The following is a 132,818-nucleotide window of genomic DNA, read 5'->3' as shown; positions in this document are numbered from 1 at the left end:
ATAGAAGTATATCTATCAAATAAATCCCTCACTCCGAAGGGGGGGTCTATAACAAACAAACAGATCCCCCATTCTATTCGATAGAACCTCAACAGCGGGTCTATTCGGCAATCGAACGAGTTCTATCACTTACAGAGAGGTATCCACTGTGTCATGTTGTGAGTGAGTGATCTTTCATGATTCTGATATCGATGAGAGCACATGCCACTCTAGATAGGTGTCGACTCGAGTCCTTCTACATCTTCTTTGTATACGTCACCTATTCTACATTCCTCTCCTCATAAGCAAACATCCAGAAAAAATTGAGAGCGGCCCTATCATCTCAAAATGCTAAAACGCCGCAACACCGTCTCATCACCTAACCCCGCTACTGCGACCATCCGCTGTAATGGCCGGATCCACCGGTCAAAGACCGTTTCACATACAGCCACAGCGTTGACAAAATCGGAAATGATGGCACCTGAAGAAAGGAACCAACAAGCTGTTGCTGCCGCAAAACGTGCGTATGGCGATGACCTGCAGCGCCGCCGATCCCAGATTGTCAGGTTTGAGACTCCCGTTAGTAGTAGCGAAAACCTTGAAGATACTAAGTATCCTCAAGCTACTACAAGTTCGAATTCAAAGAGAAAAACTATCAGGCTCGTTAATGAGGGCGAAAACGGCGATGCCTCTACTGATTATGATCTTCCTGAACCTTGTGATACTGGAAATACCAAAGGAAAGGGAAGATCTGGTCTGCATGAAAACATAGAACAACGATCCACACCCCGTGGCCGCCGTTCAATGAATTTCACAACTTCGGATACCGATGATTATCCAGGCAGTTACCAGTCATCGAATCCATCCTCATACAAAAGACTCCAGAAAACACGAAGCATGTTTAGTGTTGGCCAAATGTTCTCAAAAGACTCGTCACAGGATGAGTATTCATCTTCCGTTGTATATTCATCTGAGCGCTCCCCCGATAGTATGTCGAGCAAGAATAGGAGAAAATCAACATCTTTCTTACGAGGAGGGACAGATTTCATGCCTGAGTCAGTAAGGAGGCAGTTAGAAGAGGAGAAATATACACAAAAGGATCGTAAATCTTTTTATCTATCTACGTCTAAGAGACATAGTACGTTTCCAGAAACGGTACGCGGAAAAAAGAAGGACCCAGACGAGTCGGTGTCTATTTCAGTACGGAAGGCAGTTGGTGAAAAAGCGAGGAAAATTTCGGCCTCTTTTTTTGGAACTATGCGTAGAGCATTGGGGAAAAAGGTCAAGCTTGAACCAGCATTCCCCGAGCAACATGTCACATCGACTCGGCAGCACTTTCGAGATTATGTCAGTCCTTCAGAGCTTCACGAGGATATTATCGATATCCCTGAGCCGAATAATCTTACGATCCGCCCAGCTGTTATCTCAAGGGCACCAACATTCAGACATGTTCCGTCATGTGAAATGTTGCGTTCCGTCGCTGGGTCCTTGGGGGAAGCAACCCCGCCAATGAAAATACAGCCACCGCATAGAATTTCATCTACGACTACAGATGGTAAGTCTACATGGAATGCCACATTAGGGGCTTCATTGAAGAAGAAGCGGCTCTCTATAATAGACGAAAACATGCCAAATAAGATTAAGGATAACATTTATTCTCCACCTTCGGTTGGAGAACAGCAGGTGCGAAAGAGCTACGAAGCAAAGAGAGTTTATTCTGCGTTGATGAGACGTCTTGATCGGGGCTCGCCGAGTGCAAGAAGGGAGGAAGCCGAGTATGTTCATGGACCTGGGTATAATGGACCTGGATACTACATGGCACCTGGGTTAGCTTTAAGACCAGAAGAAGAAAATATGTTTGAGAGGCCCTACACAGCCGCATCTACTAATACTGTCGTAACTGCTATTAGAAAGGATAGTGGGAAATGGACGCGCGACTTGAACAGCGGAGGAGGGGTCCCACCACCTGTGCCGGCGCGGCCATTGTCTTATCAACAAGGAGAGAGCAGCAAGAGTAATACGAAAGAGTGGGTTGTTAGTAACCCTGTACATGAAGAATTACGACAGATGAGCGTAGATTCGCATCTTGCAGGGCTGGCCAAGCAAGTTTCAGGTTTGGCTATCAAGTCCGAGAAAGATTCTGGGCCCCCAGTGGATATCCCTATTACCCCTCAGAACACAGTAAGGAGAAGACTGCGTGTAACCAGGTCCGCATCGACGTTTTTTCCGTACTCGAGCTCAGTTGATGAACTCGTGAGGGAATCGACTCCAAGCCCTTACCGCAAGGCGACGGGAATTATGGATACCGATAGCAGATCAAGTGCCTACACAGACATTACTGTCACACCGAAATTTTCGGATGAGAATACATCACCGCCCCAGATGGCGGCGTTAACACAGGGGCAGAGTGAATACACTTACCGTGGAGTGACCATCGCTCCTCTTGCGCCAAAAATGAAGATCAGGAGCGGTCTCAAGATCAAAGATTATAACCCTAATTGGAATCACAGAAGCACTCTCGCCGGCAACGGGGACTACAACACCCCGAGGAACACTCCCAGAAACACAGTTAGTAGCATCAGTATGAATGAGAACTACACCAGCAGCAAACTTAACAACGAAAATGAGAATAGAAAAAGGAAATCCAAAGCTCTTCTCAGATCTGGTAGCCAGGGGCATGGAATACCACCTGTGGTCTATAGGCCGCGTAGTGTATTATCCCAAATGTCTACGGTGGACATTGAGAATGCGGTCAATACGCAATTCGGGCCCGTCGTTGGTGGTGAGGGGATGGGTTGGAAGGGGAAATCGAAGGAAACTATTGTGGAGGAGAGGGTCTTTATGGAAAGGCGGATGGAAAGCCACTCGGCTTTTATTTGAGTGATGGGCTTGTGCAATTTTGAAAAGTCAAATTTGCGAAACGGTTATTCTGATGTTTTTTATTATTATTAACTTATAGTATGCTTTGTGGTTTATCCGAGTCTCAAATTGAGATTATTGAAGTGTTCAATGGGCACTACATACTTGTAGTTAGACTTTTCATAAAATGAAAAAACAATATTGTGATCACAGATTATCACTCGGGTTTTGAGATCATCGTGGGAGCTGCAAAAGGGGGGAAAAGAGAATTACCGGAAAACAGCAGTCATTCATAAACTCCTTATTCTTATTTCCATCTACTGTATTCTTCGCTTTGCGCCCCCCGCGGCCCCGACCAGAATTTCCTTCAAACCCAAAGACCTATCAAGGCCAAGCCGCCATAACAACTATCATAACCAGAAGTATACACGCACGTGCCATCTACACCCACCCCCAGACGCTCAAATAAAAGCAATTCAACGCCACACGCGATAGCTATTCCATACCAAGAAATAGGAGGAAGGTTGAGGTTGGTTATGATGACTTGATTTGACTGTGTGTAGCCACGCCCGTAAATGAATTATGCACTTTCACAAAGCTAGTTAAACCAATTGAAGGCCCACCCGCTATTAATGTTTTCAATGATTAAGCAACTTCCGCTTGTGTATCAATCATTGGCTGAATGCCACTACCCAGCCAACCACTGATCTGTCAACCCTTGATTTGTTGGCACTGGGTAGTTGCAAGCCTGCCAGTCACAACCAATCACTCGCTGTACCAACCACCTTGATATCCCACCAATCATTGCCGACGCCATTGAAAAAGAACATCATCAACAACAACAAACAAACAGAAACATGAAAGTGTCAAAGGTTGGAAAAAAGTTTGTCCCTTCGACCAGAGTCGAACTGGTGACCAACCGGTAAGCAAGCAATTACAGCCGGGTGTGATACCAACTACACCACAAAGGGATGACATCTGTTCATGACCAAACAGCTTCTTTCACAGAAACAGTAGGTACACAACAAAGATTAAATCTCCTCTGTGAGAGATACATAACTAAATATCGAGTAAAACCCACCTATTTCCATACTTTCGAGTTCACATACAATGGCAGTTGCCTTGGAATACGAGCGTTAATATTCCACTTTACCCGAGCATCCGACAGAGTTTTCCCTGTCCATGTCCATGTCGCCGATCTGGTATTTTTAACCTTATGTAAGTCTAAGTTAGCTCAAGCACGTGATGTCGCATTAGCGCGATTTCCCCAGATTTGGCAGGCAAAAACAACAACACACGATGCCGGATATCGGTAGCCGAGTTTTGAGCACTCTCAGCAGGGTGAAGGGTGGGGGGTGGGTTGCACAGGCGGTGCCTATTTGAGTGGAATGGAATGATAAAAGTAGTAAGAATCGCGTGCTCTTAATATACATATATGACCTCGTATAGATATTAAACTAATCACGGCTGTATTGTTGAGTTAAGGGTCAGAAATAGAACTGAGAAGAGGTAGATGTTCTTTGTTCCCGTTAAGTCTTAATGCAGGTACAGGCAGTTCTGATGAAAACTGTACTGATCTAGCACAGTAGAGATTGGGGTCCAAAGTGGGCCGCGGCCGGGTTTGTGAAACCCGCTACAACTGACGACGTCATTGATGTTATCCAGCATTAGTATCGATATCCATATCGATATCTTCGAGTCCTTCAAAGTCAAAGCTCTCTTCAATCGTGACCAACTTCACTTGTCCTATTCTCATTCTCAAATGGTCTCGCTGAAAATATTCCTGAAATGCGGACTCTCAAGCTGTCTGGGTAGGGCGTGTTTTTCGTCTCGGCTGATACTGGCGTTGGACGGATTTTCATGTCATGCCTTTCCAGCTGGTGTGTGAATCCGTTTTCTTTTAGTTCAGGAACACCAATGATCTTATAAAATTTACTTCGACTTAGAGTAGTTACACTTGACATGCAGAAGAAGGGAGAGTTCCCACCATAGCCAATTGTGCATCTATTTCCCCATCAGGAACCGGTTGTCCTGTGCAACGGGCGCACCCCAGATTTGGTGATGGTATCAACAACACAGCAGCTCTTGGGCGAAACTCCTGCTGTCATCCGTCCAGCCTCCTGCCAAAGAGCTGGCCCAGAACTAGTGGGTGTGGTTGTCCCTGCAGGCGGCCTCCCGTGTATTTACCTTTTTCTTTTACACGACCTATATTGTTATTCTCTCTTTCTTTCTTTTCTTTCATCCTCTTCGACTACCTTTCTATCCCAAGATCACACGAACTCGACTTGCGGCCCAGTGTTTCTGTTGCAGTGTCCGAGTAAGTGCCCCTCGCCCCCCCTCCCCCCTACCTAATACAATTATGCGACTATTATTCCTTACCAGCCCCCCATATATCTTTCTCACTTGCTGACTCTATTCGTGCCAGCTACAACCTTAATCTATAGCCACTGACCTCCCCACCATCCCAGTGTGTAGGCAAGCAGGAGTAAGAACAACAAAGCAAGGAGTTTCTCCCACTGTAAACACTCAGTCCCCCTCCCTCTCCCCCCACTATCTGCACGGTCCACGTCGCCAATAAGAAATTGCGTGGCCGGGCTACATTGGATAAAATAAAAAAAAACTTTTGAAGCGCATACATACTCCACTACAACCATGCAGCGCAGCTTTTCGTTCCAGGCCGAAGACGATGTCCCCGAGCATCGTGACCGCACTCACCCACTTCTCCCTCCCACCCCATTAAACCAAAAAAGCGCCCCCAGGTACAGCGATGACGAACAGCGACAGCCGTTGAATAATCTTCAGTATACCACACCAATACCGCAGCAGCAGCAACAACAGTCAAGATATAATCAATACGCCCAGGGCGGGCATGCAAGACACGATTCAACCTCTAGTAGTAGTTCGTCAGATTCTAGTTTCACAGACTCGTCTGTTAGCCGTGCGCCAAGGACTGCAAACGTTACGAACCACCAACGAGAACCGATGGGGAATAACGCTCCACGTAGACCAATTGCTGCCGCCGCCGCTGCTGTTGGAGGTGGAAACATAGGTGAGACGAGACTAAGTGCAGGCATAAGTGTCATTACCCAGACACGAGCCTATTTGCACCTTCCGTGAAACTTTATTAACAATTATGTCCAGTAGGTGGATATCGAGATGAAGACGACCAGTGGAGAAGAGGAGGCTCTTCGAACTTTATGGAGCCGGACGACCAGTACTATACGTCTCCGTCACCAGATACTTATAATCAGTATGGGCAGGGATATCCCGTGCCCCCCGTATCGCAAATTAATACTCCCCTGATCCCCGGGAATCGGTTCACAAACCCATCATCCCCGCCCTCGGCCTACAATCAGCCTCCTCCTCCCCTGCATCATGGAAAAATCAGAGCATCATTACCACCCACCCCGCTCCAAGGATATAGGCCTGGATCAGTACCGGACCGTCCAGTCCTTAACGACCCTGTTGGTGGCCACTATACTGATAATCCGTACAAGCGATATAGCACCACGTGGGATCCGCAACTGTCAGCAAGTCAGGTTCAAATTGATGGCACAGCGAAGGATGCGGAAACTTTCGTATTTAGCGATGATGAGGAACAGGCAGCGTATAATAATGGTGGTTATATTGCAGCTGCAGCTGCAGGAACAGGGGGCGCAGCCGCTGCAGGGTTGGGTGCTGGAAAAAGTGCAAACACACCGCCGAGAAGTCGTGGAGGTGGGGGCGCGTTGCTGGGTGGTGCAGGTGGTGCAGCTATGATGAGCGGTATGTATATAATATGATCAGCCCTCCCCACTACCCTCCCCTCCTTTCATCCCCGCATTTATTCCAGTCGCTGATCATGGAACCTGCAACGACTACAGAAAAGGCGCCCTCCTCGGAATGGATGCAGAAACAGGCGCACCAGCGGAAGAAGACACGATGGATCTGGGGGATCGTAATATTAGTGATCATTCTTGCGGCAGCTGGCGGTACCGCAGCTGGTGTCATACTAAGAAATAAGAACAATAACTCCAGCAGCGCGTCAACAAGTAGTGCAGGTAGCACCAACGGCGGAAGTGGGTTAAGCGCAGACGAAGATGTCAAACAAAACGGCGACCTCAATAAAGATTCAAAAGAGATCATTGCGCTCATGAATAATCCCAACCTCAAGAAAGCATTCCATGGAATGGATTACACCCCATTGAACTCGCAGTATCCAGCCTGTAAGTTATCCGTCATATCCCATCACTCGTACCCACTAACCTGTACAGGTATCGATAACCCGCCAACCCAAAACAACATCACACGCGATGTAGCTGTCATGTCGCTCCTTACAGACAAGCTCCGTCTCTACGGAACTGACTGCAACCAAACCGAGATGGTCCTTCACGCCATCGATGTTCTCGGCATCTCCATGAAGATTTGGCTCGGTGTCTGGCTAGACTCTAACACTACTACCAATTCCCGCCAGCTCAACCATCTCTATACCCTTCTCGCGAACTACAGCGCAGACCGCTTCGAGGGTGTCGCTGTAGGAAATGAAGTCCTGTTCCGCGAGGATTTGACAGAAACGCAACTGTTCGGAACCATCGCCGATGTGCGCGCCAACCTTACTGCTCTCTCCATCGATCTTCCCGTAGGTACCTCCGATCTAGGGTCGAACTGGAAATCTAGTATGGTCCCGTACGTCGATGTGTTGATGGCAAACGTGCACCCATTCTTCGCGGGTGTGACGGTAGAGACAGCGGCGAATTGGACATACACGTTCTTCCAGCAGAATGATGTGATTTTGACGGCTGGTGTTACGCCCGCACCGAGGGTCATGATCAGTGAGGTTGGCTGGCCGAGTGGTGGTGGTAAAGATCGTGGGAGTGTGGCGGGTATCGACGAGATGAATCTGTTTATGGAAGATTTCTTGTGTACTGAGAACAAAAGGAAGACGGAGTATTTCTGGTGAGTGCTATTTTCTCTATGTCAATGGATGGATGAGGATGAGGGTTAACAGGAGAAATAGGTTTTCGGCATTTGATGAGCCCTGGAAAGTGGTGTACAATGAGCCTGGAAAGGAGTGGGAGGACAAATGGGGCCTCATGGATGTAAACCGGAACTTGAAGGATGGACTGAAAATTCCAGACTGTTTGGTTACTTGATCTGGACTGGGCTGGATGGCTGTGTTGTCGGATTCCTTTATGAAAATTGGCGCCCCCGATATACGGGGGTATTCGTTTTGATCTTTTCTTTTCTTCTTTTTTTTGGCTTTCACCGGTGTTTTGTCGTTTATTTGTTTTGCTTATTCCACCTTGGGGGGTGTCATCTAGGCTAGGTTTATGATTATGTTAGTTTATGATATGTATGATGTGCGATGATATGGAAAGAAAGAAAAGGCAAAAGGCGGATAGGGTTGGCTGTGAGTATGAGTATGAGTATGAGTATGGGCGTGGAGATGAGTGAAGAGATGAGAGTGTGGTAATGAACAGTACTGTATATCCTTGGATAAATATACATACATAATTGGCTACGTATCCCTACTTATGTTATCGATTATCAATAGAAATAGATATGTATTTCTATAATAATTGTTCGTGACCATAACTGTGAGATTAAGTAGTAATTTTTTGTGGTTGAGTGATTAGTGTCGTAGAGCTGGTGTGGGGATGCTATATCGGGATCGGAGTCTATCAGGGCGGAAGGCGGTATGTATCATAGGTAGGGCTAGGGCCTTACATAAAGGAAAGGAATCGAATTCAGCTGCGCATGTGCACGAACGGATCCGCACTTCTAAGGTTACCCGTAGCTACCCTTCCCACGCGCGTACCAGGTCGTGCAGTCCATGACGTAGAGTAGAGTAAAGTGCCAAGCCGTCTGAGTGATATTGCATGGTTTTAATTCTGTGGTTGTACTGCTTGGGGGGTGTCAGCAAAGAATAGTAGAAATTGAGGTGGTGTTTAAACTAAGGTCAACATATACACGCTGCTTCGGAGTGTAGTATTTACATAGCCTCAATAACAGTACTTAGTTGGCCAGTGTTTAATTAGGACTCACCTATATTATATCGGCCTGTCAAATCTCTGGATTCAACATTGAACTTGCAATTAATCGGGGGATATTATACTTTAGCTCAATTAAATCAAGATATTTACTTGTTCTAGGTGAGTCAAAGTAGGCACATACTTTTTGTCCCAAATAGACTTGTGATTAATTAATACACTTTCAGGTCGATCAGACGCACCATACTACTCTTGAATTTTGTATCCTGCATTTTATTAATATACCACATGCAGATCAAATACATTATTACTTGTTGGATTATTTGTTAATTTATCCTGAACCTCAGCCTACTTTGAAAAAGTCAACTGCTAAATCAGAGTGATTGTTCATGATGCCAATAGCCTAGCTGCCCACAGGTCCAACTACGACCCCTCATTCAATACCCCCACGAATCATAGGCTCCCATAAGAGCACGTGCTACTATAGAGTCAAGCTTGGTTGCCTTTATGTGCTTGACTGGAGAGAAAAGAAATTGGGGGTAATCTAGCTAGTGTTAAAGTAGCAACTAGCTAGCATAATTATAAACGTACCCTTTTTGGCCGACGCCAAGTGACGGGCTATCATTTGGTAGGAGGTAGTTGGGCAGACTCGGAGATATTGGGCGAGAGATCGATACTAAGTACTACGACGTATGTTCTCTACAAGTCATATTTCCTTGATATTTCTCTGCAGCTGATCTGCCTTTCACCCAAAGATGTACGGGGTTAGGGTCAGTGGATTTTGACCTTGAATTAAGCTTAGGATTAAACTATTTTAGAGGTCTTAATGCGACCCGTGTTTATAGCAAGATGCACTCTTGGAATCTACAGAACATGTGGGTGTTGTGTACATGTAACTATTAATATAGCCTCCGGGCTGTACACAATGCTGGCATGCTGACCCCTATAATAGAGGAATTAAATTTGTATGGGAGATCTATTATTTGATAAGAGAGATAACACGATCTATTAGTAAAGCCACACAAAAGTTTGCTGTTTTAAGAGTCGGTATTTGTTACAAGCTTAAGGGGGGAGAATACATGTACCCTTCGAAGCTTGGCGCATACCTTTATAGAAAGGGTTAAGGTCAAATTTCTCTACAACTCGCAAGTCTCCATTAATTCATTTTTGGACCAGAAATCAACTGAAATAACTCTAACTCCGATTTCTCAGCTCCATAAAGGTAAGTTATAAGTTGTGATCCGGTCTTTAGAAACTTCCGTACCCTTATAGCAAGGGTCGACTGTACAATCAATCAATCAATCAATGAATCAATCAATCAATCGAGTGCAGTGTAACTAAGTCGAGATACTATGTGATTCTAATATCAGCACCTTACAACATCCCAAGTGTATATCTCCTATCACTAACACCCCAGGAAGTTTGAAGCTCGGCAAGCCCTAATCTTGAACGTTTTCGCGGCCGAGGATATGGCTAGTATGTACAGTAGGGGCCGCGGTGAAGGATCAGCCTATTGTTTTCGTGCTGCCGATACTTCTTTATAATTATGGTTCTCTATGTTGTGGGAGTTGATATTTGCTGTGGGTGTTCTTCTAGAGTGGGGGGGCCGGTGGCCATGGTGTGGACAGCCTCTATCATCAAAGTCTCATAATTATAAACTATGGTTTATAGATGTCGAGTGATCACTTATAACCAACCCGCATCCATGGCCGCCTACCCCCATATCCTTGTAATAGGAAAATCTTCAAGTCTGGCTATGACGTTTCCCGTAAACCAGACCCCAACATACATATAAATGAGATATGCGGTCATAAGGTGGGCGCTGCGATCAACATTTCGCATTTACTACGAGTTAAGAAGGATGCATATAGTAACGGGTCGAGAATGTCCAGGAATTCATCCTAAGGTCAAGAAAGGGGTTTGAGGCTCAGGCAGACATTACTCTCTTACTATAAGTACATGTAATACTGCAGCAACCTCTCCCACTGCGATAAGGTGTTGTCACTACATGTAGTAGGGGGGCTCGGTTGGGGCCAAATATTAGCCCTAGGCGCGCATCATTGCGGAAGCTTAATTTGACAACCTCCACTCCCAACCTCGTTCCAAAACTGTTCCCACAACACTCTTTTATCTGAGTCCATCATCACTTCTATCTGAAATATGCCCATCTCTAGTTGCTATCCTCAATCTTTAGGTATTGTAAGACCTTGACCTGAATGAGACGCACCAAACTGTATCCCTTTGCTGCCGAATATCGGCGATATTCCCAGGACATACTGATACACTCTGTCTATATGTGTTTAGAAATCTGCTGGTACGTTTATTTCTAACTATCAGAATAGTTGACTAACATTAAGTATGATATACTAGATACATACATTTTTATTTATTACTGAAGGCTTCTTTATACGAATACGGAAACCAAAAAGCGCGATCTCCATACAATGTAACAAATAATATTAGTAGACTCAAGGCTTATCGGGGCCGACGTTATACGAGACTATCATCTTATGGAGTCGGGGGACATATAAGTAATCGTAACATCTAAGCTTAATAATAATAGGTATAATATCCTCTATATCACCCCTCCAATTTTCAGTCAAGATATTAATCTTCAACTAGTTTCTTAAATAAGATAAATCGGCTCTGTCCACCGGGAAGCACGAGAACAAGAAGTCGCGAGACCTTTACTCCGAAACTTTTCAGACCTAACTATCTAGGTATAACTATAATACCCTTTATATATTATCTCTTATAACCGGGCCGATCCATGAATCAATCGACCAAATCAAACCAGGCCGACCCTGAAGATATATGTCTTAACCCACTCCACATCCTAGTATGGCTGGTTTTGGGTTCACGATATATCACTCGAATTAGCCCGCTCACATTTTGTCTCGTGTGGTCCAAGATTCACACCATCTTCTTGACTCTACAACCCAAGCGCAAAAGCGGCCAATGAAAAGCAAAATCTTATATCATAAATTCACGACCCCGAAATAAATAGGCTCCAGCGGCTTGAGAGACAGAGAAATACACTGAATTTGCAAAGTAATCCCGATCGAGCGGGGCTTTGATAATAACCGAGGCAACCAAACCAACGAAACAAAACAAAAACCCTCACGAGACCATGAAAAGTTTCATGGAATTAATTACTTGAGCTATTATTACAGTGTAACACCTTCCTTTCAGAAAGCTCCCATCTCATCTCTTCATCTCAGATTGCTCCACGTTATACTAATTGGCTACATGCGTGTAGCAACGGCTGTACCTTGCGGGCCGATTCGACAGCGTTGAAAGGCCACATGGACCCTCATCTGTGACTCTAGGGTTAGGGTTTTCCTGCCCGATTTTCTTTCTTACAGCCGGCTAGCGACTTCAATTTTTGTCCCGAGTGGTGTATGCGTATGTGGCAGGGCTTCCTTTCGACGGACCACCGTTCCACGAACCGAGTTTTTCGCCTCGAGTTGACCTCTTCGGCCCGAACACTCTTTTCTCTCCTCCGCGAACCGGATTGAGCAGGACAAGGGTTCGTTCCAACTCATCGTACTTTTATACATGAATCAGCGCGCCCAACAAATATCGTTGTCCAGAGAGAATTTACCGAGAAAGAAAGAAACCGTAATTGGACTGATACGCTTGGTCAGGCCCTGTGTTGTCCTTTTTTTGGTTCAAGGATTCCGCTGGATAACTTACGAACCTGGGGCGTAACCCATCCATGGGTTGGAACTGGGTAAGTTATTGTCAGCATCAGTACGCCGAGTGATGGTATGTGATTGAGGAATGCACCTTGATCATTGAACCGCGACGCTAATGATGGATTGATAATTCATTCGTGTGCGGACCACGACGCTACAGACAAGTCGCAATATCTGATATATGCCTTGGTGATATTTCTTTGAGGATAGCCGTCGAGATTATTGACGACACGCTTAATGGCTCTCAAGTCAAACAAATCCTAAGCTCGGTCTCCGCTGGGAAATGATAATCTCCCAAGAAAGCTCAAAGATGGCTCTAAAGACGAACGATATATCCGTAGGGTAAATGTTTGAGAGGCGGGCGACAGGAGCTCAGGATGCCGACCCAACTGAAAGATACCGGCAGCAGGATGTAGAAGTTGTATGTCGGATTATCCATGCCTGCGGTAAAGAAACCTTTGCTCTAAACCGAAGCTTATCTGGGACAGAAAACCATAAACTAAACTAGACATTCCGTATCAAGATTTGTTTATCGATACGGCGTACTGATTAGCCTTGATCTTGATATTTAGACGATTTATAAATAGAGGGTAGTTATCCTGACCCCGATGAAAATACTACAACATCGCAACCAAATGTAGGCCATAACGTGTTCTTTTATTTTGGTTTAAGCTCCAGTCCAATAGCTTATACGAATCAAAACGCAAAACGCGAGTCTCTCTGGGGAGATGGCTCCTCAGCGCGGCTTTTCGAGAAGCCATCAGCCCTGTTCGATTCTCCAAGGCTCCATTTCTTTACCGTAGTGCTTCTGAGTCTTAGTAAGATACCAACAGTTAGACATGAATATACGATAGTCCTTTCTCGAAAGTGAGTGCCGGTCCGGAACCTTAACGAAGCCTGCTGATTCATTTTGCTTAGAACTTATCTCTTACGATGCAGTTCTAGCTCCGGCGGCCGAGGATAGAGGAACGGAACACCCCCAAGAACAACGGAAGGACGAGTGATAGTGATAACAAAAAAAAGACTAGAAGATGAATGATTCTCCTACACTTATCAGGGTGAACATATTTGGGGTTTTACGGGGAGAGGTGAAGTGGAGCTCGCAGCATCGTGCTTGATCGTATCTACCCGAAATGCGAGTTTTGGCAGCGCCTCGAGAGCAGAATAGAATCTCCTACACGGTCGCGAACCCAGATAGTGCGAAGGCTCCTTGCCTACTGCCGAAAACTCTTTCCCCCAAAATTTCTCCGAGAAACAGCGATCCAGGGTTGCTGAAAGAGCGAAAATAAAACGTGTTCTTACCACAAGGCTGCAGTTTTCGTGCGGGGAAACTGCAATTTCCCCCCTATATCCGGCTGATACATTCCAAAACAACGCATTGATAGTTTCACCAATGCCAGAGACGGGAAATCAGGCAGAAATGGTAGTGAGTGATAGTTCATGATCGAATATTCATCGAATCTTCATCGGCAAATATAGCCGTGGTCAACTGCCACCGCACCAAGTGAACATCTAAAACGAGGGGGGAAAACAAGCTCTGACCCTGCAAAATAACTAATACACGTATCTCTCTACACAGCCTTCCTCTTCTTATTCGCCTTGTGCCAGAGAGAGCGCTAGACACCAGAAATATCAAACTGCACCACCACCACCACCACCACGAGATGTCAATCTACAGGTTCGCCGTTGAAACAGCTGCACCCCTCTGCCCGGTCATCGCAGCCGCTACCGATCAGACGTGTGATTGAAAGGCAGGTCGGTGCATCGCACCAGCAAGAAAAAGAACTCATCGACGAACCAGATGGGAAGCAGATGACATGATGATGAGAGGGGAAAAGAAAAAGGAATAACAAAACCAACAGGAGCAGAAATAACAAGCAAGTGGCAAATTGAACGCAAATGCACCACACGCAAGCTGCTCCCGATCTGATCTCACATCTCATCATCATGTCGCTCTCGCACCTTTCCTAATTACTTCATGATCAATCATCATCATAATCATCATTAACACGGCTATTGCTGTATAGTATAATAAACTATAATACAAAAATCCAGCATTACTTGGACCACGATAGCTGAGTCCAGCCAGTCCCGGCAGGTAATAAAGATTGATGATGTGATGATACCTGTGACCCATCATGATCGTTATATTATTCATCCACACACAAAACAAATCAATTAGAGTTTTTAATCAAGACCACCCGGCACACTCTCAGCTTTGATGAGCTTTTTTCCCTCCTGGAGGCTCGCCCGACCCCCGTGTGTGACGGGATGCAGGCCAGGGAACTGGGGATGGGGGGTTGATGGTGGAAGAAAACCAGTATGAAAGTACATGGACAGGGGGGTGGGGTAGTGACTACTTTATCTGAAGCACAAGCAACGTAAAGTTATGCATACGTGACCATGGATGACCCTTGGAATCTCGACCCTCCCACTTTCTAGATACCGAGCTACCGGAATATTAAGCACCCCCCTAACTTACTTCTTTCCTTCGCCCCGCTAACTATCAAATATTACCGGTACCTGCCGCGTTCTAATAATTGGGCGAAGACTCTTCTAGTATTCCAGGTACTGGGTTTAGTAGATAATGTACGATGGACTGAAAGAAAACAAATCGGGCTACATTACCATTTCCTCATGGTGGAGGAGCTCAGTCATCCAAAGACTCACTTTTCCAATTTACCTTTAGTTTCTATCTTACTGACTGCCAGGTGCCTATCTAACTAGCAGTGAACCTTACCTACCAGTCAGTACGTTAGCCACTGAAAATTTTCCGAAGGAACCCTTCTTTGAAGCTGTCGGGTAATCATTCAACCTAACTCACTCACTGTTTGGCCAGGGCATCTAATTCGGTAAATCCCCACACGCAAGAATAATCCGGGCCCCGCCTTGTGTACGCGGGAAACGTCCCTCATCCCACACACCCCTCCGTGTTTCCATCGAATCTCCTGATTTCATATCCCGTTCATTTTAATTCCCTCCTTCTAGCCCCTGGCTTACCCGCCGAGTTTCCCCGCCATGATGATGTGCCTGGATTAGATGTTACGTATGCTTCGTCCCTGCGCCAGTAATAGCCAGGTACGATCAGCATCGTTATTTTGGAAAAAAAAATTGTGAGGTTTGTATTAGAAGAGCGGTTTGATGGGCTGGACTTGTCTGGTCTGGCGTCTAGTTACTGGATTGACGGGGCATGGTCTATGATAATGAGAGTCCGTGGTGTATGTCTGTGTGTATGTAGCCAAGTAGTTAAGAGTTGTTATAATTAACATGACATAAAACGTTGTACATTACATGGTACCTGGCAATAGCAACCAGTAACCAGCAACCAGCGACCAATCAGCTTGCTACACCAATCACCAAACCCCAGTACTACAATAGGTACACTGCACACTTACTAAACTCGTACCTGTACCTGAACCAAAAAAAAAAAAAAAAGGGACACCGCGTGCGCACAACCCCTCTGCGTTGTTGCTGCTTCTGCTTCTTTGCTTGACCGCGGTGTCGATAGTTAGCAATACTAAGTTTCAAAAGCGGAAACGTTGAACGTTAAAGACCAATGATTAGACCAACAACGTACCCAACACCCCACGCCACTTGCTTGCCCCCCCTGATCACGATAGATCCTCACCAGGAACACACATACTCACATATTGCTATCGATACCGGTGTGTGCGGCATCTGATCACCGGTAAGCATTTCCCTCCTGCTTCTTCTCCTGGCGCTGTTGCGCTGCTCCTGCTGCTCCTCACTCAGGGCAGCTTAGTTATACGTAGTGCACATATGGGGTTACAATTGCAATTGTAACTACGTACTCTCTACTTGGGCTAGGCTAGGGCTGGCTTAGTTAGAATTCCTATATCCTATCCTGGTAAACTCCGATCGGGTTCGAATTCTGAAACAGAAAATCCGGATTAACCTCTTGCTTGATTGATCCTGCTGTAATAAATTACGTCGTATACACTGTCCTAGATCTATAGATGGATGCCTTGCAGATTTTCGGGGGGGCGGAGGGAGGCAAAAAAGGTCAAAAAATAGTAGTATGTAGTTAAACAATTGCCATTCGATAATTTCACCATCATCAAATCAAATCAGAAAACCTAAATACTGCTACTAATTCTAGCCCGAGAAAAAACACAAATAGTGAAAAACTGTCTTTAAAAAACATACAGGATATCTTCTGCTGCTCTCTCCTCGTTTAGAAAAAAAAAAAAAAAAAAAAAAGACTCTTTCTTTGTACTAGCTACTAGATAACATACAAAATGACACACATACAGGTAAAGGAAAAAGGGGGGAAAACATACAAAAAAACAAATAGCCCCCGCCAGCCCGCCGCCGCCCCGCACGCAGAAGAAAGTAAAATAAAAACACCACCATAGTAGCAACAAGGATATAGGACAGATACGTACGTACAAACAAGGGGATATAAGACATTGTAGAAGAAACAGCAGATAGAAATGAAAAAAATGAAGATTGTCTGCCCATGAGATGAAGGGCGAGAGGTGGCTTTCTGAAGAAAAGGGTTTCGTTAAATGGATTTTTTTTCGTAAACGGGTCGTAAGAAGCCATGCCATAGAAACGTCGTTCGATCGGAATGTCCCCATCAGCAACGTTAAAACAAGTGCGAAAGAGGTAATGAAATATGAAGAAAAAAACACAACATAGAAGAAAATAATACAACACAAAAAGATAGTGACAAGAAGGAAAAAATTCGGTATAATAATGATAATACGCCTCCCATATCAACGATGTAATAATAGACCCTTAGAAGAGAAAAGAAAGAAAGGAAAAAAGAGAAGATGAAAGAGATAACCCCCCGTATTGAACAAAAATGAATCCAAGGATACAGAAAGTAAAAACGATCAACGTTTTTAAAACATTTTCAATTTTCCTTCCTTTTGCTTTCTGCTCCTGGATTGATAACAATGTGGTGGTGGTAGCTGGTCAGCGCTTTTTCCCTTTTTTCCTCTTTCTTTTTATAAGAACTGTTCCATGTTCCCAGTGCCCTTTATCCCAATGTAAACCCCCCAAAGCCAAGCCGAGAATTCCCCCCAGATTGTGTGTATTTCCCTATACATTCCCATAGAACAGAAATCTAAAAAATGCCAAAGCTTTTCGTGTTGTGTTAAAATTTTAATATGATTTTTTTTTTGTGTCGATACGATTAAGAGGAGTCGGAAGGCCTCGACCGGCGGTTTCTCTCCAACCACTTTCTCTTTCCGGCCCGAGTTTCGAGGTGAGGCGCTGAGTTAACAACATCCGTTCCGGCGGCCATCATGCTGCTCCTCATCTTATTCCTATACGCGTCGACTAAAAAAGAAAGAAAACCAAATTAACACTCGCTCACGGCGCCGCAGGAAGTTCGCCGTGACTTACGAGCTCGCTGCAAAAACATAGTCCTGCCTGCAAAGACTCTGGACTGGCTCCACGACATTCTGTATCCCAACTCGTTCAAATCCAACTCCTTCTTCCTCTTCTGGTTACTGGGTGGTGGTGGTGACACGGTCATGCTTGATCCATCGAGCATGGGCACGATAATCTGGGTCTGGGTCTCTGTTTGCGAATCGTCCTCCATCTGTGACGCCATGAATGAACGCGGGTAGACAGAGTTTGATTTGCGGTAAGAATCCGGGATCTCTTGCATGTGAACTTGGTCAAGCATCACACGGACACGGACACGGGAGCCACGGGCCGGGTCATCCACAAGAATAAACTTCCGACGCTTGTGGTCCGGGATGTCTCCGAACAGCGAGGTGTTATTGGGTGGGGTAGACGCGGTAACGGCATTGGGGGTGTTGGATGAAGGGCCCATGGGGTCCATGCTATCGTGCATCGAAGGTGGCATAGAAGCTCCCCCTACGTTTTCCGACGGGTAAGAAGTGGGATATCCGTGAAAGACGTGCCTCGGTCTGATATCATTCCCACTTGTCGGAGCATGATGATGATGCTGTCCCGCATGTCCATTCCCGAATTCTTCACCTCCAACGGCCGGGGAAAGGTGTCCTGAGCCAGACCTAGAGCTAGTGTTTGAGGGCATCTGTCCCTGGACTCCATACTGAGCTTGGGCAGAGTGATGGTGGTGGTGCAACATCGAGCCCATATCTTCCTCACCGTTCGCTGCGGTTGGGGAGTCATTGTGACCTGTAGCTGTTCCCGGATGGTGGTGGTGGTGAAGCTGTGGCTGCGCGTTTGGGACAAGAGGCCCCTTAAGTCCGAGTCCTACGCTGGCCGAAGGAACACCATTGTGAACGTTAGGTGAACCTGCACCGAGGTGAGCCTGAGCAGCCTGAGCATTTGCTTTGCGGTTGTTGATCTTCGCCATGCGACGGACCCTTCGGCTTCGTAGCCGGGGGTCCTGGTTAGAATTCCTCCAGCTGTCTACAGCTCTCTGGATCAAGCCTCTCTTCCCCCTCAAACAAGGATTAAGCTCTGCCAAAGCCCAGCCAACGGCATTGCACTCGGTCTCGTAAACCAATCTGTTACCCCGGTACTGGTCCTTGGGGCAGCAAGCGCGCGGGTAGACGCAGTTCTCGGTCTTGAACTCGTGGGATAGGGTATCAACACTGATGGACTCGACATCGCAGCGAATGGTGTACTCCATCTTGACCCTGTCGCGAGAGTACTCGAATGCGATCCACTGCACGCCGTTATTGTCCTGTCTGACCACCAATGGGGTTGTCGCCGGGATCGGCCCAGGAGCGGCATTCGGGTTGATCGCGGAGTTTCCAGCACCAGGCTTAGATCCAGACGAGGGGGTAGATGGGGAGGCTCTGTGAATAGGAGTCTGGGAAATCTTTGCCGCGGTAGAAGTGTTTGGTGCGACATGCTGGTGATGAGGTTGTGGTGGAGTCATGGTCTGTCCTGAAGACTGAGACATCAACAACGGCTGTGTGAGACCATGGTGAGGAGGCTGGCTGGAGTAGTTCTGGGGGCCAGCCGGTATTGGGGGGTATGTCTGCGGATACCCGTATAGCGGGTTCTGCATAGGCTGTTGTGAATAGACTCGGTGATCCGCTGTGGGAGAGGCAACAGAGGCCGGCGAGTTGCTCTGAGGAGTGTGGTAGATTGGGGGATACGGTGGACGGTTCATTGTGTGGGTAGCCATCAAATCTGTATAATAGTTTCGTAGAATAGTTGTTAGTCAAGGAACGTTTTTGGTTTTTTTTCTTTCTTTCTTGCTGAGACACGAGGCGGCGCAGAGGTGTGAGGGAAGGTGTGAGGGAAGGTGTGAGGGAAGGTGTGAGGGAAGGATAGAAGGTAAGAAGGGAAGGGGTGGAAAGTAGGGGTGGGTGAAAAGCAAATATAAAGGAATAGGATATGCTGGGGAAGATCGGAGGGATCTACGGACCTTGAGGTGGGTATGAAGGAGCACTACCGCCGGGAGTGCCGTATGGGGAGGGATGGGCAAAGTAAGCGATCTCTTGAGAGTGAGGGTGCTGTGAACCGGGGAGGTTTGAAGACTGGGCGAAAGGGGATTGATGTTGAGGGGGGTGCGGCGATGGGAAAGTAGAAGAGGAGGGGGGAGGCTGCTGCTGCTGCTGTCCTGGGTGTTGTTGATGGGGGAGGTTAGGTCTAGGGTGCTGCTGCTGTTGCTGGGGGTGTTGTTGATGCTGTTGTTGCTGCTGCTGAGGATGTTGCTGCTGGGAAGTAGCAGTGGAGGGCGGTGGCGGCGGATGCTGTTGATGAGGGTGACCTGGGTGGCTATCCGGTTCAGTGGCCGGCTCCTCCTTATAGCTGCCGGGTGGATGCGACATAGCTTGCTGCCTGTGGTGTGACTGGGAAGGGTATGCCACTGTTGCAACTGGGGGAGAGAGATGGATTTGGATGGGGCTGCGGTGACGACGGAGAGGGCGGTGAAATCTGTGGAGGTGCTAAGCTACTCCCTAACAGGATCTAACGCTTCTTGTTCTGTCTACTGCTTCTGCTTCTGCTTCTCTGCTGTCTCTGCTGCAACGCCCTTCCGATTCCTTTTTTTTATTTTTTTTATTTTTTTTTCAATAGTGCGAATTATGACGGCGTTGATGCTTGCCGTAAGGATCAGATCTGTTTCTTCCGTGTGGTTGGGCAGGCGTGGCACAGCACCGTTCCTCTGGGAATTGAAGGAATGCGTGGGTGGTGAGTGGAAGGGGGATGGTTCCTTTTTTTGAGAAAAATATTATTTATTTAGGTATTTCTCTTTCCCAGGTGGGGAGATGTGTATGTATGCGTTGATGGATGATGGGTGGTGGATGGACAGAATGGCTGGCTGCGTGGGTGCGTGGGTGTGTGAGTGTGAGTGTGAGTGAATGCGTGAGTGATCGAGGATGGTGCACTGAAGCCTTGGGAATTCTTGGTTAGCTCGAGGTCCACAGTTCCTGTCCTGTCCCTATCTTGCTTGATCTGTGTGTGGTGTATGTATGTAATGTATGCTTGGGACGTGGATGATGTATGTAACGTATGGCTGGATGGGATATGTATGTACGAGATGTGGATGTGGGTATGGATGGCCGGGCAGGTATGTGTATGTGTATGTAATGTGAATAAAGGGGACAACGCTGTCTGAGCAAGCAAAGCGAGCAAGCAATCACCTTGAAAAGACCAGAAAAAGAAACTACCAGAGAGGGTAGGGGGAGGAGGACAGGCAGGCAGACAGGCAGACAGAGTCAAGGGGGAAAAAAATAATAAGACTTCTGCTAATTTCTGTTGCTGAAGAGGAATCAGACGGAAGAAGAACCACGAAAGAGAGAGAATAAAAAAAGCAACGAACGGGGAAAAAATCAACTGTAAAAAAAAAGGGCTAAGAAAAATTCAACTAAAGAAAAAAGCCGATATGATATGGATACAGAAACACACACCCCCCTCCCGGGAAGAAAAATTAGTTATTAACTAGCGTAGGGTCGACCAGTAGTCTCCACAGTGATGCGGGACGTAATAACGGTAACCAGTTCGAGTACGTATGTATCAAACGCCCGCCAATGCGTGCCGAAACCCCGAACAGGAAAATAATGAAAAGGGAACGGAAAAAGCAACGCTAAGGAAAAAAAAGAGAGGAAAAAGAAAAAAAAGATATAACGGCTTCGTCTGCGAATGAGAATAAAAGGTCTAAAATAAGGTGGGAAAGTAAAATCAAAGTGATGTAAGGCAGGGAATAAGCTAAACAATCACTGAAATCAGGAGGGGGCGTTGGGAAATGATACGTCTTCCTCTATCTCTCTCTTGGTCAGGCCAAGCGCGGCGCCAGATACAAAAGTAGAGATAGAGACTAGAAAAGCGATCGAGAAATGACTAGGAAATGATGGAGATTTCACCAGAGATCAAGCAATCGATTATTTCCCGGCAAATTTCTTGTTTTCCCTTACAGCAAGAGCAATTGGAACGATTGGACGAAAGAAACGAACGCGAAAATTGGGTTGTAAAGGGAAAAGAAAGAATGGGAAGAAAAAAGATAAAAGGAAAGGAAAAAACAAGTACCTTAGGTATAACTAATGCTGATAGGATGGTGCAAGCTAAAGTTGACTAGTCAGGCGTAATCGCGCAGCTGATAACCTGCAAGAGAAGCTATGGTGGTTGCTTTTCCAGAACACTACTCTACACAAAGCCGGTCGCTGGAACGACAAATTTGTGGTGAGATGTTGCCGTTGGAATAATTGCTGGGCGCTTTCCGAAACAAAACACAGTGTGTACTACGCGCCAGCCAGATGGGATGGAATCCTTCGGTCACGTTCTTGGCGGTGACCTGAATTAATATGTCGAACTAGGTAGGTAGCTACTGGATGTAGGTACTACTAGTGGTATATTGCGGCGCGACGGGGACGGCTTGGAAGGGGTGTGGTGTGGGAAAATTGCCGGGTGAAAGAGTCTTGGTCAAGGATATGTAATCGCGCAGGGAACGTAAATGGTATGGTAAGGAAATCGGCTAGACAGGGGTAAAGGAGCTAGGGGGGGTGAGTGGCTCGGTGGTCGGTACTTGTGGAACACAAAGAACAATAATCCTCGCAAAATTTAATCTATCAGATTTATATGTACCTCGGAGATAGGCTTGCTTCTTGCATAGACTGAATTGAGAGAACGTTGGTGTGTCAGGAACGGCAGTGATGGAGGATGACTGGATGAAGTTCTGTATGAAACTTGGTTAACTGCCTCCCACGTTTAGTAGAATTAAACTGGGCCCTGGGTAAGAGAGATGCCGCGGTTGTTGCCTCAGTGATTGGACGATCGTTATGATTGGTGATTGAGTCTCAATGGTGTGGCTGTGCAGCCTTTCAATTCAATGATAGGTCTAATAGGAGAAGCTCGAACTATGAGAGCATTTTGTGAAACATGTCAGTACTGGAGCCCTTATTCTGCTACGGATCTTCTCTGGAATGGAATGTGGATGTTTTTGCGCGGTGTTGGCAGCGTGTACTGCGCGCTACCATCAAACCACGGATGAAAGAATAATATGCGATGTGATGCGTGGAGGGGCGTGTTTAGGGTTAGGTGTGGATGAGCTGGGACGTTGGACTTGGGACTTGGCAATCATAGGGTACATGTAACTCTTGAGACAAAAAAAGGATATCGATTCGATGGGCGAAAGAGGGACGGGGTAGAGGGTGTGTGTGTGTGTGTGTGTGGGAATGAATGATGCCCGCCTAGGAAGATGACTTGCGTACATACGTTTATTTTTCCTTTTTCCTTTGGTTGGCGCGTTAGTTGGGACGAATTGGTTGAAGGATACGAGGATGGCCAGGTCTCTGATTCTGCAAGATCGTTGACGGATGACTGGGGAGGCTTGTTAAAGAAGGGGAAAAGGAACAAAAATAACAAAAATGTCTCTGAGCGGCGCGATGATGATATTTGATGCCCCAATGGTTATCACTACGTTACACTTGACCCTCAGCGGAATTATTATCTTTCGATTCGTGATATCAAAAAGTACTGGGTTTCGAGCCAGATATCGATAGAGTAGTGGTTGGTTGTCGAGGATTGCGTGGGTAGGATTGGGAAGGGGGGTGGACCAGGGCAGATGCGAATGCAGCAGCGGTGTGGTGTGGTGGTTCAGGGTTTGAAAAGCCACTGGGAAAGGGTACCTTGGATGGATCGAGGTGACAGACGACAGGTAACGGTAGGAGCAGGGGAAGAGAAACTGGATGAGCTGGGCTATAAGAGCAGCAGGGTGGGGGATGGTGATGGGAGAGGGGTGATTGTTTATTTCTTTTTTTGTATCAATTTTTCTCTCTTTAAAGAAGCTAACTATTTAACATGACGGCGACTGTATCTCTACAATTCTACAACTAAAGGGGGGCGGTTATAGATCACGGAATAGTACGGCGTAGAGAGCAATCGCAAGGCCCAAACCCGTCAGTTGTAATTGAAGATGTGTAGATCAAGAGGGAGGAGTACGTATGATAGACGAATTTGCGTGCTGCGGTGAGGAATTGATTTTCTCGAGCGCAAGTACTAGAAGAGAAAGACCTCGTGCAAAGTAGAAAGAGGCTACTAAGCGATCGGGTTTAAAGGACCACGGACGAGTGGCCGGATGAAAGCTCCATTGATGCACCTGTAAACATAATAATAGAATAGCACACAGATATCGAGTAGATAAGTGTAACCGATATCCAAGGCCCTACCATCAATTGTATCGATTGACCAAGGCAGAGTAACGCACTTTACAGACATGGTGTGATTGGACCTCTCTGTTGCCCCCCATCAATCGTCCTTTGCTGTGTATCTCAATCTTCAACACCTGTGGGTGGAGATTCCGATTCCTCTGCAGCCTGCCCTGCCCTGCCGTATTCCTTCGGATATCTCACTTTGATTGATTGGAATTTCAAGGGCGCAGTGGCTTACCGGCAGAGCATGTAATGACCCGTCACATTTTTCCCTTCTTTCCCTCTCACTCGTTTTCTTCTTGTCCTCACACACGGGCCATTCGTCTTAGTTAGCTCCAACAGGATTTAGGTCAAGTCCCCGGGTCCCACTTTCAACGCTCTTTCCTTGTTTAGTAACCATCTATCCCCCAATTGGCTATTGCCAGCCCCCACAGCGACGACGACGACGCACACCCGTTTTTATATCAGATCTTCAATATGCAATCGTAAATTGAGGCAGAGTCAGTGAGTGAGTGATCATGAGAGAGAGTCGAGCACTAACCTTACAAACGAGTCATCATCTCCCAACCTCTCTTGAAAGCAGAAGGAGGAGCGCCCAGAGCAATTCGCCCGTCGGAAAACCGCGGCCATGCTCCGACCACCGTAACTGCTGTCCCCCTCCCATATGTAATTCCATTCCGTTCAGGTTTCAACTGACTCGGCTGCCCCGCGGCCCGCTTTGCCTCCCGTGATATTGTTGATCTCCATTCAAAAGAAAAACAGCAACATTAGTAGGCAGGGCGAGCACGGTATGGTATGTATGTACTGACGTTTTTGAACTGGGCCATTATTGCATACACCCAAAATCATGAGCTTTGCGTATTTTTGTATGGCATGCAATATCAGTCGCGTCCACAAACGTCAGAGAAATACGAGTACCTGTGTACTAATAGAAAAGACCATCAAAACATGTACGTCTTGTATTGACTAAAAGAGGAAACGGAAAAACAAATATCAAATCAGGTGTGACTTGAGTGAGGAATGGGGGGGGTGTGGATGTGATGATGATGTGATGAAAGGTTTCTCCCACAAACCAAAGTCACTCCCACACGTGCCATCCAGGGAAAAACAAAAATGCACAGACCGTCTTTTTCTAACCCCTCCCTCCCCTTCCATCTGCCCCACGTGTATGTCATGTCAACCACGCTTTCAGTGCCTTTCAAGCTCTGGCTGCAAGGGATGAGGTATGTAGGTAGGTGGTGTAAACCTTTGGCCAAACCACCACCAAACAAACATTGAAGCGCATTCAATGGTTGCCCTGTCCTAACCAGGGGAAGAAACCCATCAAAACCCATCGTGACGGGAATCTGGTTTTCTCAGGGTTGGGCGGGAGCGTGCCTGGATGCTGATCCGATAGCCCTAATGCTCGCCCCTCCCCGCCCTGTAATCCAGCCCTGGCCGTGTTGCTAGCGGCAATCACTCGATCTAGCTCGCTCTCTTCCACAACACCAGGTCCCAACGGCGTGATTACGAATTCCGATGGCTACTGAACCACAAACGGGCCTTGAAATTCAGACCGGAGAGTCATTCGTGCGATTCTTCTAAATAATGTGCAGAAGAGGTAGGTGAATGACACCAGAAAGAGATTAAAGGACCATAAGCTTTACCGGCCTACATAGCACTCTAACCAGCACAGTGCCATCTCGACAAATTCTTACAGATTGGCCGTCGTGGAGTGGGGGCTACATACGGCGATAAACAATTCGTTTGCTGTGTGTGACCTATGTGGAGTAGGTACATGTACCTACATGATATTGACTTACTGACTCCCCCTTCCTCGGCAAAACGGCTCAGCCCGTTCACTCAGACACCCCCCCCCCCCCTTCATCCGCTGTTCACTGTTTCCCCTGTTTTTGGCAAGTGACTAGGCGTGCGTAAGACATCGAAAGGTATCTCAATCAATCAATCATCAATCAGTTCAATCTACGCAATTGAAATTCGATTAGGGAATCTGGCTTGCTGGTTTGCTGGCTGGATGGCTGGATGGCTGGCTGGCTGATAGATGGCTGGCTGGCTCGAGCACTTTATCAATTATGGTCATTCAGTCCTCAAGAAACAACCGGCGGCCTGCAGTGTCTCACGGATAGTACGACAATACTACCCTCCCAAAGCGTGATGGTGATAGTGGTGTCGTGGGGTCGACTCCGATTTACTTGTTGCCCTTTTTCAAACGGCTACCACTCAAAAGCATCAAAAGCTTTCAAGCAAAAGGAAAGGCTACAAAAAAAAAAAAGCCACCATAATTTCCCTGGCACTTGTTATTCTTCTGCACTGCATCACGCCGTCATGCTGATACGATTTTATGTCGGTTGTCGCGCAAAGCCGATGTTTGGTTGGTTGGCTCCTCCTCGGGGAAGAGGGGAAAAAATAGCTATGAATTACCAATTTTTAGAACTGGAACACTTGCTCCTTCTGTTCGGAGTCTGGTTTTCTACCTACCCTATAGCTGGTTGTGGCGGGTCTCTACGGAATGCATTTTTGTTTTACCAAGGAAATAGCGGATGATCATGAATGATGCTATTATGTCTTATACTTAGTATTACTTACTTTACATCTAATATTCACAAAAGAGGTGCCATTCGGAAAAGGGATCACCAAACCGGAATCCTACTACTCTACGATGGCCGGAAATATGAGCTGGAGTCAACTACCAATTTATGAATGTTTGAAACTTTTATAAACCGGTTCTTCTACGCCACATCTGGCTTCATCCAGACGCGGCCGATGCCGGTGCTTCATCGTCGCTGCCAGTGTTGGAGGGAAAACCACCCCCTCTCGGCATTTTTTTGGGTAACCACGGCGTACGTTTTTCGGTAAAAAATGAACCGAATTCCGAAGGCCGGTATAGATTTCATGCCGGTCTCATATTTTGCTTTTTGTAAATGCTTTCGTTTGAGCTTGACCTAGAGACTAGAGTCATATGTAACGAATATCAGAATATGGCGGTCCCCGCCATGTTCGGTGCAGCCAACCGACCCCCCGGAGAAGGTGCCTACATGGGTAAAGAGCGCGGGTTCAAATCTTTATTTAACCTCAAGATGGCAGTACGTACGACAGTACTAATCTTATTAGCACTGTACTGCATTCTTTCTCAGTTGATGGTCGGAAATGATTTCTGCTCGGTTAGAGGGCGAAGTGATTGTGAGGCAGAGTTTATCAGCTGGTGTGACTGGTTCTGATTCCTGACAGAGATTCATGATGCACTACCGGCGAAACCCTAATATCGATATCAAATCGGTAGTAGTCAAGCGGTTGTTGGAGCATTATCAATCAAAGGAATTCTTACTCCAGACACTCTTCTTACTCACGATTAAAACTTATATCAAAACAAAAAGAAAGTTACTCTCACTCATGCTACAACCCGGCCGTTTCGCCCGTTACTCCTTTCGTCCGACCTATTGAGAACGTCACGCCTTCATCTCGGCAAGTGATTCTGCATGGTTTTCGATAAACAGCGGGTTCAAGGATGCCCCCCCTCCCCCTTCAACGGCGGGAGGGCAGGGACTCAGGCTGGCAAATGCGTGCTGGGTACCAGGGCCCGGTAAAGAACGACCGAGGGTGCCCTGCCCCAGTCAAACAAATCCTACAGGGCAGCAAGATCCGTTATTGTGAATTCCATCCAGCTTTTGCTCGACAACAAGGTTTTTAACCCAGACACACCTTTTTTCTGCTGCTCTTCTTTCATAAGCACTTTACTTTCTTCTTCCCTCAACTGCAGCCTTGTAGAGTACCGTACCGATCGATGAACCCTGTAGAAAGTGTCAATTGACGTGGCTAACATAGGCTACCTGACCTGACCTGACCTAACCCAACCTACCGTAGGTACTCAGAGCAAACCCAGGCTCAGCCTATCCTCCATCGTGGTATCATCAGCACCGTGGTCGCCGATCCGATAGCCTTCCCTAGCTAGGTGGCTTTGGGGTTCGGTTTTCAATCAAGATGAGCCGACGATACCAGTATCTGGAGGTTCATGTAGGTACCGACCGCCAGCCGATACATACACGACACATACTTACATCTGTGGAGTACTTGCTCTACTCTACCTACCGTAAGGTACAGAAGTAAAGGCACAAAGCGCATCTAGGCATACGTCGGTCGGAATCTCGGAATTAAAAACTGGTGCGATACCGGATATGGAGTCTCGCGATTATGTTGAGCGCAACCTTTCGTCCCAAGGTACAACGGCAGTTGAGGCTGGCACTCCAGTACCTAAGTCAGATCGTATCGCGAAAGAGAAAAAAAAGCATCGTAACCTATCCGCCTGGACAGGCAAGGATTGGTGATAGTGTCGCTGGACGTACCCAGTAGTAATCATCCATAAAATACCCTTCTGCGGAGCAAATCGCGCACAGCTGCACACGGTCAAGGATAGCTTTCCCGGAATTAGATGGTTTCTCGGTACATAGGGTGCAACTGTACCAGCACTTTATCTGCGTTTTTTTTTTCTTGCACCAGTGGATACATATGGAACCTGCCTTACCAGGCTGTATGTATGTATGGAAAGGTGGGGTTATTTTTCTTTCCATGCGTTACTGGAAGGTCGTCCCCCGGCCGACACATGACTTTATGAGAGCCGGCCAAGTTGTTCAGCATCTCGCGATATGTGAAGCGATTGGAGGGTTAATTGAGTGCTGTTGTGCCGTTGACTACATATGTATGTGCAGTAGAGTACCTACACTCACGTGCAACCTATGGAACGGCCTTTTTTTTTCTTCTTTCTTTCCCTTTCCCGCCTATTAGTGGACTGGACATCGTTTGGATGTTCGGATGGAACCAACATAGGCTACAGGCGGTAGGTGTTGCGGTGAGGTGAACCGGCGCTGTGCGGCGGGCGAGGAACAGAACAACAGCTGGACGGACGCGGGATGCGTCATCTTTACCGCTCAAGGTGTGTGAGTTACGGTAAAGTACATACAGCTACACATACGTACCTGAGAGGTGAGAGGGGGAGATTCGGGAAGTCCCCGTTAATTTGCATTATGCTGCTGTTGTTCTTTTGTACAGCGGCCTGCTTTGAACAAAATGACGTGGACAGCCTCGAAAAAAAGAAGTTTCTAAACTCGCAATACTGACTGACAGACACTTACATACATGTAGTTACTTCGATTTCCTGATTCCTTTTTCTCGTGTCTCGATTCTCGAGGGAAACATAAACTTGGTGTCTCTTTTCTGGTCCGGTCACATCTCATCCCACGCAGTAACGTGTGGTGCGCGGTGAGAAAACCGAACATCGGTTGTCTTGTTCCAGTCAAGTTCTACGATTGCTTCTAGCGAGCTTCGATTGTTTCGGCCGCTGGGATGAGATCACAAGGGACCCTCGTGGACATCCTGAAAGATGGCTAGCGAACTAGCGTGATAAACTCAATTGCCGTACTCTCTTCAGGGTTTGGATTTATTCGCTGTGTTTTACATGCTCCTCCACAACCACAACAATTAACCGTTCAAGACATTGGCCGTCGTCATCGCCAATATTAGGAATATTTATTAGGAATCATTGCGCGCGCGCGCGGTGTGGAACGCAAGAGGAGAACTTCACTAACGGTATCTATAAAAGTAAAACATTGAGATGTTATTTTTACAAACACTATCTAACCAGATCCCCCCCTCCGCAACAACCCAACTTGCCTAGCGAGTCTATCACTTGCGAAATTGAACCCGTGAACAGTAAGTAGAGGGGTAGGTAAGCCAAGGTTGAGTTGGGATGGATGATGTTTCGGTTTCATATCCGAGATACCCTGTGCCCATCCCCTCCCTTCACGATCGCTTGAACCCTTGCCGCATATCGACTGGGTCGGGGGGAAGGCAAAAAAGAAGAGGGCTCGCAAAAACAAATATCCGAGACACTTTATGGGTTGGTCCCACTGGTGAATAATGCAGGTCCCCGCAATTATTACTCTATGTACAAATAAATAACAAGAATAACAGGATTTTTGTACCTACCGGCGATGCTGCGTGAGGTGACATTTTAAGGTATCTTATTCCGGCCGTAGTGGTCCCTCAGACACTCTCTCGGCTTGTTGTGGTAGTAATGGTGGTGGTGGAGAGTCGACTTCCCCTATCATACCAGCCACATCGTTTCCTCAAACATGATCCACTGGTAGAGGGGGAGGGGGAAAAGAACCGAGAGGCTAGGCAGGTAACGCATGATTCATGTTCAAATTTCGCTACAATCAACACTAACAACCGGTCCACCTGCACCCTGGCCGGAGATTAACTTCGCGATATCTTGCGTACCTAGGCCGGCATATACATAGCAACCACCTGGCCTTTGATGTCGGGCCGACTTCAGCCTGTCCTGGTTTTTGCTGCGTACATACATAATAATTCTAGTGCATTTCTGGAAAGTAGTGAGCCTAGAGCAAAACAAGTTGCGAATTAATAGTTGAAGCTACTGTTCACTTACCGCATACATATGTGCGGCCACGTGAATATTCTAGAGAATCAGAAGAAAAGAAAAAGAAAGAAAAGAAAAAACCTCACAAATCAGTTACAAAGATATCTACTAGTTCGATTATTCCCAATTCGTATACCGCGAAAGCGAGTATGCCCGGAATACCCCGGAGTCTAGAATCTAGATCTCACGGTAGGTAGAAAGGTGTAATCTTGGTTTTAAGGATCATGGTTATTACCAGATATGCTTCTTGTGGTTTAACTCATTCAAGTATTATTAGACGGCTGGTACGTTCTGTGGATTACACATATGCACCCAGGTAAGTTTTTTAGAGAAGTAATAATAGACTTTTTATTGATTATGTATTCACAAAGTACCGGCCCTGTCTAGATCTGCAGCGGGCCTAAGTCAGTGTCGAGTTTCCTCCCTTGAAACCGTTTTCCGACAATTTCGCTTACGCCGGGAAGTACTCGGATGTCCCCCGAGAAATCTTCTGGCAAGGAAATCCCGAGTACGAGTAGGTACTTGTGGATGTATCAGCAAAGAACAACTCATACCCTCACCGCAGGAAGAACCGGCCGGTGAGAAGCAGCATACATACAGCTGTCACTTTGTCACTCACTCGACGTTCTGTCCTTTTCTCTAATCTATGTAGAGTTTTCTACATACAGGAGTTTCTTGCGCCCAAGTCATTACTAGACAACGCCTAAAAAAGTAAACATAAGAGACAGAGGCAGAAACAAGCCACAGCCAGGATGAGGGGGATGTTTCCCTGGGATTCACATTCTTCGCTTTCCCCAGGATTCATCATAATCCTCACGACAAGGACAAGCATCACGAACCATGAAAAAAAATGCCAGGGGAGCATAAAGGGGCAAAAAAAAAAAAAGCTTCTTTACGCCCTCCCCCAGAATAATCATCATCATATGTAAGCCTTCTGGATCTTCTCTTACACCTGGTGGCGGATATGTGCTGCTGGCCGTGGCTCGTAGGTAGGGTAAAATACGATATCACAGTAACCAATTTCCTCAGGCTGGGTCCTGCATCTGCTAGCATAACTGTCACAATAACCTACTCTGCCCCCTCTATCTATTGGGTAGAACCAATTCCAGATCGGCTATCATGACCTCACCCCCCTTTCCCCTCCCCACCCCCCTCTCGTATTTCATCATGTAACCCCCACGAAATGCTCTCGTCTTCTCAGCTCGAGTAGGTAGGCGGGAAATTCTCCGGTGTGTACTTTCGGTGTAAGGGAAGCACTTTCTGATTGTTAATTGTTGGTTCCGATCACATGTATGCTTGCCTTTATCTACTTTGTTGAGTGCCGTAATTGGCGGGGCTTTATTTACATATCTTACATTCTTTGTGTGTGATTGATGATGACCGAGTAGTAAGTACCGTAGGTCATACCCGATACCTAAGGAGGTAGAGGAGGAGAAATGATCGGGCTAACACCCGTTGCTACTGATGCCATCGAGATGTGATCAGATCAGATGCTCGAGCGAGCGTAAAAAGTACGTAGAGCCAATATAATATGCATGAGGTATTTTCTCCCTCTTTCTCTTTTCCTTCAAGCTCTTTTTCAACTAATTATATCTAATGTCCCTCCCTCGTGAAACGCGGGGAGGGTCTGGAGTAAAAGTGGGGTCCGCCCAGTGTGTGTCTCAGGAGAAGATGTGAGGGGAGGTCCGATCTCTAATGATTTTCCTTTCTTTCGATGGCTTGATAGGGAATAATTATTTCTAAGAAGTCCTTTATCGGTTACGGTCTGAGAAGTAATAGCCGGCCGGGGCGGTGCGAATAGTGGCGGATAGAGGAATTATGGTACCTACTACATACCTACTACCCACTACTTCTACTACATACAGTACCCATATATCCAGAGTAGGATGAGGGGCCCCAGGATGACGCGCGCCTCTCTCGATTTGGAAACCAGGGTGTTAATTCGTAGCAGGAGGTTCCTCAGATTGATAAAGGCAGAAGCCGTAGCCGCTGCCTGACTGGAGGGAGATTAAAGGAAAGCTAGGCCTCCCAGGAAAGGATGGAGAAACGTGGGGAATACATGCTGTGTAGTTTTTTTTCGGTTGCTGCGACGCATCACCGCCGCGCGGGTACGTTAGGGCTAAGTTAGTTTGATACTCTACTGAGAAGAAGAAGCGGGTAGAGCCGATATTGGTGAGCCACCGTGAGGGAGAGAATAAAGTGAAAGGGATAGCTAGGGACTAGGGGAGCTCGAGTAGGGATTATGGATGGATAGGGATAGGGATAGGGATAGGGATAGGGATATTTGCATGCCTGTATAGGATCTGCCGACAACGGGCAGACAGGACAGACGTGCCTACAGACAGACAGGTATTCGGGAGTTTTGCTCTTTCCTGGCTGCGAATTAGGTACCTGGACACTCGAGGTACAGGTACCTACATACATGTACCTAGGCACTCTACCTACCCTACCGACTTCTCGAAAGCTTCCAGCGCAGCGAGATTGCAGTGGGGTGCCTGATTAGTAGTTGATGCAATTGGATGTTCTTCGCAGAGCAGGCCGTTGGACTTAATGATCATGGTACGGTAGCTGCTGCTGGCCATGGGCCTGGGAAGAATTTTTTGAAAAGTGAAGAGTTGCCCAACAGGGCTGCATCCAGGGACCCACCATGATGCCGGGAGATACACTCTGCCAGTAAAGAGCTACCGGTACCTAGGAGTAGGCTACGTTTATCGGGCTTAACCACCTCTCTATCGCTATGGTATTGTATGGTACCTCTTGGAGCCGGTTCCTTTTCTCTCTCTCTCTCTCACGAGAACCGATCCAAAGTGCAAATGCAGATGCGGGTTCATATTTGGAATACCCACCGCTACGTCCGTGTAGAAGCAGATACCGGAGGCAGGCAGGACAGGACGAGGAAGGACGTACTACGTACGTCGTACGGGGGCCCATCCAAACAAGAAAAAAGCTGTTTAGCTAGTTAATTAGTTTTAGCGATTTCACCCGGTTGGGGAAATAGCTATGGGATCCAATGACCCCCGAATCGAATCCACTTTCATCATACGATTGTATTAAGTAGTTATATGTGCACACTATCTATCGGCCGGGCATACCCCCTCTACGCGAATTAACTGCAAAGCCGACGTTCACCGATTCCCTGGCTAAGTATGTATGCGGCTTATGCTTATTCCCTCAGTAAGACATGCTCACGTGCTGCAGGAGGCGAAAGAGAAGGAGAAAAAAAAGGAAGATTGCGTGGGTGGAGTAGAGTAAATGGGATTACTCCACGTTGCAGGTTTTTTTTTTCGCGGACACCGGGTATCACTCGGAAGTCTGTTTCCTGGAACTTTCTTTGAAGACAGCGGTTTTGTGCCGGCCGAGAATGGCATCGCAGATACAGAACAGCTCACTGCTATCACTTCGACCTGAGTATAGTGTATGAAAGTAAGTGAAAAGGGGAAAAATAAAAATCGAAAAAAACTCAGGTTTTGGAAATGAGGGGTGCTAACTAATCCAGCTGCGCAGGGAAATTTTGTTGTGTTTTTTTCTTATTTTTCTTATTTATTTTGTTTTGCTTTACAACGTGCGTGCAGGCAGGCGCATATTGGCAATCTAAGCATGAATAGGAATTGACACTCAGTGAACAAGTAGCGGAAGGGCTCCTAAATGAAACACCTGGAGAGAGCAGCAGCAGCAATCGAGTCATTCACATAAACATCTGTCTTGTCTTAATACCGACACCCTTTTCCTGCTGCAGTAGGTACACAGACAGACTTTCCGAGAAAAAACTGGGTTCGCAACTGCCAATTGGTGGACGCAACCCAGGTTTAAGACCGAAACCCTCGACCGGCCCGTTGTGGGGCCCTGATTGGATGCACGAGTTTATTTACTGAAATCTAAAGTAACCAAACTACTAGCTCGATAGGTTCCCGATGCAGATGCTACTGATACTGCTCGAACCACAATAAACCTCCGGCCGGATGCCTTCATCACCGGTAATCTCACTTTCAGCTGCGGCCGGACAGTTATACAGAAATGCCCAGCCCGCCTCCCTCCCCCTTCCCCTCCTCCACAATCACAATCGCAACCATAGCCCGGCGCTTGGGGCACGCCCCCCACTAGGTAATGGGGGGGGGGGGGGGGGACGTAGGCACACAGTCCGCTACTGTGCTGGTCTGTGCTTGGAAATATTCTGAATCCGACCCGCCATGACTGACGACTGAATTCAACTGAGTACTGACGTGCACCGACCGGCCAGCCGCGGCCCGCACTCACTCAGCAATCGGTCAACTAGGCGCTGGCCACGAACTAAACAGAAAAACAAAAATGGGGGTGGGGAAAAGAGGTACCTGCGAAATGCTTCATCATTACTATACTCCCCTTTGATGGGTAGCACGTGATTATCACCGGACCGGCTGTAAGTTGTCGAGTGAGATCTGGTGAAGATAATTACTCTGAGGAAGGATCGGCAGTCAGGTTATGCAAGGGGCGCGGGGACGGGTGAGATTCGGTGCTGCATTAAAGATCGAGTGACGGGCGTGTGCGGCCGGACCTGCGTATCGCGCGGGGTAGGGAGCAGGTGGTGGACTGTGTGTCCGGCTGATCTATGCCTGGCCGGCCGGCCCTGCATTGTCGGTGCCGGTGCGGGGCAGAAACATGGCGGGGGCTAGAAACACGATAGCCACGGGACCGGAGTAGGCATTTTCCTACTATTTGAGGCTTGGATCCCGCGATGATCATGAGCTACTGGGGATGTTACGTCTGGAGTCGTGGGGATTGATGCATCGGACAGAGAGCCGGACCGGGGGAGTGAGAAGTGCCTGAATGAATGTGAAGAGGGATATCACATCTATATATGTGGGGCCCGGGAGGATCCCCGATTTTGTGCGGCATCACGAGCTGTGGGAGTTTCGACTTCAAATTCAGAACTCAGGTCGAACTCGCGGGTGAGGGCGACTCGGGTGACCGGCGTCGGGCAGGTTGTTTGTAATATAATCGATGGGGAACCTATATCGTATATCACATCCCCCACAAACAAACAGAGTATGGAATACCCGCGTTTTCAAAGGTACTGTTACGATATATTCCCGGGCTTCTCTTACAAATCTAAGTCACATAGATATAGAGAGGTTATATACAGGATCGGCGCTGAAATACGCTGGTCGTGTCGATCCTGGCAAAGATTGGAGGCGTTGAGATGGGCGCAGTCTTTGGGAGCCTGGCCGGGTTCAGATTTGGCGGCGGGCGGCATTGGGAGATTGCGGCCGCGGCTCAACCGGGCGTGCGCGCGCGGGCTCCGATTCCACGGAGACCTATATGGGAAGGCCGGGTGCCGCTGGTACGGGGTTGACTCGGCGTATTGACTAAAGTCGGCTATCACATGTTGACATATTGCGGTGCTAATAGGTGGTTTTGGCTTCGCCAATATATCACCAAATGACACATTGTTTCAATAGTATATGCATGGAATATCACTCATGATCGACATATAACAGTACCAAAAAGGGTGGACCCGCTAACTACGCTAGCACTGCGGCCATACGGTATTTGTACGTATTCTTTTTGAGGCGCCGTTCTAATTCTGCATTCTTCACCAAACCATGCAGGTCTTATAGCAGTGATTTTACCCGTTTTTTCATACTTAGGTAGTGCGGCGTCCTCGACTGGAATCTAAGCTAAGTACCCTCGAGTCGAGCTTCCGCGGCTCGAGCTCAAAAGCGCGAGTTTTTGGGGCGTTATTTCTCTGCGTATTCTCGCCTTTGAAACCATACTAGATATGCGGATAATATCATTTTATTTGTAAACCAAACCCTAACCCAGCAATATACGAGATCTAGGATTACTTTAAAAACTAACGTCTGATCTGGGGCTACTGGAAAGCTCGAGCTCGGGCTTTTGTAAGTAGAGGTAAGCTGAATATGAATAACTGCTATCATGGGTCAGGTTGGGGTTTTCCTCCTGCGAGCCTCGGGTGGCTACCATTGGTGCTGTTTTTCTTGAAAAATTGTCAAGGGAAATTATTAAAAGAAATTGTTAAGAGAAAATGGTAAGGGAAATCGCTAAGGAAAATCGTTAAGGGAAATTAGCGAAGGAAACTGTTAAGGGAAATTGTTAAGGAAAATGTAGTTGGATCTTGCTTATATTGTAACTGTCGGGGTACTTACTACTTTTTACATATACATAATAGAACCCTTGGACGCTCTTGATTGTCAAAAGGCTATGATGAAGCCTTTTGTTCTGTCCTCTTGAGGGTGCGCCCTTCTCTCGCTATATATGTAAGTGTTATGGTTGATTAGTACTGTCCTTTTTATGGTCTCGAAATAGTGATGGGCACGAAAGAAAAAGTCTCAAAAACTTTTTCTAGGTAATACTAGACAAGGCGAATCAAGGAGGTAGGTAGGCATGACAGCTAGTCTCGAAACATTGAAAATGGAGGGTTTGGCATTACAACATTAACCCTAACCCTAACTATTTGTAAAACTGGTTTAACCACTAAAAATGCCCGGCTAGATAATGAACCAAGTGATTGGGCCAAGTCTCATCAATATCTCGAAATATCTGGTCGTTTTACATGTTCTACTGTATACAGAGAATCTTACTCAAGGTGGTGATATGTATATACCACCGAGGTGTCTGATCCTTTTCTATTAGTACTAATTTGTGTGTGTGGGTAGAGTTCCGGAGCCCATATTTAGGACTTGATACTCTCAATATTGTGGCCCTCAAACAGGTGGGAGGGAGAGATTTTTGAAGTGGGTCCGGGGTCTGCATGTCGTCGAGAGTGTTTATTCATTTGCATCTTGTGATAATGTCCCTTTACTCTTGCGTAGCTATGACATGTTTTATAGTGATACTAATTGTGTAAGAGGTACATTTACTGAGGGTAGCTAAAGGCTAATATGAAATAGTTATATATATATCTACGGAACGCACGCCTATATGTTGAGGCGAGAACGTGAACGTCGAGACGGGAACTTAAATGTCGAGACGGGGACGTAAATGTTGAGGTAAGGACGTAGGTGTCGAGATAAGAACGTAGGTGTCGTCCCCGTATTTAGCCATCATTTTTGCTGCCACCATAAATGCCTTCAAACCTCTTTGAAAGCCAAAAGGCTTAATCCGCCCATGTGTCCTATATTTGTGATATTGGAAGGAAAGGAGAAAGAAAAAGATGAAATGAAATCATAATCGGTTATATCAATGCCCAAATCCTCCGCCAGAACTCATTCAATTCCTCCCCCTCTATTTCCCCTTAGCAAAGAACATTAGCAGGTGACTCGGTCCTCCACTCTTCTTCTTCTTTTCTTTTTGAGATCGTCTTCTGGCTGCGCAACGCTGTTGTCCAAGGGAGATTCTTAGAACCCATCCTGTTTCTTTACACCAAGTTCTTCAGGCTCACGCATCTGATCTGTGTAGACCCCTACTATGTTCCGATAAAAGATCATCTTCATGGCAGCCGCCAATTTTGGCTCAAAGCAATCAGTTGCGGCCCACCAGGGAGCACAGAGTTTTGGGTTATGTCCGTAAAGGATGAACGAGCGGTTGGTTGCCTTCGAGTATGCGTCCATCATAGCTCGACAGCAAATACATGGACTCCCGTTAACCGCGATATACTCAAATGGGGCAGTGAATTCGGGATTTGAGTGATTCTTTGCGAACTGTTGGTGGTGGTAAATCAACAAAGCCATTTCAGGATGCACCGAAAGTGACGATGCTCTCACTGATAATACTGCCTGATCCGCGGGTTTGGCTTGTCGTTCGTGGGCGGCCAGAATCTTTTCGTAAAAGTTTGTACCAGGGTCGTACCACGCAGTGTCAAAGACACGTTTCACGAGTGCCGTCATTTCGTGGTGAGAATAGGGCTCTGGTGCCGGATCGACAATAGAATCCACAAATATGATTTCAATGTCCTTCTGCAGTATAGTATGACGCCGCGGAGAATAGGCAAAGTCGAGTAACTCGTAGATATAAGTTCCTAGTTCAGAAACCTTTTGTATTGCCTTCAGCAAGTTGAAATTCTCTAAGAAGATATCTTCTAAAGGCCGAGTGTGAGCTTTCGATATATTAGGTTAGGGGAGGGTTAATATTACTTTTCTGTTGTTGTGACTCGTTCCATGTATGCAGGATCAGGCGAGTCCGCCCTAAGATCTCATCCCTGCTAGCTACGTACCTGTGGTGTAGAACCCTAAACATATGTAGCAGTTGGCTCCAATCAACACCCGCGAAATTATTTGGGTTGTCCTCATTAATGTTCACCATTACTATTCGGGAGATGTGATATAGTGTATGGATAACTTCAGCCAAAACATCCCCGTGGTTCATAGAGTCTTTGTTAATGTCGAAGTAGAATTTATAAAATTCTGATATCCCGGGAGCGAGGTATTTCTCGACTCGATGCCTAGTTTTGGGATAACAAAACATTTGAACATCGTGCATGAATGTCTTTCGGAGTTCTTCCAGGACAATAAGATCCGGATCCCTTCCTGAAAATTTCTCTGATAAAATCTGTTCCATAGTAGCAGTCTTAGCTCTCTCTGAAAATACATCCTTAAATAATTATTACTTAGGCTTGGGTTCCTCAGTACTAACCTCCTTCACCCCGAAGGTGCTTCCTTAACCTCAATGGCAGCCCAGCCACGACGCTCTGATACGTTCTCACAGCGAATATAGTGTCTCACATATGCAATGCACTGCATATGCGTCCACAAACTTTTGAGATGGATCTTTACGTCCTTATCTGGCTTTGCCCAATTCTGTGCAATGTAGACATGAACATTTTGTCCCATAGATGCTGACAAGGCCATATACTGAGCCGAGCTCTCGAACTTAGCACAGACAAAGGCGAATGCATTAAGAATGTTGGGTGGTCTTTCGTAACTCAACGCATCGCACCCACCAGCGAATCCTTGATGAGATGACCCCTCACCATTATTGTCATCAAGGGAGCTCGGGTCATCAAGATGTTGTAACGAAATGTCATATTGAGGAGTGCTCTCGTACAGTAATTGAGATAGAGCAGCGATTTCAGAATCAGTAAGTATAGGTGCAAGAGGGAGATTATCTGGAGTTGATGACATTTGACGATGCGGCGAGTGATGAGAGATAAAGTGAACGATGACAGCTGAAATGGGTGTAGATGAATTAGTTGCGGGGGTTTGTGGTTATCAGAAGCCGGTTACTGAACAGCTCAGTGCATGGTCAATGATCAGTTGGTTAGCAGCGTAACCTTCCCCTAACCCTTGTAGATTGACCCTAACCCTGGTCAGGGCCCTAACCTTGTGTAAATACAGCTAGCCTATATTTTTGTGCAGCTTCACTTTTCTCTTATCAAACCAGCATGTCGATTCGGGTATGTGTTTATAGTATCTCAGAGCTTGAGGTTTGGTTCGTGGCTTCACTTCCATTCCTACTACAAGTATTTTTATATGCCCGATGAACCAACAAATTGTTCTTCCTGTGATAGGATTAAAGCAAATTCAAAACCGAGAGATATTAACATAATACAGAGGAAGGTAGATTGAAACCTTCGTACCAAAGCAACTAGGGAGACCCCAATTGCCTAACTAACTAACCTAACCACCTCTTGGCGCCAAGAAGAAATATCGAGTGACAAACCATGAAGACAAACTCCAAAACCAGAATCCCAATACCAAACCGCACAGGTGATCAAACCGCTCCTAATCATCACAATACACGCTCCTGTATATATCTTCTTCCTTCAAAAGGGCTATCATTATATAGACTCAAATTTGGGAATAAGTTTGTAGATGATAACAATGCTACAGCCTTCAGTCATCCGTCACGCGCAAAAGTCAATTATCATTGTTTGTTACATGTAGTCTCGTGCCCAGATTTCTCTAACTCTCAGTGATGTTTGTGTGTTTGAAAGTACAGGACCATACAAACAACACATACATTAAGTACAGATGAGAGATCACCTTAAGTCATTTTCTTTCCAAAACCAGGTACTATGCAGGTCCAGTCCCAGTCTCAAAAGAAACGTGTCCACAGACACTCACAGCTGAGATAGACTTGCCGTTGTGCACATGCACTCCTCAATTTTTGCAGAGAACCTGTATGCCGATCATAATGATTACAATACTTAAAGTCCTGCATCAGGCTACAAAACCCTGGTCCCGATAAACTCTGGGATTGGGCGGGTTCGGGAATAATTGGTCAATTACCGAGATATACAATGTGCTTCCATCTACTAGGTGTCCTGTTAGGGTACAGCTGACCGCTTAGCCCTTAACCCCCAAAACCCTGAGGGCCTTTTGCAGCTCGGCACGAGACCACACCAACCCCAAATGCAGCATCCGACCACTATCACCTCCAACGCTCATAAAAACACCAACAGCATAACCAAACCAACGCATCACCATCCCCATTTCATCTTATGAGAGAATAAAATTCTTCACCACATCGTCAACACCGAGTGATATCTCGAGATGCGGCGATCAAAGATGGTGGTACAAAGCCCACCCAATGAACGCAGGATGATGAAATAATGGCTGTCTCAGTTACTCCTATGGAAACGACCTATCACCTAGTAGGAATTGAGATAATGGCAGCCAATTAGGACGCCCCCCATTCGCCGCCGCCGGCCATGGGCGGGATAGTGATGTTTGGTTGAGCGGGTGATAGGGATTGCCAAGGTCCATATGCATTTAGTTACTTTACTGGGTATGTACTCCCCAGATATCTCTCGCTTTATGGACTTCAACTGACTCGAAATAAGCAAAAATAGGGTCAACATACAGTGCCCGTCAAGCAGCCCCCCCCCCCCCCAACATCCAGTACCTACACCTCAAGACCAAAACAGTTAAAAACAAAAACAAAAAACAAGACAACACGGCTTAACCGCCTCGTATCAAGAAAACCAAAATAGTATCGACGCAGGGTAATTATAGACGGTGCGCCGATCCATGTCAGTGATACACTAGAGTACCAACAATCTTCGTATCACGCCAACTGACGCTGTCAAAGGCATGGTCCTAATATCAAAGATCCAGTTTTGCCAAATGTCTACGGCTGGCGGAATAAGAAATTATGGTTCGCCCTGTGCTCTTCTCTGGCGGTTTCCATATCTACAGATATGTAAGTAGTTATTTGGTTCGATTCATAACAAGTCTCATTACTAACTCCGACAATGAAGTGATACCCGGCGCCAACTGCTCCCAACGAGGGCACCATGTAGTCATGAGAGACTTCTCGGAAGAAAACCGGGTCCTCCAATATGTCCTCCAATACGTGGTTGGACCCCTGTAGCACTATTCACTGGAGTACTTCAATCGTCCACTCCCCCCGTATATGTAGGAGCGGGAGCACGTCCCAGGATAACCAGGCTTGTTCGCAAGATGAAAGAGTATTCCGTGCCGATAGAGGTATCAAGAGCTGGGGGGTGTCTCTCAAGACACTATTGGCATCAAGGCAGTATCTCGCCCATGGTTCAATGCCACGGCGAACCAACTTTCGGTAAGATTACAAAGGGCGATGATCTGCGCAGATGCAACAAACACACACCCTCTTGATCTCCGTCTTGGAAAAAAAAACATCAACCCATTCGTTCGTGGATTAAAGCAATTGGGCCACCCGAGCCTTTTTTCTGCTCCTCAATCATGATTCTGCTGGTTCTGACTAGGCTAGTCATGTTCTGAATCGGCGATGGTACCAGTGGATTGTATGTATATGCCCAGTGTATCTTCCAGTGGTAGTTGGCAACAATACATACTGGAACGCTCGGTCCAGCACGAGTATACGAGATAGGGCGACACCCACCACCACTAGCTACAACCACTACAACCACCCACGCCCCAAAGCAGATATCAGCCAGGCTCGGGCCACCAGTCGAGCCGAGTCTTGCCAGTCAGGCCGGATGTCAAACGGCATACCATCCTCCAATCCACGGATACGAGTCATTTCTGATGAGCCCCGCGAGCTCCATTCGTGGATCGTGGCAATTGGCCCATTGCGTCTGCCCAATTAGTAAGATGCATCCAATATCGATGGCCTTCCTTCATCCTATGTCTGCCTGGGCCAGCCAGATACATATTCCTTAGATAGATAATGCCCATCACATCACATCATAGCAACGTTTCCTAATGGTTCGCTGGCAAACGCCCCGGCGGAACCCTATTCGATGTGGCTCTGCTTGTATTACGGCACAGCGCAAGGAATGCCGAGGGAGAAGTTAGATATGGAGAATTCCGGGAGCATCCTTTGACTGACATCTCCCGATATCGATACGGACTGCCTGTTTGCCTAGAATATGTAGATTAGATATTAGCAGCAGAGGAACTAAGGGGAAGCGGTAAGCTGGCGATCATCAGTATTCGAACAAGCGCAGAGGATGAAGAAGACAAAGAGGATGATGGAGAAGAAGATGGAAAATGCACCTGCCATGTGAAGTAAGGTAAGGTAAGGCCAGCTTGATTCCCGTTGTCGATGCATGTAGGATGTAGGACCGAATCGCTGGCCGACATACATTATACATTGCTCCATGTAGTATATCCGGTGTGGGTGATTTTAACTTTTGACGTTTTCGGACCCATGCCGTTGTGCGAAGAAGTGCGTGGTTTGTAGTCGTTGGATCCATAGTTCTTTATAGCAGACCCCCCTCCCAGAAGGTGTATATTGGCTCACGATGAGATGTTCGCCAGGGATGTGGAGAGTAAAGTAGAGTACCATACAACCTATCTGCAACTCGAGTGTGGGCAAGCTTCAGGCAAGGCGGACATGACTCCGGGGGCGGGGGGACCGGGGAGGGGGTCTCGCTTATGAGAGTCTATGGAATTATCCAGCATTCCCTCAAAAATGCAATATAAAAAAAAAGTTCCATCATGGCCCGAGATCGAAACACTCCGAGCCCCCCCCGGCAAAGTCACGTCACGCAACAACCTGCCAAGTAGCGTGACATACATAAAACATCGATCTCTACTTGCTAGCCGGCCATGGTCTCACAAACTTTTGGGTTCCGGGAAGAAGAGGCGGTGTTTGCTACAAGGCTACTGCTGCACTTTTCTCATTGCTTGACCTTCCCTACCCTCGTCAGCGGGCCCGGGCTAGGGTTTCTTGAATTCCTACTTTACTGATCCACCACTTACTAGTGCCATAGAGCAATACTACTGTCAACGGTACGTTTATTGCCGACTTCCTTCACACGCACCCCAGAAAAAAATAAAAATAAAAATAATAAAAACAATAACGCCCCCCCCCCCCCCCCCCAAAACGAGCGAGCGGTAAAAAAAAAAAAACTTGAAATGAGGCTCTGAGTAATATCAAATGTTTCATCAACCCCTCCAGTCAGTCACTAGCTAGTGGTGAGAGCTAGAGGTTGTAGGCAACAGCAAACGCGGCGGCGGATAAACGCGCAACCTACTTTACTCTTTCTTACCTACCTTGTAAAAAAATCTTTTTTTTTCCCACTCACTCCCTCTCTCGTTTCCCCGCACTAGTGCTACAGTCATACAGTGTAGGTAGGTATATACGTCTGTCTGTTATCGATAATAGTGGGGTAAGTAAGCATAGAGGCAAGCATAGAGAGAGACAAGCTGGCAAGCAAGCACTCAAGCACTCACAACACCCCACCTAGCTAACCCTTCGATCTCGCCGCAGATATAGTAGGTAGGGTATGTAGCTGGGGTACATGTACAATACTCACATGTACGCTGTACGCTGTACGCTGTCCCCATCTTTGCTCGTCACCTGTTTTCTCGCACCCCTCCACCTCCATGCCTGGCTGGCCGACGTTGATGTTGGTAAGAAAGAGCTCAAGCCAGCTGAACTACGTCACAGCTCATATTCATGTTGGAGTGGTCCCTCTACTGGACTACCCGCTGCTATGGCTCTGCTGTGCTTCCCCCTTCAGGCGAAACAGTTTGACAAGGCTCGGGGGAAAAAGCAACTGAGGGGGGCCAAAAGGCGCGCGCGCGCGCGGGAAGAGGGAAGAGAAAGTGCAGTTTCACTATGTATATAAAAATCTTTTGGGAGGGAGCCGTTTAAGTTTCTCGAGATGGATGGATCATGGATGGCATGGATGGATGGATGGATGGATGGATGGGTATGGAGGGGAACAACAGCGGAATGACACGCGAAAGAGAAAATTGGAGTGGAGTGGAGTGGAGTGTGGAGTAGAGTGCAGTGCAGTGCAGTGGAGAGAGAGTGAAAAGGCGGCCAGCCGGGGGTTGTGCTGTCATGGTGGGTGGGTGAGTGCGGACTTGAGGGGCCTGTAGATACTCTGCGTACAATACCGTACCACTCTACCGTACCATACCGTGCTCTGCTCTACTGTGAACTGTGAGAATGGGTACCTACATAGCATAACCCAACCTGTCCACGGCCACCGTTGCTGTCGTCGTCGTCGTCGTCGTCGTCGCCGCACACAGTCCAGGGAGTCAGGTCAGTCAGTCAGTCTAGTGGGTGAGCTCGTAACACGTGTTTAGTTCTCCAACTGGCCCATTCTGTCTGGCTGGCTGTGCAAAAAAAATCTAATTTCCCCCCCCTCCCCCCTCCCCCCTCCCCCCGCCTTCCCCTTCCCCCTTTGCGTGCTGCTGGGCAGCATCATCATCATCGTGCACGCTCGTTCATTCTCGAGTGTAATAGTGGGTGAGTGATGCTCAGAGACAGAGGTGTAGTAGAGAGACACAGAGAGAGAAAAGAGAGACATGACGTTAGTGCGGCTGCTTACCGCTGACCCCAGGAAGGAGGGGCAAACAAGAAAGAAAAAAAAAAGAAAAAAGTTGTACCTTGCCGTAGCTGTTGGAGCCGTACTCTAGCCGGTGGTGCGGTGCGGAAGCAAGGGTCTCGCTCAGCAAAGAACTTCCTTAGAGTGGTAGTAGAGATGGGGCCCTACGTTACGCTACGCCACCCCGCTCACGGTAGAGGCGAGGTAGACTGAGGTATGATGATGGGGGATCGCTGGAAGGTAATAAAACTCCGCTGGAGGACAGCGCCCAATAGATAGTGGGCATTGGGGAGGAAGGGTGACCATCGACATCACGGTGCATTTCGGCGGAGAGGTAGGCAGGCTGGGCTAGGTAGTTAACGTTTCCTTTTTTTTTTTTTTTTTTTCGATTTTGGGAGGGTCGGTCACAGCTGGTGATGGTTGAGAGATCCAGAGAGAAGGATACCTGTCTGTAGCAGTAGTACTGTACTAGCGGAGGTATGTAGCTAGTAAAGCAGCATGGGTCACAGAATTAACACAATTTCACTTGTGAACAGCGATGGTGATGAGGGGAGACGAAGGTCGAATAGATTTCGAGCATTCTCTGGCGTAGTAAATAGATCAGCACCATCATCCCCTCTCTCTGCCTCTTTGAGTGAGGGTCTTTCTCATTCATCCATCCATCCATCTCTCTTCCCCCGCTCGACGTGGCACATCGCACAAATCATCTCCCATACGACCATTCGACGCTCCGATACAGCAGCAGCCTGCAATTGCTGCTGCTACTGCAGTATCTCAGGCAGGTATCTCAGATATCTAGATACATACTGCTACTGCCACATGAACTAGCTACTGCCACTAGAGTATTACTATTACTATCCTACTATCCTACATACATACATATCTATCCTCCACTTCTGCTTCTCCGTCACGGCAATTCAAGCGAAACCCCTCATCACTGCTCCTCAATCCCCATAATCATTATCACATTCCGCCCAATAGCCATCCTTCCTCTTCGCAACCAACCAGAGCAATCCTTTCCTCACATACATACACACTACCACTGCTTGCATATTCATACATATCTATCCCCACCCTCCCGTCTTTTTATCGTTCTTCTTCCTCTTCCTCTTCCTCTTCCTCTTCCTCTTCTCTTCCTTCCCCTCTCCATCATCATCATCACCATCCATCACCACTACCATCACCAGCATCAGCATCAGCATCTCTCAGTGCAGCCTCATCGCTTTGTCTCGCTAGAGGTCTTTTTTTGCACCGTTGTCGCTATTTATCTATCGTGACAGCTGTGTTTTTCTACTTGCTGCTGCTATTGCAATCGCCACATAGTATTTCCTCTGCTGTTGTTTCGTTGTGCGTGTTTTGTTGCAACACCCCCCAACATCTCGTGATACAAACCCCTCTCTAGCCCCGCAATGGCGAATCGACGAGGTCAATCACCCGCGTCACGCCAACGATACGGAATGGATCCGCACCGGGCGTCAACCGGCTCGCTCCACCGCCCCCCGCCGGAGAGCATGTACTATAACGGCCCCCCCATGGCCCCCGCGCCTCCCGCCCCCGGCCCGCCCCACGGCCACCACAACAGGCCCTATTCCGGCCCCCACTCACCACAGGACAGCACCGAGGATCTGCACTACGGGTACCCCCCCCACCCCCAGTCGGTGCCGCAAACCCCCGCCTACGCACCACAGCAGCCTTCTCCAGGGGGCGGTGTGGCAAGCTGGATGGGCATGAGTGGCCCCCCGATGCCTGGCAGGATGGGCACAGGCGGCCCCGCACCCCCTCCCCAGCACATGGCCCCTGCCCCGGGGCCTCCGGGTCCGCCGCAGCAAGGGATGCGCGGCGGAATGGACCCGCACATGCACAACCGCATGAACAGCCTGAACAGACGGAACACGGAGAGGGAGGGCGAGAAGCCGCCACAGCGACCAAACGTGATCCACCAGCAGCAGCACCACTCCCAGCCGCCGCCACATACGCCACAGGGATACGACCACGGGCCGGAGTACGATTATCGGCCGCCTCGGCGTGGTCCCCAGACTTCCCGGTCTTCGTCACGCAGCCCGTCACCGCCGCCTGGGAGGGGCCCGTATATTGTGCCGAGCCAGAGCGGTGGTGGTCGCCCCCAGTCTACAGCTTACCATTCTAGCAGCAGCAACTTCTCGGGTGAGAGCTACGATATGAACTTTCCGATGGAGAGGCCGGTGGACAGGCAGCAGAGCTATGTTGTGCCCAACGCGAGTCAGCCTGGGAATGTCAGGGACCGGGAGTATCACCTTGGTGGTGGTGGGCGTCCACCTAGTGAGTTTAGGCGGGAGGGAACCGTGTACCACCCCAATAACCCGAGGCCTGTCCTTGGGGAGCAGCAGCGTCCGCGCCAGGTTAGGAGGGAGCGAAGTAGGTCGAGGGGGCCGCATCATGGTTTGGGAGTCACGGATTCTCAGGCTAGTGGAGACGGATCCGATGATTTCGAGGAGGTGTACCGCCCAGGTGCAAGGAAGGCGGCAAGCACTACTGAGAAGGGAGCTCTGGTGAGGGCCAGGTCACGGTCTGTGCCGGCGAGTGACTCGCGGGCAATGATTCCGCAGCCGCAGCCGCAGCCGCAGCCGCCGTCACGAGGCCGTCCCAGCTCGGAAACGTCAGGAAGCAGCAGCGATTCAGAGACAGAGCCGACTACTAGTCAAAGCAATATCAGGATTGAGTATGATGGAAGAACCATTGACATCAATTATAGCGGTAGCACTCGTGGGGGCAAGCCTCCGATTGGGAATATTACTATCAATACTACTTCCCGCTCTCACACACTGCCATTGAACTCTCCCATCAACCAGCGGGCAATTGCTGCGGCGCCATCGCGTGGTACCCCACCCCCTACTACTCAAGCTATCATGCCGCCACCTGCCACGGAGGCACCAGCACCGGCTCCCGCACCAGCTCCGCCAGCACCTGAAGCAGCACCGGCGCCCCCGGCCCCAGCCCCAGCACCAGCACCTCCCGCACCACCCCCACCATCAGTCATGATCCCACCGCCGCCACAACCAACTCCATACACCCTCCCACACGGTGTCGAGCCCGTGATCCTCCCACCGCCGCCTGCCCCGGGCGTTATTCCCCCAGCCCCGGGAACCATGGGACCGATGCAGGGAGCCATGATGCCGATCCGAAGACACACGGGCAGCGACGGCGGCTACGACGACCACGACTACCGCGACCGCGAACTCTACCGCATGGAAGCCCTCTCCCTCGATGGCCCCAACTCGCCCTACCGCGACGACCACCGCGGCCGCGACCGCGACATGGGCCCCCCCATGGGCGGCCCGCGCCCCCACAGCCGCCGCCGCCGCTCCGTAAGCCGCACACGCAAACCAGACGGCACCGAACACCGCTGGACAAAGATCAGCCGCGACATTGTCGCCCGCCGCGCCGTCGAGGTCATCGGCTACGACTTCAAGGAGCAGTCGGACTCAATCATGGTCTTCCAGGTCCTGGACGAGACCCAGATCGACGAGCTCATTGAGCTCTCAAACCGCATCCGGAACGGCGAGGTCCGCGTCATCCGCCGCGAACGATCAACTACCCGCGGAGGCGACGACGACAAGGAGCACCGCCACCGACGCAGACACTCGTCGCAGCACAGACACAGCCATAAGAGCCGCCCGAACTCGATCCACGGGTTTCCCAGCCCTGGTCCGGGGCCCGGGCCGTCGGCGAATAGGCCGCCGCCTGGAAAGCCGGCGCTTGTTAGTCCACCGGCGGTGCCACCCGCGCCGGAGCCGCCGCAAGTCGAGGCGCCCGCGCCACCGCCAGTGAGGCAGCCGTCGTCGGCGGGGGGAAGGAGGTTGCAGGAGAACCCGGAGCAGTCGGGGACGTATATTGGCTATACGAGGAATCCGCCGAGGAGTACGCAGGCGTCGGGACCTTATGGGTATGTTTAACCTTATTGTTTCTATTGTGGATTTGAGGAATATGTACTGATATATTTTTACTTTTACAGGAGTAGTAGACATGGTAGTGTTAAGAGATGAGATGCGATGCGATGAGTTGCGATGCGATGCGATGCGATGAGATGATGGGGGGTTTGTTGAAATGTGATGTGATAATGTGGTGATATTTTTTTTTTCTCTTTGGACTTTTTTTTTTTTGGCATCTCGGGATATTTTTTATCTTTTTTTTTATTGAAACATTCACTGTTTTGGGATCTTTATATGTTTCATTTTTATATGTGTGTTTTCGTCTTATGGTTATTACAAAAGTTGTTGGGCTTGCGTTAGCGTTACGATGTTACGTGCAAAAGAACAGCTTGATCCTTTGTTTTTTTTATGTTTACGTCTCTTTTTTTGGTTATCATCTCAGAATTTGGTGCATGCATGCATACAGACTAGAATTGGATTATAGTCTAGGGAGCGGGGGCGGTCCAGTCCAGTGCAGTCAAGCTTAACTAGCGACGACGACGAGTTTTCTTTTTTTCTTTTTTTCTTCATTTTTACATCTTGTAGCTCTACTCTACTTTCTTGTGGTTATGGTTCGGTTCTACTATGTATGTTGTCGATGATACCTTTTTTCTTGGTTTTTATGTTTGCTTTGTGTGGGGGAGAAGGGACTACTGGCTGGTTTTTTTTTTTTTCGGGGGTGTGGGAAGGGGGAAGGAGGGAAGGGCGAGAAATGATACCACTGCTTTAGCATATTCACGATACCTACTGATCTACGTATGTTCTTTTTTATTTTGCGCGCGTTGGAGGCCGTGATCTTCGACCGGGGGGGGGGGGGGGTGGTCACGTAGTGTGTAGTAGGTAGAGTGGTAGTGGGTTAGTAGAGTTGTAAGCAGTTAGTCGTTGTAGTAAAAAGGGCCATGTATGTACAACATCACCCTATCAAGCAATGGTGGGCATAAAAAAATAATACCGAACCAGGGTCACTCTGTCACGCTCTAACCACTCTCGATTATCTACACTCTCAGACTAAGGTCGTCCAGCTGCACAACCCCCTCGCGTCTGCCCGTTGCGGCAGCGGCTAGGCCGCATCAGACACGCTGCTATTAATAGTTGCGTGGTTGGCGCCTGCTTTGAGGTCGGGCACGTCCACATGTACCCCGAACAGCTGTCAATGTATGTAGTGTATTATGTTAGAGTATGTACTAGTTTTAGAGCACCTATTCTACTCTAGAGTACATAAGTACTCTTGCGTGCAGTGTCTCGTCTACTCTAGCTAGCTGGTAGACCATGATCAGAGTGCCGCTGCTGATGATTTGGCGGTTCTGGGCTAGCAATGTCCCAACAGTTTACTACACTCGTGCGCTTTTGGTGCTGTGCAGTGGTTATGGGAGAGAGGTGGCGGGGAACAGGGAGGAAAGAAGGAGAGAGGGGGTTGGTAGGGCGTGTATGTCGACTTCATGTAGAGAAGAGGGTACATAAACGACTACTATCCACTAGATACTCTAGTCTAGACTTTGTAGATTAGTACCAATGCTTAGTATTCACCACCAGGCGCTACTCTAGTAGACCTAATGCATAGTGTCAAGATGCGTCTCATCTGAAGATCCACTGAACTCGCCTGGTTACAAGCATGTACTGGCCGAGTAGCGGTACCGGCATGACTGGATTTGAGATCATATGCGATCACTCGTCCTACATGACTCCTTGATGCACATCCATATTAGCACATGCCGCTGCACAGATCGATCCGTAACGTAATGTAGCGGACATATACATACATATCGATTTCAATCAAAGTCGTGATGTGTGTATATGCAGGGGCCGCAGTACTAGTAATCCTGAAACCTCCGGAACTTAACGCAAGGCTTATATACATGTCAACTCCCATCGTGTAACGGTGATTATAGCGGGTCTTAAGAGTCGACGGCGGGTGGCGCTGGACTTGCAGCTGGCCAACTGGTCTGGAATGACACGGCTCATGAGAAGGCATGTATGAGGGCCGGGTCAGGGTGTGACTTGGCCGGGGTTAGCTTGTGCCGTACCGTATATGAGGCATGACGATGTACGTACCTACCATCTCGTGCTCTGTTACCGCCAACTAATAGCGCGTCGAATGGCGGCGGCTGTGGAAACACGCCGTTGCGCCCTCCCTGCTTGAAACCGTTGTGAGACTTCCTCCAGGTCTCAAGGATACACGCGCAGTACCAGTGACCTCCAAGAATAAGTAACTCGTCTCCGATATGTAGCCCTCGAGTCACGAGACAAGATATCTCACACCAACCACTATGATTCATGGATAGGCATATAGGGCTGATACGAGCCATGAAGTGATGCCTGGAGTCTGAGCCTCGCTGTATTTGTGCTGGCTGATCATGATGATATGTATTGATTCTCTTGTAACCACAACCGGTGTGGTTTTCTATCCAGCCAGATTTGAGAAGGCCATTTGGTCTCAATTCGATAGGTTATTTAGAAGCGAGACAGAATGTGCCTTTGTTAATGGTTGGAGAAGGAGGGAGGCCACCTTCTGCTCCTTTTATTTACCTGCGCGCTAAGAACACCTATCTCTGTGACGTTCTGGACACCTACGATATCATGTTCTGAACACCTACGATACGGTGTTCCGGACAGCTAGATATGATTCGTTAAGGGCAGAACCAACCCTAACCTTACGAAGGCACCCTAGCCTTGTGGATGATGTCCCACGCTCATGGCCGAGGGGCATATTCGGCCTCGTCTCAGGCAGGCCAGCTAATCCTTAGCTACGCCAGAGGCAGCGGATACATGTAACCAAGACTAAACTCACCGCCAAAGCCTCAGTGTTCCTTAAGCAAGCTTACGTACTCACCGAACCGACGTATGTACGCCACCACCGCGTGGCTTGCAGCCGCGCCGAACCCGGAGGCTTCTCCCATCCAATGAACATCCAGCGTGTATGAGTAAGCCAGCCACTGCCTATCACGATCCATCCTGTTTTTCTCTGTGCAGTCAGCAGCGTACTATAGAGAGCCCGAGTGATCCCGCGTGGCTCGGAGATAAGTGAGTGGGTTCTGGTTACATGTAGGGAGATGTGGTGATTGAGGTTGGTCGTTGCGCGTGGGCCGGGGTTACTCTGTTCCTGTGTGCTGCGCGTGTTCGGATACTGCGGTCTTCGGGTGGTAGGGCTGAGGCATGTATTCGTGGAATGGTGCTAGCTAGCTAGCACAATTTAACGTGAGCCTCTCAAATAGATGCATATGTAGTCCGTTATGACGTTTAAGGCATGTGTACCATAATATTCCAGCTCCGGTCTCTCATGAAAAAACTAATAAACTTACACAAGAATGTTCGTGAAATGTACTACTGATATCATCCGTAAGCAATGACCTCAATAATCACTCATTCAAGATGCCAACTCAGTAGCAGAGAAACCTTACATATACACCAGCTCTACCTCACGCCACCCAGATATATAGCTGGGCTGACACATCACTCCGCCCCAAGCCGGAAATGGGTACAGTGCCTCTATAGAGAACCCGCGTAATTAATAGTAGAATTCAGCAAAGGACGCCCATCATGTAATAGTTCGGTTATTCAGCATTTGTAATCGATTGTGGTCCGTAAGATTGGGGGTGGGGGTTGAACCCATTTAATCTAATCTAATCCTTATCTTTGGTGTAGGGTTAGGGATTTGAGAAGGTGCCACAGGCAGTTCAGTTCGTAACTCCACTTCAAATACAGCCTCAGGTTTATGAACTAAAGGGCCAGAAGCTTACTCCAGGCCTTTACCATATAAGGTCTTCCGAATCTAGAGTCGGTTTGTTTAGTAGCTCGGCGTAGTAAGGACTTGAGATAAACGCATTCGTCTCAGTGGTGCGTGACGACGAATCAGTACCTTGCGTTGTTTGTGGCGATGTCTTGTGGGAAGAGATTGCGGTTGCTAGTGGTGGTGATGGCTGGCGGTGATGGACGTAGTGGAGGTGGTAGTTGGTGTTAGGGCTGGATCGCGCTAGTGTTCGAGTGATATCGCATGACTTGCCCGACAATAACGGAATACAGATCGCACATCCACCACAGCCGGCGTGACCGCCGCATATACCATACCCACGCATATGCACACAAACACCAGATATCTTCCTTGATATATTTCAGCAGGCGAACATCACCGCCCTTCAACCTCATCCAAAAGACCCGCACCACCAGTCTTTACTCATGCCTTCTCATCCACACCCTGTCACGTCACAAGTATAATCATCAGCTCTCCATCGATACCTGGAGTCTTGATACAAGTCGGGCAAACTGATATGATACCCCGATCTTACCATGTTGTCCACCATAGCTATCCTCCTGTGCTAGCGCGAGGACGGGTGGCGTGCGAATCGGCCGAGATAAACAATAGGGTGCTATTCCTTCGCTACCCACTTTCCCGGTCCGTATTTCTGATGCGCCTCGCTAAAACAGTTATATTGGTGATGGTAGCGGCGACATTGGTGGGCGGACTCCAGAGGGTTAGGGTTTGAACCATCGAGTGATAGTGCATGACTTCCCCCATTGGTACAGATAACGATCCCTATATATATATCGTCAACCATGTCATCTCAAACACCAACCTCGCTTCTCGCTACCATGATAGTTTCGGCCATCTGGTCAATAATTTTCAATTGTCGCTGCGCCACTGTATGGGTATAAAGTGCGATACCTAGTGTTTTTAGACCGGTTGTAGTTTTCTTTACCTGCCTTTGTGCCTTTTATCCGGCCAGATGGAAGACGGGTCCGTAGTATATATTGAACCGCAATATCCGCACAAGCCTTGCTTAACTTAGACGTCTCTGCTGTAGTTTTAACCCCCAGACGAAAGCTGACCAGACATCGAATCTCCGGAGATGCGCTGTTTGGGTAGGTACTACAGCGAAAGCTTGCTATAACGGTACGCTCGGGACCGGAATTTGGTACCGTTATAGAGAGATTACCCTTATAGAAAGTACCGTTATAGCAAGCTTTCGCTGTATAGCGAGAGCTTCCTAGATGGGCTGTCGACTTCTTGTATGGGGCGCCTAGAGTATTGCCTATGTCAATAGCTAAGAAGGTTCCTTCATTTGACCAAGGCTCGCCCCATTCCCACTTGCAAGCTCTGTGCCGCGGTCCCCGTGTTATTTTTAGGAGCGAATAGTGTTGTGCTTCGATCTACCCGGACTTCCCACCACAACCTAGGCTTGTTGATGTGTTTGGTGCGGAGCGGTGTCCTGGAGATGAAGGTTTTGACAATTGACCTACTATATAACCCCGACTAGTCTCCCCGGCAGGTCAATTTCTCCTCCTGCTATCCACCGGTATCTTGTGATCAAATATGCGTGACCTCAGAAATAACGACTATGCCGGAGGAGAGGGCAGATTTGGTCATAGAATCTCCTCTTCTAATCTCGCCTTTCCCTCCTGCCATATCCCTATTCTTCGGGTGTGTCATCTAATCGCGTAGTTAGTAGTTACAAGAGGTATCTACCCCCTCTGTGGTAGTCTCCCTTTAAGATTTGAGCTTGAAGAAAATGATAGCGATGTATCACCATATTCTCCCCCACAGGACTGCAGAGGCGTCACTCCTACGGTTGAAATGTGCGAGTGTGACCGAGTGCGCCGTTTACCGGTCCTCGTGTGGGTAGCTGGCCATGTGCAGCTGTTCGGCGCGGCGGTGAGGAAACAGCGGTACGAGGCTGTGAGAATTGGATGGGTTGAAGTTATTTGCAGTGGAAATTCGTTTTCGAGAGACGTTGCGGTGGTGGTCGTGACCTTTACCAGCGCCCGGACCACCAGGGCTAGGGTTATCCTACAGAGTGATATCCTATGATGCACCCACGCGCGGTGCAAAACCTTCCCTGGCAGCCACAACCACCCAACAGATGGGCCCGCCATTCTATGACCTTACCTCTTCACCTCTACAAACTACCACCTAAGATGACACGACACGAACAACAACAACAATATCACAACCTCTTTTTCCTTCACTCGATCTCGTCGCACCGCCTCTTCGGCGTGCACTGAGAACTCACAACCACCATCACACTGCCCACCCATCCGCTTTTATAGATGGGCGCAGGTAGTGAAGTCCTCTCTACCGCCATCATTGGCTCGGGCTCGGAGGTCGGGTGTGTCAGAACACTATTGTCACTCCCGGCCGGGACGCTTCGGTCGGTCAAAAAATTACTACACCGTTGAAAGCCGTCAAAACACCAATGTACCACATCGTTGAAAACCGTCAAAAATCTGGACAGAAAAGGGATCAACTGAATCACCAAAAAAAAAAAAAAAAAAACAACAACCAAAGAATAAAGAATAAAAAAAGAAATTAAAAAAAAACGAAAACCAACACAATATCACCCGCCCGTCCCAACGGTCGGCCACGTAAGACTTCGAAACCCCCTTATCGAGCCAGGACGAGGCAAGACTAAAGGACAAAAAAAACCAACGTAAGGGAATGTCCACGTCTTATGTGGCCGGCCGCCGAGATAGAGTAATGCGGTATCTAGCCTCTGGCTTTGTGTGCTGTCGGCGATGGCGGGCTGGGGAGAACTACATGAGAGAGACCACACAGTACCCTCATGCGGCCCGGCTCATTTTTCAAGCGCTGAGCATGAGGCATTGGCTTTGGCTGTTACATTATCACCAGTCAAGACATCTTCCGGCACTCACCGCCCGGCCGGACATCCACCCAGCGGGACACTTAACGGAGAAGAGAATACCGAAGTTATAACCGGCTGTTATACCTCTTCTCTTCGTAACTATACGAGTGAGGATGCCGGTGTACCAGTGGCTGGGAAGTTGGCTTCCGAGAAGGGGGGGGGGGGGGGGGGGAAGGGGGAGAGAAAAAAGCTCACAGAGGACAAAATAACCAAACCAGTCCTACGTGCCGGGAATTTGAAAGGCAGGATAAAATTCACCTAGGAACTATAGGTAGGTCCGGGCTATCTTTTAAACCATCAAACCGGATGTAAATGGAGATATATTACTAACCACGCACAGTAGGTACCATACTAAAAACACACCTTATTTGTGTGGCTAGTGATACCGACTTACATCGGGCAGGGTTAAGACAGTTTTTCTTCCTTTCTTTCTGATCTCCCGATCTTATCTCTCGCAAGTACTTCTTTTTTGCCATAGGCAGCGTTTTACGGTAGGTCTGTTGTGGTTTTCGGTAAGTGGAGACTCTGCTACTTGCTGGCCTTTTTGGAGAAGTATATCCCGAGGGGTCTATGGAGTAGGTAGGTCAATATCAAATTCTTTATACGCCGAAAAGGTAAAAAAAAAGAAATGAAAAGAAATGAAAAGAAAAGAAAAGAAAAGGACGAATACTACAACCCCGCAGGGTCCAATTTATCTCCAACTATCCAGCTCGAGGAGACAGAATAAGATTCTTCCGGTACAAAGACCAAAGTCTACAGCTAGGTCAAGTGGCGATCAGCGCAAAATATTGTTCCTAGGGGGATCTTTATTCAACTATGGAGGTGTCTTTAGGGGGAGGGTCGATTTCAGTCATTTCAGCGATGGGCTGGCCAGTCAAGAACGGTCTGATAATTAATCTGCAGCTGAATGGACCAGTTTTCCTCGGGAAATTAGCGGGGGGACCGCGTTTGTGGAGAGATTAGAACACCTTTAACAGCAATCTATAATCTAAAGATCGACCAACGCCCCACCACCCGGCTGGACCCAGGAAAAGAGGGAGAAGTTGAAGCTATGTTGAATGGGGGAGTCTGGCGAGTCTACTGTTATATAGGTAGGTACGAATATGTAATATATCCTACAAAACACGGCTTATCGCTCCTCACAGCTTAAAGACAGACTATTCGTCTTTTGAAATTCTACATCCTTTGGTCAGGTGGTGCTTACAAGGTACTTAGGTAATGGGAGTGGTTGTAAATGGAAAATACCGCACCGGTCTGGAGTTGCAATCATAGGATATCACTCGGATGTGTCTTGGCTACCGAATAGACTCAATCCGACAACTTTAGAGACTAGAACCAGAGCTGGGTTGGGATAGACAGCTTCCCTAACCATCTGAGCACTCCCCCACTTGAACACCTAACACAGGAAAGTGAAGACCAGCGTTGTAAGCGGCTTCCATATAGATCATTACCGACTATACAAGTGAATGGGGTGCCCGAGTGGCCAGGCCGGGAACTCGTCTACCAGACACCACGAGCGGACCAAAGCTCTAAAATGTCAACAGCCACTCCATAAGCATGGGCATCGACATAAGCATAGACATTCCTATCCTAATAGGTACTCGACCATACTGGTAACTACATGTACGGTAGGCACCGTTGCTCTAACTTGCCTGACTAGGACTAGGACTAGTATCTATCTCGGAGCCTTTACAAACTACCCAGCGAGTCAGTCCCAGCAGACTCTACCCCAATACAACTGGCTAGTATACCGCCAGGTCAACCCGCAACCACTGCAGGCCAGAGATTCCAATAGTACAATCCGGAAACCACACCTACAGGATTAATACACAACAGCAACTGACGTCTCTGCACGACGAACCAACCACACGTCAAAAACACCGATCTCGGAGTACGATTTCCGTGCTACCACGTTTGCATTTTACGGTTTTAGTTTGGTAATCTAGAGGATATATGGGGTAAGGCGGTCATGAGGTATCACTCGGTTCTCACCAACCAACCTACCAGCCAGCCAGCCGCTCTATGCAGGGTAGGTGGTGCGGGTCTAGCAAGTCCCTTATCTAATTGGGCTTTTTTGTAAGCACGCATGAGCTCGAGGGGTATGCGAGGTATGTGGAGGAAAAGGTGACAGGCATAGACCACGATTTTTTAAGAAGACCTTCTATGTCTATAACCCGGCGTGGTCCATCCCGCGACAGGTAATGCACCGGGGCGGGCGGGCAGGAGTAGATATTGTTGTCTACCCGGGCAACCCCACAGGTCGAGTGATAACACATGACCTCACAGCACAGTACATCAAAACCAAAAAGTAAGGTTATTTTACCCCAAAACAAATACCAGAGCCCCCCAACAGGCCCCTTCATCGATTACTGGAGGGGTTTTCTCATACAAGTTGGATTTAAAGTTGGTAGCAAGGGTGCGGCAGATTGGGTTGGGTCGGGCTGCGATAATTGAGCCATAACCCTACCCGTACCAGCGGCCGACGCGACCAACCCATCGCATCGCAGGGCCCACCGAGATCTGCCGTGATATCCTAGCAGCTTGCATGGCCTCGATACGGCGTGGGTAGGCAGCAAGTAGACGGACATGCAGCGGGAGGTGGTTATATTCTGCACCGAGTAACCAGCAATGCGCAGCGAGCGGGCCGCGGCTGGGTATATCAACGGCCCGCTGTTTTGGTTGGGCCAAAACACATTACCTAAATCATACAAACGACCCGCTTCTGTTTCTGTTATACCTCATCGCTATACTTGACTCCAGAACATTTCCACCTCCGCCTCGAATACATCACAAAGCTGATGTCACCCACGATACGATACGATGCACGTACTCGATTGTAACGTAGTAATATAATGACGTTCAACACCACTCCCACGCCCCACCCAGCTAGCTACAGTCTATCGATAAAATATAACTACCAGACTACATAACCTACATATCATATACCCCCCCTCCCTCATGCTCAACATAAACCACCCCCCCAACCGCAACCAGGCGCCATCCCATCCATCAATCCGCACCATTACGCGTCGTACTACCATTTAGCCATTCGTGCCCTCTGATAAACAAAAACAAAAACAAAAAACGAAAACAAAAGGCAGAAAAACTGGGCAAACGGGAAAAGAGAAGAAGAGAAGATCAGCAAAAGTGAAGAAGCGAAGAAAAAAGGAAGAAGAGATGCTAGTAATACAACCCCAAGAACAGACAAAAAAAGAAAGCCAGAAAGAAAGAAAGAAAGAAAGAAAAAATCCTCTATATAGTCCCCGTTTTATATGGACAAGACAAAAAAAAAAGCGCAGCATAGCACAGCAAAGGAACCCAAAAAACCCCAAACCCCCACAGCACTACTTCAACCCCAGCAACCTCCTCACTTTCCACAACCTCCTCCTCTTCCCCTTCCCCTCCATTCCTTTCCCAGCCGCCATCCCCTCCACCCCCACCCCCATCCCAGTCCCCACACCCCTCATATCCAGCACCCCCGGCCCCATCCCCCCCACCCCTCCCATCCCCCTAGTACCCACCCCCCGCTCCAACCCCAAACCAAACTCCTTCTCCCCCCACCAACCGCCACACTCCTCCTCCTCAACCTCCCCCCCACACCCCCACCACTCTTCCCCTTCAAAAACCCCCAAAACCCACGCCGCCGCCGCTTCACCGTCCCCTCGCTCCCCGCCCTCTCCCTGCCCATGCCCACACCATACTCCCCCACCCCTCCCACCCCTCCCACCCCCACCCCCACCCCCACCCCACCACCACCACCACCAACACCGCCAGAAACGACCGGCAGATCCGAATCTGTCGAGAAGCGCGAGTGCGTCCTCCATGCCCATTCCCCCCGCCGGCACGGAGCGCCGTCTTCAACTCCCGCGAGCTGCTCCCGCCGCCGGTACGTAACGACGGCGGATGCGTGCGCATCGTAGCCAGCAAATGCGACACGGGCCTCCCGCGGCTCCGGGGCGTGAGGCGGCGGAAGGATGATGTTGACGTTGTCGAGATGGAGGATGTAGTTGATGGTGTGCGGGTTAGTGTGTTTGCCGGTACTGGCGGCGGCGGTGGTGGGTTACGGGGTGATAGGAAGTCTGGTGGGGGTGGTGGATCGTCTGGTTGTGGCGGGGCTGTTTTTGGTGGGGGTGGTGGAGATCTTGGTACCGGTGGGGCTGGAGGAGGAGGGGGAGGAGGAGGAGGTGGCGCAATCTCCAGAATCCCCGGCATCGCCCCCCCACCGCCGAATGACGGCGACGGCAACGGCGAAGGCAGGACAAAGTCCTCATACGCATCCGAATATATACTCTCCCCACTATCACTACCACTCTCACTCCCACTATCCCACCCCACCCCCATCACCGGCAACACCATCCCCCTCTCCCTCTCCTCCTCCCCCGGCGTCGCCGCCACAACCCTCACCTCCGGCACCCCCGCCCTCGTCCCCGGCGGCGTCAACATCCCCCCCTCCCCCTCCCCCCACCAAGCGGCGCCGGCGGTCGCGCCCCATCACACAACAACCTCTTCACCGCGCTCCCTGCCCCCAGCGGCGGCAGCCCCTTCGGATACCGCAGCGCGCTCTCCAGGCCAATGACACTCTCCTGGCTCGAATCACTCGGCGGCGGCGACGGCGCCGTCACCCCCCCCACACCAAACATCGGCATGTGGCGCAAGCCACCACCACCATACTGGTCATCGAGCAGCAGCGGCGCGCGGGAGTACGGCGGGAAGCTAGACACCGAGTCCTCGTCGCTGAAGCTGACGCGCGGCTTCACGGCCAGGGAGGGGGCGGGGGCGTGTCTGAGTGCTGATTTCGCGGGGGATGCGGAGCGCGCGGGGGGGCTGTGGCGCGGGAGGGGGAGGAGGGTGAGTTTGCTGCGGGTGTCGGAGGAGGAGGAGTCGGAGGAGGATTCTGCCTCTTCGAGGATCTTGGCGTGGTGTGGGGTGGGTTGCGGGCTGGGGCTGGGGTCTTCGGCGATGGATTCGAGGGAGGCGGAGGAGTCGGCATAGTCGAGGGAGTAGCGGCGGTCGCGGTCGCGGGAGGAGGAAGAGGGTGATGCTGTGTCGCGGGGGCGGGTGAATTGCTTCTTTACCCGCCTGCTGCCACTAGCACTACCATTACCATTACCGCTACTCATGCTTCCCCGCAGCGTCGCAGGGAACGCCCGGAGCGACGGCGACCGCGGCGGCATGATGGGCAATGGCAGATCACTATCATCGTCTGCCGGATAATCCTCGCTGCTGTCCTCCTCATGGTACGCCGTCACCTTCCTCGCTAGCGGCGGCGGGCCGGAACCCCCATTCGCACTATTAAACCTACTACTACTACTACCACCAGTGCTAGCCCGTCGCCCGATTATCTCGCCACTGGTCCTTCCCGCGTCAATGCTCCCCCGCCGGCTACTGACGCTGCTGCTGCCCCTCTCCTTGCGGAACCGCCGCTCCGTGAGGCTGCCTGTGCTGCTGGCGCGCTGCGGCATGCCTGGCCTGCTGTCGCTGGCGGAGGAGTAGCTGTCGCGTCGCTTGAGCATGCGTTTTGTGGGGATGCTGCCGATTGGTGGTGGTGTTGGCGAGGGCGCGGCATGGCGGAGTGCTGTGCCGGCGGCGGCGGCGGCGAGCGGCGGTGGTGGGGAGGGGTTGTAGACTGTGGTGGCTGCGATGAGGGCGGGGGCGGAGGGGGCTGTGGGGGTGGAGTGGGCGCGCCGGCGGCGGTGGTACATTGTTTGTGTGGTGGGTTGTTTTTTTTATTTTGTTTTTTGTGGATCGGATCGTGTGGGTGTGTCTGTGTGTTCGGTGGTTGGAATGGACAAGCTGCGTGGTAATTGGCTGGGTTACCGGGTTTCACGAAAGGGGAGAGAGAGGGAGGATCTGCAGGGAGCTGGGATTAGTTTGTGGAATAGATTAAGAGAATTAGAGGAGAGCTGTCTGTCTGTGTTTGGGGAGAATGAAGAGGAAGAGATTGAGAGATTGAGAGATTGAGACAGAGACAGAGAGATAGACAGACCTGTGTATAGACAGACTAGATGACAGCCGATGATTCCTAATGGATGCCAGACCGTGATGCTGTTCTAGACGACGGATGATAGCCGATGAAGAAGCACGTCTACAGTGATGATGATGATAGCGATGATGATAGCGATGATGATGATGATGATGATGATGATGATGATGATGATGATAGCGATGGAGATAGATGGGAGAGGAAAGAGGAAAGAAGAGAGGCTGTCTATCTGCCCTTTGTCCACTCCTTCTTTTCACCCGGCGGTTTTCAAGTTTTGCAGTTGCAGCACGCACACAAGCAAGCAAGCAAGCAAGCAAGCAAGCAAGCAGTAAAAAAGACCCCCTCTCTCTCTCGAGAGAAAGAACTCACCCTGCAAGATCGGTCGCACAGGGGGGACAGACACAGGGAGAGGAGAGACGGTAGAGCAGAGCAGAAGCAGAGGGCCAATTCAAAGTGACCGAATATCTTCAATTCCTACAGACTGCAGAGCGAGTCAATTCCTCTCCTCTTCTTCTTCTCCCTCTTCCCCAGCATCCTAGCTACATACATACATACATACAAGTAGCTAGGGCTGAGCCGTGTTTGTCCTCCTCCCTCTTCCCCAGCATCCCTCACATCTCAATTACAAGATCTCCCTCTTCCCTGCCTGCCCTGCGTTCGGCATGATTCCATCTTGAACACAGTGAGTGAGTCCCAGCCAATCCCCTCGCCGCACCCTCGATTCGATTCACACACCAGCACAAAACTTAATTCACGACCCAACCGATAAGTGCACTTTTCAATGTTCAATGTCGCTATCCCGCGCGAATCACTGACGTATGTGGCTGGATCGAATCAGTTGTTTCTCGGCCAAGGAACGGACCGGCGCGCCGACAACGTCCGTGGGGGGATGCAAATTGCAAATAATGGAATTGTTGACCGTTGGGCCCGGGTGCATGTCTCGGATCGATGGGTTTAAAACGTCCTGTCTTTGTTTCACATCGTCGTTGTCGCGCACGCACGGCGGATTGGGTGTTGGTTTTGGCTTCATCCGTCGACCAGGCATCAGGCATCAAAGAGAGAGAGGCTCCAAGTCCGAGCTCGGCGCAGCTGACGTCGACCAAACTAAAGCTCTCCTCCCCCAAGCTCTCCTGTGCTGCTGTTAGCTACATCAACCACCATCTACCACCCCTTCGCAGCTGTCATCCCAAACAAACACACCACTCCCACTCCCACTCCCACTCGCCGCTGCACCAATATGCGTCACATCACCCGACCACCTTCCTACCTCTCCCCCCTCCGAGTCAAACAGATAAAAATAAAAAATATAAAAAAAAAAGACTAAATTCCCGCTCCGAGTCAGACACCAATGCACTAGCAAAAAGCAACCACCACAGTATTTATAACAACCCTAACCCGGTCCTTATCGTTGACTCAGTTGACTCAGTTGGGGATCGTGTGTGTGTGTCAGATGCGAGTGATATGCTGTGTTGGTATATATGGGCTAGGTAGGCGGGTGGGGAGAGAGAGGGGGGGGGGGGGGGGCGCGGGGTACGCGGGGTTGGTGAATGAACATTACTCGGAAATCAAAAGCACAGGAAGCATAGTTTTCTTGAGCAATGCAAGCTTACCTGCTTATAGGTACACCCTACGCTCACATCCGCACTCGAGACTACACTTTACCTACACCCACACACACACACACCACACCTAGCCACTCGCTCCAACTCAGATGCGCTCGTACATTGTGAGTGATACACCATGCTCCCCCACAACCCACAACACAAAACCCAAACGACGCAAACCCAATCCCCAAATCCAGAACGCAAAGCCCTAAATGTGCCAAGTGTGGGGGTTCACCGCGCCAGGTACTCAACCGCTGATATGATGCCGCCGATATAATATCAAGTACATGTACCGGCTACATCTACCTACATAGGTAGCTATGTTGGTACATCTTAGTAGCGGACTCTAGCTCTGGGGCGAGGGCAATTGGTAGGATGTAGTATGATCTAGCGTTACCAAATAGGCTTGCAATTGTCTGCGAGAAAGGAGGATCCTGTAGACTTGCACCGCAATTGTTATTTTCAATGATTCCAAATATATGTACTCTAGATGTAATTATATAACCCACACTGCCACCTGCCCTCAATGCTGACAACCCCCACGTGCACTCTCATTACATAATCCACCCTCACCCTCCTCATCCACCCCTAACCCACGCCCCCCCCCCCAACCACCAAACGCCCCCGGCCCAACGCTCCAGCAGGATAAACATTCAGCCTAATCCCCACACCGCACCAACACCATCCCTACCACACCAGATTACGTTTCCATGAAAAATATGCCGGCCCAATGTTGCCATCATCCCTTTGTGGTGTAGTTGGTATCACACCCGGCTGTAATTGCTTGCTTACCGGTTGGTCACCAGTTCGACTCTGGTCGAAGGGAGTTGTCTTTTTCTTTTGTGGCGAGTGGGGTGATGGCGGGTGGCGGGCGGCGGGGGAGGTGTGTGTGGTGGTGGTGGTGTATAGTAGAGTAGTATGGTTATGGTGCATGTGGTATTGATACTCGAGATATTGACTCCGATTGCTAGAGGAGTGTTGATTGGTTGCATGTACGGCGGAGTCATGATTCTTTACATACACGATCGTTTTATCCGGCTGGATGTGTAAAATCCTACGAAAGCTTGATGCGCATTATTTTCATTGATAACGAGGGAAGATCCGTACAGCTATCGGTAGAATTATTGCATTGGAAAATCGCCTTGCTCTCGGCGTGATCGTCGGTCCCTGTTTCCGCAATAATTCTACCGATAGCTGTACTACAGGCGATTGATGGGCCATGATAACAAAAACAAATATCGTCCTTCGCCGGATTTACCTTCCCAATCTATAGCGAGGTGAATATTGTGCTTGACAGATTAATATATTAGCAATGTTATACGCTGCGTGGAAGTTAGGGCGAGTAACGATCATGCATGGGAGAGAGGAACAACAACGAAATCTGAGATTGTGGCAGCAGCCCAAGAAACGTACCCCCGATAGGTTGGTATTCAAGTCTCTTGAAAGACGATGTCCAAATATAGCCATTGTAGAGATGTTGCCAGGGGTGGATATGTGCTACTTGAAACCCACAGCGAGTGATCGTTCGTGAACCACCTTGAAACATAGTTTCAAGATGAAAATGCTTCACCGCGAATCGTGCTTGAAACCCAGGAACTTGAATTATTAGTTCCAATATATAAGGCTTTCGCAGAGCTGTAGGAATATAATCATCACACTCATCACACTCACAGTTTACTAGCTACCACACAAACAATACTACACTTACCACTACCACCACTACTACTACAACCAGAAACATGTCTACATCAACCAATTTCTACGCCAACCGCGACAATCTCTTCGTCCTTCCCAGCGCGCCTGAGAATGTTTCAGAGCCCATCAAGGCCCCCGCCATAACCTTCCTCTGGGACTGCCACAACAATAGCGTCATCATCCCGCGTTCTCGGGACGAACTCGTCGCCAACCCTAGCCTTCCCAGCTGTGACACCATCAGCATACGCACTCTCTTCAATCGGCACGAGCTCCACTTTGACGTCTTCAATCCCGGCCTCATTAACATCCGCGAAAAGGCCATAAACCTACCTCGCGGGACAAGGGCTGTGAGGAAGTGGGAAGAGGATAGCACGCCAGTGCCGGAAAAGGTGCATGAGACACTACAGTGTCCAATCTGCATTGATGGCATGAAGCCAGAAGTGGTGTTCCGCGGGTGCTGCCATGCATTCTGTACTGAATGCACAGTGTCACTAGGTTCTAGCTCTGCCGCGAAGAGGGAGGGGGAATTCGCATGTCCGTTGTGCAGAACGGCGGTGAGAGAGTTGGCGGCGGTGATCCCGGATGGCGTCAATCGTGGGGACTCGGGGTACCATATCAAGTATGACGAGGAGACCTTTGCGAAGTTGAACTGGATGGAGTTGAACCCATGGATGTTGAGGGTTAAAGGTTACAAGAAGTTGAATGTTGATGACCTTTTGGTGGTGAGGTTGAAAGAGGACGGCGGGATGGAGGTGAAGCACTTATCGGGATGGGAGAAGGATATTGAGGTGCCGTTTGAGAGCAAGCCGATGGGGATGGCGATAGTGACTTGGGTGCTGGTGTGTTTTACGAAGATGGTCGCGATGGATATGCCGATGCAGAGCTAGGTTGATTAGAATTGTTTGGGTAAGTGATTAGTCGAGTCGTTTGATTGATTTTGAGTTGAAGTTACGCGAGAAAGAGTTTAGACCGCTAGAATTGCTTGTTGTCTGTGCGTTCGGTAGGGAATTAAAATTGCAAAACTCAATCCTTATCTCAATAGGTCGTTGTGAATTCAGGCATAACTCTCTCTCCAGTGAAAAACACTCAAGGAACTAAATGCAGTTTAACTCATAAAAACTCAAAAATGAAGGAGTCAGTTTCTTCAAAACGCAACTAACATCCCATGCATATATATATATTCTGATGAGTAAAACCATAATATCTAGAATTTATCAAAGTTAAGCTTAGACAATGACCTCTATGTGAAAGGCCTTTTGAATCCCGAGCTTCCTAATCACTAAGTGTAGTCAATTTAAACGATGAAATGGGTTATGAACCTTGAAAGCTAGGATTGTATAATTGGTATAGAGAGTGTTGATTGACAGAACAGAACTTACCATTGATAGCGGCACGCCAGGTGATGGCCTACGCTCACTTAGAGCTAATATAGAGTTTTTTCTGAATTTCAATTGATGATGGAGAGGAGAAGGAAGATTATGAGGATTAAGTGTATGCATGTAGTTGACAACGAGCCGCGAAGTATAGTGTCTGTATCACAACGTGTTAATTTAACATGATATCCCGCTCAGAATAAAGTTCAGGTGGTTGTACATTCCTATCAGCTTAAAACGTGTCTTCATTCTGTCTTCATCGAGTCGCCCCCTGTTTTGGCTTCATGAATTCACTCTTGATGAGATAAACTTAACATTCTTGACCATATTCATCAAGTTGTCACCACCGTTCATGATTTATGCTCATCAGATTGGTTTGCGGGGTATGGGTGTCCTCCTATCCTCACCTAACCCCCCCAACCCCCGAACACCGAATGCCGATCTTGCGGTGAAGTCTTGTCACAGGCCTATCGTGTGTGTTATGCTGATCCTGATTGGCGGTTTCGTCTAGTAAACAAACTAATATAGTTAAATACACATCACGAACCTCTGGGTGTATCAAGCGCCCGTTTGTCCGTGGGTATGGTATCATTCCTGCTGAGATTCTTTTTCAAACCCGCAAAAGGATTAAGAAAGCATGGAAACCCCGGTTTCTAACATGCTCTGAATCAACACCCTCATCGGGAGAGCTCGGACGTCTCCAGATCTGCGGTACTGGACCTTCTAGAATCTAGAGCACATTGGGGAATTAATACCTTCGCGAAGCACACGGCACGCAAATTGCCACCCAGAGAGGCATTTGGGCAAGCGAGCAAAGGAAAAAAGAACCGCCATCCGAAGGACTGAATTGATCAAAGGCTGCGGTAATATCCCCGAATGCCCCCGGGACAATAATCGGGGATTAAACCTATGATGATCTCCACACGGAGCTTTGCATTACCGAGACTTTTTATGCGGGGACGTTGGTGTGTTTACTTGGCGATTCATCATGTTTTAACTGGCTGTTCCTGCGCTTCAACTTTCAGCCTCAAGAACCTGACTCAAGGGTAAATGTTTCGGTGGACCTCATTGCTTTCCTATCTTTCCACCAACACTTTCCATGCATGGCGCGCACTATATAAAATCTAGCCTTCCAAATAACCACAGTTGGGGCGCTGCAAGCGCGGGTCTTAAAGCCTTCTAGCGCCCGCAGGCGTCACTCCTAGCTGTGCGTAGAGCACGCATCTGCGCGATTGGTTCTCAGGCCGCTGTGCACTGGACACTGTCTACGAGTTTTTGAGCTTGCTGTATCGTTGCTTGGTCCAGATATTTTCGTCAAAGTATGAAGAATACAAGATATCAAACTCAATCTACAAAAAACCCTTGCGGCAAAGAACAAGCTTCTATGCAGCCACGTAGTTGTACCCGATCTGTATTGGTAGTTAACATTTCAGCCCTACACATCACCTCAGCCTGTGAGCGGTGATCCCTGATAGGTTCAGGCCACGCGAGAAGCAGGTATTCCAGGATGAGTCCACAACAGTTCCACAACCAAGGGGGTGGTGGTGGGGGGGGCTAATCGTAATTAACGACATCTAGGTCGTGCTCCCACTTTTTTTTCCTCACCTCACCTCGCCTTCTCAATAAAGTTTTCCTTTGGTTCGCTTCTCGTGTTCTGGTTGTTCGTTTTGCTTCGTTTTAGCTTTCCACCTTCTCTCCCCCCAGCTATCTAGGTACCCTAGCTACCCCAGCTTGCTAATTTCTTCGCCTCCGAAAGTCGCGATGTCAACAACAAGGACCCCAATATCCACACCAACAAGCTTTCTTACGCCTCATCGGGTACTTGCCATGGTAAGTGGCAGGCCAGATTCGTACCTGTACCGGAGTTGAAGCTAATCAATCCCATGAGTAGAACAACATGAGCGCAATTCTAGCCGGCGTATCACTTCTGCTATGTTTGATTGTGCTGGGAATTGTAGGATTAATATATTCCAACCGGGAGTCAAGAAAATCACTGGACCGATTATCCTTTCGATTATTGATGTATGCGCTGCTGTCAAAGTAGGTAATCTAGCTAGTCTCGGGAGTGTAAGGTATAGGTAGCTAAATAGTCGCAGTTGTGTTTATTCGATTGGATATATAATATGTGTTAAAGTCAATCCAGGTGTAAGTCTATCTGGAACTCCTTCCAATAGATATTCAAGTTGGTTGCTGATTATCTCTGTTACAGTTCTGGTGTGGTTAGTTGATCTGTACCACCACGATAAGACTTGCATAAATAACTGAAAGTAACAATTTAGTTGCCGGTGTGTGGTTGATCCAGTTTTGGCTTGGTAAGAACTCCGCTCTCCAACCACATGACACTTCCTAATAATTTTCTATAGGTATAACCAACTACTTTATCCTCTGCATTGCGCTCAACCTCCAACTCGTTCTTGTACATTCTGTCAACGTCCTAGCACTCGAAAAATATTACATCATTGGCACTTTCGCTCTCAACCTTGCTATCACTCTACCACCACGTATGTTATATTTCACACCAGTCGAAGTATCATAACAATTTCACTAACGCCAAACGGGGAAAAGTTATAAAAGGAAAGTTTGGTTGGGACCATGTAATAGGTGTTTGCTGGCTCACTTCCACTAACAAGCGTGATCGCTTGATATGGCAAATAAGCACGCAGTTATTCTGGATTTTACTTGCAGTAGCGATAACGGGCGTCAGTGCGGCGATTACTCTGACTTATTTATATAAACACAAAGTACGTGCGATCATTCACATCCTCTTCAATTTTTCGCTGTCTAACTAGGGAGTTTCCGGGCAAGGGAACATTGGGCTCTTCCTCCGCGGCGTCCACGTCCGGGAGGTTTCGAAGCATCCCAATGCTAGACACAAGGGGACACCCGTTGAGGAGAAATGCTACGAGGTTGGCAAGTAAGAATTTGTCAAATGATAAGAGTTTCAGAAGTGTTGTTTTCAGAATTTGTAATTTCCCTTTCACTTCTTGTCCAGTTCCAGTTTACACGCTAACACGTATTGATAGCCATATACCCAATCGTAATGATAATACTCAACTTTGTATGTGCCTTACTGCTTCCGCCATAGGAACATCAACCGACTAACAAACATGTCAGTTCATAACCGTTGCAGATCTCCGCATCTCCACCGCTGAAGGAATATACACCCAATACGACTATAACCTTTGTCCGTTCCTCATTCCCTTTAAGTATCTCTTTATATTTACTGATAAACTGCAGACGTCGTATACTACGCCTTCTACGGCGGTCGTGGGATATTCTATGCTCTGATGGCATTTATAGACCCCTGTATTAGCAGGGGTCTGAATGTATGGAGAGGACAGCATTCACCATCCGGTCTGGAGCAGGAGGAGGATGCGCTGCAGTATTCTCTGGGGGGAGGGATTATCAGTGTACAAGCTGAGATTATCAGGTTTGTGGAGGAGATTGGGTTATTTCCAGGAAGTGATAACGGGCGAGGGCAGGGGACGAGGGCAAGGAACGGATCCGGGAGCACGATGGATAGTCTGAGGTACGAAGAAAGCAACGAGGGAGGAGGGGAACGTGAAAGGGCAATGGAAAGGGAGAGGGGGATAGAAGTTGAGAGGGGGAGGGGGAGGGAAAGGGAGAGAGGGCCAGAGAATGTGGGCGTGGAGGAAAGGGGAACATGGGAGTCGCATGGGTCGGGGCAACTTCAACTGGAGATACAAAGAAGTGTGCAGGAGAGGATGGAAATGATGCAAGCAGCGGAGGCGCATGTCAAACGACAAATTTAATGAGGACACGATTTATAGGTTTCGTTCTTTTTTAGTTTCTTTTTTTAATTGTATGTATAATCATGAGTTTATATAGGGCGTACTGGTTTATTGTTATGGGCTAGGATAGTTATTATGGGTTTAATTAATTTGGTTTATGGTTGGGACAAAAGGCGCAGAGGAAAGAGCTTGCTTCCTCTTGATTCATTTGTAGGATAGGAAACTGTATCTAGACACGGACATGATACCTAAATAACGTTAACAACAACGGCTGCTAATAACTTTCGAGGCATATTTACTATCACCACTCTTAATGGAATAACAAATAATCACCAAAAAAAAAAAAAAAAAAAACCCCCAACCCACCCCCCAACCGAATCACAGCCCATGACCCAACCACCACAAACAACCGAGTGATACCCCATGACCACCACCATCCCCGCCGGCCCCCACCAATTACCAATTACCAACCAGCCAACCCGGACCACCAAACCCTAGGCCCTATCCACACCGCCCACCAACCCAACCCAACCCCTACCAAAATAAAACCCGCGACACCGGCGCCCGCCGATCCAAATAGTTAGTCCTCATTATCGATATCGCCCTCCTAGCACACCATACCCAGCCAATCGTGCCAATCAATCAATAACAATAAAACGTACCGGCGCACAGCACAGCACAGCCCCGTGGGGGCTGGCTGGCTGGCCCTATAAGTGCGTATTGTATATGTAATGCTTTTTTTCGTCGGCCGCCGGAAGCCCGGTTTTATACGTGGCGCGCGCGGGCCGAGGGGGGGGGGGGGGGGCAGGGGGTGTACTGGGAATTTTGGGGGTTTGTAATCAGTCATTGGCTCTGATCTTAGTAGTAGATAGATAGATAGGCGGAGGGACGGAGGAACGGGCGGGTGGTCAGTGTATTAGTTATAGATTGGATAGGCTAAAATCTAACTACAGGTACAGGTTGTGGTTTTTTTCTATATACTGATCTGAAAAAAAGAGAAGGAAAAAAAATTGTAGGAATACAGACAAATGGGATCCGGGTGGATGGTGGACAATAACGCCAAAAATATGAGGAAAAAACGTTTAAAAAAGAGGAAATAAAAAAAAGAGAAAAGGAAAAAGATAAGATGAAATCTACAATCCCCCCATAACCATAACCATCACCAATAATCCATCACCAATAATCCTCATCACCATCAATGCCATTACCCCAACCCAACCCAAAGCCCAACCAAGAACCTCAAAAACCTCAAAAACCTCAAAACCCCAACTCCCCAACTAACTACCCACTCACATCGACTCCTCCTCCCCACCCTTCTCCGTAACCCTATACCCCTCCCCAAAGCACCACCCCGGATGGAACACATTCAGCGCCCCCACCGCACACACGACCATCACCCCCTCCAGTATAAAAAACAGCGTCTCATCCGCCATCAGCGCGCCGCTCCACCCCTGCGCCATCTCAATAACTCGATACACGCTCCTAATCATGATAAACGTGGTGCTCAACGCCAGCGCGCACAAGAACCCGCGGAACTTGCGGCTGGCCCGGAGCTTCGCGTGCGTGGGGTCGAGGCTGCCCTTGCGCCGCACCACGCGCAGCGCGTACTCGGCGCACAGAATCATGAACATTGCGAGTGTAAACACCTGGAAGGCCAGGCCGGTGATCATGATGTTGGTGCCGAGCGTGGGGGACTCGCCGTCTTGGGAGGTCACTGAGGCGATGCCGCCGCCGGCGGCTTGGAGGACAAGGGAGATGAAGTCGCAGGTGACGAAGAGCCAGGTGTAGGCCTTTGGGGGGATGCGGGAGATGTCGGCGCCGAAGATGATGACGCTGGAGAGGGGAGTTAGTATTGTAGTCTGGTGAATAGAAGGGAGGAGGGAAAATCACTTACATCCGGGAGAGACAGAGGTAGATGCCAGCGGCGAAGAAGGCAGGTGCGAAGGTGAGGCAGCAGATTTGGATCAAGAACTAGTGGGTATATTAGTATTGGGTATTCAACATCTTTAGAGATATATCGTGTACTTACGGGGTCCATTGTAAACGGATTATTATATCCCATGACTCGTCCGGCATAGCCAATGATCTCTCCAATATTCCCCAGCAGCATCACGGCGAGGAAGCTCCATGTCTTGTAGCGGATGCCCTGGATGAGGTACAGCACCACAGAGAGCCCAAACAGCGCAATGAGCAGACTGTTGAGCGCGAGTGAGGGCCGGTAGTCAAAGTATGAGTCCTCGATCGAGCAGGTCTCGAACGTGCAGTCCTTTGGATCTATGATCGTGTTGTTCGCGCTAGTGTGCGACATGTTTAGTGGCGGATATCAAGACTTGTGGTTGTAGCTCTTGATCTTGGAGGACTGTGGTAGATATATATAAAAGTCCAGGTGACTAATTAAGAGTACTGAAGCTTCTTATAGCTGCAAGAAGAAGAAGAAGCTTGTGGTGTGATTATTTATCGACTCTGAGATACTTCGGAACCAAAGCAGACTCCCCCAAGGTCTTTATGTATCACAGCTCTCTTCCCATCCTCTTCCTCGTCTCCAAATCGGGCAGTGTTCCACCTGGAAATCCGGGCTCCAGAACCCCAGCCAAGGCTCCTAGTTTGACCACCTATAATAAGGTTTTCGTGAATACGAAACCCAGCATCTCGGCGGGAGATTGTATGACGCGGCCATAGTGTGTGCATACATGCACACATCAGGGCCTTGTGGTCTTTCTTTTTTTTCTTTTCTTTTCTCTCTAGCTACCCGCTATATGCTTATTTGTTGGCGGGGATGTTGTGCCAGGGATCAAATGGAGGGGAGAAATGCACATTGTACTTTGATGTGCAAAATTACTGGGCGAAGCTCTCGCTCGCTTCCTGACGGCCATGGGTTAACAGACTAGCCGTAGTGATTGCATTGGGGTAGAGGGGGAAGAGGGGGGGGGGGGGGGGGAGGTAGTGGTGAGGGATTGTAGTACGTACTGCAGGTTACACATATACAGCGCAGCCTCTTTCGAGCTACATGATATCCTGTGGCATTATCTTTGTGGCCCTGTACGTTTCTATTCTGGCTGGCAGACAACGACAACAACGACGCCTTGCTGATGAGGTGCACTTGCTGCTTTCCTCTTTGAGGTTGTTGCTGGTTGATTGGGAGTATTTTCATATCCATCCATACACTTGAGAACGATTACTCAGAGGCACGTATAGGCAGCGTAGGAACTTAGGAAGAGCACCCGTACCCGCACCCTGCTAGACGTACTCGAAACAGCTATCAGATACGATCATCCTGACCATTGCAAGGAAGGCCTGCAGATTAAGGAGGAATGGGTGGGGGAATAGCACATACGGTCAATTGTTCTTGAGAGCAGAATGTACTACAGTAGTGGCTTTGTGAAACGGGCGGTCTTCCCGGCAGCTATTGAGTCACTCAGGATATACTGCTGCGTGGAATATGTGTGGAAGAAGAGGAATGCGAGGGAGAAAGAAGCTTACTTTACCCTCATACGATATCCCATGACGACACCCACGTAATAATTTCCCTACAAGCTGGCTAGTGTTGCAACTACATGTACTTGCTCTTTCTGAACCCTGGCCTGTGCGTAGAAATACAGACAGTTCCCATAATAGTAATTTTCCGACGACGACCTGCCAAGACTCGGCCTTACTCTCCGCCGAGCACACTTGCCCAGCCCACATGTACAGTGCAACGTCTTTTTTCTCCTCGCTAGCGATTGGGCGTACGTAAACGATGAGGGAAAATATTTCCCCCATCACACTTTTACATACACTCCAAGGCAGAATTTTTTTTCTTTCTTTCTTCCGTTCTTTCGTCCTCTCCCCACGTTGGATGGTTGTTCGGAGCCACCGACACAAAAAAAGCAATCGCTTCTTTTTGGGACCTGGAACACCCGTGATTGGTAGGATAGGCGAGAACGTTGTTCCGGAGTCCGGATCACCGATATAGTATCCCCATCCAGGATGTGTCGGTACATGGGTGAAAGCTTAAGCGGCCACCTTAATTGATTGCAACATACATACATAGGACATGCCTTGAACTCTGTGAAGAAGAAGAAGCTTAAGATGATGATGTGTGGAGGGGATTGGGGCTCGTGTCGAGAGAGAAAGAGAGAGCCTTATTTCAGCCGCAGATGTGACACGATATGATGTGAGCCTCATTGCGGAGGAGGAATATTTTTGTAAAGCAGTGAAAGTTCCCTTTCGGTGTCTCACGTAATGAATCAAAGGCGGCGCTGGACAATGACTGGCTCGATATGTTTAGTATGTAATTTGGTGGAGTCATGGAATATCACTCGCCGGTAAACCCCGTGGTCTTCCGTTTGACTTCGGGAGTTGACGAGGCGAGTATTTTCTAAACTCTAAACATCTCAGCACGTTAATATTGTCCGTTGTGGTAGGAGAAAGTATGGGAAATATTTGTACTCCGCCTCATCCCTGGGATCATTTCTGGAACAATCAATTAATCAACCCCCAATGTCAACCCCAATATCAATCTCATACATATACGTATACCAGGCAAGGCGCATGACTCCATTCTTGAACGTACCCGCAGCCATATATGTCACTCCTTATTCTAACACCTTGATGGCCACCAGGCGGCGCAGAGAAGATAAATTGATCCATCGATCAATGTACCCCCGACAGGATCCCCCAATACTTTACCGATAGCTGTATTCAGGCAAGACTACTTTAGTCCAGTTTAGCCCAGTTCCTTTTCTTATAACTGATATCTATAGACCTAAAGCAGACGAGAGCCAATGGACAAATTGCAAAGTCAATCGTGTGTAAAAACCGCTGCAGCTACGTTGAAGCAATAGTTGAACAAAGAAAGCTTAGGAGGAGAAGCTTTATCCCTGAACTTATAGTTACAGTTTAGAGGACAGTTTTCTCTCAAGACAGAGGTACAGATACAGCTATAGTTTTGAGACCACATCCAAACTACAGAATGAAACGTTGGCAAGTCAACAACAAGCAATAATTTGTCACAAGCATCAGTTTCACCTCGACTAGCATTAATGCCGCTCGAACGGCGGATCAACTAGAACACCATCATATCAATACCCCAAGTATACCACACCATAGATACCAGCTATAACACCATTCACGCCTCTTCAACTAACCCCCACGTCTCCCAAACCGACCCAAAGCCAGAACTACGCATCCATGGCACGAAAGGGGGGTCCAACACCACTCACTCCGACGTACGCGTGTAAAATGGGGATCCTCTCAGGTAGCACCGCCCCCAAGAGACATAAATCAATCGTTAACCAATCGCAGTCTACCGCTTCAGAACCGGTTTCGCTTTGATTATCATTTCGAATTATGCATCCAATATATATGGGCGCCTTTAATACACAGCAGCAGCGTCACATCTCAATCCTCTCACCAAACCGGTCGATCGATCCCTCCTGCCCAGTCGATCCACCCTACTCTATGTACTCAACTCCAGCGGGACGACAAACCGAAGTAAGCACCCGGTTGGGAGTACATGAAACAGGCCAAATACTGCCTCGTAGGGAATGTAACGTCTTTTAAATTTTATATCCATCTCCTCCGCGTGATATAACCTAAGTGAACGTAATAACATCCGCTATATCTACATGCAGTGTCAAGGGTCTAAGGCAGATTTTCACCACTGTCCACAGGAGAAGGCCGGAGGAGTATTGGGGGCGGGGGGGTACTCAAACACCTGTGCACAGATGTATGGCTACTGTAGAATCCCTCTAGCTCTCAGTGCCTTGGAATAGGGATACACAATATAACCCCGGCACTAGATAGCGTTCATCCTGCAGATCGAGCACATCATGTGTGTACGGGGTAGCGGAGTCCCTACTCCCGCTTTCTCGCCTGCAGCTGGCGGTTGGGTGGATATGTGGGTGGGTGGGCAGCGTCCTGTATCTGCTCCCCCAGCTGGATGGATTAATTCAAGAGCCAGCATGCATGCGTGCACACAAAAACCTGTGTTTTAATCCGCCAAGAATATCGAAACCGCATGAGCCGTCCAAAATTAAAGCGAATGCTTTGAAATACATACATGTATCGAATCCCCTCGGCGGTCAGCCGGCCCAATTAGTTATACATGTTAATTAACTATATATATATAGAATTCGTGATATTAAAAAAAACATGGAAGTGAATAATTAAATCCGCAGTCACACCCACCCCATTCCTATCTAACAAGATATCGATAACGTATTTGCTGTATGATATTAGTGTGAGGATATCTGTGATTCCAGGCGCACCCCCCACCACGCCTGCCTTTCTCTGGCTAACCTGGCAGATACTAATTGGGCCTGACCGCCGCGCGATAGAATACCAAAATTTATTTCTAAACACTATTTACCTACACACCATAGAAAAGCCTCTCCCCCCCCCCCCCCCCCCTCTCTCTCAACCACCAATTAACGCCCACCATCAATACATATACCCAAGCAGTCACCACACCCAAAGACACCACGTACCAGCTGCGCATGCCACCCCTAATCACTAATCCCAGCCCAGGAACAATAAAACCCCTTAATTTATCAAGTGAACTACACTCCCACAACAACTCCTTCCTGCCTGGATGGGACTCGGATAATTGGATCACAGACTATCACTCGCAATACCTCAGACTCACAAACCCAAGCCAGCGGAGATAACCAAAGTCCTAATCCAGACAGAAACTATCAGAAGACCATATATATCTCTATACACACACAAAACACACATACCAGCCTCGGGAAACAGCTAGACGTTGGTGATGCATATGGGGCATATACAAGACAAAAAGTTAAGTTCCCGAGACTTTGTTTTCTTGGTCGACGATACAAGCTAAAGGCGATACCCATACATAGGTAGGTAAGCTGATCAACCTCCCAAAGCTACATGTGCATGTCCTTGGACGGTCTCGAGAGGCGGCGGACCGCATACCTGCAATATACATACGTAGGTCAACTTAAGTGTATGAACCCTAGCCCTGAATATATTTGGAATGATCTATGGTCTCGAGACTTTGCGCAACACCTACTCGGTCCGGATTTTTTTAACCACATCCAAGATTCAAGACGAGGTGAGGTTAAAGCAAGTCTCTTGTTATTATATTCTTGTCTCGTGCCTACCACTAAAAACAGCTTGATATACAAACCCCGAAACCAACAGAATTAACCCTGGCCACGCAACAAACCCCATGAAAACCCTTAACCCCTGTATATACCAAGCGCCTCAAGCTAGACGCTTACTCATAAGCTCAGATCAACGTAAATACATAACCAATATTGACGTTTTCTGCGGTGGGGGGATTTTTTTTTTTTTTTTTGTTTGTTTAATTCATACTCGCATGCAACCTGTCGGTTATGGCGGAGCACTCAATCTACAGTACAAGTACAGGGTTTCACCCTTTATGCCTACTAGTCGCTCCTTTCAGCAGGATGTGGAATACCCCAACCGGCTCAAGGCCAGCACTCATACCTAGCCACACTCCATCACCAGTCCGCATGCCCCATTTGGGCGCCGGGTACATGGAAAACTCTCCCCAGGAGCACTGCGGTGGGGGGAAGTCTGGCGACTTTTTGTCGAGCCTGTCACTACGCAGAGTTTCGGTTCATATAATATATAAAGGCTTATATAGATAGCTACTAAGATCTCATCGCAAGCTCCCGAAAATATATTGGCCTTTCTTAGGCTCGCTCAGTCTGGAACCTAGGTTTAAAACACTAATCATGAGATATCACTCGGTCATGTGACGATATGCTACACCACGGTTTCTCTAGATTCTTCTACCTCTGGCGGTTCTAGAGATAGTAGTAGTTACGGGAACTATAGAGTCTTTTCACAGCGTAACGAGCTACAGCAATACATATCCTTCTGTAAATTCAACTTGTCTTTATTATCACTCTAGCCTCTAGCCTAAGTTCTCAAGAGTCAAAGCCCAAAATGTTCGAAAAAAGCAAAAATAAATATTTATTCAAGAACCCTGCCCCTCCCTCGGGCCATAATAATTAAATCATATACCACCCTCCCCTTCCCTCTCCTCAAATCCCTTCTCAATCCAAAAACCAAAACAAAAAAACACATCACCATCAAGCATTACGCCAATATACTAAATAAAAAAAGACCACTACCCTATCCTACTCTACATTACTCTAGAAGAGAGCCACGAACCCGGCAACCATCAATCCAACCATCACACCGGCGGCACCCTGTACCCTGTTGGCGGCACCCTCAAAGAGGGCTCCGGCAGGTGTAGTGGTGGGCTGTACTGGGTGAGTTGTGGTCTTGGTGGTTGTGGTGCTGTGAGAGCTGGTGGAAGAGCTTGTGGAAGAGCTTGTGGAAGAGCTGGTGGAAGAGCTGGTGGAAGAGCTGGTGGAGGTGATGCTGTTGACAGCGGAGACGGTGGTTGTGTTGTGGACGGCGGGAACTGCCACAGGGGAGACTACTGGGCCTCCGGTGACAGAAGCCGGGTCAGGGCAGTCGACACCGGGAGTGCATGCAGATGGAGCAGATGGGACAGCAACGTCCGCAGATGAAGCCGGAGCGCCAGGAGCAGACGGAACGGCGACATCAGCAGAGGAAGCTGGGGCACTGGGGGCAGACGGAACAGCGATGCCAGCAGATGTAGCCGGGGAACCTGGTGCGCCAGTAGCAGGAGCAGATGGGACAGCAACACCCTCAGAAGAGACGGGGTGACCGTGGGGGCAGTCGACACCAGGAGTGCAGGCGGCAGGAGCAGATGGGACAGCAACGCCCGCAGATGAAGCGGGAGCGCCTGGTGCGCCGACAACTGGAGCGGATGGGACAACAACACCTGAAGAGGAAGCGGGGTGGACGTGGGGGCAGTTCACACCCGGAGTGCAAGCAGAGACAGGGGTCACGGTGGACGGGGCAGGTGCCTCAAAGGTCGGGACTGGGGGGTATCCAGTGACCGCCGGGTACGTGACAGTGTTAGTGTAAGTCACACAGTCCGAGCCCGCGCACTTGCTGACGGTGACGGTCGAGCAGGGAGTGTAGACGGTCAGGTGCAGGGTTGAGGTGACGACTGTAGGCTTGACGGTTGTGGTGGCGTGGCAGGCGGTCTGATCACACTTGGTGAGGGTCTTGGTGATGTAGGAGGTGTACGTCACGCATGGGGCTCCCTCCTCGTCGGTAGGCAATGGGGCGGCGGTGATGCTGGTTCTAATCTCAGTTGGGGCAACAACGACGCTGCTTCCAGTGCCGGTTGGGGGAACAATGATAGTGCTGTTGCCGTATGGGGCAGTCACACTGGATGTGTGCACGGAGCTGGTGGGGCCCGTGACAATTGGAGCAGTGGGGTTTGTGCCGATGGGCAGGACAGCGGTGACAGTGGTGCTTGTAACCTCGGGGAGCGTAACGTTAGTTGTCGGGATGATAGAGCTGATGGGGGGAAGCACAACAGTGCTAGTGTTAACAGGGACTGTCGTGACCGAGGCAACGATAGTGGTGTTTGATATCACACTCGTAGAGGTGGTTGAGGTCGATGTTGTAGAAGTCGATGTTACCGGCGGGGCGACAACAGCTCCAGTCTTGCAGTTCTCGGCATCCGTGCAAGCCCCCAGGGTAAGAAAGACAGAGCTATCCAAGAGCGAATCTGCCGTATCACAGATAGCCACTTGAATGGTGTGAGCACCCGGAGCTATCACCGACCCGCCCGCCCTCAGCAACGGCGTAGATCCATCAAAGCTCGACCCCGAAGCCGGCGGCGTCACCACATTCCCACTCGAGAAGAAACCCCCGTTGATGGTGATCAGGGCACCATTCGAGTCCGCCGCAATCTGATTACCGTCGATCCAGATGCCAAACACATCATTGAAGTCGCTACCCACCCACTCGGGGTACTCCTCGCTGGCAAAGACGAACTCCGTGAAGAAGCCTGAATAAGCGGGGTCGAGAACGACGTCCATGCTGAGCACCGCAGCGTCGTACGTTTGTACGCCGCCGTTGAGGGACTGGCAGAGTGCACTACCGGGGGTGCTACGGTCTTTGGATATTTCTCCGCTGGTACCAGGTCCGGGGACGGTGTCGATTGCATTCCCTGAGGTCATAACGATGGAGTCGCGGATACCCAGCGGTCCATCGGTATAGGTGCCGGAGCTGCCGACAGCTCCACTGTATGTAGCTGAGACGAGAGTGATACCGGGGCCGAGCACGGCATTAGCTAGTGCTGTTGCATCGTCGGTCGGGGTGACAAGAAGGGCATTGGTGGTGGCAAACGCAAGAGCTGCGAAGCTGAGGAAGTATTTAGAGTTGTATGTCATCTTTATTAGAGATAGAGAGATATATATTATATTAACGATAGAACTATCCTAGATAGGATATTTATTTTATTGGAGGTCAAAAACGAATGAAGGAGGCCAGGAAAGAGTGACTGGCTGCGCTGCTGGATGCGGTGGAGTTCGAGAAAAGTCGAAATATGGCGGGAGATTCTCTTTAAATATATCTTCAAATTCCACTACCAACTGAGCGAACTGACTGACTAGTTCGAGCCCCGGAAAGAACATCAGGTCCCGGTTCTTGGCAGGAGTATAACAGCCAGTAATGCGGCTAGAAAACCAACTAAACCTCCACCACTTGTGTCTAGCCTATCTCCAGTCAGCCACATGAATAATTGGGCATCAGAAAGGTACCGAACCTTCCCTCCCCCCCACACCCAAAATTGCCATAAGGGGGAGATTGTAAGCCCCCGAAACTGTGCTGAATTACAACTTCTCGTTTCCATCAATGATTCGCATTCACCATTCCTCCTATGGAATATCACTAGGTTTGCAATATTTATCCAGTTCCGGCTCCGTCCAGCGTGGTACAATGAATATCGGTAGATCATAATAAGCTCACCCCTGTCTTCTCTCCATGCCCATGAGAAAATCTTATCTGTACCACGTTCAGCACGAGCTGGTTCTGTGCCATCGGATGTATGGGGCAGAGGGAGGGTACAACGCAAACAAAAGCGGTAGGAAGAGTACCAAGACCAGAGTATCTTCATCCCTTTTCGCGCGCGCTGTGGTAGGATGGTAGGAAAATGTGGCGCTCGTTCCTGGCTAGACGTTGCCCTTGGCACAATTTCGATGCGGCAGAGGAGCTTGTTCTTTCCTTCTTTGTGGCTGGACCAGGTGAGACAGTTTTTGTCCCTTCGATTATGCAGGCACACCGCACGCAGGCACAGGAAGCCGCTGTTTTTACCGGCGCAGGAACTAGAGACAAACGTTGTCGACTTTTTGCATCATTTTTTCTCCTGCCTAATATCTGATAGGGCTAGATCTTGAAAAATGTACCGTCCGTCCCCTCGGTTAGGAATCAAACTGCTTAGGCATTAGTATGAAGAAGTTCAAGAAAGGGGATCAAAGACAAACAAGACTGCAATCAAAACGCTTGACTCTCTTCTAAACTTCCATCATCCACGGACGGATAGTCTACTATCCTCCCGCTATTGCCAATTCTAACTTCTTTCCACAACCTGCCTTTGACAAAGCCCACAATCAATGCATCATCAAACGACTCAGTACCGTTGGCTCGGATACTCGTCTCGCTAGCCCATCATCGGGCAAGCCGAGTTGCTGGTACGACTCTGAATCAGTGCTATGCTCGAATCGAGGTGTCTGTGCTGCATGGAGGCGGTGGCTGAGCTTTGAACAGTGGTCAAGGCATGGATAGATGGAGTGGAGAGCGATGGGAGTGGGCAGGGTTGAGGCCGGTTGGGGTGATTGGGAGATAGGGATCTGGAGTCGATCGAGTGGGTATTGCAGATATCGATAATTGGCACTGCTTGGCCCGGGAGCAAACTGATCAATATCCTCGTTACACTCCACTCCACCATCGTGGAGGGCTTGCAGCAAACAAAAACAAACTCTCTATACATACCTGAAACATGACGTCCGGACTTTGTTATGCAGGCAGGAAGCCTCTTCTATGTTTAAGGTACGATGCAGTCCTGAATTTATGGCGGGAGGGTTCTTGCACTGCAAAGCCATGCTGGATTGATTGATTAATAAAACGTATTAAATGCGCAATACAATCTAGAGTCCCGATGGGCTTTCATCCTGGTGTTCCCGAGCGTGCTACACGGGAAGGAAGTGTAGAGTGGCCACAACCGGCCAATATTGAGCTCTGTCTTGGCGGGCCAACGCTCCCAACACGCCCCGACGCCCCCGCCTACGATATCTATCAAGAGGAGAGCTCACGAAAAAAAATAAGCTTTCTTGGCATGACAACTAAGTTACCCAGAGTAGAGTAAAGTACAGGACTTATTAAACCAACTACTTTAACTACCCAAAACAAGTAGTGATTGTCATTTATCGTTGAATAGGCCGGTTTATTGATATGATCCTTCGATCAATTGAAGACCCTTAACGTTTAGAATTGCCCGGAATCCTGCAGCTCGTATACAATTGCATGTACATGTATCTCTGGCGTAAGTTTGTAATTTAAAGTTTAAGCTTAATCGTACTTGCTTGACGTGACGTACTTGGCCAGCCCGTTATGTATACATGTAGTGTGCAGCTTGCTGCATGCAAGTAACGGGCTGTGTAAGAGACTAACATGTACTCTAGTCATGTATATACGCAAACGTCTGCGGCGGCCAACCGGCGGAGGGATAAACAAAGCTCGTTCTATCCTAATCTCGGTGAGGGGGGATCGAGAAGTTGGTATGAAATCAGATTGTGGTGTGCTGAATTATGAACGCTGCATCTGATATGGATTGGATTCAGGATCAAAACCATAGGAGTAATCCAATGATTCACGCCGTGAGGTCCCTGGAATACATACCCAGGAGATATATATGTATTGATAATTCGAAGGAGTCCGTTTTATGTTATCATAGCGGACGTAATATTGGACGTGTCGAACCTGAAGGTTGGCCATTGAAAGCATCATGCTTTTCCGTCAAGTGATCTGCACCCTAGAGATTTTCAATCAACGGTGTAGGACGAGGTAGTTTTTACTGAATTTGAACCAAAACTACAACTCAGGTCGGACGATATTCGCACCAGCTTTGATGCTTCCATTGGTACTTCTAGCCATAACTTTATTCTACGATACGGATCAGGCGTGTCGCCCGTTTTTCAAAACACTATCAAGATGTTACCAATTGTGCGGGATCAAGGGGGTAGTTCTTGGTTTAAAGAAGGTTAGTTTGACGGCCTAGTTGCATGGTTGGCCAGAAATTCCCTGTTATCCGTGATGCTATTCTACCAAGGGGTTTTTCGGAGGTGGTAGATGTGTTACTGCGTTTTGTTGTTGAGAGTGTACCTATATCAGATAGCAAGCACAGAAAGTCTTCTGCGTATGTTGACCAATTAACTGAGCAAAACAGAAACGTGGCAAGATGAGATCCTCCTTCCTCCCCCCCCTCCCCCCAATTCCACCCCCCTCTGGCTTATAGTCACTTTTTTATACACCGCGCCATCATCCCATCACTTTGAAAAATGTTACTACCATTTCACTAGCCCTTTTCTCATCTGATCTGTTCCACATGACAAGTATAAGAAGGCGTCGGCATCATGACTCATCACTCGGCGTTATCGCGTTAATATGCTCGCACATCAATTATGTATTTGCCCAACCAGCAAAACACACCAAAAATCGAGGTTTTCAACAACTCATAAAAAGTCCCACACCTAAACCAAAATATCAACGACCAAGTATAGTATAATTTTGATAAAGGAGGTCCATGCTTCAAATTCTTGGCCCAATTGAGATACTGGTAAAGGTATTGCAGGGTGACAAAAATAACTACGCACCAAAGTTTATATTGGAAAAGAGTACTTCCTAGACCTACCACTCCGAAAATGCGACCACTAACTTGATAACCTACAGGAAAGATCCTTGGAGCTCTAGAAACCCCCATATACACTTATGTCTCTCACAGCCTATATAGTTACGCAATAGCTATACTTCAAAGTTCGGCCTTTTTGTTAGTAATCCACACGGCAACCATACAAAAATTGACAACTTTAATTCTTTGTAACTTCATGAGTATACAAGATATCAGAGAGATAACAATATCTCTAAAATTCTGGGGCTTGGGAGATTTCGTCTTTCTGATATGAAATTTGTGGCGGTATGTTTGAAGTAGCTAGGCCCAAAAAACGTTATTTTACAATACAAATTTGGGTGCGTAGTTATTTTTGTCACCCTGCAATACCATAAAAGGACCCTTTTAGACACATTTCACCTTCAGGGCTTGTTCTTTGTAGATATGGCCTAAAAGTGGCCTGTAGGTCTTTTAAGTGTCTAGATAGAAGACACATAATTTTAGGGGAGATGGGAAAGCTCTCTGGATTCTGTGTGTGTTTTGCTGGTTGCGCAAATACATACTTGATATGCGAGTACAGGGGATACATAATAGAGATAATCGTTTGACTGATTGATAATTCATTCATATATAACAGAGATAGCACTATAGCGCCAAGACCTATGGAGTGGAGATAATCGATACAATGCTCGTGTTTACCTGGGTGGGTTCTTGGCTTGGTACAATTCTCATATACAGATATCAATCACATCACTCGAAGAAATCAAAAACTACAAAGCTCATATTTTCTGATACCACGAAGATTAGTTTTGCATTTATTTATAAGCTTAAGAAAAAGAATTAAGCAGCCACCCCCCTCGCGACCCCCCCCCCCCCCCCCAAACACCCCCTCTCATCATTTCCAGCTATATAGCCAGTTCTATCAGCAAATGTGAGGTAAAACTATCGATTTCTATTAATTTTAACTTACATGGGGTTGCGACGCCATAAAGCGAGCGAAGATATGTGATTTGGTTTCCCACCCGTGTTATAGACGGCCAGGAATCACACTCCCCACCAGTGTAGGGAACTAGTGGTCCTTCGGACCAGAAAACAAACTTCCTGTTCCTATGAAAGGAATGGCCCTTGGGGCCAGAAAACGGACGCACACGCCATGCCATCAGTGTATAAATCTAGACTCATATTAATCTCATCAGCAAAATATTCTGGTAAATAATATTCGTATAAGTGTGCTTATACATACCTTCTCGAGCATTTCTTATTCTCGGATTAACTAGGGATTGAAGTACACTCGCCCTACAAGAATATTCTCCAGTCCTAATCCCACATTCTTATTAGTAAAAATATTCACAGAGTGGATATTTCTAAAGGAACACTTACGCCTGGAATACCGACTTCGGTGTATAATTCTCTGGGGGCCACTGAGATAGCGGAGTACACTCGCCCTACAAGAACATCCTCCAGTTCTATATAATCCAATGTTCTTATTAGTAAAATATTCACTAGGTGGCCGATATTTCTAAATTATAAAGGAAACTTACACCTGGAATATCAAGAACCTCCTATGGACCATCGAGGTAGTGCAGTACGTTCGCCCTACAAGAGCGAGGCAGAAATCTGTTCCCGTGTTCTTATTAGTAGCATGCCCCCATAGAGAATATCCATGCGGGAAAAGCATTTTTTACATTTCTAACGTCATCTGCCCCAGCCCGAGCCTGATGTGTGCAGTACACATGCCTATATGAATATAGCGAGGAACTATATGTAGTTTAATAACTTCATTAGTCCAATACTCTCGCTGATGACATTCATAAAGAGGGGTTAATTGTACTTACTGAGGTATTAACGACTATCTGCTGGAACCCCGACCTTGAGCCATATAGTTCAGCACAGGTACAGGCAAGCTCGATGATATCTTGCTCTTTGATACGACCCTATACACCATAGGGCCGAGCATTTCGGCTGGTAAACATTGGCATGAGTGGAAGCAGAGGTGAGCTGTTTATAGACATGAAGACATACCTGATTGCAGTACATATGCCCTACAAGAATACTTGCCCCCGGCCCTGGGGCAGACCAATGCAGCGAGTTTGATAACTCAGTTGCAGTCAGCCCAAGGCCGACCAATGCAGCGAGTTTGATAACTCCGTTGCAGTCAGCCCGAGGCCGGTGGTGATGAAGCTGTTGCTGATCGTGGGATCACGATGCAGCTGAGGGATAAAACCCTCAAGGTGAGCAGCAGGACAGCCGCAGAGAATGGTGTTGTCAAACAACAGGTGAAAAGATGCCATTAAGGCAAGAGAAAACAAACCAATTTAAAGAAAATCTACCGAGAGGGATGGAAAAAATAAATATGAAGTGATAGACCATCATTGTACGGGAAAGTGAGTTGCTTTCACACGTAAAGGGGATGGAGAGGGTGGCTTTTGGAATAGATAGGAGATTAGGGGAGAGTATGAGAGAGAGAGAGAGAGAGAGAGAGAGAGGTCCAGTCACATTAAGAGAGGCAGTAATTAAGCCAAGAGAATAGCAGATTTCCCCGCGTCCCGGGGAAGGCTGGCCATGGGTAAGTAATTAATGGCACGGCCAACTCTAGCTCTGTCAATGCGAGCACCATGCATGCATGTCGCTAAATGCACCCCCTTCCCTGAGAAAGGGCCGCGTATTATACCAGTACCACATCTACATGTAGTATCAATACTGACTTGGTCTACTCTAGAGACTGTTTATTACTATTCCCCTGCGCAGCCCCTGCGCAATCGATCCCCCCTTCAAGCAGAGCTTAAAAGACCGGTTTACGAGTCTGAATGGCGCAGTTCGAGTACGCATTAGACGCCCAAGCTCACCCTGGCGGCCCCATTGATCTATATCTACTTTACAGCCCATCGGTAGACCGTTGTGGTGGTGATAAGTGATTTAGCATCTTTAGCATGTCATGCGAGTGATATTTTGTGATTTGGCTTCCTCCCTGTTTCATCGCGATTATGAGTGACCACTTCAAATGGGCTTCTATATTGCATGTAGAAGATTACTGTATCAATCTTATCGACTATAAAACTATATATTTACAGTATTTGTCTGATTTGAGGAGACCTGGCACATTGTGGCATGCATGGGGAATGATACAATTGCATGATTTAAAGTAACACAACTCCGCCTCGATTAGCGAGTCCGTTATCATGTCATCTGTGAATCCCAAATTAGAACATATCTGAAATATAAAATCACAATTATCCTCTACATTTAATGAGTCTCGAAATAAAATGGAGTTGCAGATATTTTCTCATTCGATCGTCTAGCTAGTGTCTTGGCAATCAGACTAGGAATGATATTTCCAACATGAATTCTCTTTATAACCCATCCCACACTAGTGAAACTCTAATAACGACGTAATTCTTTCCAAACAATAGATAAAAATATAACCGATGACTCAACACTTATTTGTACCCCAACCAAACTCTTCTACCCCTCTTCCCCCACCTCCACCACACATCGATATCACCACCATTCCTGTCCTTACCATCAAAACAAAAGTCCATCCATCATGTATATTACCACCGTCACCTTATTTCTTCTCTACATCGCTCTCGCCGCCCTTGCGGTAGAGTGCAGACCTGCCCCCGCCCTAGACAGCCTCGAAGGCCTCCCGAACAGGATTCGTACCGGTGCCGTCGCTATCGCGAACCCCACCCACCCGAAAGACTCGAGGATCCAGAGGATTACCAGCAAGGATGGCGAGGTTATCAGAGTTCAGAATGAGGGCGGGCCTCAGAATGAGGAGGAGCCGCAATATGAGTAGGACCTTGAAGGTTATCACAGTATTTAATACTACGCATACTTTCGCTCACTCGATTGTATACTTGTATTAGCTAGAAGATATGCTCTTTACTACATATAAATAAAAAACTTCGAAAGCAATCGATGTAAAAACTTGGAATTTCACGCGGCATGAGGTGCTGTTCATCTATAAGTGACGGTATTGTAAATTGATGGGAACCTACCATCACCTTAGGTAGCCAAGTCGTTCAATGCGGAGAGAAGGTTCCGGAAGTTAGCAAACTACCCCGCCCCTACAATACCATAACTCCGCCTCATACTCACGAACGGAACTTATAAGTCAGTAAGCCACCAAATATATCCTCAAAGATATCCTAGATCTGGTCTTAAGCCGGGTTGTGCCGGTCCTGGCATGCTTGGCAAAGGGTTAGGGATGGAATTAAACTACAAGTTCCACAAGTACCATAAGGCCAGCGTGGCCCACGTACGGCCCTATCGTATGCAGATACATCGAGTTGCCTCATCGTTTTTTTAATTGAGGCTCGCCTTATCCGGCAATATCGAGCCAGAGCTATCAAATCCGGCCTGAGCCTACCGCCAACCTACCCGTACATACACCCACCAAGGGCAAACTTGTATCGACTCGATTTCTGGTAAGGGCTCTAACGATCCTCAACCGAGAATCAACTGTTGTGATGAATTAGTTATACTAAATTAGACAAACTTAGCCTGCCAGGAATTTAGGACGGAAATTTCATACCGATAATACCATGAGTTATAAATTTAACTCGAACTGGCTCGTCTATTAGACTACCGCCGCCGGCGCCAGCGAGGAAGTTTTGTAGCAGTAAAGCTCCTCTTGTGGTACGCAGACACTTAAATTTACCAGAAGCTGAAGTTGACAGATGCAACGAAAAAGCTAACCACATCAAACCTCTAGCCAAAACTTTTGTCACTTAAAGTTATCCCTATGAGACTCCTATATGCGCCTGGATACGGTCGACCTTAGCAGAAACTATGAATCATGAATCGCACCACTTGAACACCCTCCCCATTCGAACGGTTAATAATTACTGCTAGTGAGGAATTCCAATTCGAGAGTTATATAAACCAATTGCAACGCAGGTTCTTATTTTACGTTAACTGTCAGTGAGATGAGTGTTCTAGCTAGTGACCCTCCTATCCACCATTCGCCACACGGGCTAGAGTGAATGAAGTAATCAACGAAAGACACTAATTAAAGAGCCGTTCATGGCCGCTCATCGACGTTCGTCTACAATATCTGGCTCGTTAATTGGATGAAGAACATACCCAAGAAAACCCCGAGTGATGTCTTATGGTATATCAGTTCTGACTCTGTTTCGGGGATTAATCTATATAGATACCTGGTCGTGAAACACGGGTCCATGTGGCAGAATGTTCGACTATGCTAATCTCAGCTCAATTTCACTAGTATGTACAGATTTTATATGTCTGAGTTGAATATGACAGGCCAGGCTTTGAATGCTACCTTTGATATGCATAACGTATGCTTATTTTATCAGATAATTTAGTATATATAGTGAGCGTATAAGTATCTCAGGAAATTGCCCAGAAATATGTACATATTTGTGTGAAAATACCGGATCAAAGCGGGACTATCTAGCCAAAACATTGCAGTGACACTACATATACATAGCAATATTAAAGGTTTGCAGCACCCTTGTTCTAGAAATCCCAGGAACTACATCCTACCAACCAACTCTCAAGCATGCACAATAAAAAATTTCAAAATACCTCGTCGAATACCCTGACGTCAAACCAGGAGGATCTCGAGATACTATATGCGTACTCGGGGAGTCGAACCCCGTTCTCCCGCTTGGGAAGCGAAAATCATAACCGTTAGACCAAGTACGCTTGAGTTACTAAAAATTGATTGAATAATTGAGCTTTTTCAAAATTATCAACTTTCAGTGATACATTACTGATTGGGGTGTATTTTTATCTTCATTGATTCATTCAAGCCTGTTTTCAATGTTAACTTCCGTTACGTGATAACTTACATATCCTTGTTGATGAAGTCATATCAGTCTTCGCCATTGCCGCTTTTCTCCACCGCTTAAAGTACGGCTTACATGTACCGTGGTCGATCATTTTAGCAGAACCGAAAGCTTTAGGGCTACTTGTACTATGTACATGTATGTATATAAAACGAACTTAGACTTGTGTTACATACATCAGTAAAGGACACACCTGTCATGTGTATAACTTTTTAGTAACACGTATACGATGTACGCTGGAATCGATATTCAGCCCTCTTCAACTCCCAAGCAACCACAAAGACTTCCATCGTCTCCTTCATTATTACCTCTTCAAGGTCACCACCGTTTATTCAACTATCACAGAAAGTGCATCTTCCCCCAGAGACACGAGTAAACTCACGTCACAGGGCTGGTCAGAACCCTTCATCCGATCGAACTACCTACTTTGTTCAGAAGCATTTACCGATATTCTTAGACCTAAATCTACTTAACTAGACTCAGTACGAAATATCCATTGTTCTATGTTATATACATATACCCATACCAAACACTACTAATATGAATCATAGTACACGTGATGTATGGCAGACTCGCATACAACCCGTAGTACTATGTATGTACTGAACTCAACACACTCACCACAATCAATGATGTAACAAAGAAAAATAATAAACAAAAACATAGTACTGACCAAGCGGTAGTACTTGTGTTCTCATATCCTCCAGCCCTCCGTGCCCGTCCCACACTGATTCTTAAACGAACTATTTTTGGAAGTTTTCCCTAGCTACATGGTCACAATACCTGGACAGAGTGTGGCTTCTTGATGCGCCGTCATGGCCTTTGGGCTGCATGCCAGTATATATCAACTAATAACATATTGTACTCGAGTGATATACCATGACACACCAAGCCTAGCCCTATGCAACACATATATTACTTATGATTACGGGAGCAAATCGTTGGTATCTTGCCACAAAAGAGCATACAAATTGTCGAAGATCGTCAGTCCGGTTTCTAATTTATGATATCGAATTGCATATTGCTACCATATGCACGGCCACCAAACATTCTCGGTTTTAAGCAAAACCAATCCTACATATTACTTTCACCATCTACCCCGCAATTAACACTGCGAGATATCAGATGGGGCATATGCTGCAGATGACCATGCAGACCTCATTACGGTGCGCGGAGTAGAGTACGGCGCACCGTCGTCCGCATACATAGGCCCGCGGGGGATGAGTATATATATACGCATCAATCATACCCCTCTATACCAGCCCCACCGCGATATCTCCGAACCCACAAATAATCAGAACGCCGAACAATCCTCACTGCCGCATATCACCGCCGCACACCATCCAAAAGCCACAATGTCCGCCCCAGTCCCAAAAATAGAATTCGCCCGCCCAACGGCACCCCCACCACCTTTCCAACCACAGGACAAGGACAACGTCCAAGGAGAGAGCGCAGCATCAGCACGTTTCTCTCTTAAGGGAAAAGTGGCTATTGGTATGTACATATCCAATATCTGATCTCCCCATCCACCCATTCTGTGACCTTCCCGTTATCTACAAACCCACTCACTGACCACACACCCACCCATCCACCAGTAACCGGCGGCTCCGGCGGTCTCGGCCTCGAAACCTGCCGCGCGCTCCTCGAGCACAGTGTAGCGGCAGTCGTGCTACTAGACATAAACGCCACCATCGGCGAGGCCGCAGCAGAAGTTCTACGCAACAACTATCCAACAGGCACCGCGACCTTCGCCGCAGTCGACGTGACAAACACAGAAGCCGTGACCACGGCTGTCAATGCGGTGGTGAAAGTGTGGGGTGGTGTGGATATACTTGTTGCGTTTGCGGGTATTGTGAAGTCTGAAGATGCGCTTGATATGAGTCAGGCTGCGTGGAAGAGGGTGCTGGATGTTAATCTGACGGGGTCGTTTATTTGTGCGCAGGCGGCTGCTAAGTATGAGCTTTGATCTGCTATTGATGCGGGGTTGCCCTTGGCTTATAGGTCTAATATGACTGACTTGACTGATAGGGCGATGGAAGCGGGTGGTCGTGGGGGGTCGATAGTGCTCATTGCATCGATCTCCGGCCATGCAGCGAACTTCCCGCAGCCGCATGTCAACTACAATGTCTCCAAGGCCGGCGTGCTAATGATGGTCAAGAGCCTAGCGGCGGAGTGGGGGCGCTATGGCATCAGGGTAAACTCAATTTCGCCAGGATATATGAATACTGTGTTGAATGAAGGAGACGGGCTAAATGACCATCGGAAAATATGGATTGAGAGGACGCCGTTGGGTAGAATCGGGGGTGTTGATGAGTTGAACGGTACTGTAATTTTGCTTTGTAGTGATGCTGGAAAGTTTATCACCGGGACAGATATCAAGGTTGATGGTACGTATTGAATGGTCCTTTCTTTCTTTATGGTATCTTGTTAACCTTTGGTGATTGTAGGTGGAATTTCGGCCTCAATTTAGACATGCAGTTTATAGATCAAGTACTCTTAGTTACAACGAAATCATGTAGTTAGGTTTAAATATTTGTGGGGATTTCTATATCACTGGCACGGTATCAACTATGGAAATTAAATGGGTCATGGCGAATCACTCGATAGATCACACACAGCACAAGGAACACTATCTACTCTACTGCCCTGCCCAGCCCGGCCCGGTCCAGCTTAACCGCACCCATCCTCACGTGTCACTCGTAAACAGATTCGCATCCAACAAGTCCTCGTAACCCTGATCAGCCATACTCATCCATCCCTCCAAATCCACCGCATCTGCTGCATCGAAGCCCCCAATCCCCTCAATCCCTAACCCATCCATTCCAATGCCGCCACTCCACTCCTCCATCCCCACCAACAAATTGCTACTCCCCTCCAACACTACCTCCTCATCGCCCCCCTTCCACAACCTCCCCACCCTCCTCAACACATCCAAGCACCTCCCCGCCCCATCCCCCAAGCACCCTCTCGCCGCATCCAAACACACCTCCGCGCTCTCCAACCCCTCCACCCACACCGCCTCCTGCTCCTCCGTTCTCAGCACCGCAATGACCAGCACCAGCGCCGCCTGAAACACAAAATACGTACAGTACCACGCCCCGCCCCGCCGCAGCGTCTCGGCCTTTACATACTCGCGCACACTGGCGATGGTCTCCAGCGCCAGCGAGATGCACACCGCCGCGTCGCGGTCGGGCAGCTGCCGCTTGCCCTTCTGCAGCAGCGGCAGGAAGCGCTTGTACATGATCATGCGCAGGTTGAGCTCCTTCCAGAGCACGACTGCGCGCGGCTCGCGGAACCACGCGGGGACCGTGGCGGCGGGCGAGGTGAAGAAGGGTGGGAGTGAGGTGTGCCAGGTGTGGATCTGGGTGTCGAAGGCGTGGACCAGCTCGCGCGAGAGCTGGTTGTGGTATTGGCGGGAGATGAAGTAGCTGTGGATTCGGGCGGCGAGGCGGACGAGGGAGGCGTGGGCGATCATCGCGGTGTAGGTCGTTATGCCACTTGTTGCGGGTGGGAGGTGAGAGGTGGGGCTCGTGAGTTCCTGTTTGAAGGGTTGAGTTAGTGATCTTAATTTGATAGTGTGTAGAGGGACTTTCGTCTTGGGGTGGCTCTTTCTGGGGGTACCTGTTACTGGAGATGCCGGGGGATCAATTGCGTTCTGAGATGGGTGCAGAGAGCCATATCAAATCATAATCGACCCCTCGGCATCACGAGTAAGAGGATAGCACCGGCGTGAGTGAACAAAAGGGAGTGAGTGGCCTATGAGGATTGTCCAGAACCCTAATAAGTGCATCATCTTTCCACGGAGGCCCTATTCACCGGCCCTTAAAACGAAAGCCCACTATACAACAGAATACTAGGGTACGTACCGCATCGTCCACATTCGCCGGAATCCTTGTTGAGGCCCTATCGCTCACTACTGCAGGTCTCCCAAACGTAATACTCGCGCCGACGTCGAAAATATACAGTAACCACCAAACCCTTCTTCTACGCTCCCGACCCAGTGTCTCTCTCACGCATCGGTAACCCTCATGATGCAGGCCCAACCCGAACCCCATCCGTACTGCTGTGCCCATCATGTTGTACCCCGTATTGGGGCGGTCCCTCTTCTGTAGATACTGCCCCATCATTGCAAGAGCCTGCACACGCTCCAGCGTGCCCGACTCGAGAATACTTGCCATTGACAGCCCGCCACGGACGGCAGTCCAGATCCTCATATCGACATCCATTTCATCACCGTTGCTACCATCGTATGCTGTGAACGCACCAAGCGTCAGTACCATTCCATGTACCAGCCGAAACGAAGACGACGGCGGAAGCGTGCTAAGGTTATTGCACGCATTCCGGAATGAAGGCTCATGGATAAGCGGGTACGATGGATGATAGTGTTCGAAATAAGCATCGATCAGGAACGACGCCGTCAGTGTTGTAGTAAGGCTCTGCGCAATCCTCGAAATCGACGGTGTAGGCGTTAGCAACAACGGCTGCGGCGAACTGCTCTGTCGAGAAATCAGACGATGCACTGTCCGTAGGAGGGCAGCGCCAGAGGAGGTACCTGTATTATACCTTCGAGTTAGCAAGAACCCTGGGGGAGAGGTGTGGCAGGAAAAGCTACCCACCAAGGTACCCAACGTCTCGACTGTCGACATTGAGACTGGCCATGCCATCCGACAGCTCGTTGATCTCGCGCTCGTGCCACTCAAACCCGCAGACGTTCTCGCTCTCGGGAAGCATCTCCTCCAGGTCACCATCGCCGTACTGCTCTGCAGCTATGTCGCCATCGTCGGAGGAGTTGCAGTCGGGGCTGGAAAGCAGCGCGTCGATGTCGATGCTGGGGTCGAGCGTCCGGAGAAGCGTCTCGAGTTTGGCACATCGGGCTTGGAGGTAGTCCAGATTTCTGGAAGGCAGGCAGGCAGGCACACACTCAATGTTAGCCACTGCCCCGGGTCCCCGAAATGCGGGGTAGTGAGGGGGTGGGCCGGAGAGGAACAAAAACTCACTTTCTGGTCAGTGGAAGCCGGACTGGCCGGGCCTCATATGTGCATGTTCGGTTTGATTTCTGGCAGAAGGCGCAGGGTGTCTCCCCCGAACACTGAAGATCTCAAAGTCAGCTAACAGAAAATAGAGAAGGCAGGGTTGGGTTGTTCTGCATAGATATGTACCTTTCCTTTTCGACGCTGTTATGGGGTTCGGTCGAGAATAAGCCTTGGTAACTCGACTTGGGAGATACCTCATAGGCAATGTAATGTAAGGTAAAGTAAGGTACGGTGGTAAACATACCTTGCATTCTGTACACTGGGGAAACACAGTTAGCCTTCTCTTCTCTTGCTACTAAGGGGACCACCACAACTACTAGTACTGCATATTGAATTATGACATGTAGAGTAGGAAAAAAACGGGTATGGACCTACCGCCCAGACTGTAGTATTTGCCGGTGAGGCTCTGTTCCGACGTTCCGCCGGCATGCTTTAACCTGCTTGTAAACAATGATCCTCTCTTGTTGCTTGTGGATGCTTGGAGATGTGGGAAAATCAGGAATCAAGGACTGGACTCACAGATGTTCGGTCGGCTCTTCGGTTGCGAACACCAGCCTCGGGGGCGATTTCGCCGAAAATGGGGACTCACGATCGAGAGTGGGGTGTCCAACGGTCCAATGGGGGTGGTGGTGGTGGTGGTGGAAACGAGTGATTCATGAGGGGGCACTCGGTTTCGATTTTTTTTTTTTTTTTTTTTTTTTTTTTGGGGGGGGGGTGGGGAAGTGAGACGCTGTGATTTTACCAACTGTAGAGTGATATGATATGAAGAGATTGTTCTAAGCGGGAACTAACTACATGTATGTACATACGTAGATGCTCGGAATTGTTCCAGCAATCGGGTTGACGGTATCCCGGGCCACCGAGACGTGTGGTTTTGGAGAATGTCTGCGATCTCGCGTTACACTTCCGTGCCGGAGAAAGGAAGTATATTCGAACAGAATTAATTATTTACAGAAGCTTCTCTGCTATTACTACATACTAACAATCAACTAACAATCCCCGCAAAGCAATCAGTTAATCGGAAAATTGCAGTACAGTATCACATCAGATCATATCAGCACAACATATACATAGAACACTCTGCATACTCTACTCTCTACTCTATCTACGCCATCTCAAATACCCATATCACCATCCCCCCTCCTCCCGTCCCCTCTCCCGTCACTTTATCGCGCGCAAAGACTCTCCCGTTTCACAATTCCGTGTCAGCAGCATCCTTCAATATCAGTGCCGCACGCCCATCACAGGGTTAGGGTGTACATATGTGTGTGTGTGATGTGATTGTTAAATCCGCCCATAACCACCTTCACGGTTCACCCTCATCCGCGGCTACACTACCCCCCAGGGCAGGCCAGCTCGTTATCTCAGATGATGGGGGGATGTAAGTAAACGTGTCTGTTTCATCCAGCTCGTTTGTTTCCGTTCCCCAAAGTAGCATCATTACCGCGGATCCACAGTGCTCTTCAGCTGAGAAAAAAAAAATTGGGCGACTAGCTGCTACAGACATAGCCTGTGGGCCTCCTCCTTCCTGCGTGCGTGCATGAAAGCGAGAGTGAAAAGTGAAAAAAAAAAAATTTGGTAGGCAGATAGAGTAGAAAGAGGTAGGAGGTGGTTGGGCTGGGTTGGGTTGCACAAAGGAGGTGCGTGCGTGCGATTGGTTATGTTTGTGGCGTAAGAGAGTGAGACTGTGGAGAATACTCTGAATGCCCGACCGACCGGCCCCAACATGGACCAAGGCGACGTCAGCAGTGTCACGCTTTCTTTCCTTCGGCCGGGGAAGACACCAGCCTTTCCAATTTTTTTTATTATCCTTTTTTGTACTGTATTTGTATTTCCCTTTGCTCTACATGTCGAGAAACCCTGATACACCATGTACCCACCTCATGTATGTACTCTCCCTCTGCACACCGAAGGTTCGAGAGATGGAACGTGATGTAAAGAAGGCAAGGGGAACGGGAAAGGAAAAAAAAAAAAGAAAAGAGGTAAGGATGGTGCAATTGCAGGCCCAAATCCGAACACCCAGGATATGGGTATGGGTTCATGTCCATGTCGTGCGGTGCGGTGCGGGACAAGACAGTAATCGCAATCTCCAGCAGAGGGAAGAAGACCCCAAAGCTCTGTAAGTGCAGCACAAAAACAACGCAGCACTACCCCCCCTCCCCTCCCCCAAAACGCACTGTAGATCCCATCAGACCCATCATCATTTCTCCCCATCGCGCGCGAGAGGGATTGCCCAATTGCGAGGAAACAAACGAGCTGATCCAATGGCTCAATTGTTCCCGCTGATCGAGCGTGGGAAATTGGAAATTGTATTTGCTACGCGCAGGGCATGGCATGGCATAGCATGGCAAGGTATGGATGGGCATGGTAGGTATGCGATATGCGCGTTGAGACAGAAAAAGAAGACCCTGAGCATGAGACCTCCACCCGACTCGGATGTCAGGCCGCTGTTGAGAGGAAGTGTGTGAGAGTTGCCGCTCTAACCCCCACAGCAGGGAAACCACGCGGCTTGAGTGTGGAGGTAAACAAATCGGATACGCGTCAGACGTAAGAGCGGCAAAGTCAACAATAACGCGTCAAGATCGATATGTTAGAATCGAGACACCTAGAAGCCACAACCCCCCCCCCCCCGAGACATTGGAATTGGTCAATGGCAGGAATTCACACATGGCAAAAGATGGAGAACGATAAATTTTGGTGGGAACCAAAAAAAAAAAATCACTTTGTATTTCGTTCCCTAGATAGAATGATTTTTTCAAACCCGCTTTGCCAGAGACAACGTAAAAAAAGGAGCGAATGCAAGAAAAAACGAATCAAATGCCAAAAACAGAAGAAACCCCCGCTTGATATTGCCTAAAGACTACAAACATGATTATCCCCCCCAATTCCCCTCCCCAAATTAAAATTCGTACCATCTTCTTTTTTTGTGGTGTTTTTTCGCATTAAACATGAAAGATATCTGAAAAACGTGACACAAAAGGAAAAAAGACGTAACTATCGCGACCGCCAACACTACTCCCAAGAACACCCGCCCACAGAGACTAGTACACGATCATTCAAGGGACACCCAAGAATGAATTTTACACACAAATGGAAAATGTATTAGAGATATAACACGTTTACAACTTGTGGGCAAGGTGGACAATCTTGTAGTCAACGGCCAACTCCTTGCCGTGGTCAGAGATGACCAAGACACGGACGGACCCAGATCCGTGGCCGAAAGCCTCCTTCAAACGTCCCCAGAGGTGGCCCTGGTCGACGACCTTGAGACCCTGCTTGATCTCACCGGTCTCGGTCATGGCAACGAGCTTTCCGTCATCACGGATGTCGATGAGACGGTACTGCTTGAAGACGGGTCCGAGAAGGGAGTGGAGGACGACTGAGGGAGATGGGTGAGAGACAACACAAGGCTCCTCGTGAAGCTGCTTGGTGAACAAGTCAACACCGAGGTAACGGTGCTGGCCGGTCTGAGCAGAGGTGGTGATACGGATGATCTGGCAAGGGCGGTGCTGGAGGATCACCAAGTCACCAATGCGGATGTGGTGGCAAGGGATGGTGAAGGTGGACTTGGTTGACTCGTGGGCAGATGAGATGTGAGCTGCCTTGGAGATATGGGAGTCGTGGTGGCTAAGACCGGTGGAGTGGTCGTAGCTGTGGACATCACCGTGAGCGTGGGTGTCGTGGAACTTAACCATTGTGAGAGATGAAGAAGGGTGTTGTTCGAAAGAGTGTTCTTTTTCGGTGAGGAGATGAGACTCGCGGACTTCGACTACGGGAGCGAACTCGTCGACGGTGACTTTATGAACGGTGTGGTGGGAGGGCTGTTCGTAGACGGGATCTACAACTGTTGTGCGTTCGACAGTAGTAACTTCACTGACAACAATGGGATCTGGAGAGTGGTGACTGTGGTGGTGGTCTTCCGAGAGATGCTGATGTTGGTTGTGGAGGTGAGAGGAGGAAGAGGTGTGGTGGGAGTGCTCGTCTTTATGTAGGTGGACGTGCGGGATGTGCTCAACAACCTTGTCAATAACCTTATGCACGATTCCAGAAGGGGAATGGTCGCTGTGGTGTTCGTGGTGTTCGTGGTGGTCGTGGTTGCTGTGGTTGCTATGGTGGAGGTGGTTGCTGTGGTTGCTGTGGTTGCTGTGGTGGAGGTTGTGGTTGCTGTGCTCCTCGTGTTCGTGGTGCGAGTGGGAGGTGTGGTGTTGGTGGCTGGTGCCGTGCAGCAACTTAGGGAGGTGGGGGCGGTGCGAGTGGTGTCCGTGGTGGTGTCTCCCGCCCTCAGAGGAAAGGGATGAGACAGAAGACCTGTCAGAGAAGATACCCTCTTCCGAGTGGCGGCGCTCCTCGTCAACGTAAAGTGCTACGTGTTGAGAGGGCTGCTCGTCATGATGGTGATGGTGAACAACCTCCTCGACTACATGAGTCGAGTGATGGTGCACGGGCATGGGATTGTGAAGATGATGATTGTTATTGTGGAAATTTTGATTGTGATGGTGAGAGTCGTGACGAACTGTCTCAGAGATTACAATGCGCTGATCCTCCTCTTCCTCATGAGATAGGTGGACATGATGTCCCTCAAGATGATGTCCCTGTTGTTTCTCCACCTCTACGACTTCGTGATGAGAATGATACTGGACAGGCGGCTCTACCACCCCCCCAGTATGGTGATGCTCAATTGTAGTTTCTTCAACTACGTGTGTACTAGTCCCAGGTGTCTTGTACGATGACGGGAAGACACTGAAGGGAATCGGGACTCTGGCGTCAAAATCCAGCTTGTCTGCTTAGTGATTTCTCCGGGATTTTCCTGTCGCCTTAATTAACGCGACAAGAAAGGAGAATACCCTGGTTTGTGGTATTATAAAAAGGGGAAAGAGGTGTTCAAGCTAGATGATGAACACGTCTGGCTGATTGAGAAGAGGCTGGAGCGGTTGGGATGTGAGTGAGGCGAGTGATTGATAGAGGAGGAACAAAAGGGAACCTGAATTCGTGATGAATTTGCGGGTTGAAGTAGGCGTTCGGGGACCGGGGTGAGAGGTGACGCGAAATCTCTATGGGTGGGTTTCCTCCAGGTGTATTCTGTGGTCCGGGGATTCTCTAGACGAAGATCTGGGGTGGGAAAGTAGGTACGTGGGTGCCTGAAATGGGGAAGGGTACTAAGGACAAGGGAGCACTATTTGCCAGACGAGACTACAAAGCTACGGTTCTCTCGAGGGGGGCGGGGAAGAGAGAGACCCGTTTGTTGTTGTGTGGCTGGTGCTGTTTACTCTTACCAGGATCTCAATAGTAATACCGTAATTTGACGATCACCATAATAAATGGCTTTATTTGGGCAATTGATCATATCAACCAAATAGTACTATAAGAAACCAGAACTCTACTATGTGGACGCACGTGAGTGGCTGTCTTAGCACGGCCTGTGCGATTTTGTTTTGTCCTTTTCAGCAGGATTTGACCATAGAATTGGCGACTTTCCAGGTCGTGTTGGTGGCCAATTCGTTCCCTGTCCGCTATCTGTGTTTGATAGCATGCAAACAAGAATAGAAACACAACCGGGGGCCGAATGGGTAGAATACTGTGCAACCTTTAGCTGCACTCTGCAGCCCCCTTTCACCCCCCGTATGCACCAATTGTCAGTATGAGGTAAAATAGGAAATGAATATCAATCAAAATCAGAATTGCCTCAAAGAGGCGGCCATTATTTCCACCACCACCCCATGGGGAGTGAGGAGAATGATGACAGCTCATGAGACCTTGTCTGGGTGAAAGGGAAGTAAAAAAATCTCTCCGAAGAAAGGAAAAAGGAAAAGGGTTGTATGGGGAAGCGAAAGCGAGAGGCTGGGGGGGAAGGGAACAGGAGCCAGCCTCTCAATTTCCTCTTTAGCGAGAGACGCCTTCAGCGCAATTGTTCAGTTTTGATCAAGCAAGTCGAGTCGTTCCTAATTCGGTCTTGGCGTTTTTCGTGGATCTTTTAGGTTCAGGTGCGACGAGCGCGAGCGAGGAGAAGTCGGGATTGGAGAATAATGTGCCAAGGAGCAAGGGTCCCACCTCTATTAGCGCTGTTGGCTCGACAACCGGGAGATTGTGATGGGCTGAAAAAGACGCCTAGCGATAAACTACTCTAGCGGGCAATCGATCGATCTTGGGAAGGAAGGTGGGGCGCGAGGCGAGCCAGGATAACCTAGGGCAACCCGAGTTGCACCACCACGGTCCACCCCAACCAACATGATGCAACGCAAAGATCGAGACCAGTTGGCTATGCTTGACGGCCCTGTCCATGGAGAATAAAAGACCAAGGAAGGAAGGAATCTGGAATAAACTCCAGCTTCGGCCCAGCTTCAGCTACCTAGAAAATTGTCATCGTCTGGATATTTCCTCGTTTGTTTCGTTTACTGGCTGGGAATCAACCGCGCGCAAGCCAGCTGGATACTATATTGGGCCTTATCAAAGGATAAGAGCATTTGCTGTTCAATGCATTCAGCCTTCATCAGCTAGGAGTCTACTCTGTCGGCCAGGCCATTGGGAAGGTCGGACCGCCGATCGCATGTATGGCCTTCCACCGAGAATAAACAAGAGCCATCTTGAAAATTGAGCGGCTTTTTCTTACAGTAATTCATTGCAGAGAAGCAATCCTTTTTGTTTGTTGGTTCTTCACTGTCTCCAAGTACAGCAGTAAACTACCTGTACATAGGCGCCATTGACCATAGAGTAGTATTCAACTCCTCGTTTCGCTAGGGCCCCTACATACCGGCGCGGTGAATTCGGTGAATCCGGCCGGAAACGCCTGATGGCTTCCTATGTTCGCAGCTCTCGAAACCATTCTGACACATACTACTTGTCCTGCTCATTCCTACCGTTCACCCGGTCAGAAACAGGTGTAGCAGAAACCAGGCCCCAAAGCCACCAACCACTAGAACCCTAGGACACTCAGAAAGAAGCCAGCAGAAGGTTCGGGGAGAAGAAAGAAGCCTCGAAATTCCACATCGGACATATACCGCTACGGCACACGCGTGTATCTACAAGGATCCCCTTTCGCCACGCAGAACTCAATTAAAAAGAAGGCCGGCAAGAGCGAGCTGAAATAAACCACTTTACCTGAGTGTAGAGTGACTCGTGACGAATTGGGTACAAATTGCTCCCTGAAGGAAGGGAGGGGGTTGGGTTGACTGGGTTGCTGATATGCGAGTGGTTGCGCATGCCTACGTCGGTATAAATCGGTTTAAGGTTCGGGCGGGAGGCACCGAAGAGAGAAAAATAATGTAAATGCCAAACGGAACGGGTTCACGTCGCTGTTGAAACCAATTAGCAAAAAATAAATAAATAAAAGTATTGACCAGTATTTTGATATCCAACCGTTGCGGTATTACAGCTGTGCGTGGACATGAACAAAAAAGTATCATTTTACGATACGACCCGGTTGGAGGTTCAATGCCGTACGTGCCTCTCCCGGCCGTACTCGGTAACCTCTCCAATACCATGACGCATGAGATCCACGTTTCTCATCATGGGCATTTTCTTTCTTATCCACTTGCAATTTCACATGCAACGCGAAATCTGTGAGATCTGAATGGTAAGGTTTCGATCGGAAAGCATAGATGATCACTCGATATGCAACCAACCACGCCAACAGGATTCCACCGCAACAGAATTCCACCGCAACAGAATGTACCCCGCAATTATGGCAACGCCCGCAAATGGTAGACAGTCCAATTGGAATCTTAAATCCAAGAATCCTATTCGATGTTTGTGACGTTTCCCTCGTGCAAGCCACTTCCCTCCCTTCCCGCTCCATAGCGTTGGCAGCCAAGAGTTTTCGGCGGAAAGATCAGGAAGTATCCACTGGTAGATATCAATGTTTGCAGAGGCCAAACGGGATAAAGTGGGAAACATATTCATCTAGCAGGATTGAAAATTATAAACGTGTCAAATACCTCATGACAAGATCCGACGTAACTATGTTGAATTTTGCTGATCAATTGACTCGCAAGGAAGTGATGTGGCGTCGTTTGGGTTAGGGCTAGGGTTAAAAGCTAGGCGCATATGTAGCACCAACGAATTGAATGCTGACACCCAATCGCGATGGCCCGCACTGGTCTGGTCTTGAAACGCTTCAAGTGCGAGGATCCCTTACATACGAAACTCTGAGCCGCCCCGATTTCGATATAGCTCGAAAATATTCATGAATAAAGGACGAGTGATATCACCTGATTCAAAAAAAATAATCCTCTGCAAAGCCACGAGGACGGTCCCTGAATGATGTGTTCAAAGGAAGAGTAGCTCGTTCCGGAAACCATAAGCAAGGAGCTACTGCAGGGTGCAGAACATCAGCTGGAATATCAAAAAGAATGAGAGGATACAGTTCATTTTGTTGGCATACCGGCGTCCATGTAGGTATTGTCGCTTTGCCGTCGCATATGGGCAAAGTGTTCTTTTTTGCAATCGAGCTTGATAGTGCTCACTCAACATGTCCCCGAGTTAATTCTTCCAATTGTACTCATTAGGTGTGAATTTTGACCGGCGTATACACCTGTTCCGTCTTTACTGCGAATCATGGGGTATCACTCGGAACGCTGATTCGTGCAAGTGTCGATCAGCGTACCGCATAATGTCAAATGTGCCAAATAACTGCCGGTCAAGAAGACTCTTTTTTGTATCGGGAAACGATCAGTAAAGTGGTAGTACGTTCTGTCACGTAGAACGTCACGTGCGTCACGTCACACCATGCTGGAATACAGCATGGCATACTTTGCCATTCTGACTGAGCTTAAAACGAAAAAGTTAAATGGACAGAAACTTACTGTATATGCTATTAGCCATATGTGTTGATCAATTTGCGTAGTTCTCCCCAACACATCCGTTCGAGTTTCCGTTGGTGACACCAGGGTAGACTTGGCGGCGGCGAAGATACAGATTCCTAACACATTGACTAGTAGGTAAAATGTTGGCGAATCGAAGATGGTTTGCAATTGAACCTATATTTCCCGCAATGCCGAAATATCCCCAAACCACGCCAAACTTCATGTTGGTAGATAAGTAGGCCCACGCCAGTACGTACTCTCACTATGAATAGAGCCGGTTTTCCCTGGCAAACATCTGGTGGTGAAGGAGATATTCGAGATGGCGATATGTATGTACGGGACTCAGGCTTACATATAACACACGAGTCAGTCTTCAGGTAACAGGGCTACTTTCATTCCGGGCGTAAATTTATCCACTATTCAATCCCAACTCTGAATTTATTCTTAGAGTTCGTCTATCATTCCCGCTAGTAGCCTTAACGGAGAGCGGTACTTACAGTGGTGAATCTAGGCCCGTAGAGAGCTCCAGCGGATGAATGTAGAAGTATTAGTGTTATAGGGTTGTTTGGAGTGGATGTGATAGGATAGAGGGGCAGAACGAATGGGGGTGAGGTCCACCCCTCTCCCACGTTTTGTCATGATGGTTCACTAGCGTGGAAATTATGATTTAATTGAAGTTTAACACGGCAACGGGAGATGTAATCGGCACGTCATGGCTAGATGTACGTACATGTATGTTAACGCCACAGCAGGGCTGCCACAGAGGCGCCTTGACTGGTTGTAGGTATCATTGACACCTGCAATCTTTTCTATAGCCTAGAATGATCCAATTGCAATACCTACACGTACCTTAGTTCAAATATTTAGGCTGTCCTCACTACATGCATTGATTCGGCATCACCAAAGAATCTGCCCTATGGATTCATTTCGTCAGACCTAGCCGACTGTCTTGAAGTACTTAAATTTTCTGACCTATAATATGTAAGTTATGTGCTAAAAGTATGTCTTCAATCAACACATTATATCCCCGGCATATAGTCAATTTTTCGGTTTCTTGTTGAAGTTTTGCACCGGCTACGCGTGGAATATATTCAGCCATAATGGTCCTGCTCTATATCAAAATATAAAGCCTTTTGCCAGGTCAATCAGCTAGCACGTGGTGAATATGTACATACTAGAGGACAATCTGGAGTCTCAGACCCATGTCCCCACTTTTATTAAAACTGAATCTCGATGATTAGACTTCTGGGACTTTAGCTTATCTGTTTGTTAGTACAGCCACTCTGCAAAAGTGTTCGTGATTTGGTTTTAATATCAATGCGCAGTGTGACGTACCCGTAATGTTGATATTAATGCTCAGATTGAAAACAACGAAAATTCTAGTATATAATATAGTTCATGACTATATAGAAAATGTAGGCCATTGATCTTTATTCTTCATTGATTCCTGACGCCATTGGTCTTCTCTTGGTGTATGCGGCCACGGTTACATATGGAGAAATGTCTCACTCCGAAATTGGAATCACGAACACTTTTGCAGAGTGGCTGTACATGTACAAGTGACCTAATTCTAGCCATGTTATTTAATTATTAAAGAGACATTAGACAGGATGAGCTAAAAAGTGAGAGAGATTAAATGAGGATGCTTATTTGGCCTTGATATACAAACATATATGTAATGAAGACCCAACTAGACCCAGAAGAAAGAATGATAAATATCAAGCCCGGGAGCTTTGCTCTTTGTCACAACATGAAAACCTTACCAAATGAGAATTTATAGAGGGAAAAAAGATAACCAAAATAGCTTCTTTTGAAAGAACGTAAACTTTTCTGAGTTGTAGTTTTGCTGTTGGCTGATCATGATTTGAGTTATTAATCATAAATTAGCCGTTAAAGTTTACGGAAAGGTCTGAAATGTCACTTTCTAGCAACTACACTTGATGTACGCGTACGATAACATGTAATTCAAAGCGACACAACATATGTTTCAAAACGACACAGTCTATAGATCTTACCTTCCGTACGGTACGGACTTTTTGACCTTCGGTATTATTCACTCCCACTCCCACGATCTAAAGTGATACAGGAAATCTGAATTTCACAGCATGAACTCATTTCACAGCTACAATACAATCAATGACTTCCAAAATTCGTCGAGTAGTGGCACAGCCCAGATTTCATAAAGAGTAGCTTCTTAGACCAGTGGAAATGCTTGAGAATATGGTCCAGAATTAGGTCACTAGTGACAAGCCCCCTCCAGACTTACGGGTCTGAAAGTAAAGGTGATACTGGATTTGACTTTAAGTTCACAGTAGCTGGGTATCGGATTGTAGTTTGCAATATTTGTGAGCACTAAGTCACCGGAACTATGAAACTATGAGAGTAGCTCCGAATTTCTATGTCAAGAGGTCACCATGCTATCTTCCACCTATTCTTCCATGGTGACCTACGCCTTTGGACCGAGGGAGTGAAGTGTGTCAGTTTGCATTGTATGTCATCGTGCACCAATTGACAACGTATATCAAAAAGCGCCATTTTAGACCTCTCCGCAAGTTTTAGCTCCCATTATCACAACGCCTTTGAGATTCTATAAGGTTCTTCACCCGATAAATTGCAATCATACTATCTCAATAATGACCATCGTGATGGAGTAGAATTTAATATTTCCTCAAGCTTTCTGAGCCGCTTTTACCCATAATAACATTGTTTGAAACAAACCTAGCCCTATTTCAACTGAAATCTCTGGAATTTGCCTTGCCTATGAAATCTGGATTGTTTTCGAGAAGTATCGTGGGTTTGGTATCTTTATTCTATATCAGCTACTTAACCTTTCAAACGATCATTGGATGAATACATGACATGGTATTCTACGAAGTATCATTTCTACTTAAATACTTGCATTCCAATATGTAAACGTATACTACATGTAGCTTGTATACAAGTAGAGGTGAAGGCCAGTTATTACGGTGTATACGGCGAGGGTGGAAACGTATGCCTCATGAAATGTGGCTTAATATGTTAGATACGTATACATACGACGCTGTCTAAAATTCAGAACACATTCACTGGAGATTTATCAGACATACAATATCCAATGAATCGTCGAAACTGGATTCTGCTTTGGGTTATCGGTCATGAGCTTTCACTCGAAGTGCCACCTAAAACCTAACCCTAGCGGTGGACAATAATAATAATAATAAGAGTAGTCCGCCCTACCCTCAAGTAACCCGAAAATTATGGCGGCGTACTTGGAGTTATCCGCGCCATATTCGGGCATTGTAACTGGGGAAAACTTCCAAAACCTAGCTCGCGCAAAATGGTGAGACCCTATGGGGAGAATGAACCATAATATACAGTACCAAAATACCGTATTGTTACGTATACGGTACTTTTACGGTATTAATACGGTATAATAGTTAGGATTCCGATTTAATTCAGAAGTTTTGCACGATTCCGTATTGGTACAGCACTTATTACACCCCCTTTTTCGTGCTGTATTATTAACACGGCATTACAGAAGTGGATTCAATGACTGTGACGTAAAAGAAGTAGGCTGTAAATCTACGGTATCGCTACCACCTTCTTTGAAATAATACTACGGCTTTATACCATTTAGCATCGAAAAACGTTCATTCCTTACTGTCTTAATTTTTGGACCACACGTAGTCAGAAAACTGCAGGCTTGTATCCTGATATCACTAGGTATAATCTCCCCCGACGTACTATATGTTTGAACAAAGCTTAAGAGACTTATTTTTTCTCCGGTTAATCCTGCTCACCACGTATCACTCGGTTTTCAAGAGCCCGAGAGAGCGCTCGAGGGGGAAAAGCGTCCCCAAAATCTGGTTTTTTATCCTATTGGACCGACCCGCGCATGAAACTGTATCAGAACTTCACCAATGGATTACTATTTCCAGAGTCTCAAATAATTGGCTTGCTGAAACGGATATGTTGTTGTTCGTTGGCAACGACCGTCATCCATAAATAGCCTAGCCATAGATCTCTCATCGTTTTGATCAAGCCTTCTACGGGTGGACCGTTTCCCCATGGCAGCGGGTACGTCTCCCGTGTAGGCTCGATCTAACAGGTACGTAACCCTAACCCATTGGAAAGAAGAAAAAAACCGCATTTCTCTTTTAGGTAGGAGGGCGAAAGTTCGTCAATATGTGTTAATATTGTGGTAGTGTAGATTTCACTTGCCCTACATGTAGGTTAATAAATTAACTGGCATATCTACTCGGCATCAACCTCTGGACCAACCAAAGCGGAAAGGTCAAACGGCGAATTTGGCTGCTTTCTATTGGACAGACTAATATCTCCTGGCTTAGTAAGTGCTAATCCGGAATATCCTTATCTCTTATCTCTTATCTCCCAATCAGAATCAGACAGTTTTTCCGTTAATTAATCCGGGCTTTATCGATGCCGTTCGTGGCCGGCCTTGTTAGTGTGCTGTCTGTGCGAATCTCTGCCTCTACAACGCCAAAGACTCAGTTGACCACCATCGTGAGAATAGGAGATCTAGAGCTTCCCACCGCCTCTAAGGCCACCTATGTAGAGTAAACATAAGGCTCAAACTACACCTCCGCCCCGAGACCCCCGAGACAGGACCAAGCTTTTCACTCTCACTCGGCCCCCACTTAAAAAAGGGTCCTAACGTTTCATCTAGTGAGTAGCTTTGGCTGACAGCAAGCAGGAGAAGACTACCGACCTTAGCTCACGGTCCGGTACTCTGAATCGTTGAGTGTCTAACACAACTGGACAGGATATATAAGTCATGCGGCGAAAAGACAGACAGACACACGCTTATGCAGCCGCACGTACTCTGCTACTGCGCGTACGTATTGCCATCCGTGACATGACGCGGGGCAAAACCTCTAGAATTCTGCCTGCAGAATGGGACGTGCGAATGAGCGGAAAGGAAACGAAAATAAACAGACGTGACCCCGGGATTCGCCATAGGCACTGTAGATCTGATCGAAGAAGGGAGGGGTGCTTACGAAAAGTTTATCCAGCGTAGCGGAAAACGTGGATATCATTGACAGTTTGTGGGATATCGCTGGTTCGCCTATTTACTCGCGTATGTGCTAATGCAATGATTAGAAGTGTACACTGGTTGCTGGTAGAAGTGGGCTGAGATAGAAAAAAGCGGGTTTGGTCGATCTCTGTTTCCGATGAATCGATGCTTGCAAGACTTGGGAACCTACAAAATTCAGTTACGATGTGTTTCGAGCATGGGATGTCACTCGTCCCGCCTTGCCACGAGGGCTAAAAGGTGGCGAGATGTTTTGAGATATCTACTGGTTTTGGAATATCAATGGACGATATACAACAAAAGGTCTTGGTTGGCAAAGTGGAGGTTTAGTAATTTGCGTTAAGAGTTTCTATTGCGACTGGATATGGGGGCTCAAGTCGAGTGACATCGCATGACACACGCACACCACCACGTCAACTATCGTGAGGTTTTAGTGACCTCTTTAGCACATAGCACAACATCACTTCCCACGATTGCGAGTGATCACGAGCTCAACTCAATCCTTCTCACCGCAGCCTGTCTCTCTGTCGGTCTTCCTGTCGTTAGCCTTAAGTGACGATACTTCTAAAGTACCTTTTCTTTTCATCGCAACATTAACAACACCAACAGGACAGATCGCAATGCCAGTGAGACGTGAGCAGAATCTAATTCGGTCGACCGCCTAGTATGGTACACGCTCCACCTACGTCGCTAGACATATTCACGACGGGGCCGAAGATACGTATGTATGTATTCCTCCGCTCCGTCCGTGTGCCGGCCATTTTTTAAGCCTTCTTTCTCCTAAAGGCCGTGCGGGCGCTCATTCATTCGATCGTGAGATTCGCACCCTTATCCCTTACCCAACTCTAACAGTGGTTAGTGTGAACGTCCCCGCACTTTTACTTTTTGTGGAAGGGAAGGAAAAAGCAATAGAAAGGAGCTAAGGAGCCAGAAAAAGTAATTATGACATTTCCTCCTTCTCCTCCTCCCAGAAAGCCTAATCCCGCAATGGACAATGTGCGTAGCCAATGTCGTATTCCATCCACGATATGCGATCACATTTTTTTTTATCGCCTTTTATTTTTTGTATCGCGTTTTTTTATTCTTTACTTTTTACGTCGCAAGCAAGCCACCGATTGTGGGCGGGCAGTCGTCCATCTGATGGGATTAAGCGGACGCTTTTTTTTTCTTCTCTTTCACTTTTTTTATTTTCTGCAGTTCTGCAGGCGCGCAATAGCGGGTGGAGACTGCGCTGCACCGCCTGGACTGTACCCTAATTCCCATTATGATGTTTGTGAATCGATATGCTGTGAGTGTCTCTCGACTCTTTCTTCTCCTTCCAGTATACAACCCCATTCCAGGTCGTTCACGCAGTTCACGTACAACAACAACAACAACACAAAATGAGTAAGGATAAGAATTAAGCGGAAGTTGGTATAGTAAGAAGTAAGGAGTTAGGAGTAATATGTAACCTAGGGTGACGACCGTTTTGTTTTGTAAAGAATGGATATCGGATAATCTGCTGCGCCGCGCGCTGCATGCATTGCATGTTATTACACTTTGATTGATATGAATCTCGCCTGTGAATGCTCTCCCACATATGTCATGATCCTTCCATTGTGCATTTGAAGGGAAAGGTGACAAACCGAAACGAAACGGAAACGCAAAACGGGCAAAAAAGCAATGTTTGTGTAGAGTATGTATGTATGTATTAATTCTTGTTCTCTTTTCGTCACATGTATCGTGTGCGTATTCGCATGTGTATGTAGAACAGATAGACAGAAACAAGCCACCCCAAGCAAAGAAACGAATATGGATAATGATGATGATGAATAATGGATATAGATAATGGATATAAAAATGCGTTATGCAACATGATCCTCCACCTCCCCCCGAAAAACATAGCTCCCCATATTTATACGCTTCCTACTCTCGATCCCGCAAAGAAAATTGAAACCAAAAAAACCCTTTCCCCTATAACCCAGATAACCTGATACAATAAAACAGGCACACAAAGACGCCGTCATGATAAAACACACAAAAAATAAACCACAATACAAGCCAGAAAAATAGAGAAGACCCATCAAACAAAAAGCAAAAGCCTCGGTAAAAGAAGAAGTAAAAGTCGAAGAAGTAGAAGTAGTGCAAATAGAAGTCCCCCCGTGCCGAGAATGATAGCAACTAAGATCCAATCCGGAAAACACTCTTAAAAATCAAAAAAAACACCCACCCGGAAAAACCTTTCCTCTTAGACAATACTGATCTCTCCGCGTCTGCCTAACTCGCCATCGGCCCTGGTGATGCCGTTACCCTTGCGCATGGCGGTGAGGACAGACTCAACAGAGGTGAGGCCATCCTCGTCCTGGCCGGGGTTGATGGTCGTGTAGTCTGCGAGGAGGAGGATTTTGTATACTCCTGCGGCGAGGCATGCGCCCATTACTGGTCCGAGCCCTGGAAGCGGTTTTGTTAGCGGGTGTCTTGGGAGCAGGGGCCAGGGGAGTGATTATGAATTAAAGAGAAAAGAAGGAAGAAGGAACATATAATGCGCTGGCAATATCGGTGGAGGGAAAGAAGAGTGGGAGAAGTAACTTACAATAGATCCAATGGTAGCTTGGGAAGTCGCCTGTCACGACAGCCGGGCCGAAAGATCGTGCGGGATTTAGGGAGCCTAGCCGAGTGAGATGGATGTGTTAGAAACTGGACCGGTAGTACATATATGGGACAGTTGGGTTGGGAATGATAGCTATGGTAGCTAAGCTAGTAGCTAGGGTAGGAGGAAGAGGAGGAGCTCTAGATCTAGGAGAGAACTATACGACATACCTCCGGTGAAGTAAACACCGAACAGCTGGGTGATGAAGAAGGAAGCGCCGATACCAAGAGGCGCAATATACGTTGCGCGGTGCTTCTCAACGGCAAGCTGAATTAAGGAGAGGTTAGTTTTATGTTTTGTGGGACTTGCGGGCCGGAATAGAGTATAAGGGATTTCGTACAAGGAAGATCGTAATCATGAGTTCCGCAGTCAAGAACATTTCCAGAAACAATCCCTGCACAGTTGAAACTCCCGCTACACAAACACCAAACACTGTCAGCACTCTCCCCCATTTCGCGTATATGCGACTCCCGGGGTCCTGAAAATACTTACGTGCCAGAGCCGTCCCGACCGCCAAACCTCCCGGCAACAATCCCGCAACCACCGCCGACGCAGCGATCCCTCCTAGCAACTGCGACGCACCGAGCAAGGCTCCCTTCAACGGGCTCATCGCGCCAATGACCACAAGTCCCGTTGTGATCGCGGGGTTGAAGAGGCCACCGCTGACACGGTAGAAGACAAACACATTTACTGTGAGTGAGAGACCAAAAGCGACGGCGATGTAGAGGAGGAGATCGGGCGATGCGACGGCTTTTGTGGGGTTATGGGCGGGGTTCGGGGCGGCGTAGTCCCAGTTGACTTTTGCGGCTTGGGTGCCGCCAAAGGCGAAGAGGAGGAAGAGAAAGGTGCCTAGAAGGAGCAAGGGTACGTTGGTTAGTTTACACTCTCTACTGGAGATCATGATGAGACATTTGGAGGTGAGGGAGGGAATGATCAGCGGTGCACTGCAGGCTTACCTATGAATTCAACGATCTGGAAATGGATCAATATCAACTACATTAGCACATCCCAAATAAAAAAGAATAGTACGATGTCCAGTAATAGTATAACTATTACTGGTAAAGCTAATTTAACTAACCATCTGAAGCGCATCTGTACGAAGCAGAGTCAGTAAAATGTTTCTGCAGAAAGAGACAAGTCATTATTATTATAATTACTACTCACAATCCTTATAAACACTCTTCTTCCACCCACCGTACTCTGCGGAGGGAGTACTGATATCTGAAGAGGCATCTATCTCCACCGGTGTAGCGACGGCGCTGGCCGTCGACTTTGAAGTAACCTTTGAGGTGCTCATGATTGATTGAAAGTGTAGATGCTGTCGAGAGTGATCTGATCTGGTCGAAGGAATAAATGAATGCTGCCGGATATAACAGTGAAAGTGTAAAGGGCGAACTCGAGTGCTTTAATACAATACGGAAATCTTGAAAGCCCCGGGGCACTATAAGGATATTTAATATATCACATCATACCCACCACCACCTAACGATATTGTATGTAGGGTGGAAAAAATAAAATAGAAAACTAAAAAAACTCATGGCCGGGCGGACCCAATACCTCAGGAATCCCGATGCGGGGCCTTTCACGAGAGTAAAGCGAGCTAGATCCATGGACCCCCACCACCATAAGCACCAGTAGCAGCAACAAATATCGTGAACGCCGTGGTGCAGAAAGCTCCGCCGCCCACTGAGGGTGCAAGCCATGAATGCAAGCCATATGGATTCCTACGACATGGCAACCTGGTACGAGTACAGACTTTGGGCTGATTGAAACCTGAAAGGGGGAAATTGCCGACTCACAATGGGTACGTTTTCAGAAGAACCAGTGTGACCGTATAGTTTCATCCTGTGGTGAGTATATTAGCGTGTGTGATACCACAAAGAAGAATGAGAGCGTGGGTCAGACGTTTGCGGACTTTCTTTGGCAATATGCAAGTACACCTATAGCTACCGGCAATTCAATGTCGATGTAGTAGGTAGAGTAACTAGTATGGATAACTCGACTCCTCTTTCTGTACCTCTTTCTTTCTTATTTTTTTTTTTTTTTTTTTATTTTATTTTTCTCTCTTATTGGGGAATGGGTTTGCACCGGTCCGTAATGTATGTACGGAAAACATGTGCCGGAGTTAGGTAAAGGACTTCAGTAGAGTGAGGGAGTGTGATCGAGTTGAGATATGTACCCATATGTCTAGACTTCCTGAAAGCAAGAGCCGCGTCCTAGAAAGGGGATGCGCAAGACTCGACCGTTTAACGTTTACGCGATATCGATGTGGATCAAGAATCCTCTAAAGGAAAAAGCACTCATCCAGCCTCAAAACACCACGGCGATATCCGTGGTATTGAGTCCTCAACTTTCAGGGCAACTATAGAAAGGTTTCCTTCAGCTTGCGAACGAGCAGTAGTATTTTAATTGTTCTCTCGTGAGTGGCAACAGCAAACAAAGTCTGGCGACTCCGAAATGTTTCATGCACGACGGCATGATCTGAGCTTCATTATCCGTAGCCGCTGCATGTTCTCCCTTACTGTATCTGGCAATGGTTAGTTTCCTAAGCCTCCTGTAGGTACTACATGTCCATATAGGTATTGTCATTATCAGCTCTAAACCAACGATAGGTGTGATCTTACTCACTTCTGCCAAACGTATCAGGATCCTCTCGCGATCTCCCCAGTGTGACCTACCCAGCAACAATTCGCTATCGTATAGGTATATCATATCAGACCACCAGCTACTTACAGATATGTAGACACTCTGTTCCATACACCATACACATTCTCGAAGTATTTTCGCAAGAACGTCCCTGAAAGGGACACGGACGTCGTAAGCCATGTGGCAAGCTTTCCCGACAAAACCCAACAACTCGATGTCGTTATTACTGTACCTACTCTAGGTATGTAGCCTAGGTGGATATGTAGAGTACCCACTTGCACCTTTCCTTACATTCAGTAGTTGGTGTTAACGCTGTGCTACTTACCCTCTTTATCCCATATCATATCATATATCGGAGTACCGACACTAGGTATTCAGCTATTCAAAGTACCCGGAGCCAGTGAACCATGCGCCTTCAGCCCACATGAACCTCCGACAACCCTGAAGCGAGACTAGCAAATTATGTACATATGAAGCTGTACCTAGTAGCTCCCCTGGATAATTACTTTCTCGAACGAGAAAAGGGGTGCAAAAGAAAGGAAGCAATCCGGCAATGCCACTATCATCAATAGTACTGTAAAGAACCTTGCTCCGTTGTTGCTTGTCCCCGTGATTCGGATTAGCCACTCTTGAAAGTTGAGAAGGTATGTATGTAGTTTTGTCTCGACGCGTCCGTCCGGGGGTAACGTAGAATACTGCTGTAGGTCGGTATGCAGAGCATGTATGCACGCTATCCGGGATGCCTGGTTACACTTCTAGGCGAAGGAAGAACAGCCGAAAATAAAAAACAATGCAGAATTTTAGGCCTATTAACCGTCTCAGATTGCGATGCCTTGATGATATATTTCCATCGCATTGGTAAGGTGATCGAGCGCGAGCATGGTATTGCCAAAACTAGCTTTTATCAATTGATTCAATTTCTCAACATTTCTCTCACCGGAGCCTCCTGCCTTTTCGCTAGAGTATCAGATATTATAGTAGAGTACGAGCAAACCATGCTAGGGTACCTGCTATCTACTGCATGCATTAGTACTTAGAGTATGTACTCTTCTGACAGCTGGTATGGTTCTTTTAGCTAGGTTAGGAAGATTAACTAGAAATTAACAAAGTGGGAGGGTACTTAGTCAGTGTGTACCGGTATTGATTGATTTTGGAAAATGTCCGATCCGTGGACATCTTGGTCAGTGAACCAACCTTGTTCTTTTCGCACAAAAAGAAAGAAGCTGATGGTTGGAAAAAATACAAAAAAAGTATAACAAAATAAACACTATGCCGTGGAGTCCCCCTTCTCCAACTAGAGCCCACATGTTAGAAAAAGTTGAATCAGCCGGAGTCCTTACTATATGCAGCGCGCCGTAATAAATTGTGGTTATCATGATCACCATGCGTAGGCCGGTCGGCAGAAACCGTCTCAGGTGCAAAAAGGAGCGGGAAAAAAAAAGGTAAGAGAAAAATTAGTCGGGATTTTCAGGAAGCTTGGGCCATGCATTCTCCGGGGCCTCCGAGCAAGATATGCCAAGCTAATCGAAACGGGGGAATGTGCAAAAATATACATGTAATCATTGATACTTAAAAGCTGTCTCTCACAGTTAGCGAGCCGGGTTATATAATTATTCAACGGTACGTGCGGAAGAAACGGGATGCTTGTCTTAAACTACATGATCAGGGATACTGTATCGTACCCCGCAATTTTTTTTGCAGGTGGCGGTCTTACGAGAGAGTCGGCGCGCCTGCTTTCATCCCAGCATTAACTGTTTAGGGGATACATGAATTCGAATAGGACTGCAATTGTAGGGCCGGAGGTTAAGAGTCGGACAGAGGTGGTGGTGGTCTGTATTACTCGCATTTTCCTTCTTCTTTAATTTAGCCGCGAACACATGCTATGAAAGGGGAAAAGAAAATGCAAAATTGCGTAGTTTGCTTGCGGTTATCGATATGAAGTACATATGTAGGCTGTTCATCTCGTCCTGCGTGAGCATCGGTCATAGGTGGAATGGGTAGTTCAAAGTTTGCAGTCTACCGTTATACCGGGTCTGGGATCCATTGATAAAAAGCCTGAATACGTATGTGGAGATAATACACATGTAGGTACCTCAGAGAGTATCCTTCCATTGTTCCTCATACGTGAGCTATAATTCCAGGAAGTCTGTGCGATCAGGTCTAATTCTGGAGGTTCCGTATGTCGTCATCCCTGGCATCAGCTGCGCGAAACACCAAGTTCTTGGCGGTGAAACCTAGATCAGATTCAGATGAATTCGATGCCTAGGTACTGTACAGCCGCGCCGGGTTATACCTTTCCGAGCTTGTAAATGAATGAGGCTTTATTAACTCTAGAGCTCTTGCTGAACACTGCCCGAGCATTAAAGTTTGAGTACTGGATGCAGGCTATTTGGATAATGCGTGACCAGGATCTAGGAAGTGAGGAATGTCCTGCAGTTAGGTAATATGGTAATTATATGTTCCTAGCGACATCAGCCGTCACTCGCTCTTGACTTCTGGCAACGAGGATAGTGTCAAAGGTCTAAACTAAGAGTGGAGATATTCGTTTCGGGGAATGTAAGCGATGAGGACTCGTCCATCATCTTAACTCTATATCCTTGCGGATCTCTTGAATAATTCCGGCCCGCAGGAGTCTTGTACCACTTCTCACTATCACTAGAAAGGAATATTACTAACTCTAATATTCACTCATGTTAATATATTCGAACCGATATGGCAGGAGTAGTAAGAGTCATCTCGATCTCGAAATCGCCGTGTACCCCGAACTTCTGAGTCTCGGTGCGGCCCCGGGCCCGCCGGCGAGGTTGCCGGCAAGCTTATTATTTAAATAGAGTTCTCCGCAATGTTTTCCGGATAATTCAAGTGTGTACCCTAACACCTGGAATGAAATTTGGGGTCTCAAAAAGGGAGGTAGTGAGCCTCGAGGATACCGCTGCCGTGACTCTCGGATCTCTACTGGCTTAGAATTGTGATCTACCGATGATCCCGGGATAGTCCTTGCCGGTTTTCATAACCCCGGAAGCCAGCTAGTTAGCGCCATATCAACACCAAATACCATTGATTGTGGGGAAGTGTTCGAAGTATCACCTCCGCCCTAGCATTGCAGCGGGTAGTGAGCCATGGACATGTAAGATAGCCATTTTAGCGAATAGGGTTTTGGAGGTACGGAAACGGACGGAGAGCGGAGCTGGAGGCAACGGTTTTGATATCGTCAAAGATAACACTGTGCGTACTCATCTGAGTGATATATTTCTATGTTTGAAAACCGTTGTCGTCGTGGTTAAATATTGTAAAAATAGTTCATTAAATTCCATGCCAATTCTCCAATGAAAAAAACTTGGCTAAGGGGAAAAAATTAGACATGTAACGATCCTCAGATATGAGGTAAATAGTTAATCCACGGGAAAAACAAACGCCGAGAATAGGGGCCATACATAACTGAGTTCTCGGTAAATAATCAGATAACCTTTCTCTAGAGTCACTGCTGAAACAGCATGAAAAGAAACCGTAGATCCTCCGGCTGCGGAGTAGAGCAACCTTGACTCTGCGATGATCTTGCCGCCGATTGGCTAGGATATGCCCAAGGACCTCGAAGATCATGTTTCAACTTTACATGGAGGTTGACTTTTAGGTTTGTGAGGTAGACCAAAAGAAGTTTTGCCCTGAGTTTCGTGAATTTCTGCGCAAATGTTTTTTTGCCGAGTCCAATTGTTATCGTAGCCTCTGTAGGTCTCGAAAATCCTCTTCTCGTGAATCAAGTCACTAACCCGCTGTATCCACGCGGATTCTTTCTGACCTACGGAATACTGAGCGAGACTTTCTTATTTGATTATTCGTATGCAGAGTAGATCCGATGTTTTTGACCTGGATAACTGTGTCAATGATCAGGGATTGTATTTTCCCCGAATTATTCTTATATAATTGCATTCCATGTCGATATATCCTTGAAAGAAAAAGGCCCATTGCGTACACTGTACTGTGGTCTATAGGATTTGAAGCACAATTTTCTGTCCAACTCTATCACAAGGGAGTCTCCGGTGATGCAAATGACCTTTTCCGTCCCTACATACGTTTATTTCGGTTTAGTAAGTTGGATATCTAGACCTCAATCTCTAGTTATGCCATTTGCAATGAATCTACCAAGGAGTTTTAAGAGCCGTGAATACAGAGAGTTTATTGCAGCATAGATTTGAGGTGGGTATACTGGAAGGAGCCTTAGACTTACGTTCCCTGTTACCTGCTGCCTGTCGGCTGTTATATCATATCAGCAATGATCATCCTTGACCTAGGCCACTCGAATATTATCACGAGTTTCTCTGGTACCGTTTAGTATGTCGAGATCGTGGAATACCGGGTGAGAGTTCCCTGTATTTGGTTTTGTTTTGTTATTTGGACGTGGAAGCCTAGTCGATGATATCCTAGCTCCTGAATTCGAAGTTTGGTTACGCGGAGCCGTTGAGAGATATATCTGAACTATCCGGGGAAATAAGCGAGCGACTAAAGGCAACTGAAGATCAGCTTCATAACATGACAGTGAGGAAGCGGAGTAGTATCACATTCCGTACGTCGAGATGTAAGCATACTTCGGGACTCATTTGCCTGCGTGCATTCCCTGTTTTTCAAGGTACGTTATTATCACGTTGTTCAATGCTAGATATATGATCACGTAGATAAGTACTTGTGTACGTTATTAGGTTTCAACGTTTATCATCAGAAGACGGCCTGGTATGAAACAACTCCTACGTATGGCCACCTAAAATCGGACTGAACCCTACCTACGTGGATCAGATGTGATTGTCCCTTGAGCCTTTAGAAATCTTAGCGGATTGATGGTCTTTGGGATTTCCTGATAATTGGCATTGAACCACTCAGAGAAGCTTCGGAATTATGGATCATTCCTGGTTGCAATTGGCCAGCTTAGGCCACCCACAAGTCTTTTTGATGATCCGGGTGTTAGTCCCCCAGTGTAGGATATAAGCTGACCATATCGGCTATGACCCTGTAGTGCAAGAAGTACCGTCTAGCTGAATCCAAAGGTTTCAGAAAGTTATTTATAAACAGTGGGGTGCGAGCTGTTTTCGGGGACTATCGGAGGCTGTTCAATCGTCAGTGTATGCGCATATGCCCGACATATCTCGGAGAGGATTAGGTTCCCTTCCGCTCAGCTTCCCGTCCCTCTTACTCCACTGTGGGAAGTATCAGTACGAAGATACTCTGTGGCCATGCCTTGCGTGCAGAGCTTCACATGCTTTTGAAAGGCACTCTACGTACTCATCGTGACGTGTCAATGAACATGGACATATATGCCTCATATAGAGCTAGAGTTTCTTGAGGGACTAAACTGTACGTGTCCTTTCTGAGGGTATTTTTTGATTTACCTACACCCAAGCTTAAGGCCGTGTTTATATCGCGCCACTGGCTGTGTGATACTATGGAGTGGTATGGGTAGGAGGTAAAATATTATCAGTTCAGTAAAGATTGGCTGGCGATGAGATCGTGATTCGAGTTACTATATAAAAGAGGGGAAGAAGCTATAGTAATGAATGTGATGTAGAGAATTAATTCATATTGGGTATACGTATTTGCTGGCCTAGTGTACGTGTACATTGCAGTCTCTTATAAACTCTAAATCGGTGAATTAACTTTATAAAACTGACCAAGCTAGCACTAATATACGTAGGTATAAACATTACATGTAGCTACATATACAGTACATACATATGTTTGTAAGGGTCACGGTCGATAATCCGGCACGTACTCTCTCTTGTAGAAATGCCAAGAGCTTCATGACACAAATTTTAGATGTTCGAGTGATTTCTAATGATTCAAAATGCTTGCTAGTGCGAAACGAATTTGCAACTACTATAACTAGAGTTACAAAGTCTAATATCATATAATAGCGCCCTGTATAGACGGATAGTCACAGTTAACTACCTGTAGTGGGATTTAAGCTTGTGAAGATATTTTGAGGTGATTAATTATAACTGTTTTTTTCTATCAACGACTGTGAGATTTATTGGGCACCTGATCCTATGTGTATCGCTGGCTCTATAGCCGATGAATAGCGCAGCCTGATTGACTCAAAAATCGTAAAGGGGTGGGGGTGTGGGCCATGGGGGGGGGGTGGGGTCTCTCGAGATCAAATGAACCCAGCTTGCACAACTGCGGAATACAAGTATTTAACTTATCGAATTCGTGGTATTATGGGCGCTCGAGCATTTGAATAAACCTGTGAATTTCTTCATTTTTTCATTTTCTTTTCATTTTCTTTTCATTTTCATTTTCATTTTTTAGAATTTGGGTCCTTTGATGTGTATTATATGTATGAATACTACGTCCGGATCACGAGCGCAATTTATAATCTAGGATAGAATGACACTATTTGGTTTGATAGTACTATATACTACTGCGACATGTGCTTATTTCATCCTGAATGACGTCTTACGACGGAATTAACGACCAGCATCCTTCTTTCTATATATGGACGCTGCCTCCCATGCATCAACTACTGGACTCATTACCCCTAAAATTTCATCCTATCCAGCAAACTACACGTATCGATTCAGTCCATGTACTAAGATCATATTCCTCACTGCTATAATTCAAGATTGACAATTCAGAAAGAAAGCGATAAGCCAGCAGTACCCAGATAGAACTAGAAGAGCGACCCAACGATGATACTAAGGACAGGTTTGACATCTAAACCCGCTTTGTCCAATAGTAGAATTTATGGTAAAGCTGCGGTATGTTTTCTATCGGTTGACGCATGCGGGACGTTAGAATATTAAAGCATACTGATAGGCCTATGAGTCATGCAGTGGTCCCGAACGGTTTACTATAACGGATCCTTCTTAGTAATAAGTAACCAATAGAATTAATCTGTGGGTAACACAATCTCGCTGGGGGTGTTGAATTACTTGTCTATATCTGGTAAGTAAGTTTGCAAGCCACTCCCGCTCTCTGCTGAATTAGAGCATGAGCCAACATAGCCTAAGCTCGAGTAATTACACCGCCGTACCGGTAATAAGTAAATCCGAAACCGACAATGAAGACCGTGACCTTGAATAGTGGCCTATGTGACCGCAAATGCTTGGCTTTAAACAGGATAACCAGGGAACCAAAAAAGTATGTAAAAGTGCAATTAGAGAAGAGAACAATTGAGAAGTTGTAAGCGTGATATGCATATATATTTGGCATACATATTAGCTACGTGCTCGAAAACGATGGATTCGTATCGAAGGGCATGTTCCATAAAAGTGAGAACAATGGTTCATGATTTGTTTTATTTGCACTTGAGAGACCGTGCCCGTGCGTACCTACATAACCCCCTTGTCTTTAAACGAGCACAATTACCGAATCTAGCCACAACGTTAATAGGATTCTGTTAGGTCGGTGAAACATAATCGGACCAATACCGGGATACCCGCGGAAATCAATGGAAAGACCCGAGTACATAGAGTGCATGCTGCCGTACTCTACTGGGAAATTAAAGCCAGCTATCGGGGCGGTAGCGTGTGGGGGAACGATTGGTGGATGAAAAACAAAAATTTCAACGGCCCGAGTCACAAGGTATCACTCAAACTGATAAAGTTATTTGATGATAAATAGAACTGAAATCATGCTAACGAACAGAAATATGGGCCAATGGAATTTAGCAAAATACAGGATAACTTATATGTTAAATATTCTTATGTAGTTCTTCTTCAACCCTGTTCCTCAACAAGCAATCATTTTTGGCAGCTAGCTGTGATAGCCGTACATGGAACATTTGACATGGAGCAAGAACTGGTTCAGGTCGAAGTCGACGCTCGGTCTCAATTTCAGGAGGTCGGACGGCTATTCTGGAACTTCAACTTGTCTGACACCTTAAGCCATGGGAGAGGCTTGCCAACCGTGTTACACAAACCGTGATACCAATTACACAGACGAACAGAGAGGTGAGTCCTTCTGGAGTACATAATGTCTTTCGGAGAAAGAACATAGGGGCAGCGGTTCTACGCGCGGAGATGTTTCGGAGGTGGGTACTTGATCACCTGAGGGTCTCAAACAGGGCAAATCATCAGCTCTTATAAGTTTACAAAGATTTTACTGCCAAATGTGGTACAACTTGGATACCAAAATGTGTGCATCCCATCTTAAAGTGGGGTTTAATTTTTATAGAAAACAAGTACTAACTCAACTCCAAGTCTTGCTGAATTAATTCCTAAAATATGCGAAACGCGACCAGAATAGAGTCCAAAGACTTCCCAAAGAGTACCATTATGCCTATAGCGGATGTTTAATAGGTAAAAGTAGAGAAAATGCCAAGGCCTCTATCAACTCCGTGTGAGAACATATATGGAGTAAAAGAAGTATTTACTAAATATAATATATAAACTGTTGGTGTCAGAGGCATTTACCGTATCATGTATGGGTCGAATTCTTTCATACATGGGCTACACAATTCCCTTATATTTGTTGGATTGTGCATGTCTCTGAAAAACGATCATACAATCGGCACCCCGATCAAAACGCCCGGAAACATTGCTTTATATGGAAATATTGTTTTTGCTTGAAGGTAAGCCATTTAGGATTCAAAAGTTTATTTTGTGAGGGTTATTTTACAGGAAAGTTTGAAGGTATAAATTTTCGGCCAGAAGAGTGCTTCAGACATGTGACTGACACTATTCCTACATGCATGTGAAAGAATCGGCGTACATATTTTGAGGAGAAACCCGCTCTTAAAAACCTGAAACTGCTCAAAGTACATAATCTAAGTAGGTTATGACAATCAATCTTTACCTGAGGGACGAGATATAAGCATCGACAGATATGAGACGTCCTCAATCCTAGTCCGCTATGATATAGCCATATTATACCGACATTGCCTGGGGCTAACGCTGAAAGTTCTCACGCCGGGGACAGAGAGGTTGTCATGGGATCCACTGTCACGTAGTGTGGGTTGAGTTGAGGGTTGGGTTGTTTGGGTTGTTTGGGTTGACTTGTTCATGTGATTGGGTGGCTAACTATCATACAGTTGACGGCCGGAACCCAATACCGTTATTTCTCGAGCAATCCACTATATCCGTAGAGGCAGATGGTAAATCCGGACCAAAGAGAGAAAGGCTCGGCGCATATGCAGATAGGTGCAGGACAAGGTATGCGTTGGAGAGTAATGAGTCCGCGGCCATGATACATAGGTAGATCTGTCCGTAGTTATTGTAGTTAGGAACAATCATGGCGAGACTTACTCAACTTTCAGCAAGTGAACAGAATGCCGTTAAACATCATGTCCGGGTCCGTCCAGGACCAAAACCTAAGTCAATCAAGGACCGGGTCCTTAAATCAAATGGAATCCAACCAATTCGGAAACAAGAGCGTTCATGGAGCCAGAAGCAGAAGATACGGGCTTTGGTGTTCCTCTATCATCATCGCATACCTCTAGCTACTAGTGGTAAATTTCGTCCACCAACACAGGCGGAGGCATCACTTCTGTTCGGTATTCCTCAACGTACGTTGAGTGACTGGGTGAGAAAGCAAGACCAAATAGAATTGGTAGCTAAAGGTAGTTCAGCACGCACTGTACACTTACAACATACGATCTGTAAATGGCCTGAGCTAGAACGACAATTGTACTGCTTGTTTTTGGAGTGCAGAGAAAAAGGTCAAGCTGTTCGTCGTGGTTGGTTTAGATTGCATTCAGATGAGATTTTTCGAAAGCTATTCCCTTCCGTTGGTACTCAGCTATCACTTTTCCGCTTTTCCAATGGCTGGTTTGCTCGTTTTTTGGGACGGTACCGTATCAGTCTTCGATGTATCACCAAAACTGCTCAGAAAATTCCCGAGGATTACCGTAATTTGATTATCAGCTGGCTACAATTTAATCGCCGCAATTCCCAATTTGATCCTTACGCCTTTTACTCACACCGTGTACCTGTTGGTGGAGGTTTTATTCGACGTCAAAACCGATATGATCTCGCAAACATCTGCAATCTTGATGAAACACCAATCCCTTTCGAGTACTTATCCGGTAGAACCTATAATCTAATAGGAGACAAAACTATATGGGTTAAAGAAACAAGAAGCGGCTGGGATAAGAGACAGGCAAGTCTCGTACTGTGCATCTTTGCGGATGGGGTCAATAGAATACCGCCTATGATTATATTCCATGGACAAGGCAAAAGATTAGGCAAAGAACAAGCCAAATACCATCCGGGTGTTCTTGTTGAGTTCAACGATACTGCATACATGACCGAGGTTCTGTTCATCAAATATATTGAAATGTATTTGATTCCGGCATTGAATGGCAAACCTTCACTATTTGCTATGGACCTCTGTACATCCCATAAGACTCCTGCCGTCCTTGAAATCTTACGATCAAAACAAATTACACCAACTCTGATCCCCGCTGGATGCACTAGCTTAGTGCAGCCTCTCGATGTCTCAATTAACAAACCTCTTAAAGAATATATACGTACATTGACAGAAGAAGCAATCAGGGACTGTGAGAGTTTGGAGAAGGTTGAAAAATGGACTGTTAGTGATCGACGGATACTTACTACATGGAGTGTTGGGGACGCTTGGTATCTCTTTGCAGTTGAAAAGGATGAATTGATTAGAAGGGTCTTCCGTAAAGTGGGTCTTTCTCTCGCTGCAGATGGCAGCCAGGATGAAGAGTTGGATATTAAGGGGTTCAAAAGTATAGAAATTGGCGACTGGAAACTATCTGGATCACTACCCGCAACTCTACCCGTTTCTCTTGATTTTGCAGATGTAGATATAGAACATGATGAGAACGAGTCTGTAGAATTTATAGCATATGGAGAATAATTATATATATACATGCATGCACCTATCTGCATATGCGCCGAGCCTTTCTCTCTTTGGCCCGGATTTACCATCTGCCTCTACGGATATAGTGGATTGCTCGAGAAATAACGGTACCCCAGGTACCTTACTGTCCCGTACTATATCGCCTGGGAATTTTATTTTCTTACAAGACTAGAGTAGAGTACTCGCGTCAGGGAAAAAGAACCAGAACATGCAAGTGAGAAAGCAGGGATTATTTGTATGGAGTGGCGCTGAGCTGCCATACAAACTAGGCATTTGCATGTTCTGGTTCTTTATCCTAGACGCGAGTACAATGAACATTTACTATCCCGTATATGGAATTCTCAGAATCTTGGCAGTCCAGCGTATCGAGTTGCGACTGGACTGTGTAGAGGACCAGTTAGTAGGGAATGACCCGATAATCCACGTCACTTTCATGCACTTTATATATATTCTAGGAAGCTAATGATCTCCGATAAGCGGAAGCGGCGACAGTTGAGTAATCTAGGTTCTTGGACGCATAGATTAAGGAAGTGGCGTAGGCAAGTGCTTTGCACTGAGCCCGATGAGACAATACCCGCCTGATACAAATTCAGATCATAGAAGGATCTTTAGAGCAGCAATTGGCATTCGCAATTGAGGGGACCCTCGCTAATCGTGGCCTAGAATCCCAAGACGGTAGAATCAAGCGACCACTCCCCCCAATATCCGCGAATAGCGATTGACGCGCCGGCTACATTAGAGACGACCTTAGGCGGATTATCCTCGAACTATGGCTCGAGAAGCTATGGTGGGTAGGTGTGTAAACTTCGGCGTTTGCAGCCAATCAATCTATAGAAATTGGGAGATCTACTCCCATAATGGTACTAACGCCTAGCCCAACGGTGGAATTTTCTCTAATTCCCATGCAAAAAAAGTTCCTCTGAAGTTGACACACCCACCCCCTATGCCTTCTCGCGCCATAGGTCTTGCTATCTCTTAAGGTCCCCAAACAAAGCTATCCGCTAGTGCTACTAGTAGACAATGTCGGTGATGAAGATTTGTTCTTCCTAAGTTTTACATCCAGATATTTAAAAATCGTTTCTTCATCCAACTATATCGGGCTATCATAATGCGACGTGTTAAGGCATGCCAGCTCTATCATTACGCCACCACTCAGAGAAGCCCAACAATGTTCTGTCTCTACCCGCCGGCGGCTGTCTTTCAGTCTTAAAACTGGTTACGGTAGCATACCTACATGCAAGTTTGTCCAAAGTTTTGATATCCCTGGGCCGTCGCATCCACTCATAGTGGAAATAATTAGGATGGGCCAACGCGGAGTCGAGGTTTAGAAGGGGCGAAGTCAAAATAGGTACATACAATCGCCAGAACCCACTGGGAAATCAGGCAGGTATTGTACGGACGCCCGGATGCTATCCGTACCGACATGGTTTGACCTTTTTTCTACCTACTCTACTCGTATTTTCGTGACGTTTGTAAAAGGAACCGCTATTGCATACCATACTAAATTGTGGACTTGGCGCGTATTTGTATGGTATGCACTACTATGCAATAGTGGTTCCTTTTACAAACGTCACGAAAGTACGAGTACACAGGCACATGCCTCAGGAGATCGAGAAAGTATATACCTATCTCATCAAGTGCTATAGTGGAAACGCTATCTAAGTAAACTGGTCCACAGTCTATCTAGCGGTCTGATAATGCCGGCGAGCAGGGGTTCCAATCAGTCCATCGGGGTTCCAATCAGTCCATCGGGGTGCTAATCAGTCCATCGGGAAGCTCGTTGTCGAATCCGTTGTCAAATCCGTTGTCCGCCAGTGGCAGTGTTCTACCATTATCAGCCATGCATTAGAATAAATGACGTTAGGAATGAATCCGAGTGATCGTCTGAGATGTTAAGAAGTTGGTTGGGGTGGAAGGTGGCATTGACCCCTGCAGTGCTGCGGCACAGATATCTACTCAAGGTTAAGTGGGATCATTTCCCTAACGATGCATAACTGTCTACTGATCCACTAGTACCGATGTGACTGAATATCACGCACCAACGGAGCGTCTTTGGTTCAATCGAGGTTCTTAACAACGTGGTTTTTTACTTCAGAGCATCTAGAGTACTTTACTCTACTTGGGTACATGTATGTTGTATGTATGTATGTATGTATGTACCTACATGGGATGCTCATTAAGAGTGGGATGGATGGGATGAGAAATGGGCTGGGAACCGAGAAGAGGGGAAGCAATATCTGCAGACACCCACTTCGAGTCTCTCTTTTATCAACATAATCTCCCTAGTCATCAACGTTTGAGATGGGACGTTAACGCTACTTTACAGTAGTCTTAAGACTTACTGAGCTACTCGAGAGGGTACTTATTTGCTGCTCTTGAGTTGAGTGGAATCATACGGTTTGGTCCCTCTAGGTATTTCCTGCAATAACTCCACTTGCCCTACCTACTTCCTAGGAGTCTCCTCAACTCTGCCTTATGATAGAGTACCTACTCCAAAAAAAAAAAAAAAAAAAGGTAGTCCCAAAAAGGTAGTCCCAAAAAGGAAATGATCATACATTCATGTATGCATATGTGGTGTGGGTAACTAATAAGAAGGGTTTCTCGGAGGAGTTTATAACCGGAGCCTTTCCGCCTGTAGGAAATAATGATACTTTATTCGCCGATGTTCCAGGGCTCAATTTGATTCACGAATCAAATTCCATACTAGTAGGCGAAAAAAAAAGAAAATACTTTGGCGTACCTACCTGCCGAGAATATGTGAGGAGTACCTGCTCGAGCATATTGTATTGTATATCTTTCATGAAAATAGGCGAAATATTACCGGGTATGAATGTGGGGGCGGGTGTCGTGGGTTGTGAGAGGGCGGGGAGCAGTGTAAATACATGTAGACTCATCGCAGAGTATTCAAACTGGCACAACACACACAAAATACTTTCAGTGTTAGCGCCGTACTTATTTGTTCCCGATCTGGATAACTTCTGAAATGGACCGCTATTATTGGCAGCTTGACAGGTGTGATAAAGGCAGCTGCTTGCGGAGCCGACAGACCAATCTTCAGGGGTGAAAGTCATATGTGAACCTGCATAGAAAAGTGCAAAATCCACTTAATGCGAACACTTTTGAAATCATGCAAAGAGCTTTAGACACATGAAGCAGTAGACGTCTACTATTTGTTGGACTAGGAGCATTTCGTTGGTACGGGAGTAGGCGGGGCAGGGATGAGGAAACGTATTGTTTTTGTTTGTTGCAATGTACCGAGTACCTGGGAAGTCCGTGCCATTAATTGGGAGGGGGTGGCCGGTGGAAGGAGGAGGAGACAATGGATAGGGTACCTATTGTCTATTGGTAGTTACTCCATGGGCACAGGTACTCTACACTGGTAGGTATGTCTCAGTCAACCGAACCCACTGATTGACATCTGACGTGCTCGTACTCTACTCTACACGGTTCTCTTACGATGTCTTCCTTTTTAGGCCTTCCCCCTCGCAGGCCAGCATGCTCCGCGCTGAATATGGCTAACGGATTTCTCCAGATCGGATTTTGCCATTATTCCTCTCCTTTCTTAGGTTCCAAAGTCATGTAGGCTACATGTAAACTGGGGGTATAATGGAGGGGAGATATATGCCTCTCTAGCTTCAACAGCCTATGTGGGATTGGTCTATCATCAAAGACGAGTGGCCTCCGCAGCTGACAGGATTTGTACCAAGTGATAAAATACTGGTCAACTTTATCTAAGGAAATCTCCTCTGGAGGGCCTGAGGTCTTACAAAAAGCCTCTCTATCCCCTGCTTTACCTGCTCAAGGTTCTTGTCGGGGTAGCTCAATAATCGCGGTCTTCGTCCTAAATCCAAGTCAGGAGGAACAAGAGGGGGGGGTACGACAGGGTCGATATCATCAATTATACGGAACGCTTGGACACAAGCCCTCCTCGTGTTTTTTTCGCCTGGCATTTTCTTTCTTTTGCTAGTTGCGGCCTAGGAGGAACTGATCGCAAAACACCAAAGTGAATCAAAGCCACACGAGGAAGTTACCAAGGTTTCCCGCGGGGGTGGGGGAATAAGAGAGGGCCTCGCAGAAACAGTATTCAGCACGGTCTTTATTTGCTAGGATTGGTGTCTTGGAATTCACGCTGAAGAACCTTTTTTTTTTTTTTGATACTGATCCCCCTCTCGAGTAAGTTTGGACGCTCTGCTGAGGGTACATAAACGGCCCCTTGAATCCTGGATTTAGATGTTGATTCCGAGGAGAGCATCTTGAACGTGTTTGAAGGGAAAAAAAAACATCAAGAGGGCCTTCTAGCTTCTACGTTCCTAAAGAACTGACAAACCTCTGACTAGAAAGCACGAATCTTCCTCTATCTACGAAGTGCATACCCAGACTACTGCGCTTGTCCACCTGCGCTTCATTGCCCCACGACGGACGATACCACGGAGACCTATCCCCCCGGTCTCGCCGGCCTCATCATCACCCACAACAGGCATTAACAACCCGGCGAGCCCGCCAAAATAGAAATAAAAGCAAAACATTGGGTGTGCGTTTTTTTCTCGCGCTGCAACTGTCCCGATCCAAAACTTCTCGCAGGTATGTATGTAGCTAAGAGAGAGAACCCACCGCCTGGGGTCACTAGGTACCTTGCGTTGATCGAATCAGCAAGCTACTTCCCTGACCTTGTCCAGCCCGCTTGTGCCTCATGGGACCAATTCTTTCCCCGGATTTATGAAATGGACACTGCAGCTGATCAGTAATCTGCTGCTTTAGGCATATCGATCATAGATCTTGAGGGCCTTTTTTTGACCAGTCATCATATTTTTCAGGTCGTGGACAACGCCTTTGAAATTTCGAATCGTTTTGATTGATTGATTGAGACGAGGTACTTGTTTCTCGCCGCATGAGAGACCTTTTCGGTGGAACATTGAGAGGTCTAGAATTCGAACTTCACTTATCGTTATCGCGCGCCACCATTTCTATTTTCAATATCATAGAAGCAAGAAGTGCTGTCGTGGGCGTCTACAGCTTCGGCGATTACGTATTTGACTGTTTACGGAAGTGAAAGAAAGAAGTGGCATAATAGCATACTACATAGCATACCATTCTAGGTATCTTTGCTAGCTAGTAGCTAAACCCCGACTGTAAGTATGAGCTGGTCACTTTTTTTTTTTCTCCTTTCATTTCTCTCGTCCAGAAGGGATTTATGGTATTTGCAATGTTCATCCGGTCGCCGCTGTACGCTGCTGCTGCGGGTTTCAGATGGATTTTGTATTATCTCTTTGTTCTATTCGCTCCTTTGGTGTAGCTTCATCGCTGCAAATGCAGCTTTGAGCTGTTCATCCTCATCCCTCGATACCTACTACCTACCCCTCACTGATGGATCCGTCCATCCGTCCATCCGTCCCATCTGGTCACTGTCGGTATCAAGATGTATTCTTTTCAATTATCTGCACTTTCTTTACTTACCCCACTCACTCGCTTTTAAGAGAGCTCTCCCCCCTCCGCATTCAAAGTTTTTCATTCTTCACTTCTCACTACTTTCTTGCTTTTCCTCGTACCTGCTTCCTGCAGCGGTCTTTTGATTGGTGAAACCTGACTGATCTGATATTTGCTTTTTCTTATTTCTTCTACGATGAAGTCCCCAGGCTATTTCCTCAGCGCATTGATCGCTACAATGAACATCCACCTCAGCGCCGCTTATTCTGAATCCTATGACTTCATTGTCGTCGGGGGTAAGTTCCGTTGCTCTCTCTCATTGGATCCGTATAATCTAACAACCAACAGCCGGTACCGCCGGAGGCTACCTTGCACACAAGCTCGCCACCTCGCCCTATTCGCCTTCTGTGCTCCTCCTGGAGAACGGGCCGAACACACTGAGCAACAACACCAACAATCCGGCCGACAATCCGAACCTGAAGTCGCTCATTCCCGGTAATTTCGCCGAGAATGTGGCCAGGCCGGACACAAATTATATGTATAAGACTGTTCCGCAGAAGCACCTCGATGACCGCGTGCTGGTGTACCACAGAGGCCGTGGCCTCGGCGGAACCAGCAACCTCAACTATATGGCCTGGATCAAGGGCTACAAGGGCGATTTCGACGAATGGGCGGAGATTGTCGGCGACCAGAACTATGGGAGTAACGAGGGCTGGGAGAGGATCAAGAGAGTTTGTGTCTCCTTGTGATGTTTGCGCGAATGAAGCTGTACTAATGCGCCGCTGTTGTAGTTGGAATCGTTTGACCCTAAGGGCTTGCCAAAGGCCTACGAGAAATATGCTTCCCCGGACATGTCCAGCCATGGTACAATGGGCCCAATCCACAACACTCTCCCAACGAACCCCCTCCCGGGTATGGGTTCCTTCATCGACGGCTGTGTTGAAGCCGGTATTCCCAGAGCCTTGGACACAAACTGCGGTCAGAACATTGGTGCTGGATTGGTCAATATGGCAATCTACAAGGGTGCCCGTGTCTCGTCAGCTACTCAGTGCCTCAACGAGGAGGGCGATATTGGCACCGGTTTGATCCGCCCAAGAAACCTCGAGGTCAGAACTGATACCAAGGTCGAGAAGATCCTTTTCGACCATAAGACTGCCATTGGTGTTCAGGTCGAAGGAGGCCGCAAGTGTAAGTCCTATAATTTTTAATCTTGCTCCCTCTAGATTTTTCTAATTTTAGTCTGCTAGTCTTTGCCAAGAAGGAGGTTATCATTTCCGCCGGATTTATCGACTCTCCAAAGCTCCTTCTCCTTAGCGGTATTGGACCTAAGGCCGATCTCCAGGAGCTTGGAATCAAGGTTGTCCACGACTCCCCCAATGTCGGAAAGAACATGCTCGACCACTCCACCGTCCTCCTCGATCCCATCTTCAAGCAGGATCTCCAAGTCCCCACCGGAAACCTCCTCTTCTCTGAGCCCGCTCGTGTTGATGCCGAGAAGAAGCTTTGGCTCGATACTTACCAAAATGGCAAAGGTGAAGCTCGAGGCGAGATGGCCCGATTCGGAGCCTCCGCTGGTGTTGCCTTCATTAAGTTCACCGAGGAAGAGCGTGAGCAGTGGCCCGAATGGCAGGCTCTCTCTGATGAGGACCGCTCCCGCTTCCTGGACAAGGGCCGTCCCGACACCGAGATCTTCTACCTTATTGGATACAAGCCTCCCGGAAAGGACTTCCCCGAAGGCACCTCGCCTAACTCGTATGCCCGCCTCTTCCTCCTGCACCAGAACCATCTCGCACGCGGAACCATCAGCCTCAACTCGTCCAACCCGTCAGACGCCCCTGTCATCGACCCTCAGTACTTTTCGCACCCCTATGATGTCCGCATCAGTATCGAGACCATCAAGAAGGCTGTCGAGATCTTCAAGACCAAGGCCCTCTCCGCTCACTTTGTCGGCATGGAGTTCAAGGGCTGCGCCGAGGACCCAGCTTGGATCCAGGACTCGCCCGAGAAGGCTGAGGAGAACCGCCTCAAGGCAGAGCAGAACGGCGGTTTCTATGTCAATGGTATCGATATGACCGATAAGGGCATCGAGCACTGGTTGAAGAGCAAGGGTCTCGACCAGGGCTACCACGGCATGGGAACCCTCAGAATGGGCAAGGCTGGTGACAAGATGAGGGTTGTCGACTCCAAAGGCCGTGTTGTCGGTGTTGATGGGTTGAGAATCGCTGATACCAGTGTTATCCCTGTCGTCATGAAGTAAGTCTCTCCTTGCATTCTGCTGAAGCATCAATCATATACTGACATCCCCGCCAGCAACCATCCGCAAGTGTCTGCATACCTCATCGCCGACGTCGTCGCCGACGGTATCCTCCGCGACCACGCAGCCTCAGGAAAGCGCCAAAAGCGCCAGAAGATCATTAGACGCTTCGACTAGAAACTCAAATAATCCCCCCCCCCCCTCCTTCTTTCCCCCCCCTTTTAATTCCTCTGTTTTGGATCCTTCTTCTTTTCTGTTTTCTGTCTTTGTTCCTTTGGTAAACGGGTTAGGGCTTGGATTACTGGGTAGTTATGGTGTATTTTCGTATAATTGGGTTTGTTATGGTCTTATTATCACTTTCCTGTTTTTTGTTTGAAAACCTGTTATGGTTGTTGGCGGTGCGCGGAGAGAAAGGGAGGAGGAGATTGGGGTCGAACGCTTCTTGTATATAGAATTAAATGAGAT

General features: G+C 47.6%; 26 protein-coding genes across 26 annotated transcripts; 13 read left to right on the top strand and 13 right to left on the bottom strand.

The window, feature by feature from the left end:
• Positions 1-327: 327 nt before the first annotated feature.
• On the top strand, positions 328-2,859 carry LAJ45_09023 (uncharacterized protein; the record flags this gene model as incomplete). Its single annotated transcript, XM_046118570.1, has 1 exon — positions 784-2,859. One exon carries the CDS (start codon positions 784-786, stop codon positions 2,857-2,859), a length of 2,076 nt encoding a protein of 691 aa, XP_045968247.1.
• Positions 2,860-5,490: 2,631 nt separating this feature from the next.
• LAJ45_09022 (uncharacterized protein) lies at positions 5,491-7,970 on the top strand (the record flags this gene model as incomplete). Its single annotated transcript, XM_046118569.1, has 5 exons — positions 5,491-5,887; positions 5,983-6,603; positions 6,702-7,043; positions 7,092-7,773; positions 7,835-7,970. The coding sequence occupies 5 exons, from the start codon at positions 5,491-5,493 to the stop codon at positions 7,968-7,970; spliced, it is 2,178 nt and encodes a 725-aa protein (XP_045968246.1).
• A 4,196-nt stretch (positions 7,971-12,166) lies between these two features.
• On the bottom strand, positions 12,167-12,605 carry LAJ45_09021 (uncharacterized protein; the record flags this gene model as incomplete). Its single annotated transcript, XM_046118568.1, has 4 exons — positions 12,167-12,356; positions 12,412-12,437; positions 12,504-12,536; positions 12,597-12,605. The coding sequence occupies 4 exons, from the start codon at positions 12,603-12,605 to the stop codon at positions 12,167-12,169; spliced, it is 258 nt and encodes an 85-aa protein (XP_045968245.1).
• A 5,061-nt stretch (positions 12,606-17,666) lies between these two features.
• Positions 17,667-20,256, bottom strand: LAJ45_09020 (uncharacterized protein; the record flags this gene model as incomplete). Its single annotated transcript, XM_046118567.1, has 3 exons — positions 17,667-17,812; positions 17,879-19,612; positions 19,851-20,256. 3 exons carry the CDS (start codon positions 20,254-20,256, stop codon positions 17,667-17,669), a joined length of 2,286 nt encoding a protein of 761 aa, XP_045968244.1.
• A 17,583-nt stretch (positions 20,257-37,839) lies between these two features.
• LAJ45_09019 (uncharacterized protein) lies at positions 37,840-38,998 on the bottom strand (the record flags this gene model as incomplete). Its single annotated transcript, XM_046118566.1, has 2 exons — positions 37,840-38,519; positions 38,575-38,998. 2 exons carry the CDS (start codon positions 38,996-38,998, stop codon positions 37,840-37,842), a joined length of 1,104 nt encoding a protein of 367 aa, XP_045968243.1.
• Positions 38,999-39,078: 80 nt separating this feature from the next.
• On the bottom strand, positions 39,079-39,561 carry LAJ45_09018 (uncharacterized protein; the record flags this gene model as incomplete). The annotated part of the gene is made up of 1 exon (XM_046118565.1): positions 39,079-39,561. The coding sequence occupies one exon, from the start codon at positions 39,559-39,561 to the stop codon at positions 39,079-39,081; it is 483 nt and encodes a 160-aa protein (XP_045968242.1).
• Positions 39,562-46,576: 7,015 nt separating this feature from the next.
• On the top strand, positions 46,577-49,189 carry LAJ45_09017 (uncharacterized protein; the record flags this gene model as incomplete). Its single annotated transcript, XM_046118564.1, has 2 exons — positions 46,577-49,089; positions 49,159-49,189. The coding sequence occupies 2 exons, from the start codon at positions 46,577-46,579 to the stop codon at positions 49,187-49,189; spliced, it is 2,544 nt and encodes an 847-aa protein (XP_045968241.1).
• A 1,441-nt stretch (positions 49,190-50,630) lies between these two features.
• On the bottom strand, positions 50,631-51,390 carry LAJ45_09016 (uncharacterized protein; the record flags this gene model as incomplete). Its single annotated transcript, XM_046118563.1, has 3 exons — positions 50,631-50,799; positions 50,875-51,111; positions 51,167-51,390. The coding sequence occupies 3 exons, from the start codon at positions 51,388-51,390 to the stop codon at positions 50,631-50,633; spliced, it is 630 nt and encodes a 209-aa protein (XP_045968240.1).
• Positions 51,391-59,093: 7,703 nt separating this feature from the next.
• LAJ45_09015 (uncharacterized protein) lies at positions 59,094-61,451 on the bottom strand (the record flags this gene model as incomplete). The annotated part of the gene is made up of 3 exons (XM_046118562.1): positions 59,094-59,429; positions 59,500-60,169; positions 60,253-61,451. The coding sequence occupies 3 exons, from the start codon at positions 61,449-61,451 to the stop codon at positions 59,094-59,096; spliced, it is 2,205 nt and encodes a 734-aa protein (XP_045968239.1).
• Positions 61,452-61,820: 369 nt separating this feature from the next.
• LAJ45_09014 (uncharacterized protein) lies at positions 61,821-62,189 on the top strand (the record flags this gene model as incomplete). Its single annotated transcript, XM_046118561.1, has 1 exon — positions 61,821-62,189. One exon carries the CDS (start codon positions 61,821-61,823, stop codon positions 62,187-62,189), a length of 369 nt encoding a protein of 122 aa, XP_045968238.1.
• Positions 62,190-65,075: 2,886 nt separating this feature from the next.
• LAJ45_09013 (uncharacterized protein) lies at positions 65,076-65,918 on the top strand (the record flags this gene model as incomplete). The annotated part of the gene is made up of 1 exon (XM_046118560.1): positions 65,076-65,918. The coding sequence occupies one exon, from the start codon at positions 65,076-65,078 to the stop codon at positions 65,916-65,918; it is 843 nt and encodes a 280-aa protein (XP_045968237.1).
• A 1,870-nt stretch (positions 65,919-67,788) lies between these two features.
• LAJ45_09012 (uncharacterized protein) lies at positions 67,789-70,177 on the top strand (the record flags this gene model as incomplete). Its single annotated transcript, XM_046118559.1, has 13 exons — positions 67,789-67,821; positions 67,886-67,901; positions 67,983-68,064; positions 68,161-68,234; positions 68,296-68,444; positions 68,501-68,504; positions 68,684-68,716; positions 68,768-68,905; positions 68,970-69,145; positions 69,210-69,369; positions 69,428-69,462; positions 69,519-69,588; positions 69,642-70,177. The coding sequence occupies 13 exons, from the start codon at positions 67,789-67,791 to the stop codon at positions 70,175-70,177; spliced, it is 1,506 nt and encodes a 501-aa protein (XP_045968236.1).
• A 1,268-nt stretch (positions 70,178-71,445) lies between these two features.
• Positions 71,446-72,464, bottom strand: LAJ45_09011 (uncharacterized protein; the record flags this gene model as incomplete). The annotated part of the gene is made up of 3 exons (XM_046118558.1): positions 71,446-71,989; positions 72,051-72,127; positions 72,186-72,464. 3 exons carry the CDS (start codon positions 72,462-72,464, stop codon positions 71,446-71,448), a joined length of 900 nt encoding a protein of 299 aa, XP_045968235.1.
• A 739-nt stretch (positions 72,465-73,203) lies between these two features.
• Positions 73,204-73,840, bottom strand: LAJ45_09010 (uncharacterized protein; the record flags this gene model as incomplete). The annotated part of the gene is made up of 4 exons (XM_046118557.1): positions 73,204-73,283; positions 73,336-73,390; positions 73,491-73,559; positions 73,637-73,840. The coding sequence occupies 4 exons, from the start codon at positions 73,838-73,840 to the stop codon at positions 73,204-73,206; spliced, it is 408 nt and encodes a 135-aa protein (XP_045968234.1).
• Positions 73,841-78,285: 4,445 nt separating this feature from the next.
• LAJ45_09009 (uncharacterized protein) lies at positions 78,286-80,415 on the bottom strand (the record flags this gene model as incomplete). The annotated part of the gene is made up of 1 exon (XM_046118556.1): positions 78,286-80,415. One exon carries the CDS (start codon positions 80,413-80,415, stop codon positions 78,286-78,288), a length of 2,130 nt encoding a protein of 709 aa, XP_045968233.1.
• A 1,036-nt stretch (positions 80,416-81,451) lies between these two features.
• On the bottom strand, positions 81,452-82,125 carry LAJ45_09008 (uncharacterized protein; the record flags this gene model as incomplete). Its single annotated transcript, XM_046118555.1, has 4 exons — positions 81,452-81,456; positions 81,508-81,511; positions 81,661-81,916; positions 82,016-82,125. 4 exons carry the CDS (start codon positions 82,123-82,125, stop codon positions 81,452-81,454), a joined length of 375 nt encoding a protein of 124 aa, XP_045968232.1.
• A 5,328-nt stretch (positions 82,126-87,453) lies between these two features.
• Positions 87,454-87,708, top strand: LAJ45_09007 (uncharacterized protein; the record flags this gene model as incomplete). The annotated part of the gene is made up of 1 exon (XM_046118554.1): positions 87,454-87,708. One exon carries the CDS (start codon positions 87,454-87,456, stop codon positions 87,706-87,708), a length of 255 nt encoding a protein of 84 aa, XP_045968231.1.
• Positions 87,709-91,080: 3,372 nt separating this feature from the next.
• LAJ45_09006 (uncharacterized protein) lies at positions 91,081-92,195 on the top strand (the record flags this gene model as incomplete). Its single annotated transcript, XM_046118553.1, has 4 exons — positions 91,081-91,219; positions 91,321-91,678; positions 91,754-92,112; positions 92,173-92,195. 4 exons carry the CDS (start codon positions 91,081-91,083, stop codon positions 92,193-92,195), a joined length of 879 nt encoding a protein of 292 aa, XP_045968230.1.
• A 216-nt stretch (positions 92,196-92,411) lies between these two features.
• Positions 92,412-95,415, bottom strand: LAJ45_09005 (uncharacterized protein; the record flags this gene model as incomplete). The annotated part of the gene is made up of 8 exons (XM_046118552.1): positions 92,412-93,263; positions 93,592-94,277; positions 94,342-94,619; positions 94,746-94,814; positions 94,885-95,017; positions 95,134-95,188; positions 95,278-95,293; positions 95,348-95,415. The coding sequence occupies 8 exons, from the start codon at positions 95,413-95,415 to the stop codon at positions 92,412-92,414; spliced, it is 2,157 nt and encodes a 718-aa protein (XP_045968229.1).
• Positions 95,416-97,877: 2,462 nt separating this feature from the next.
• On the bottom strand, positions 97,878-99,206 carry LAJ45_09004 (uncharacterized protein; the record flags this gene model as incomplete). Its single annotated transcript, XM_046118551.1, has 1 exon — positions 97,878-99,206. The coding sequence occupies one exon, from the start codon at positions 99,204-99,206 to the stop codon at positions 97,878-97,880; it is 1,329 nt and encodes a 442-aa protein (XP_045968228.1).
• Positions 99,207-99,221: 15 nt separating this feature from the next.
• On the top strand, positions 99,222-99,546 carry LAJ45_09003 (uncharacterized protein; the record flags this gene model as incomplete). Its single annotated transcript, XM_046118550.1, has 3 exons — positions 99,222-99,254; positions 99,321-99,420; positions 99,473-99,546. The coding sequence occupies 3 exons, from the start codon at positions 99,222-99,224 to the stop codon at positions 99,544-99,546; spliced, it is 207 nt and encodes a 68-aa protein (XP_045968227.1).
• Positions 99,547-101,035: 1,489 nt separating this feature from the next.
• LAJ45_09002 (uncharacterized protein) lies at positions 101,036-101,546 on the top strand (the record flags this gene model as incomplete). The annotated part of the gene is made up of 3 exons (XM_046118549.1): positions 101,036-101,304; positions 101,381-101,422; positions 101,471-101,546. The coding sequence occupies 3 exons, from the start codon at positions 101,036-101,038 to the stop codon at positions 101,544-101,546; spliced, it is 387 nt and encodes a 128-aa protein (XP_045968226.1).
• A 6,429-nt stretch (positions 101,547-107,975) lies between these two features.
• LAJ45_09001 (uncharacterized protein) lies at positions 107,976-108,690 on the top strand (the record flags this gene model as incomplete). Its single annotated transcript, XM_046118548.1, has 5 exons — positions 107,976-108,112; positions 108,169-108,221; positions 108,319-108,390; positions 108,574-108,601; positions 108,657-108,690. 5 exons carry the CDS (start codon positions 107,976-107,978, stop codon positions 108,688-108,690), a joined length of 324 nt encoding a protein of 107 aa, XP_045968225.1.
• A 289-nt stretch (positions 108,691-108,979) lies between these two features.
• On the top strand, positions 108,980-109,528 carry LAJ45_09000 (uncharacterized protein; the record flags this gene model as incomplete). Its single annotated transcript, XM_046118547.1, has 5 exons — positions 108,980-109,114; positions 109,198-109,214; positions 109,306-109,313; positions 109,375-109,442; positions 109,526-109,528. The coding sequence occupies 5 exons, from the start codon at positions 108,980-108,982 to the stop codon at positions 109,526-109,528; spliced, it is 231 nt and encodes a 76-aa protein (XP_045968224.1).
• Positions 109,529-110,815: 1,287 nt separating this feature from the next.
• LAJ45_08999 (uncharacterized protein) lies at positions 110,816-112,514 on the bottom strand (the record flags this gene model as incomplete). The annotated part of the gene is made up of 8 exons (XM_046118546.1): positions 110,816-111,018; positions 111,161-111,235; positions 111,388-111,484; positions 111,558-111,631; positions 111,710-112,066; positions 112,174-112,189; positions 112,296-112,309; positions 112,382-112,514. The coding sequence occupies 8 exons, from the start codon at positions 112,512-112,514 to the stop codon at positions 110,816-110,818; spliced, it is 969 nt and encodes a 322-aa protein (XP_045968223.1).
• A 17,781-nt stretch (positions 112,515-130,295) lies between these two features.
• Positions 130,296-132,530, top strand: LAJ45_08997 (uncharacterized protein; the record flags this gene model as incomplete). Its single annotated transcript, XM_046118545.1, has 5 exons — positions 130,296-130,395; positions 130,448-130,830; positions 130,891-131,287; positions 131,347-132,352; positions 132,410-132,530. The coding sequence occupies 5 exons, from the start codon at positions 130,296-130,298 to the stop codon at positions 132,528-132,530; spliced, it is 2,007 nt and encodes a 668-aa protein (XP_045968222.1).
• Between the last annotated feature and the right edge of the window lie 288 nt (positions 132,531-132,818).

The sequence above is a fragment of the Morchella importuna genome (assembly GCF_003444635.1).
Source record: "Morchella importuna strain M04M26 chromosome Unknown Morimp01GS033, whole genome shotgun sequence".
Taxonomy (NCBI): Eukaryota; Fungi; Ascomycota; class Pezizomycetes; order Pezizales; family Morchellaceae; genus Morchella; species Morchella importuna.
This window is presented reverse-complemented; position numbering and strand designations above follow the sequence as displayed.